Below are 144,179 nucleotides of genomic sequence, written 5' to 3' on the forward strand. Positions count from 1 at the left end.
ATACAGTACAATACAGTACTACTTGCATGCCAAACAGCATAAGCAGCAAGTGCCATTCAGGCATTTGCTCAGCAATAACCTGCTCAAGGGCCACTCAGCTCCTGACCTCATTACAGCCTTGGTTCAAGCATGGACAAAAGAGCTGAACCCCCAAGGTGAGGTGGGAATGACTGTCCTTGACATCAAGGCCGCATTTGATTGAGTGTGGCATCAAGGAGCCCGAGCAAAACTGGAGTCAATGGGAATCGGGGGAAAACTCTCTGCTGGTTGGAGTCATGCCTAGCACAAAGGAAGATGGTTCTGGTTGTTGGAGGTCAATCATCTCAGTTCCAGGACATCACTGCAGGAGTTTCTCAGGTTAGTATCCTAGGCCCAGCCTGCTTCATTGAAGACCTTTCTTCCATCATAAGGTTAGAAGTGGGGATGTTCGCTGATGATTGCACAATGTTCAGCACCATTCATGACTCCTCAGATGCTGAAGCAGCCCATGTCCAAATGCACCAAGACCTGGACAATGTCCAGGTTTGGGCTGACAAGTGGCAAGCAACATTCGTGCCACACAAGTGCCAGGTAATGAACATTCCGACAAGAGAGAATCTAACCATCGGCCCTTGACATTCAATAGCATTGCTATCATTGAATCCCCCACTATCAACATCCATGAGGTTACTATTGACCAGAAGCTGAACCGGACTAGCCATATAAATACTACAAGGGCAGGTCAGAGGTTAGGAATCCTGTGACAAGTAACTCACCTCCTGACTCCCTAAAGCCTGTCCATCATCTACTAGGCACAAATCAGGACTGCAATGGAATATTCTCCACTTGCCTGGATGTGTGCAGCTCCAGCAACACTCAAGAAGTTTGATGTGATCCAAGACAAAGCAGCCTGCTTGATTGGCACCACATCCACAAACATTCACTCTCTCCACCACCAACACACAGAGGCAGCAGTATGTACCATCTACAAGGTGCATTGCAGGAACTCAAAATGCCTCCTTAAACAGCACTTTCTAAACCCATGACCACGACCATCTAGAAGGACAACAGCAGCAGCCGCATGGCAACACCATGACCTGGAAGTTCCCCTCCAAGTCACTCATCATCCTGACTTGGAAATATATCGCCGTTCCTTCACTGTCGCTGGGTCAAATTCCTGGAACTCCTTCCCTAACAGCACTGTGGGTGTACCTACACCACATGGACTGCAGCGGTTCAAGAAGGCAGCTCACCAACACCTTCTCAAGGGCAATTAAGAATGGGCAATAAATGCTGGCCTAGCCAGCAATGCCTTCATCCTATGAATCAATAAAAAAAGGAAAAAATGCAACTGTGCCTTTAAAACAGCCTCCCTCGGCACTCAGTGTCCCCTATGGCCCCCTTTGATTTGCACCCAGGGGTGGCACGCCCCACTCCATCCCATACCCGCATGACACCCACACCCCCATCCCCGCCAAGTGAAAACATGCCACCCAGGAAACATTTTCCTGCATGCACTGAGCAGGAAATTTCCTGATACGAGCTACCCGACTCAGAAACAAAAATTCAGCCCTAAGTTATTTACTTTCACAATACAATGTTACCTCTCTATTATCACAAGAATATGTGAGGAATGGTATTATATTTCTGTAGGCGATGGTGTGCAATGGCCTGAGCTTGTGATCTCCTGATCTTGGCCATGCTGCCACAGTTGCAATACAAGCAGAAGCTTGGCACCTCCTTAATAAGAAGAGAAAGAAATTGAGAAATGAGTGCCCAGTACCACTTCCACACATTTCCTGACACCAATGTAGCACTTTTAATAAGCCCTGGATATCCCAAAGCACTTCACAACTATCAAAGTATGTTTAAAATATAGTCACTGTTGTGATGTATGTAGCAAAGGATGTTGGCATAATATTTTTGCTCACATATTGCACAAGAAACCTGAAAGGTGATTGGAGAAAATAATTAGTTCACCATAACAGAAAAATGATCAGAGTCCTTTGAAAAGAATTTAAACATATGAGTAATTTCCTGTGGCACTATTTGCGTGAGTAAGAAGTGGTATTGTGCACATAAAGAGATGGTGGAAATAACATTCACAGGGGCCCAAAAACAGGTCGTGTGGGATACTAAAATGGTGCATTTAGCCAGCTTGGAAAATATCAGGAGTCAATTTAGAGATGAAGATTGCTAACGTTGGCAACAAACCAAAGGTCGAGATGACCCAGAGCTCTGTGAGACTGTAGGCCTCCAAGAATTAAAACTATTGTTTGGATTTTCAACAGACCCTAGGCAACTTCATGTGTGAATTTAAATTTATTTTGCAATTTAGATAAATTTGGTATGTTTGCAATTTTAAAAAAATCTACATAAAGTCAACTGAGAGGAAGCCAAAGGAAGTTGGAAAATATATTACTTGAGTAATTTGATCGGTTCATTTTGCTACAATTGCTGCTTTGAGTTAAAGAACGAATAGTTTGAATTTTGAATTGGTTGTGGCTTTTGCTGTTAGCTTTGCACCTACCAGTTCATGATTTCAAGCTCTCCTGCCTACCTGTATTTAAATGAATCAACATGGTTAACTGAGTCCCGTGTACTCTGCATCTGTGACACTTTTAAATATGACAAGTAACATACATATTCCATACACTAGGGTGGACTATATGCAACACTATTAATTATATAGATATATTAGCTTTGAGATTCTGTCATAACTTTGGCAGGAGGTCGACAAAACCCCCTGAGAAACAGCATTAACTGCTGAAAATAGAGAGACCTGGCATCATTTCAGGGCCGTAATTTCCGACTATCCCTCAGCGACTTAATCTAGTGAATAGATTAGCCATACTAAACAATAAAGTCAGAGCTGAATCAACATGGAATGTAGGAAGGAGTGTCACAGTTGAATTTAACAGAGTGGTTGTTGGTTGAGGAAAGGATCAGGCTCTGCCCACACCTACTGGCCGGGTTCACACAGAAAGAGTGGCCGCTTGGACGAGATGCTAAATGACCATTGGCCCTTGGAGGGCCATACCTGAACAAGGCCACAAGTAGAGAAGGATTGAGATGAGAAAATTGACATTAAAAAGGCTCAGAAGCAAATAGATTTTCTTTAATTAGGGAAATTACAAAGTCAAGTGCTGATATTGTTAGATCATTGCAATTATCTTTATTCTCTCACAAGATGTGGGCATCGTTGATTCAGCCAGCATTTGTTGCCCATCTCTAATTGCCCTTAAGAAGGTGGTGATGAGCCACCTTCTTGAACCACTGCTGTCCATATTGTGTAGGAGGTGCACCCAAAGTGCTGTTAGGAAGGGATTTCCAGGATTTTTACCCAGCGACAGTGAAGGAACAGCAATATAGTCCCAATTGCTGTTAAAAACCTAGGATCTTGAGATAAAATCTTAAACAATGGCTTTCACTGCGCCAAGGTAATGGGACTGTCGCAGAATTCTTTAGACCCAGAATAGATGTTAACTGTAAATGAAACGACAGTTAACAAAACACATCTCTAAATCTTCGTATAATTTTTATTCATGAGCATTTTATATATCATATAAGCATATTAAAAGTAGAATGTACTATGTATTTATGTGTTTTTGTATGTATTATGAATGTATGTACCTATATTTTCTAAATGGTCTTAATTTAAAAGGAGTTTAATTTACTTTTTTATGCTCATGCTGTCCATCACTGTTGTGTGCTTTCAGTAGTGAAAACTGACAATTATATTATATAAAATTAAAATTACAGTAATTTAATTCCATTAAGTAAACAACCTGCTTTTCAAGTATGGGAATTCACAATTAATAAAGGGCAATGTATGCTGTTCAGTTTATTTTCCATGTATACTGATAAATTTTTGGACCCAGAAAAATGGGATAATGAGCCAGTGTTATCATCAAGCACCCCTAGATAAGGTGAAAGGTACCTCATACTGCAGATATCCAAACATATGCAGCTGCATCAAAATATGCAAGTCCCAATACACAGGATTTCAAAACAGCCCCATTAAAAAAGAGTTGGATATTAGCAGTAGTGGGTTGGATAGGCGGTGGGTGCAAAGTTTCAGATGGGAACCCAGAAGTTTGTTTATTCTCTTTGACAGGCCCCTACCCAGAAGTCAACATTATTGACAGGTTCAGCTACCAGATGGACAAGGAATACTTCAGAGTAGGCCTCAGCATCAGGCTACAGAAGCAGGGGCCCAATCCTGAGGGCGAGGAGGGTGGGAGAGGTGAAGGTTGTTTGAGCCCTGACTGGATGTGAGGATCTGATCCTGGGGGTCTAATACCTGACCTTGGGAGTCTTCGCATGCAGTGTGTTTGATGGTGGGGGAGAAATTTTGGGGGTGGCCAGGGAGAAACACACCTCCTCCTCCTGGCGCACAAGCAATGCTATAAAGGCACTTACCTTCTCCCTGCAGTGGTCTTAGCCTCCTTTTAGCTGCTGGGTATCCTGACGGCTAGAAACATGGCCGGCTAGGGTTAAACCTGCAAATTTGGGAGTGGGTTGAGTGGCGTCCCCTTGTCCTGTCTCCAATAAACTCAGAAGTGTGAAGGTTGGAGGCGGCATGGGGTCAGGTTTGAGATTTGTATATTTTTAAAATTCTGACCTGACCCCAAGTCACTCCTTTTTAGATGTTAAGATTCAATCCAAAAGTTTAAAAATTCATACACAGTTGTGAGAATTCTTATACAAGTAATAGTAAGACACCCCCTAACAAAATAAGTATAAGATTCCATGTGAGCAACTTTACTTTCAATTTAGTTTATTTTAAAGGTGTGATTCTACAGTCTTGCACTCACAGGGACTGCAGGTCAGAGATGAGGCTATAAATATAAATGATTTCTCCAACCCACACTTCCTGCAAGGATGGCTCTGATGGAAGCCCAGGATCAGATTCACCCCTTTAAGTTCTGAGAGCAGAAACAAGAGATCTGGCTAGTAACATCCCAAAAAAGCAGAGTCAACAAACTCTACAGGCGTGAAAACAGTTAAAGTATGGAATTCCAGAGTCTATTTTGCTCTTATTCAACGATAAAAGACAAAGAATAAATGGGGTGGTTTACTGAGTACATTTCCATGCTGCATCCAGATTATGGCCCTGAGTATTAACATATTCTAATATGACATGGGTAGAAGAGTGCATTTATGCTTCCAAGGTTTCTCTGCAGGGGAATCCACATGGAATTTATTGCAGTACCAACTTGGCAGTACAAATGGAGTGTTAGATTCCTTGACTGGTGTTCAAATTACTCTGCTTAATAAACCACAGGGAATGTTGGAACTTCATCATCATAAGTAGATTTATGTTGCTGTTATATTTATGTTCATGATTTGACATTGGCTAGAGCCCTTGATGCCCCATAACCAAACTTCCTGAGGTTGCAGCAGCTGGAACAGGGAATGCCAGCAGAGTTGTGTACATGAACTCTTCACCTGTGCATGTTACATTTGAACAATGTTCTAATTATTTCATAGTTTTTTCTATGACTAACTTTATTCTAAAGTGTAAAATTAATAAAATAATAAATCAGTTTTGGCAGTAAAAATTTAACTGGAGGGGGCCCAATTTCAGTGGATTGAGAACAGACCTCTCCTGGGTAAATTGGAATAAATGATTGGCAGGCAAGATTGTAACAGAACAATGGGCCAATGAGGCGACTGTTCGGGTACAGTCGAGGTACATTCCCATATAACATCAAAAGAAACATGAGCAGCAGTAAGCCACTCAGCCCATTGAGCCTGCTCCTCCATTCATTGATTTCATGGCTGACCTGATTATGGCCTCAACACAATTTCTTGCCTGTCCTCCATAACTCTTGACTCTCCTGTAAACCTGTCAAACTCAGCCTTGAATATATTCAATGACCCAACCTACGTCGCTCCCTGGAGTAAAGAATTCCAACCCTCATGTTTAAACCCTCAGAAAATAAATTCCTCATCATCTCTGTGTTAAATTAGAGACCCTTTATTTTTAAACTGTGCCCCTTAATTCTAGATTCCCCCATGAGGGGATACATCCTCTCATAATCTACTCTGTCAAGCCCCCTCAATGTTTTATGGGAAGAACTTTCCAGTCAACGAGCGGGAGCAAAGCCTGCTCACCAACACGTAAAATGACGTGCAGTGCCGTCGGGCGGGCGTCCCAATGTCACCGCACGTCATTTAGATTGTCAGTTCGGCGGGTGTGCACCACATCAGCTATGCGCACACCGAACTGTCAAAGGCCTATTAAGGTCATTAAGAAAGTAATTAAAGTTGTTAAGAATGCTGCTCGTCCAACCTTAAGGTTGACGGGCAGGCAAAGATCCCAGGCGGCCTTTGCAATTTTCATGAAACCTCATCCATGGGCAGGAGGAGGTTTCATGAAGAGTTTATTAAGTAAATAAAACATTTTGAAAAAAGGAATGGACATGTCCCAGCTCATGTTTCAGAAGTTAAACTAATCTCCCTGATGTGCCTCAGGGAGATTTCTGCACTCTTTCGTGTGCATGTGCAAAAGAGCGCAGGCCCCGGCTCAAGGAACCCCCTCCCTGCCACACAGGGACCGTTCCTCGGTGTGCGTCACGCTGGGCAACACTTAATTGGCCCACCCACGTAAAATGGCGGCGCGCACCCAATCGGGGACGCCGATTGGGTTCACGCTCGCTCCTGCCCGCCCCTGCACAACCCCGCCCCGATAGGGGGAAAATTAAGCTCTATATGTTTCAATAAGATACCTTTCATTCTTCTAACCTCCACTGAGTATAGGCCCAACCTATTCAGCCTTAACCCCTTCATCCCCAGAATCGGCCTAGTGAATCTCCTCTGAACTTCTCCAATGCAAGTCCTCCTTAACCAAGGCCAAAACTATACAAAGTGCTCCAGGTGCAGTCTCAACAATTCCCTGTATAGCTGTAGCAAGACTTCCCTACCTTTATACTCCATTCTCCTTGCAATAAAGGCCAACATTTCATTTGCCTTCTCAATTCCTTGCCTATTATTACTTGCTTAATTATTACCTATATGCTAACTTTTTGTGATTCATATGCTGTCTTGCAGAATTCTGCACTCTCTGTCCAATTAAATAATATTCTGCTATTCTCTTCTTCCTAGCAAAGTGGACAACCTCACATTTTCCCACATGATACTTCCATCTGAGACCAGTGAATCTCACGTCAGTGGCAGGGAAACTACTGGAGAAAATTCTGAAGGAGAGAATCTATCTCCACTTGGAGAGGTATGGTTTGATCAGGGATAGTCAGCATGGCTTTATCCGAGGGAGGTCATGCCTAACAAATTTGATTGAATTTTTTGTGGAGGTGACCAGGCGTGTAGATGAGGGTAGTGCAGTTGATATAGTATATATGGATTTCAGCAAAGCCTTTGATCAGGTCCCACATGGGAGACTTATAAAAAAAGGCAAATGCACATGGGATACATGGTAGTTTGATAAGTTGGATTCAAAATTGGCTTGCTTGTAGGAGACAGAGGGTGATGACAGAAGGCTGCTTTAGTGACTGGAAGCCAGCATCCAGTGGCGTACCACAGGGATCTGTGCTGAGTCCCCTATTATTCATCATTTATATAAATGACATAGATGACTATGTGGGGGGTAGGATTAGTAAGTTTGCGGATGACACAAAGATTGGCCGGGCGGTTAACAGTAAGGTTGAGTGTCTTGGGCTACAGGAGGATATAGACGGGATGGCCAAATGGGCAGATAAGTGGCAGATGGAATTTAACCCTGAAAAGTGTGAGGTGATACACTTTGGAAGGAGTAATTTGACAAGGAAGTATTCAATGAACGGCATGACACTAGGAAGTTCTGAGGAACAAAGGGACATTGGCGTGTGTGTCCATAGATCTCTGAAGGTGGAGGGGCATGTTGGTGGGGTGGTGAAAAAGGCATATGGGACACTTGCCTTTATCAATTGAGGCATAGGTTACAAAAGTAGGGAGGTCATGTTGGAGTTGTATAGAACCTTGGTGAGGCCACAGCTGGAGTACTGTGTGCAGTTCTGGTCACCACATTATAGGAAGGATGTGATTGCACTGGAGGGGGTGCAGAGGAGATTCACCAGGATGTTGCCTGGGATGAAACATTTAAGAGTTGAAGAGAGGTTGGATAGACTTGGGTTGTTTTCATTGGAGCAGAGAAGACTGAGGGGCAACTTGATCGAGGTATACAAAGTTATGAGGGGCATGGACAGGGTGGATAGGGAGCAGCTGTTCCCCTTAGTTGAAGGGTGAGTCACGAGGGGACACAAGTTCAAGGTGAGGGGCAGGAGGTTTAGGGGGGATGTGAGGAAAATCCTATTAACCCAGAGGGTGGTGACGGTCTGGAATGTGCTGCCTGGGAGGGTGGTAGAGGTGGGTTGCCTCACATCCTTTAAAAAGTACCTGGATGAGCACTTGGCACGTCATAACATGCAAGACTATGGGCCAAGTGCTGGTAAATGGGATTAGGTAAGTAGGTCAGGTGTTTCTCACATGTTGGTGCAAACTCGATGGGCCGAAGGGCCTCTTCTGTACTCTGTGTTCTGTGATCTGCAAAATTTTGCCCATTCACTGAACCTACACATATCCCTTTACAGGCTCTTAGTATCCACCTCACAACTTGCTTTCCTACCTATCTTTGTATCATCAACAAATTTAGTTACAATATACTCAGTCCCTTCATCCAAGTCATTAATATAGATCATGAATAGTTGAGGATACAGCACTGATCCCTGTGGAACTAGTTACAGTGAAAATGACCCATTTATCCCTACTCTCTGTTTCTTGATGGTTAGCTAATCCTTGACTTATGCTAATATATTATCCCCAAAACTATGAGCTCTTACCTTTTATGTGGCACCTTATTGCATGCCTTTTGGAAATCCAAATACACTACATCTACTGAAACCCCTTTATCCACCCAGAATCACAGAAGCACAGAATGGGGACAGCACAGAATGAGGCCATTCACCCTGTCAGGTCCGTGTTGGCTCTCCGAAGGAGCAATTCACATTGTATCGCACCCTGCCTTCTCCCCCTAGCCCTGCAAATTCTTCTTTGTCAGATAATAATCCAAGTCCCTCCTGAATGCCTCAATTGAATCTACCTCCACCACACTCAGAGACAGTGCATTCCTGATCCCATAACTGTTCATAGCATGAAAGAGCTTCTCCCCATGATGCTTTTGCTTCTTTTTCCAATTACCTTAAATTTGTGCCCTTTTGTTCTCAAGTCTTCTACCAACAATTTTTACCTATCTACTCTGTCCAGACCCCTCAGGACTTTTAGTACATCTATCAAATCTCCTCTTAACTTTTTCTTCTTCAAGGAAAATAGTCCCAGCTTCTCCAACCTGCTTTTAACATCTTCAGAGAACTCTAATAAATTTGTCAAACATAATTTCCCCTTCACAAAACTATGTTAACTCGGCTTGATTGTATTATGATTTTCTAAATATCCCACTACTTCCTCCTTACTAATGGATTCCTTCATTTCCCCGATGACCAATGTTAAACTAACTGGCCTATATATTCCAGCTTTCTGTCTCCTTCCTTTCCTGAATAGTGGTGTTGCACATGGGGTTTTCTAATCCACTGGGACCTTTCTAGAGTCTAGGTAATTTTGGAAGATTACAACCAATGCATCCATAATCTCTGCAGTTCCTTCTTTTAAGACCCTAGGATGCAGCCATCAGGTCTAGTGGACTTGTCAGCCCATATTCCCATTAGCTTTCCTAGTACTTTTTCTCTCATAATCATGATTGTTTTAAGTTCCTTCTCTCTTTTGTCCCCTGCTTTTCTACTGTTCTTGGGATGCTTTTTATCATCTACTGTGAAGACAGATACAAAATACTGCTCAAAATGTCTGCCATTTCCCTTTTCCCATTAAATCTCACCCTCTAAGGAACCAACACTCACTTTTGATACTCCTTTATTGCTTACATACTTGTAGCAGCCTTTACTGTCTGTTTTTATATTTCTCCCTATTTTTCTCTCACTCCAATTTCTCGCACTTTATTTTTTTGTCATCCTTTGCCAATTTCTAAGATGTTCCCAATCTTCCAAACCACCACTAATCTTTGCAGTATTGTTCACCTTTTCCTTCACTTTGATACCATTCTCAACATCCTTTGTTAGTTATGGATGATGCATCCTTCACATCAAGACTTATGTCTCCAAATGGACTTCGTTGAAAGTTACGAAATATCTCTTTAAAAACTGCCACTGCTTCTCCACTGCATTACCTTTTAACCTATTTTCCCATTGCACTTTAACCAACTCTGCCCTCACACCCTTATAATTTATTGAAGTTTATAACACAAGTTTCAGAACCACATTTCTCACCCTCAAACTAAATATAAAATTCTATCACATTATGATCACTTTTACTTAGTGGATCCTTTACTATAGGGTCATTAATTAATCTTGTCTCATTACATATAACCATGTCTAAAATAATCTGTTCTCTGGTTGGTTCCAGAATGTATTATTCTAACATGCCATCCTGACTACGCTCTATGAACTCATCCTCAAGGTTACCCTTGCCAATTTGATTCATCCAATCTGTACGAAGATTAAAATCTCCCATGATTATTGCAGCACCTTTCTTTCAAGGTCCGGTTATTTCTTGATTTATATTCTGTCCTGCAGTTAGCTACTGTCAGAGAGCCTATACAACACTTCCAACAGCATTTATTTCCTTTGCTATTTCTTATCTGCACCCAAACTGCTTCTACACCTTGTTCCTCCAAATAAAGGTAATTTTTCACTACTGTGCTGATCTCAAACTTTATTCACAGAACTACCTACCTCCTTTTCTTCTGAAATGTCAAATACCCTTGAATATTCAGGTCCCATCCATGGTCACTTTGCCACCATGTCTCTATAATGACAATCATGTCATGCTCATTTATTTCTATTTATGATGAGGAATTTTCCCAGAATTGCACTAAATGCAGTAGCAGGCGGGTAAAATGGAGTCCTTTCTGCTGACAAAAATGGTAGGTTTTCAATCCGTATCTTCCTGAGCCTGACTCATTATTTATGCGTTCCCGGGAAACATGCCATTTCCATGGTGGGTGGGCAGTTATTTGCCCGCTCACCATCACCCCGTTGTTGCATCATGCCGGCGCTGAGTGCCACATGAGTGCTGTCAACTGCACCTTGCACCTGTGGGAACCCCGAGATCAGGGCGAATCCAATAGCCCTTGAATCCTGGCTGTCCTGGTCCCAGGCGAAATGCACAAAGTTGTATGCCATGTAGAAGATGGCGTCCGTGATCTCATGGATGCATTTGTGAGCGGTGGATTGTGAAATCCCACAGAGGTCACCTGGGGAGCCCTGAAAGGAGACACTGGCATAGAAATTGGCCATCACAGTCACTTTCACAGCCACTGGCAGTGGATGCCCTCTGTGTCCCCTGCAGTAAGTGGCAGATGTGAGCCACCAGGTCCCTAGACATGCACAGACGCCAGCGACACTGGTTCTCAATCAACTGCAGGAATGGCAGGCGGTGTCTATAGACCCTGGGTGTTGTTAGGCGCCGACCAGCCACGGCTCGCTGTCGCTCCTGGGCAGCATGTGCGAAAGCCCCAGCTGCCTTTACTTCATGAGGTTGCTGCTCCTGCCTTTGCACAGCCAGTTGCTTTGGTCGTTCTCTCCTCAGTCTCCTGTGGTCTCTGTAGGCCATCAGGCATACAACTAGGTCACCAGGATCCACGATCCTGATGTGGTCCTCCTGCAGCATGAAAGGGACGTGGTTATCATGGCTGTACTCAGCACCATTCCTGGCCCTGTGTGACTGTCCCTTAATGCTTCCTGGAGAGTGCTGGTCACTCCTCGGATGGCCAGAGATGAGCGCGTTGCATGGCTGCCCTGCCAACCTGCGACATGGGGGACACTGGTCCAAACCAGGATGCTGAGATTGCAAGCGGCTGTGAGCATGGCCAGCATTGACAAGGAGGTTGTGCAGTCCAACTGCTCTGCGGCCCAATAAAGTGATGGCAGACTTGGAGTCTGTGTCGGGGGTGTGGGAGGGGGTGCGGGTGGGGGGTGGTGTAAGGTATGGAGCACTTGGTGGCCCTTTGGTGCCTCCATGTTGCTTGCATAGGTGGGCAGTCTACGAGCCTGATCCCAATCATATCACTGTGGCTGCGCCTGATCTGTCTCAGTTGCAGAGGCATGGTCAGTTTATACAGGTGTCCCTATTGCATGGCCACTCCACTTGCTTACCCTGCCCCCCACCTCGGTTGCCTGTGCGCGGGATGCAGTGCAGGGATGCACTTGTCTGCCCCTCCCCCTCAGCAGTTGTCTCCGAGGCTGGCCAGCACTTGCCCCCAGACACCATTCGTGCCCCCCCCCCCCAGCAGTCACCTCCAGAGCCAGGTATCAGTTGCCTCTGCCCACTAGCACCCCTGAGGCCTATAAACAATGGGTGAGCTGTGGGGAACGCTGCTGCTCTCTCACCTCAGTTTCCCCAAAGTGAAGGCCACCAAGTGTATATTGCCTGTGTGCTGTTGTGAAACATGTCGTGCTTTCCTGTCGATGTGGATGGACGATATGACAGGGTTGCAAGAGCCTGGTGGGATGGCCTTTTAATTATACACTCATATATTACAATTAGCTCCCCGCTGACCAATGGTGGGTAAACGGCCTGCCGTCGGTGGGCTGAGTGGATGATTGCGACCTGCCTTCACGCCATCGTGAAGTAGGTCATACCACATTTTACACACATGCCACCTATCACATCCACTGCCAGCGGGCTCAGTAATTTCCACCCAGGGTGTCCACCAGCCTCTACCTGCTACAGCTGCAACACATCACCTGCTCTGCCATCTTTATTTTGTTTTATTTAATTAATTAAGTTTCAAGTTTAGAAATATAGCTCAACTAGTTATGCTATAAATTTAATATAGTACTTATATCACCCCAGTACCAGCTTAAATTAATGCCCTAGTTCAGAGAGGGAGGAAAAAAAGCCTTAAAATTCACTAGTCACCTTTCTGCTCACCTAATTAATGTCCCTAGAAATCAGCTCTTGGATCTTGCTGTCTCTGGTCCCTCTCTTGGACCAGTCCTTTTTGTAAAAAGACCAGATAGCACCATCTCCCTCACCAAATTCCCAGAGTTAAGCACTCAGTCTTGCTGCACTCAGACTCAAACTGGATCTTCATGCACCTTACTTTGTCCATCTGCTAAACACCCTGTTTTTATACTTTCTGATATTTTATACTTTCTGATATTCCAGTGAGTTCCAGTTTTAACTGGCTACCCAGTTAACTAACTGGAGCTGCCTCTAACAGTGAACTTGTTTATCACTGACTAAGTCTGAAAAAAACGGCAAGTTACTGTTTCAGTTAAATTAAACGCTAAATGCCAACTTAGAAAGAGATCAACCCTTAAAGTTCCCTCACTTACCAAATTCCCAGTGTTAAATATTCAATGCCATTGCACGCAGTCTTGAGCTTGACCTTTGTGGTATGAGGGGACATACAGAGTAACCACAAAGCCAGAGCTCCCTGGATGACAAATGACATCAAGAGTAAGACGAAGGAGACAAAGTGTGTATATGACAGATATCAGGTTGACAATACAAGTGAGAACCAGGCTGAACTTGGAAAATTCAGAGGAAATTCAATGAAAAAAGAAAGAAGGGAATGACAGAGCATAAAAGTGAATCAAGAAGTCTCCTTTGGCATATCAATAGTAAAAAGGCAGTGAGGAGGTAGTAATCTTTCTTTGATATGGTGATGGTGGCAGAGAACTAGAGAATTGTAAGTGTTACACCCTTATTCAAAAAAGGCATAAGAATAAACCCAGCAACCCATCAGGTTGCCAGTTTAACCTTGGCCCTTAAAAAGATTTTAGAAAAGATAATCCAGGAAAATTTAGCCATCACTTGGGCAAGTGTAGGTCAATTAAGGAATGCCAGCATGGTTTTGTTAAATGCAAATTGCCTTTTAGCCAACTTGATTAAGCTTTTTTTTTAATGAGATACCAGAGAGTGCTGATGAGGGCAATGCAGCTGAAGTGGGCTTCCAAAATACATTTAATAAGTTACCACATAATAGGCTTGTCATCAAAGTTGAAGTCTATGGACTAAAAGGGACAGTAGCAGCATGGATACAAAGTTACCTACATGACAGGAAACTGAGAATAGTTATGAACAGTTGTTTACTGGATGGGACAAAGATATACAGCATAGTTCCCTAGGGTTGGTATAGGTACACTGCTTTTCTTGATGTATATTAATGACTTAAACTTGGGTGACAGGGCAAAAGTTCAAAATTTGCAGATGACACAAAAGTTAGAAACATTGTGAACTTTGAGGAGGATAATGATAGACTTCAACAGGGTGTAAACAGGCTGGAGGAATAGGTGGGCACAAGGCATGTGAAATTTAATGCAGAGAAGTGTGAAATGATATACTTTGATAGGAAGAATGAGAAGAAGCAATGTAAAATAAAGAATACAATTCTGAAAGGGGACACTGGAGCAGAGGGACCTGGATTTATATGTACACAAGTAGTTGAATATAGCGGAGCAGGTTGAGAAAGTGATTAAAAAGGCATATGATCCTGGGCTTTATATATAAAGGCATAGAGTACAAAAGCAAGGGATTTGAGGAACCTTTACAAAACATTGATTCGGCCTCAACTGGAGTATTGTATCCAGTCCTGGGCACCACGCTTTAGGAAGGATGTGAAGGTATTGAAGAGGGTGAAGAAAAGCTTTACAAGAATAGTTCCAGAGTTCCAAAGACTTCAGTTACGAGGATAGATTAGAAAAGCTATGGTTGTTAGAAACATAGAAAAGTTATGGCACAGAAAGAGGCCATTCAGCCCCTCATGTCTGAGCCAGCTAGAAAAAGATGAAAAAGGAACTAGCTGCTCATTTTAATCCCATTTTCCAGCACCTGGTCCGTAGCCTTGCTGGTCACAGTACTTCAGATGCAGATACAAGTACCTTTTAAATGGGTTGAGCAAAGTTGAGTTGTTCTTCTTAAAGAAGAGAAGGTTGAAAGGAGATTTTGTGTAAGTGTTCAAAATCATGAGGGGTCTAGAAAGAGCATATAGGAAGAAATAATTTCCATTTGCAGGAGGGTCGAGAACCAGAGGATACCCACTTAAGGTGATTAGCAAAAGAGTCAATGGCGACATGAGGAAAAACTCTTCAGTGGTTAAGATCGGGAATGCACTGCCTGAGACTGTGGTAGGGGTAGGTTCAATTGTGGCTTTCAAAAGGGAATTGGATAAGCACCTGAAGAGAAAAATGTTCAGAGCTGTGGGGTAAGGAGCAGGAGAGTGTGACAAGCTGAGTTGCTCTTGCAGAGCCATCATAGAATCAACAGGTTGAATGGCCTCCTTCTGTGCTGTAACCATTCTATGATTTGATTCTATGATTTGTGGATTTTAAGGTAAGGACAGAAGATACGGTTGTGAAAAATGAATGTTTTTAAAATATTTTTGGGGAATATTGTGTTATTTTCTGGAAAAGGTAGTTTTTGTGTGTGTATATGATTTAAGTAAGCTGGGCAGAGAGCAATAGGAGCCAGGTTCTCTGGGGAGGTTGAAACATGAAAAGGATGGAGGTGTTAGGTTGAGGTACAAGTAAATAGGTTAGATCTAATCTTTGCATTTTTAGATTAGTTGAGAGCTTGTTTGAATATCAAAGGGGAGTCAGAGGCACCAAGAAACATGTTTGTATTTGCAAGGGTTCCACAGGTAAACAGTAGTGGGATATTATATTCTATTGACCCAATAGCAAAGACAAGATAGATACACGAAAGTTTTTATACTTGGAAGGATTGGAGTTCAAAGAGGTGTGAGAACAATGGAACCTGAGATAAAAAGGGGGGAAAGGCATTTTAGAGTTACTATGGAGCTGTAAGATAGAGCTAGGGATAACTGTTGAGTTGGGAGCTGTTGAGGTAGCAGATGGAGTTGTTGAGTTGGGAGCTTTTAACTCTGGGCTGGTAGGAGATGCCATTTGAATCAGCCATTCAGTCAAGCCAGAAAAGTCTTGGGCTGCAACAAGCAGTTTTATTCTGAAGCTTGATTTCCACAACAGAGTGGAAGCGAGTTACAGGTCATGTAGTATGTCTTTTTTTTTTAATTAACAATTTTTAATGTCCTGGTATTGTCACACGTGCAATGTGGAGGCTTAATGGTCTTGATTTTGTGATCCTGTTAGTTTCTCTTTTCCCTCCTTCACCGTTTTGCTCCTTGCCCGGTTGCCTCATAGATGCTCTCAGCTCCTGCCTCTGGTTCACCTTCCTGCCTGGCGGCCGGATCAGCACCTGCCTTTATTGAAGCTATGGCAGTTTACCTTGGGTAATATTTCTGGATTTCTTATACTTAAACGTCTAGAAGGGAATGTTGCCTCAAAGGTGTTTACTTGTAGGTCTGATCAAGTGGAGAGTCTTTTTGAGGGAAATGTTTGTAAGACTAACCTTAATTGTGCAATTGCGATCCTGTGTGCTTAAGTTTTCTTTTATTCTTGTTATAACAATTTTACTTTTAATTTTTATAATCCCAAAAGTGTTACTGGACCCCTTACTGCTCAGATCGGTACATCATCTTCCCATTTTTAGAATACAAAAAAAAAGCCAAGCCAAGTTTCCCTCTGGGATTTAGTTTGTGCAATGATTAACACTGGCTGTGGTCATAACAACGATGCATTCCTTATCCTTCTTTGGTACCTAAATACAGCCAGGATTTTCAGAGAAGGTCATTCAAGTTGTAAGACTGGATTCCCTCAGCTGTTCCATCGATTCACCCACCACCAACCCCCCGCCCCTGCCGTGCCTACATTCTGCCTTTTGAAGGCAATTTAACTGAAAAGGGTGGAGATTTTACATATGCTGACAGTACCCACTTCTCCAGTTCATAGGGGCATGGCACAATACTGGATGGATTAGGCCTAACAAGGTGAGGCTTATTACCTCTAGAAGGGTAGGTGTGATCTACCAATGCCCACACTGATGACCTTCACCCCAGCCAATAAAAGGTGAGAATATATATATTTTTTAATATATGGATCAGCCCCCTTACCCAGGGGTGGACCAAGTGTAGAGGGAATGTGTTCCATGGAAGAAGGGTTGGTCACAGCCCAATGATCCTATGCAAATGTGGTGCCCTCCCAATAATCACACAAACTTGCCCACTGGCAGGCACAAACTTGGCACTGCTGCTGGCACCATTGCCTGCACATTCGCATTGCTTAAATTTTTAAAGTAACTACTGTTGTTTTGGGATTCGAAAGAAGCTCAAGTAATCATGAGCCTCGTCAAAAAATCATTAACACTTTCAGTGTTATTTTGAATTCACATCTACTCAGCTCAGCTCTTCAAGTGTAACGTGACCCGTGTCAGAGGTGTTAGAAGCACATTCATCTATTATGCAAATATGGTAGGCAACACCTTTACTTCAGCAAATTGTTAGGGTTGCTTCTGTTTATTTACAAAGCAAGGGAGATTTAAAATCTTGGATAAAATAGAATTAAGGGCTTTTTCCTCCCTTGGTTTGCAATTTTTCTTAATTGTGTGAGAGCACATGACACTACTGTGCATCTGGGAGTCCTAATTAATCATACCTGAAAGTCAGTGAGGCTTCCTGCTGTCTGATATCTGTATGCATTTAATCTTTCAGCAGTTCACTTGGCTTTGTCAGCTGTCTTGTGCTGTTTGAATTATGTTGTAGTAAGCCTTTTGAATTAAATATTTTTCATCATTCTTAATAAAATCCACATTTCCTTTGTCCCTGAAAAGTGGGTGCTCTGAAGAATGGCTATCGACTTTAACTCCATTTTGCTCGCCACGGATCCTGCTTGACTTGCCAAGTATTTCTAGCGTTTTCTGTTTTTATTTCAGATTTCCAGCATTCACAGTATTTTGCTGTTGTAAAAGCGTTTGAATCTCTCAGTCAGGATGCTGTGGCTCTCTAGGACTTACGCTCAAAACCGAAGTTCTCACGTCAATGTGGTACTGAGGGAGTGCTGCATTGTTGGAGGTGTAATCTTTTGGCAGAAGCGTTAGGCCGAGTCCTTTCTGCCTCCCCAGATGACATAAAAGAAGACCAGAGAGCTACCCCAGTGCCCTGGTAAATATTTCTCCCTCAAGCAACATGATCTAAAATAAATTAACTGGTCATCAATCCCACTTGTCATTTGTGGGTCCTTGAGTGCAAAATGACTGCCCATATATGCCCATGTAACAGTGCCTGCAGTTCATACGTGATTCCTTCAGTGTGAAGTGCCTTGGAATGTCCTGGCTGTGTGATGAGACACCATAAAAATGTGTATTTGTTCATTCTTTGTCTGATGGCTATCGTGTGGAGCCCCAGCATTTCATTTCCTTTTGTCAGAGGTTGGATCTCTGAGCTGAAGCTCAGGAATATTATAAAATACTTGACAAAAGAATGGCTGCAAATGTAATAAGTCAAGAAAACTGGCATGCTGTTAATTTAAAAAAGTCTAATCTTGGGCCCAGGAGAGGTCTTGTGGCACAGTGGTAGCATCCTTATCTCTGGACCAGAAGCTTTGGGCTCTAGTCCCACTTCAGGGCTTGATGGCCATGGAAGGTGTGCTCATAATGTGGCCAAATAGGTTAACTATCAGCCTGTAAATCTTCTTTTTTTTTTGCAAAAATATACTTTATTCATAAAATATCTTCAACCACATTCCAAACCATTTCAAAATCACCATTAAAGAAGTACAATTCGGTTCAACTTTTACAACACGTATCACAAGGTGCGTCAGTACAAACAATGAATATTACAATCATTTGCAGACATTCATTTTGAGCTGTACAGCCCGAGGGGCTCCACACAGTTCCCAGCCCCTCGGTGCACTGTGGCTGAAAGGTCTTAGGCAGCAGCGAAAGGTCTTACCCATTGCGCCTTTGCGGTGGCTGCCCCAAGCTTTAGTGCATCCCTCAGCACGTAGTCCTGGACTTTGGAATGTGCCAGTCTGCAACACTCGGTCAGGGACAACTCTTTGCGCTGGAAGACCAACAAGTTTCGGGCAGACCAAAGAGCGTCTTTCATCGAGTTGATGATCCTCCAGCTGCAGCTGATGTTTGTCTCGGTGTGTGTCCTGGGAACAGCCTGTAGAGAACAGAGTCCTGTGTCACAGAACTGCTCGCGATGAACCTCGACAGAAACCACTGCATCTCTCTCCAGACCTTCATTGCAAAGGGACAATCTACAAGGAAGTGAACAACGGTCTCTTCCCCACCACAGCCACCTTGAGGGCAACGTGCCGAGGGAGTGAGACTCCTGGCGTGTAGGAAGGATCTGACGGGGAGGGTCTTTCTCACCACCAGCCAAGCTACTTCCTGGAGCTTGTTGGAAAGTTCTGGCTATGAAGCATTCTGCCAAATGACTTTGACAGTCTGGTCAGGGAACCATACCACAGGATCCACCCTCTCCTATTCCCTCAGGGCCTCTAAGACGTTACGTGCCGACCACTGCCTGATGGACTTGTGGTCAAAGGTGTTTCTCTGCATAAATTTTTCGATGAGGGACAGGTGGTATGGCACGGTCCAACTACTTGGAGCGTTCCACAGCAGCGTGGCCAGACCCATCCTTCGCAACATTGGGGACAGGCAGAACCTCAGCACGTAGTGACACTTGGTGTTTGTGTACTTGGTGTCTACGCACCACTTGATGCAGCCACACACAAAGGTGGCCATCAGTATGAGGGTGATGTTGGGCACGTTTTTTCCCCCTTTTTCTAGAGGCTTGTACATCGTATCCCTGCGGACACGATCCATTTTCAACCTCCAGATAAAGTGGGAGATGGCTCAGGTGATCGCCACCACGTAGGAGTGTGGAATGGACCAGTCCTGTGCCACATACAGCAACAGTGAGAGTGCCTCACACCTGATGACCAGGTTCTTACCCGCAATGGAGAGGGAGCATTGCTCCCACATGCCCAGTTTCCTTTTCACCATAGACACTCGCTCCTTTCAGTTTCTAACGCGTGCCCTGGTCCCTCCGAACTATATCCCCAGCACTTTCAGGCCGTCAGCCCTGACAGTGAAGGGGACAAAAGATCGGTCAGCCCAGTTCCCGAAGAACGTGGCCTCGTTCTTCCCACGATTTACCTTGGCTCCCAAGGCCAGTTCGAACTGGTTGCAGATGTGGATCAGTCTGCGCACCGACAGCAGATCCAAGCAGAAGACAGTGACATCATCCATGTACAGGGAGACTTTGATCTGAGTGCCTCCACTGCCTGGGATCGTCACTCCTCTTATGCCCAGATCCTTCTTGATGGACTCAGCAAATGGTTCTATGCAACACACAAAAAAGAACAGACAAGAGAGGACAGCCCTGCCAGACTCCAGATTTAATCAGAAAGCTATCTGATTCCCACCCATTGATTGAGACTGCACTGCTGATGTTAGTGTAGAGCAGTTGGATCCAATTGCGAATTCCCTCCCCAAACCCAATTTTGGAGAGCACATCCATCATGTAGGTGTGCGATATTCTGTCAAAGGCCTTCTCCTGATCTAGGCTGATGAGGCAGGTATCCACACCCCTGTCAGAGATCTTCCTACCCGGCACAGTGCAGGTCTGATCAGGGTGGATCACCAATTCCAGAGCGGATTTGACCCGATTGGCGATGACCTTGGACAGAATCTTATAGTCCACATTCAACAGTGAAATGGATCGCCAATTTCTAATTTCCTCCCTTCCCCCCTTGTGCTTGTAGATGAGGGTGATGATGCCTTTCCTCATGGATTCTGACATACTGCCAGCCAGGAGCATACTCTTGTACACTTCGAGCAGGTCTGGGCCGATCCAGTCCCACAGAGCCAAATGCAACTCCGCCGGCAAGCCGTCGCTTCCGGGAGTTTTACTCTTCTCAAAGGACTCAAGGACCTTAGTCAGTTCATCAGGAGTTAGCGGTTTGTCCAGGCTCTCCCGTATACTGTCATCTAAGACCTCCGTGATAGAGGACAGGAAGGGCTGGGAGGTTGTGCTGTCTGTGAGCTTCACGTCATACAATCCGACATAAAAGGATTTGCTGATCCTCAAAATGTCGGACTGTGATGACTTTACTGAGCCGTCTTCTTCCTTCAGGCTGCTGATCACAGAGCTCTGTCTGTGTACCTTTTGGAAGAAGAAACCTGAGCACATCTCATCCTGCTCCACGGAGCGCACTCTGGAACAGAAGATGATCTTGGAGGCCTCCGAGGCAAAGAGCGAGGCTTGGAGTTCCTCCTTGACATCGACCCCCATCGACTGCAACCGGAGCAGATTCTGCATGTTTTTCTGGAGTCAGGACATTTCCCTCTGTTCCTTTCTAGCTTTCTGGGTGCTTTTGAGAATGAAAAGTCTCTTGATGTTTCCCTTGATCACTTCCCACCAGTGTGTCAGGGACTCAAAGAGGGGTTTCACTGTTCTCCAACCTTTGTAATCCCTCTTGAGCTCCTCAATGTTCTCGGTCAGCAGTTGCACATGTAGCTTCCATGCCCCCCTGCCCACCCTCTGGTCCTTCTCTAAGTGGCAGTCAGCCAGTAGGAGGCAATGGTCAGAGAAAAACATCGGCTTGACGTCGGTGGATCTGACTGCGAATGCACGGGACACAAACAGGAAGTCCATCCTGGAACGGTTTGGCCCGTCAGGCCGCAACCAGGTGTATCTACGCTGCGCTCCGTCTGCAGGGTTGCTGAAGACGTCGTGCAGCTTGGCATCCTTCACTGTTTCCATCAGGGATCTGGACGTAGCGTCCAATCTGCTGTCGGCCCTGCTGGATCATCCAGCCGCATCAATGATGCAGTTGAAGTCACCGCCCAGAATGACCGGCCTGGAGGTCACCAGCAGCAGTGGGAGCTGCTGAAAAACCTCCAGCCACTCGGCCCCTTGTGACGGGGCGTAGACGTTAATTAACCGGAGTGGAGCGTTCTTGTACATTACGTCTGCTACAAGGAGGCACCTGCCCACCACTTCCTTAACCTCGGAGACGGTGAAGTTGCCTCCCTGCAGCAGAATACCCAGGCCAGAGGAACAAGAGTCGTTTCCTCCCGACCAGATCGATGGCCCATGGGACCACCATCGTGACTATTGCCTGTAGGAGCTGAGGTGCGGTATGGCACACTCCTGCAGAAACAACTGGTCAGCTTTGACCTTGGCAAGGTAGTCCAAGGTCACAACACATCGCGTAATAGATTTAATGCCACGCACATTTATGGATACAATCTTTAAAACTATTTTAAAGCATTTATTCTCTTACCTAACCTGTTGTCTCTGTGAGTCCCAGACCCGTAGTCTGCTCCTTCATACCCGTAGTGTGCTCAAATTGCCTCACTTTGTTTTGGGCTGAGGAAACTGTCCTGAAACTCCCCATTGTCAGTGTTCTGCTCGGGTGGCATCTGGGGGTCCGTGCAGAGAGCGGGGTTTGAAATGACCTTCGTGGGAGAAGCTTCTCCAATCATCTCCCCCTCAGGGGCGTTGCTGCTCCCAGCTTCCCGGAGCTGGGGTGCGCTGATCGCCTCACAGATTCCTCTGGCTGTGGTGCACTGGCCTCTTCGGGTTGTAGGCAAAGTTGGGGTGCGCTGGTCTCCTCATTGCCTCCAATGTTCTGGAGCTCGTGTGTCTCGTCCTCCAACTCCCTAGAGCTTTGCCGCTTCTTCTGTCGGTGCCGCCCTGTCACTTCTTCGTCCGAAGAGCTGCTGCCTTTGTAATCCGTGTCGGATGGGAGATGCCTCTTGCCACTTGTCTGGGAAATGGCTTGGTTCCTTCTTAGCCCCTTCTTCCTTTTGGCTCTGTTCACTGTCTGCCACTCCCCCTGCTGCTTTTCCACTGCTGCCTCCTCTTCCTCCATTGATTCGCTCTCCTGAGGAGTGGGAGGTTCAGGGGGCAGTGCTGTTGATTGGCTGTCTGTTGCCTCAATCTTTTCCTCCACCTTGTCTCTCTCTGTGTCCTCCTTTGTCCTTTTGTTCTCCCTGGGGGCCTTGGTGGTTGGAGTGACATGAGGCATTTCTTCTGCTTCCCCCTCGTTGGCTTTGGCTGCCTGTGCATAAGTACGGCAGCGTTTTGGGGCAGGTCCTTTAGAGGTGACCTGCCTCGCCACACAGGTTGCAGCACTTAGCCTGTTCGCAGTCTTTTGTCTGGTGCCCTTCCTGTTTGCAGTTCTTGCAGAGGACGGCGCTGCAGTTGGCCGTCACATGACTAGCCTTGCTGCATGAGTGATAAAGTTTGGGTTGCCCAGCGTAGACAAGATTTCCCCGATAGTGAATCTGGAAGGTGGCTCCCTTACCGTCGGTCTTGAGCGTGACCTTAACCTGGCGTTTGCACGTCTAGATCCCCAAATCATCTCTAACCTCGGTGCAGCTCCCAACCTTGTCGAAGTACCTGGTGAGGAAGTTGAGCACGTCAGCGACAGGGACATAGGGATTGTAGAGATGCACCGTCACCACCCGGTCCCGTTGCACTGGCAGAGCAAAGAGCGGCTCCGCCGGTCAGGATCTTCATCTCCAGCAGGTCTCTCTTCTCCTCGAACACCTTCAGGAACTTGACGCAAGCTGCCACTCGCTTGAACGTCACATCGAAATATCCAGCGCTGGGGAAGTCTTGAAGGCAGTAGATTTCCGCAGCTTCGAATCCACACGCCTTTAACAGGATCCTCTTGGTGAAGAAGGCCCGATCCATAGGTGCTCCTCCTTCGCTGTCCTTCACTGTGACTCAGAGAGTGTTAGGTACCCCATGGTATGGGGTTCGATTGGTTATAGCATTTGCTTCACGACCTTGCCCTGGCAGAACCATGATCATGGTCTCTCCCCTGCCAGGTAAGTATCCCCTGCCAGGTAACTATCAGCCTGTAAATCTTCCAATACACCTGATGACAGGTGGTAAGAGCAGGAGAGTTTCCTGGTCAGCCATTGTGGTAATCTGAGGTGCAATACACCTTTAAGAGAATGTGAGCAGATTGACCACATGACTGTAAGACCCAATTGCTGTGTAGCGCAGGCTACAATACTAAGGATAGTTTAGAGTAGGGTCTGGTTGGAGAAGCACACATCATGTTAGTGCTCTGTTGTCTATGTAAATAAGTAGCATGTGCTTCATCTTATATTGGTCTCTGCGAATTTAATATATTGTTGCCAACTCACCAGCCGTTGGATAGGTGTGCAATCGTGTTCACAAGCAAAGCAACCCAACAGTAGAACATAATAGCCATGCATCAGAAGGTAACGGCAAACTCTGCAGTACTTTGCCAAGCATAATCATGGACCAATCCAATGGAATTGTTGCCAACCCCGTTTTAGGATATGGTACTTGAAAGAGGAGGAGGAATCTTCGGCCTAAACTGAAGAATGATGCAACTTAAAAAAAAGAACTTACCGGCTGCTGATTCATTATCACATTAAAATAGAACACAAACAGATAACAAAACAGGAGGAAAAATATTCATTTGAAATAATGCATGAGATAAAACACACCTTGCAGCTCCAGCCATTCCTCTCTTGGGAAGCACTTCCTCACACCCCCAGTATGAAAAGCCACTCTTGACACTGCAGGAGAAGGGAGCACAGAACTTGGGAGAAACAGAGAAGCAGGGGTGGCCATCCAGTCATTGTCACACTGACCATTTCCGAGGAGGCGATGATGGAAATCAGCAGAATGATGGAGTGCAGGGCCATTGAAGTTCTCCCAAATATCTGATGACAGAAATAGATATCACACAACACACACTCAGTTTGAATTGAAGTATGATTATCTGCACAATAAAGACATTGAACTCTTTCTTCATGTCAGTTCTAATTCATGTCTTTCGTTGCTTAAAGTCTCTTTAGGTAGGACCTGGAGTGAAAGGAGGCTGAGGAGTCCTCAGAAGAGGTCATTCACTTAGCAGCACTGACACAAGACATCATGTGTGCCCTCCACCAGTTCCTAATTACACACTTCAGATGGTGAGCCAGTTATCACAAGTGATAGGGAGCAGGTCTTGGAGATGGGGAACACAGTGGAGAGTTCCTGTCAGAGGGTGCAGGACCCTCCAATCCCTGCTCAGTTGAATGCAAAGGCTGAGCCTCGGGAGTCATCGATGAACAGGTCTATACTGAAGCAACTGCAGAAAATGCCAGCATTTCTGGAGACACTGAACACCATTGGAGAAGTCTATCTCAAAAGAGTGTCATGATGTCTCCCTTGCATTGATGTTCACCTCCTTGGAAAGAGAGGCCACCTGCATGGATAATCAGATATAGTAGAGAACTGAATGAAGAATGGCCCTTTACAATAGCCAGGACATTCAGACTGCCAGTTTAAGTAGGATGGAAGAAAGCCCCATCTTGGCTGATCAGTCCCTCAGTGAAGTGCGGCAAGTGCTCTTCAAATCTTGGCTAGCAGTGCAGGTGGGCCATAAGAAGAAAGATGGAGAAAGGGCACAGGGAAGCATGGACTCTGCTCAAGGTGCTTTCATTCTTCCCCCACCACCCCACCACTCCACCACCATCCCATTCAGTCAGAGCTGCACATGTTGCCTCTGTTCCCAATGGCCCAGTTTGCCCCTGTACAAGTGCAGATGCAGCAATCTTTGGCAGGGTCCTCATGGGCTCCAAACCCAGAGGATGTCAGCCACAAGCAACTCATGCAGAGGAATGAGCAATGTGCTTCTAGCTCTGCTGGAGTTACAGGGGTAGCACCATGTAAGAAAAGGAAAGAAAAACATTGTTCTTCTCAAGGATAATCACTTTGATGTTTACAAGTCTGTCACTATGTCTTGTCAAAGTTTATGCTCTATGTCAAACTTTATTTCAAGGCTTCAATCATCTTCATTGTTAACTCTCACCTGCCCATCAGCCTTGAGGAAATTGCTTTGACCAGAGCTTTTTTAATTCATTCATGGGATTGGGCATCACTGGCTGGCCAGCATTTATTGTCCATCCCACTTCACCCCTGAGGGAGTGGTGGTGAGCTGCCCTCTTGAACTGTTGCAGTCCATGTGGGATAACAGCGCAGTTATGGAGGGAGTTCCAGAATTTTGAAGGAACGGTGATATATTTCCAAGTCAGGATGGTGAGTGGCTTGGAAGGGAACTTCCAGGTGATGGTGTTCCCATGGTCAGGATTTTCCGTGCCAGCTGGCGTCGGGCGTGTTCAGTGGGGTGAGCAGACGACATGGCACGATCGGTTTTACGACAGCATGAAACCAGTTCAAGATTGTCCGCTCAGCATGCTGACGGTGGGCCATGATTCCTGCCATTGGATGCCAGGAACCTCATTGTAATACATCTGCATATCATTATCAGTCCAGCCAGCTGGAATCATCCCCCCCCACCTTCGCTGGATCGTCCGTCCACAGTGGCAGGAAAGCACACCGGCGTGTTTCACACTAGCACATAAAAGGTGTGCACTTGGCGGCCTGCACTTTGAGGAGAATTCAGAGGCTAGGGGACATCCCAAAGGAACTCAGAATCACAGAATTATAACAGCACAAAAAGAAGGCCTTTTGGTCCATTGTGTCTGCACCGGCTCTCAAATTGAGCATTATGACCTAGCGCCATTGCCCTGCCTTTTCCTTGTACCCCTGCACATTGTTTCTATTCAAATAATCATCTAATGACCTCTTGAATGTCTCGACTGAACCTGCCTCCACTACACTTCTACACGGTGCATTCCAGACCCAAACCACTCGTTGTGTGAAAAAGGTTTTTCTCACATCACATTTGCTTCTTTTGCAAATTACTTTAAACCTGTGAGCTCTCGTTCTTAATCTGTTTATAAGCAGGAACAGCTTCTCCCTATCTATTCTGCCAGCCCCCTCATGATTTTGGACATCTCTATCAAATCTTCTCTTAGCCTTCTTCTCTCCAAGGAGAACCACCCAATCCACTCCAATCTATCTTCATAACTGAAGCTTCTCGTCCCTGGAACCATTCTTGTAAACCTCTTCTGCACTCTCTCCAATGTGTTCACATCCTTCCTATAATGTGGTGCCCAGAACTGTACACAATACTCCAGCTGAGGCCTAACAAGTGTCTTATAAATTCAGCATAACCTCCCTGTTCTTGTACTCTATGCCCATTAAAGCCCAGGATACTATATGCTTTATTAACTGCTCTCTCTACCTGCCTTGCCACCTTCAGTGATCTATGCACATATACACCGAGGGCTTTCTGCTCCTGCACCCCCTTCAAAATTTCACCCTTATTTTACATTGTCCACATTCTTCCTACCAAAATGCATCACCTCACACTTCTCCACATTGAACTTCATCTGTCACCTATCTGCCCTCTCCACCAACTTGTCTGCGTCCTTTGAAGTTCAACACTATCCTCCCCATAGTTTACTATACTCCCAAGCTTCATATTATCCACAAACTTTGAAATTGTCCCCTGCACACCAAGATCTAGATCATTGAAATACATCAGGAAAAGCAAGGGTGCTAATAATGACCCCTGGGGAACTCCACTACAAACCTTCCATCAGCCTAAAAAATATCCATTGACCATTACTCTCTGCTTCCTATTTTTCAGCCAATTTTGTATCCATGTTGCTACTGTCCCTTTTATTCCACGAGCAATAACTTTTCTCACAAGTCTGTTGTGTAGCACTGTATCAAATCCCTTTTGAAAGTCCATGGACACCACACCGACAGCATTACCCTCATCAACCTTTTCTGTTACTTCTTCAAAAAACTCCGGCAAGTTAATTAAACATGGTTTCCCCTTTAGAAATCCATGCTGGCTCTTCCTTATCAACACATATTTTTCCATGTGACTACTAATTCTATCCCGAATAATTAGGCAGGATTTTGAGCTCGTCGAGCGGGCGCTAAGGGGGCAGGGCCGGGAGCAGCCAGGAAATGGTCCACCACCCACAGTCAGCCCCCGATCGCGATTTAAACTGGTGGCCTAATAAAGGCCTGCCCAGCGTGAAACGCGCCTCCGCTCTGGTTGGGGAGGGGCAGAGGGGGCAGGGGCCTGTCAGTGGCTGGGTCCGATTACAACCCAGCAGCTAGTTCAAACATGGCCCAGGCAGCCCTTGGAAGGCTGCCACAGAAGGATGTGTGTGCAGCATTCCCAATGGAGTCGAGTGCAGCTGGACACAGCAGGCAGGAGGACAGGTCGGGTGGCCCTGCAGCCCCCTGTTTTTCCAACGAGTGCCTCACCATCCTCCTGGAGGAGGTGGCTGCCAGGAGGGACACCCTTGTCCCCAGAGATGGGAGGGTGAGGCCAATGCACCTCACAGAGAGGACATGGGAGGAGGTGGTCTGCAGCCATGATGTGGTGCGGCAATCCTGGGTGCAGTGCCAGAAGTACTTCAGTGACCTGCTGCACTCAGGCAGGGTGAGTACCATGTTGGCATGGGTCAGTGTTAAGGTCTGGCCATCCCCCCTGTGGACATCAGGGATGCTGAGTCTGAGTGCCAACTGTCAATGATGCCAGAGCTAGCCAAGGGAATGAGCCCTGGCTGCTTGGACTGAGTGTCTTGCAGCTCGAGGGCCATGATTCAGATGTGCCCTGTGAGGTGTTCCTCAGATGGAGTTGGCCAGGCTGCAATGGCGCTGCCTGTTGAGGTAGAGAGTGGACTAATCAATGCTCCTCTGTTCTTCCAGGAGAAGACAAGCCGTAACCAGGCAGAGAGGGCACGTACAGGTGGAGGGCAGCCCAAACCCCTGCTGCTCAGCTGGTTCGAGCTAGACACCCTGGAGCTCAAAAGCCAGCACACTCCACGCACAACTGAGCATGGAGAGGCTGGGGTACCAGACAAAGGTAAAGTGCAGTGCACACAGGTGAGAGTTCTGGATTGTGCAGCCATTCTAGTGCAGTCTCTTCATTGATGTGAGCCTCGAATCTGGAGACGCATTGATCATTGAAAGATGATGGAACGATGATGCAGATCTCCATTGTCTCACCAGGGTGCCTGGTATGCACAGTGACAGTGTGATGACTTTAACATAACATGTCCTTGTTCTTCCTTTAAGGTTCACCAGCAGGCGTTTGCTCTCTAGACCCGAAGGGCCACCCCTGATGCCAGAGGGTCACCAAGCTTCTGTTGCACCTGCATCATACCCGCTCCATGAAGCAGGCACCAGAGCAGATACCAGCACCCTGATGACCATTAGATAGGCGGCTAGTATCTCGGTGCACATTGTTGAGGGCACTTCACAATCGATTGAGGTGCAGGCGGAGGCAGAGAGTGCTCAGGGCGCCGGCAGTCAAAGGGCTGCTGGGGACCAGGACAATGCTCAGTCAAAGGCTGATGATGGGCCTCTGGAGTCATCCACTAGGTGGCAGATGCTGGATATCCAGTGGGATGTGCGGGAGGATCTGGCGGAGATCCATGAGGGTATGTGTGCCATGGTCTCCGTGATGGAGGAGTCTATGAGGAGCATCAGCACTGCATTGACTCTCATTCCCTAGTGCACAGCCTCCTCCATTGAGAGAGTGGCGACTCTCATGGGGTCGCAGCTCCAAGGGCAGAATCAATGGTTCCTGCGGTTGCACTTGGACCTGTCAGCCCTCACACAGGCAATGACCTTAGGTGGTCAGTGTCCATGTGGGAAATGGATGAGGCACCCAGTATCCCAGCCAGGTGCCCATTCCTCAGTAGTGAGCAGGGAAGTCCGGGGCGACCTTAGGTTGGTGCACGAGCTGCCTATCATTTCTGCGGGCTCCTCTCAGGACAACGGCCTGGGCATCTACCTCCTTGGTAAAGACGGATGCAAAGTATTCATTTAATATCTCAGCCATGGCCCTTCATCCACATGTAAATTCCCCTTTATGTCCTTAATCATTACTACTCCTCCTTTTACCACCCTTTTACTATTTATGTGCCTATAGAAGACCTTGGGATTCCCCTTTAGCTTAGCTGCCAGTCTTTTCTCATAATCCCACATCGCTTCTCTAATATGCTTTTTCACCTCCCCTCTGAACCTCCTGTATTTTCTACCTGACACCTTCTTTATCTTAATTTCCATCTCCTTTTTCATCCAGGGAGCTCTGGATTTATTTGCCCCACCTTTCCCTTTCAATGGAATATACCTGGAATGTGCCTGGACCAATTCTTTTTAGAAGGTAGCCCATTGTTCAGCTACAGTTTTTCCAGCCAATCTACCTGGCATACAAAAGGCATTCCAGTGACGCATCGCTGAACCTGGGGGCTGCAGACTTCTTGCCTTTCAGGGCCATGTCTTCGCAGCAGCAAACATGGTCTGAAAGCACTGAGATGTGTGCGCACGGCTGGATTTTAAATATGGCGCATAGCATGATGAAGAGGCGAGGTGATGACAGACGAGTGAATGAGAACCCACCCGCCATGGAAATGATGTGTTTCCTGGGAATGCATAAATAATGAGGCGGATTTGGGACGATACAGCATAAAACCCGCCATTGCGACTGACGGGTAAAGCATTGTTTTACCCACCCACTCCCATACTTAGTGCAAATCTGGGACAATTCCGCCCCATGCTGCCCTTGTCCTTCTAGATGGTAATGGTCATGGGTTTGGAAGGTGCTTTCTTAGGAGGTTTGGTGATTTCCTGCAGCGCATCTTGTAAATGGTACACACTGCTGCCACTGTGTATCAGTGGTGGAGGGAGTGAATGTTTGTAGATGTGGTGCCAATCATGTGGGCAGCTTTGTCCTGGATGCTGCCAAGCTTCTTGAGTATTGTGGGAGCTGCACTCATCCAGGCAAGTGGAGAGTCTTCCATCACAATCCTGACCTGTGCCTTGTAGATTGCGGACAGGTCTTGGGGAATCAGGAGGTGAGTTACTTGTCGCAGGATTCCTGGCCTTTGACCTGATCTTGTAGCTGCAGTACTTATATGGTTAGTCCAGTTCAGCTTCTGGTCGATGGTAACCCCCTGGATGTCGATAGCAATGGATTCAGCTATGGCAATGCCTTTGAATGTCATGGGGTGATGGCTAGATTCTCCCTTGTTGGAGATGGTCATTGCCTGGCACATGCCACATGTGGCATGAATGTTATTTGCCACTTGTCAGCCAAAGCCTGGATATTGGCCAGGTCTTGCTGCATTTGGACATGGACTGGTTCATTATGTGAGGAGTCACAAATGGTGCTGAACATTTTGCAATCAACAGCACTTCTGACATTATGATGGAGGGAAGATCTTTGATGAAGCAGCTGAAGATGGTTGGGCCTACGACACTAACCTGAGGAACTCCTGCAGTGATGTCCTGGAACTGAGATGAATGACCTCCAATAACCAGAACCATCTTCCTTTGTGCTACATATGACTCCAACCAGTGGAGAGTTTTCCTCCTGATTCCCATTGACTCCAGTTTTGCTAGGGCTCCTTGATGCCACACTCGGTCAAATGCTGCCTTGATGTCAAGGGCAGTCACTCTCACCTCTTATGACATGGCAGATGGTGTTTGCCAGGTGGACCAAATCCACAAGGGAAACTTAGTCACACTATCACAACAGTTTTGCTATTTATATTTATTATGAGATGTGTGCACTGAATTCAGAAGTAATGAGTCCACCAAGACCTTTAGAGATTTAAAAAATTAAATTAAAATATTTATTAACAAAATAAAAGATTTCAAGCACACCCATAAGACTACAATTACTTACTATTATAACAAATCCTAAAATTCCTAATTGACCTGACTCCCAGTTACACCCGCCTTCAAGGCAATAGCCCAAAATAGATTTTAGATTTCAAATGAAACCAGCAAATTAACACAATACCCACCTGACAGCAGAATTCCAAATGGCTTTTCCCCAACTTCAGTTACTTTACAAAGCAGACTTGTGCACAAATGGCTGGAGACTTCTTGAAGGCTGTTTCATGTACTCCTGTTAGATCTTACATGACCTTCTCCACATAGCCTTTCATTCTCCTTTATATTTGTTCCTCTCTTTTTAATATGTAAATTTTATTGCTCTATATGTCTTTTAAACTGTATCTTCCTCATAATATAAAAACTTGCATGTTGCTAATATTGTCAGTAACCTTTGGGAAAAATAAATACCCTCCTTAGCCTTGCTAACCTGGCTAGTTGTAAACAGGCTAACATCCCTTTGAAGTCCAACAATCCTTTCGTTTATCTAAAAATGCATATTCCTTCACACCTTACATGCTAAGCCAGCATCCATGTTTACTCATTAGCATGTCTAGCACATTCCTACACCTAGGGCACTATTTTCTGCTTGACGTGCGGGGGATGGGCCCCGCATGTCAGCGTGTAAAATGACGCGCGGTGATGTCGGGTGAGCGTTTTGACGTCACCATGCATCATCGTGATATTTCACTGGGTGGGCATGCAATAAAGTTCAACGCGTGCCCGCCATTAATTAATGGGCTAGTTAAGGCCCTTAAATTGTCGATCGACGGTGATTTTCAGGTGCCCGTGCGATCTTTGGGTCAGTGCACGGGCGCAATGGGTAGGTGGGTAAGCGACTTTTTAATGAACCTCATCCACGGGCAGGATAAGAAGGCTCAGTGGGGTCATGAATCTGGTCTGTGAAGTATTTATTGCAGAGAGTTTTTTAAACTTGCCTGTGTGATCTGCAGCAGTTCAGAATGAATTCCAGCAGCTTTCTGTGTACTTTGAACCATCAGGTCAGCACTCCGCAGTCTTAATCTTAATCGGGCGTGCAGCTTTCCAGAGGCCTCCCTTTAGCCTGGGTGTGGGCTCTGACATGTCCACTGGAGACAGTTCCTCTGAAGAGGAAGGGAGGGCTGGAATAAGGAGGAGGCCAGGAGTGCACATTCAGCCTCCAGGGGAGCCGCCTTTGGGAGGACAGACGCATGCTTAAGGGGTGCAGGGCCAAGAGGTAGTCCAAGGTGGAAGGGGCCGCAGATGCCATTATCCTGTTGCCAGGGTATACAGGCGGCGAAGCAGCTACCTCAGTATGTTTGAGGTGCAGTGCCGAAGGAGGCTCCGTCTCTCAAGCAAGACAGTCAACTATATCTGTCAGATGATTGGCCCTAAGATCTCTCCTAACTGTGTGGGTGGACACCCCATGCCAGTGGCTCTGAAGGTCACAGCTGCCCTCAACTTCTATGCCTCTGGCTCTTTCCAGGGCTCGGTGGGTGATCTTTGCAGAGTCTCCCAATCAGCTGTCCACACTTGTGTCAAGCAAGTGGCAGACGCTCTGTTCAGGTGTGCATTGGCCTTCATCCACTACCGCTGCAACCAGGCAAGTCAGGCACAGCGAGGCAGAGGCTTTGCAGAGATTTCTGGCTTCCCCCGCATCCAGGGTATAATAGACTGCACACATGTGGCCATCAAGACGCCAGCAGGTGAGCCCGGTGCCTTCGTCAACAGGAAGGGCTTCCACTCCATGAACGTGCAGATAGTGTATCACAGGATGCAGATTCAGCAAGTCGGGGCAAGGTAGCCAGGCAGCTCCCATGACGCCTACATTCTCAGACACTCCCAGGTGCCGGGGCTCTTCAGCGTTCCAGCCCAGCTTGATAGATGGCTGATGGGTGACAAGGGCTATCCCCTCAGAAGGTGGCTCATGACGCCTCTCTGCCATCCAATATCAGAATCTGAGTAGCGCTACAATAGGAGCCACACCTCCACAAGGGCTGTGGTGGAGAGAGCCATCAGTCTTCTCAAGCTGCACTTCCGATGCCTGGTCCACTCAGGGGGCACACTCCAGTACCCTCCAGATTGTGTTTCGGTGATAGTGGTTGCATGCTACGCTCTCCACAATCTTGCGCTGGAAAGTGGGGACGCAGTGGACGATGAAGACATTGACGCAGTGGCTGCGGCTGCACATGATGAGTCCAGCACTGATTCTGAAGATGAGGAAGCACAGGGGAATGCTGAGGGGCTGAACACTGACCCAAGACTATACCAAGAAGGCAGCGACACCTGGGAGACTTTAATCCAACAAACCTTCAGCTAGCTCCACACAAATGGATCAGCAGGACCAGCTTTGTCTGGCGCTTCCATACTCGGCACACAAGTGCTAAATCTGCCACTTCATCAGCTGCCACCAAGGGCTTTGGACATAACTGGAATGTCGAAACAAACATTCATGACATTTATCTTAAACATACAAATGCAGAACAAAGTAGCCACCCTCAGCCATGGTAACACATCTGATTTTTATTTTAACCCTCAGAAATGCAAAACAAAGCGTTGATCAAGCAGAAAAAAATTATAAGTACTTAATCTTGGACCAACACAAAAGCACCAGTGAGAAACCCGTGGTGTGCCAAAGTTGCCTTATGCTTTTGTTTGCGGGTGCTACGTCTTGGTGCTGCCCCATTGCTTGGAGTGGCATCTGAGACAGCCTGCTGACTCTGCTGTCCTGTTGGCCTCGATGACCTTGGCGGTCGTCCTCTGGCCCGTGGAGCCTGTGCTGGGCCTGCCTGGCAGGGATCTGCCAGTTCCACAGCTGGCATCTCCCCAGTTGTTGCAGCCTCACCCGATGAAACGGTCACTGGGAGAGGGGCGGAGCAGCTGTTGCCCTCATCCGGAGTGCCCTGAGAGGAGCCCACAGATACGACAGGCAGCTGCTCCGCCAATGTGAGGTTGTCCTGGATCTCCCTGCTCACCGTCGATGGATGGGCACTGAGCTGGGAAGCTTGAAGCCCACACCATCTCCTACATTGGCACTGACTAGCTGTGACCGCTGGCACTGTGAGGGCTTATAGGTCCAAGCGTAACCCCAGGAGAAGCTGCTTGTTCTCCTGGAAGCCCCTCTCCACGAGATTCGCCACTCTCTCCATGGAGGAAGCATGATGCTCTGCGATGAGGCTCATTGCATCACTGATGCTCCGCATGGACTCCTCCACCACCAAGCGAAGCATAGTCTCATGCAACACTCCCAGATGCTCCCGCACACCCGGCCGCATTTCCTGCAGCTGGTGCATCGCGAATGACTCCAGAGGCACATCATCAGGTACTGGCTATGCATGTGTCTGGTCCCCTGCAGTCCTCTGGCTGCTGGCACCATCAACACTCTCTGTCTCTGCCAGCTCCTCCAGTGATTGTGAAGTGCCATCTCCACTGTGCCCCGGGACACTATGCGATGTTGCAATGCCCACCGAGGTGCTAATATCTGCGCTGGTGCCTGCCTCACAGAAATGGTGTGACACTAGTGACACTTGAGGGCCCCCAGGTGTGAGAGGGGGCATCTGGAATTCCTCCTGGCGGCCATGTTCTGATGATGCTGAAATGAACAACAAGGACAGTGGATCAGTTAGTGTGCACACAGTGACACACTTCATCCCTTTCCCCCTGGCCCATTATGAGCTCAACGTTCCAGAACCTATGGACACGAATATTGGTGGGGTGGCTAATAGTGAGGAGGATAGCCTTACATTACAGGCGGATATAAACGGGCTGGTCAGGTGGCCTAAGGAATGCTAAACGGAATGTTATGTGGATAAGTTTGAGGTGATGCACTTGGGCAGGACAAACAAGGCATGGGAATAGACAATAAATGGTAGGATCGTGGAAAGTAAGGAGGATCAGAGGGACATTGTTGTGCATTTTCAAAAGTCCGTTAAGGTAGTGGGACAGGTGCATAAGGCGTTTAAGAAGGTAAATGCTGTACTTGCCTTTATTAGCCGAGGAATAGAATATAGGAGCAGGGAGATAATATTCCAAGTGCAGAAAACACTGCCAAGGCCACAACTATAGCTCTGCATGCAGTTGTGAAATGTGCTTCATGGGAGGGATGTGATTGGAGTGGAGAGAGTGCAAAGGTCGCTGACCAGGTTGCTGGCTGGGCTGGAGAGTTTGACTTATGAGGAAACAGCATAGATTGGGATTATTTCCACTGGAGCAGTGGAGATTGAGGGGTGACTGTATTGAGCTTTATAACATTATGAGGGGGGTAGATAGGATCGATAGAAAGGAACTTTTCCCCTTGGCAGAGGGATGAGTAACCAGGCAGCATAGATTTAATGAAAGGGGCATGAAGTTGACAGGTGATGTGATGAGAAACTTTTGCACACAGAAGGTGTTGGGAATGTGGGACGCACTGCCTGAAAGGGCAGGGGACACAGAAACCCTCCTAACATGTAATAAGTATTTGGATGTGCAGTTGCGATGCCATGGCATACAAGGCCATGGGGATCGTGGTCAGAAATGGGATTAGGAGACTAAAGGAGGTACTTGACACACGCATCTTCGAAGGACAGAAGGACCTTTTTCTGTGACCCGTACCTCTGACTCTATCACTCTTTGGCTGAACAATGTTGCAACAATAACAAATTAAACAATCATCAGTGCTATTAGATGTTAGGAGGACATAGTGGATCTCACTGTTGGCCTCAAATACCTGGCCATTCTACCCTAGCTTCACCGACACCAGTTGACCTGGGTGCATGATGCCTCTCAAGCTCCAGGGCCTCCTGTTCGAAGTGGCTTAACATCATCAGGTGAGCCTGGCCGCCTCCAGTCCTTGAGCGCTCAGACATGAGCATTCTTCTCCTGAAAAACAGAGAAGACCATTCATTGCAGCAATTTGCACATGGACTCTGCATGTGCGTGCTGCACCCCAGCCACAGTGGCCCATATCAGGCATCCAGTGCCTCCTCTCCCCGCTACTGCTGATCAGTCACACAAAGATAGTATGCCTACTCCCAACACCCCCCAATGTCCACCTTGGACACATTCTGCATACATCACTTTAGGAAACACATGGTCTTTGCTCCCATAGCAATGAGGCACAGCTACCTGCAGCGTTGAGGGCAGCAGGTGGTTCTTGGCCACAACATCTTGAGGTTTTCCCTTCCACAATTTCATCACCATGAATAGGACATATGTTGGAGTTCTGAGTATGCACTGAGCTGCATCTCCTGCAGGTTGCCCCCAGACTAGTCATGTGCGACTAAGAGCAACACATGGTGCGGGGGAGAACCCATCTCCTCATTAACCACTGAGGCTGATGTAAGCATGGGCACTATCTGCTTGCCCACCCAGCGTATGAGAAATGCCCAACATAATTCAATGCAGTCACGACAGTGAGACTTAGGTGGGTGGGGGGCCTCAAATGCTAAGGCTACCTGCTGGGTTAAATGCCCAACACCAACATGATACTCACCCTTCCAGAGCACAACAAATCGCTGAAGCGCTTGTGACACTGGATCCAGGTGCGCCGCACCACATCGCGGGAGCTCACCACCTCTGCCACCTCCTCCAAGGCACATTTGGTCATGTGGGGGGGCCTCCTCTTCCCCTCCTGGGGAGCCAACACCTCCTGCCATGTGGCCACCTCCTTGAGGAGGACAACAAGCAATCATCAGAAAAGCAAGGGGCGCATTGGCCCCCCACTGGCCTACCCTGCAGCCTGCCCTGCTCCTCTGCCCTTCCCCCCAGACCCCCTGCAGTGTGACCTCAATGTGGCCATTGTGAGCAGCCTACAGGAGCTTGCCAAGTCTTCCTTGAAACAAACTGCCAGGTCGCCATTGGACCCAGCGGTCTGTACATGCCCGCCACAGCCCGCATACTGCCGCTATCCACAGGAGTTGGAAATGTGCTGGGCGGGCCTTAATTGGCCCGCCCATGCAAATTGGCGGCGCAGACCCAATCGCGGGTGCTGATCAGGACCACGCCCACCCGCGTCCACTCCAGCTCCGCCCACCCGACAGGCAGAAAATTCTGCCCCTAGTTTCTTTTGATAATTTCAAGCTTGCAGTCTACTTGACTCCAAATGTAATTAAATCTCACAGACAGAACCAACTATAATCACAATAAACCAGAAAAATATTATGAAAATTATTATACTTTTGTCACACACATCATCTCTGGAGTTCAACTCTTTTGTCCATGTTTGAACCAAGACTGTAATGAAGTCAGGAGCTGAGTGACCCTGCCGGAACCCAAACTGCACGTCAGTGAGCAGGGTATTGCTAAGCAAGTGCCAGTTGATAGCACTATTAATGACCCCTTCCATCACTTTACTGATGATGGAGAGTAGACAGATGGGGCAGTAATTGGCTGAGTATAAGTTGAGCAATGCATGTCAATGATATGGAGAGATTACTGATTGTGGGAATGCTCTGTGTTGGGAGCAGGCCCAGTGAGTTCAGCATTGGTGAGCCTCATGGCTTCTCAGCATCAGGTTAGCTGAAACATCGGCTATGAGTCTGTTTTGCGGGCATCTCTGGCTGCCAAGTAAACAACTGCAGGAACCCTAGCAACATCAGGCTCCTCCTCCTGCTCCTCCTGTTGCTCCTCTTCTTTCTCCTCCTCTTCTGAGGGGGCAAAGTAGTCCTCACCATCCTCCTCCTGCAGCTCCAGTTTTCTCTATGTTGTGCAAGGCACAGCAAACCACGACCACTTGCTCAATATCTGCTCTTGTGCTCATGTGGCCCTGGTTATACCTTTCCTGCCCATTGTTTGTAGGGTTTTTCACAAGTGTCCTTAGAGGGTAGCACTTATCTCCAAGGAACCATCCACTGACTCTGTTTGGAGTATGGAGGGCTGCGGGAAACGTGCCTGGCACAGAATGAAATCGTCATGGCAGCTCCGAGGATATCTTGTGCAGACACACATGAAAACCTTCCACTGGCTGAACAATAATGGAGTGGAATCCCTCTCAATTGACATATGCTGAGTGTCGCATGCTTGAGAGGAATATGTAACATTGAACATATGGTTCCAAAGTTTTCCACTGTTGAAGTTTTTCTCATCTCATGTCTGGGCCTGTTGTAGATTGATTGAAAATTATTGATGGCTTTGGTTAGTCAACAAATACATTCTAGAACCATAGAACCATAGAAAAGTTACAGCACAGAAAGAGGCCATTCAGCCCATCATGTATGCTCCAGCCAAAAAATAAAAAAATAAAAAAACTAGCTACCCATTCTAATCTCACCTTCCAGCACCTAGTCCATGGCCTTGCAGGTTACAGCACTCCAGGTGCGGATCCAAGTACCTTTTAAATGAGCTGAGGGTTTATGCCTCCACCCCCAAACCAGGTAGTGAATTCCAAACACCCATCACCCTCTGGGTGAAGAAGCTTCTTCTCATGTCCCCTCTAATCCTTCTACCAATTGCCTTAAATCTGTGCCCCCTGGTAACTGACCTCTCTACAGGTGGAAACAGGACATCCCTGTCTACTCTACCTAGGCCCCTCATAATTTTGTACACCTCAATCGGATCATAATTCAGCCTCCTCAGTACTAAGGAAATCAACCCTAGCCTATCAATCTTTCCTCATAGCTGCAATTTTCAAGCGCTGGCAACATTCTTTTAATCTCCTCTGTACTCTCTCCAGAGCAACTGTGTTCTTCCTGTAATGTGGTGACCAGAACTGTACACAAAATTCCAGCTGCAGCCTAATCAGCATTTTATACAGTTCCATCATTACAGCAGGCTTGATTAAACTGTTAAAGGTCCAAGAGAAAATACTGCAGGTGGCAGAAATGTGAAATGAAAGCTGAAAAGGCTGAAAGCACTTGCCTAAAAAGTTGGGAAAGAGAAAAAACTCTATTCAGAAACTGAAGATTAAAGACACAGGGGTGATTTTCCTGGGTTGGCACAAGAGTGCACTGGATTATCAGGGCACAGCAAATATCAGAAACAGGCTCTTTTAAACAGCACATGTTCTACTCTGCCCAATTTTCTGCCATTCTCTACATTCAACTATAACCAGTATATCTGGGTACTAAACAAGGAAAAGCTCTAAAATATTTGGAAGTGAGACCAGCTTCAAAGAGTTCCAATAAATTGGACACCATTTTCCCCTCAAATTAATGCTGCACTCTCCAACATTAATTTAACAAAGATGCATTTGTCACCATATATTTCTAATTGTATTTTTACCTCCTTGTTTTCTTGTTGGTACATAACAGTTCCCCTTCTGTTCAAGTCTCCTGAGGTCATCGTGCCCTAGTAGCTAATAAATTCCTGATAAATGGCCAGGAAGACCAGGCCTCTAATTTTTTCTAGCACCCTCTGTTTAGCAGAACTCAGATTGGCTCCTCACTCACAGATGTAAATCTGGTGAGCTGTTACTCTGTGGATCTGATGAACTGATGCCTAACATGAGGTGTCAATCGAGCATCCTTTGTACCATCATTATAGCTGCTTTTAATCTAAGTAGGAACTGCAGTCCCTATACGGCCATTTGGTGACGATTCTATTAAAAAAAAGTTAAACGCTGATAAGAGGTAAGATCACCTTATGTCCCATTCCTATGTTGCACAAAAAGGGCAAATTTCTCTCTTATTGCACTTAGATTCATCGGATCTCTTGGAGGCAGTGCAGAGAGGAAAATCAGGATGGCAGAGCCCACACAATACTCTGTCCAGTAATACTAATGGACAGAAAATAGGTTGACATCTGTGCCATCATCCAGCCCTGATATTCCTCTGCATGCTGAACCTGGGCATCTTTCACACCCACATGCAATAAGAGAAAAACCTGCCCCCTATTTTGGTCCCTAATCATTATTAGAATGTAAAAACAAAAAAACTGCGGATGCTGGAAATCCAAAACAAAAACAGAATTACCTGGAAAAACTCAGCAGGTCTGGCAGCATCGGCGGAGAAGAAAAGAGTTGACGTTTCGAGTCCTCATGACCCTTCGACAGACCCTCGAACTCAAGTTCTGTCGAAGGGTCATGAGGACTCGAAACGTCAACTCTTTTCTTCTCCGCCGATGCTGCCAGACCTGCTAAGTTTTTCCAGGTAATTCTATTATTAGAATGTAGTTTGATGCTCCTCAACCACCTTGGATAAGTAGTTGAACTCGCATCTCTGAGTCAGAATGGCATGGTACTATAGGGAGGGCATATAAAGTAAGCTGGAATCAAAATAATGGTGTTTGTTTCATACAAACACTTCTCCCTTTTTAATATGAACAATCGAAAGTCCTTAACCTGCCCCATTACGTAGACTATAACATGAAGTCTAGGCTGACACTGAGGGAGTAATGCACTATCGGAAGTCTCACCTTTTGGATGAGCCATTTTACCGAGGCCCTGCCTGCCATCTCAGGTGGGGATAAATTATCTCATGATACCATTTGAAGAAGGGAAAGAGAGTTCTCCCACTGCCCTGGTCAATATGTATCCCACAACTACCATCACTGAAATATTATTTGGTCGTTATCACACAGCTCTTTGTGGGATTTTGCAAAAATTGGTTGCCGCATCTCCTGTATATGAATGACTTAACTTCAATAAAAGTACATTATTGGCTGTAAAGTGTTTTGGGGTGTCCTGAGGTTGTGAAAAGTGCCATATAAATGTAATTGCTTTTCTTTTTTTTCTTCTTTTCTGTTATTTTAACATGTTCTCCATAATTCAGCAGGTTATGGACACTCAATTGTTCATATTAAAAGGGGAGAAGTGTCTTTAGGATACAGACACCATTATTTTGATTCCAGCTTACTTTATATGCCCTCCCTATAGTACCATGACTAAACTCCTACATCAGAGCACGCAGAAGAAGGAAAGTGCCATAGCCATAATTGCTGCTACAAACCTGCTATTTGCACTAAGTACTTGTGGTATGGCACAGATTTTTTTTGGACAGCAGATCTTTCATGAGCTCTAATGACCTGTAATGTAAAATGTATTGAGTCCAGGAGATTTAAGTTACATGTATCAAAATAGTCATAGAAAAATGCTCTAAAATGTTTTAGTGAATTTCACAGTTGTTGAAGCTTTTAATCCTGCACTCAGCAGGACAATTTGCAAGAACACCAAATGTAAAGGGAACAACAATTTATATTTCATGAGAAGAGAGTGCTGATTGGGCAAGTGGACTCTGTTTGCAACCGGCAAGGTACTGACCATACCCAACGAGGCCGTACTTGCAAAACTTGAAACAGACTGTCCAACATTAGATGTGATTCCGTGATTGGACAACATTTGCCAAACAATCCTGAATATGCTAAGATTATGCTGGCAGCCAATTCAAAATTTCCAGTTGGGCTCGCAGTGTGGCGTATTTATGCAAGCTACAAGATACGTACATTAATACATAAGGGCTCTGATTTGTAGAGGTGTTGCCGTGGACAATTCACAGGTTAACTGAAAGCTGACAGTTAAATGCCAAACTTTGTTTAAACTCAAACCAGGCAGGCTGACTCTGACTCGCCAAGGCATTGCCCTGGGTATGAACCAGAGAATGGCTGTCACCTATGCTGTTTAGCTGAAACGGACGCAATATGTGTACATGTCCTTTCTGATTGCAAAAAACAGGGCCTGGTGGGGTGTTTTTTATCCATTCATGGGATGTGGATGCCACTGGCTAGCTCCACATTTATTGCCCATCCCTAAATGCCCTTGAGAAGGTGGTAGTGAGCTTCTTTCTTGAACTGCAGTGGTTCAACTTAGGTGAAAGACATTCCCTGGTTTAAACCCAGGGCAATACCTTGGCCAATCACAGTCAACCTGCCTAGTTTGAATTTAAACAAAGCTTGGCATTTAACTGTCATATCAGTTAACTGGTGCATTCTCCATGACATTAGCTCTACAAATCAGAGTCCATTTGCCAACCAATTGGCACTCCCTTCTCATGAAGTTTAAATTGTTGTTCCCTTTACATTTGGTATTCTTGCGAATTGGCCTGATGAGTACAAGGTGAAAAGTTTCAACAACATCTGTGTTTTTTCTGTATTACTCAAGTTCTGAGCTACCAAATGACTATTTGAATTTCACAGAATTCTGATTGAGCAACATATAGGCACTCGTGGGCTGGCACTTTGAATGCAGTCACCATGTAATGGCTTTTAGCTGTTTCCAGATGTAATATTCTCTGGAAATATCCCATCATGGGAAAAAAAAGTGACATTCCAGTTGTTATACTCATGACAGTTTCATGTTTTCTGCAACATACCCATCATTCTCAAATACATCAGGCACTCATTTTGTTTGGTGAGAAAACAATAAAATCTATCCTCCTCCTGCAATTGTCTCTGTAGCAAAAAAATATTCCAGGCTTATTCATTTCAATGGGATTCCAAATTATCTCACTGTATTCCTTCAAGATAAATGGTCCATCCTTGTTCTTACAGATATGTTACGTAATACCTTGCAACAAGCTGAGGCTGAGGTAAAGATTTTTTTGTTCATTTCAGGGCACCGTTAAATTGCTGATTTTTCTAGTTGTCCTGTCCTATGTTCTTCAGCTTATTATAGAGTAGCTTTACCTGTGCTTCAGTAAATCAAATGTTGAAATATATTTCAAAGGTATTCAATTATGGAGTAAGCCATTTCCACCAGCGTGAAGCCTTACTAACCTGAACATTGGCTGCAAGGTAACAGTGTTGTAGCTGTTTCTCTCTGACTAGTACTCACTCCTGTGCAGAGGCTTCACACCAGCAGTGCAGCTTTGCAACTTTGCCATTAGCAATAAAAACGGATTTGATTCCCTTATCTGATTTAAAATGAACAAATGCAGACCTACAATAACCACAAACGTAAATCATATTTTCTTAGAAAGTGTGAGCCTGATGACTAAATGGTATTTTTCATGTTCTTTGTAACTCTATCAAGATACACATAACGCTTACATGTCCAGACAACAGTCATTCTTGCTCATACCCCTTAATGGGCGCTGGTTTGCACAATGCGTCAGCTGTCAAGAAAAAAATAGATTTGATTGACTAAGGCCAGCAGAAATAAGTAAAAGATTTTCACTACGTCTATTAATAGTCTATTGCTATGACTAATAATTAAATACAGCTACACCTTTGAGCCTTGCTCCAATAGTAAAAGATATTTATAAAAGTTAGTTCTCTAAACATTGGTTGAAGTGGACTGTTAAGGCTTCGTTAGAAACTCGTACAGAATTATATTCCAATGATTTTTGTGGTATATATCAATGATTTAGACTTAAATGTAGGGACAATGATAAAGAAGTTTGCAGCTGATTTGAAAAGTGACCATACAACTGTGAGGAAGAATGCTGTGTACCACAGGAACAGACTAGTTGAGTGGGCAGAAAAGTGGCAAAATGAATTCAATTTGGAGAAGGGTGAGGCAATGCACTTGGGCATAACAAAGAAGGCAAGGAAATACACTATAGTTAGAAGGATACTGAGAAGTGTAGAGGAACGTTTGAGGACTCTGGGTCTATAGTCGATGGAGTTTAGAAGGATGAGGGGGATCTGATTGAAACTGACAGAATATCAAAAGGCCTGGATTGAGTGAATGTGGGGAAGATGTTTCCATTAGTAGGAGAGACTAGGACCCGAGGGCACAAGCTCAGAGTAAAGGGAAGACCTTTTAGAACAGAGATGAGGAGAAACTTCTTTAGCCAGAGAGTGGTGAATCTATGGAATTCATTGCCACAGAAGGCTGTAGAGGCCAGGTCATTGAGCGTATTTAAGACCGAGATAGATAGGTTCTTGATTGGTAAGGGGATGAAAGGTTACGGGGAGAAGGCGGGAGAATGGGGTTGAGAAACTTATCAGCCATGATTGAATGGCGGAGCAGACTCGATGGGCTGAATGGCCTAATTTCTGCTCCTATGTCTTATAGTCTTATGGTCTTATGATTGAATGGTGGAGCAGACTCAATGGGCCGAATGGCCTAATTTCTGCTCCAATGTCTTATGGTCTTATGGAACATGGGACCTTGGAGCTTATGTCTACAATTCTCTGAGGTAGCAGGACAGGTAGATGTGGCGGTTCATAAGGCTTATGAGATACTTTTTTTATTAGCCATTTATATTTCAAGAGAAGAGTGCTGAATGGTGGGCAAGTGGACTCTGTTCACAACGGGCAAGGTACAGACCCTACCCAATGAGGCCGGGTTTGTAAAACTCAAAACACAGTGTTCAACATTAGATGTGATTCTGTGATTGGGCAACAGTTGCCAAACAATCCTGAATGTGCTAAGAATTACGCTGACAACCATTTTAAGGTTACCAGTTGGGCTTGCAGTGTGGCGTACTTACGCATGCTACAATACGTACATTAATACATATGGGCTCTGATTTGTAGCGGTGTTGCCATGGACAATTCACAGTGTAACTGAATGCTGACAGTTAAATGCCAAGCTTTGTTTAAATTCAAACCAGGCAGGCTGACTCTGATTGGCCAAGGCATTGCCCTGAGTATGAACCAGAGAATGGCTGTCATCCATATTGTTTAGCTGAAACAGACGTAATGTGTGTACATGTTCTTTCTGACTGCAAAGAACAGGGCCTGTGTTTTTTTTTATCCATTCATGGCATGTGGATGTCACTAGCTAGCTCTGCATTTTTTGCTCATCACGAATTGCCCTTGAGAAGATGCTAATGAGCTGCCTTCTTGAACTGCAGTGGTTCAAAATTGGTGACAGAAATTCCCTGGTTCAAACCCAGGGCAATGCCTTGGCCAATCAGAGTCAACCTGCCTGGTTTGAATTTAAACAAAGCTTGGCATTTAACTGTCACTCATCAGTCAACTGGTGCATTCACCATGACAACACCTCTACAAATCAGAATCCATTTGCCAACCAATCAGCACTCTGTCCTCATGAAGTTGAAATTGTTATAAAAACAGAAAATACTGGAAAAACTCAGCAGATCTGACAGCATCTGTGGAGAGAGGAACAGAGTTAATGTTTCGAGTCTATATGACCTTTCTTCATGAAGAAGGGTCATACAGACTCGAAATGTTAACTCTGTCTCTCTCTCTCTCTCTACAGATGCTGTCAGACCTGTTGAGTTTTTCCAGTATTTTCTGTTTTTATTTCAGATTTCCAGCATCTGCAGTATTTTGCTTTTACCTTAAGTTTAAATTGCTGTTCCCTTTACATTTGGTATTCTTGCGAACTATCCTGATGAGTGCAAGGTGAAAAGCTTCAACAACATGTGTGTTTTTTCTGCATTACTCAAATTCTGTACTTCCCAATGACTATTTGAATTTCACAGTATTCTGATTCAGCAACATATAAGTGCTCGTGGGCTGGCACTTTGAATGCAGTCACCATGTAATGGCTTTTAGCTGTTTCCAGATGTAATATGCTCTGGAAAGATCCTATCATGGGAAAAAAGTGACATTCCAGTTGTTATACTCATGACAGTTTCATGTTTTCTGCAACATGCCCGCCAATTCTCAAATACATCAGGCACTCATTTTGTTTGGTGAGAAAACAATAAAATCTATCCTTCTGCAATTGTCTCTGTAGCAAAAAAATATTCCAGGCTTATTCATTTCAATGGGATTCCAAATTATCTCACTGTATTCCTTCAAGATAAATGGTCCATCCTTGTTCTTACGGATATGTTATTTAATACCTTGCAACAAGCTGAGGTTGAGGTAAAGATCTTTTTTGTTCATTTCAGGGCACTGTCACTCATCAGTTAACTGGTGCATTCCCATTGACAACACCTCTACAATTCAGAATCCATTTGCCAACCAATCAGCACTCTCTTTCATGAAGTATAAATTGTTATAAAAACAGGTTAAATTGCTGGTTTTTCTAGTTCTTCAGCTTATTATAGAGTAGCTTGACCCTGTGTTTCAGTAAATCAAGTGTTGAAATATATTTCAAAGTATTCAATTATGGAGTAAGTCTTCTCCGCCAGCATGAAGCCTTACTAACCTGAACATTGACTGTAAGAATGGGGCTACAGTTTGTAGCTGTATCTTTCTGATCAGCGCTCGCTCCTGTGCAGAGGCTTCATACCAATAGGGCAATTTTGCAATTTCTGAAATTAGCAATCAAAACAGATTTGCTTCACTCATCTGACTAAAAATGAACTAATGCAGATCAACAACAACTGCAGATGTAAATCATATCTTCTTAGAAAGTGTGAGCCAGATACTAAATGGTATTTTTCATGTTCTTTGTAACTCTATCAAGATACACATAACGCTTACATGTCCAGACGACAGTCATTCTTGCTCATACCCCTTAATGGGTGCAGGTTTGCACAAAGTGTCAGCTGTCAAGAAAAAAATAGATTTGATTGACTAAGGCCAGCAGAAATAAGTAAAAGATTTTCACTATATTTAATAATAGTCTATTGCTATGACTAATAATTAAATACAGCTACATCTTTGAGCCTTGCTCCAATAGTAAAAGGTATTTATAAAAGTTAGCTCTTTAAACATTGGTTGAAGTGGACTGTTAAACCTTGTTAGAAACTTATACAGAATTATACTCCAATGATTTTTGTGGTACATATCAATGCTTTAGACTTAAGTGTAGGGGCAATGATAAAGAAGTTTGCAGCTGATTTGAAAAGTGACCATACGGTAGTGAGGAAGAATGCTGTATACCACAGGAATAGACTGGTCGAGTGGGCAGAAAAGTGGCAAATTGAATTGAAACTGGAGAAGGGTGAGGCAATGCACTTGAGCATAACAAAGAAGGCAAGGAAATACACTATATTTAGAAGGATACTGAGAAGTGTAGAGGGACCTTGGAGTTTATGTCTACAATTTCCTGAGGTAGCAGGACAGGTAGATATGGTGGTTAAGAAGGCAAATGAGATACTTTCCTTTATTAGCCAAGGCATAGAATGTAAGAGCAGAGAGGTTATGCTAGAGATGTAAAAAAACACTAGTTAAGCCACAGCTGGAGTATTCCGTACAATTTTGCTCATCACATTACGGGAAGCATGCAATCATGCTCAAGTGGGCACAGAGGAGATTTACAAAGATGTTGCCAGAACTGGGGAATTTTCACAATGAGCAAAAATTGGATAGGCTGGTGTTGTTTTCTTTGGAAAGGAGGAGGCTCAGGGGAGATTTATTGAAGTGGATAAAATGATGAGGGGCTATTTCCCTTGGAAGATAAGTCATTAACCAAGGGATACATATTTAAAGTAATTAGTTGAAGGACTGGAGGTGAATTGAGGAGAAATGTTTTTACCCAGAAGGTGTTGGGGTTCTGCAACCTGCAGACTGAAAGGGTGTTAGAGGCAACAGACAAACCCTCAAAGCATCTAAAAGATATTTTGATATGCACTTGAAGTTCTGTAACTTACAAGGCTGGAAATTGGGATTAGACTGGGCTGATCTTTCTTGGCCATTCTTTGCACAATGGGCCAAATGGCTTCCTGCTGTGATTCTATGGTGTGTGCAATGGGGGATGAAATTGCCAAATGATTGTGCTACTCATAACCTAATGAGGTCGGGCAAGATTTCTTGCCATGGTGTCTTTGAGTGAGATTACTAATTTAATACCGAATTGGAGGTAGCTTGACCTGGAATTTGCAAGGTTTTTGACAATAACCTTCCAGCATTTGCTGCCATGAGACCTCTGAATCTGACTACAACTTCAGAATTTAGTGCCAGCATAGATTAACACAACAATCCTGAAGCTGTAGCCTGTCATTCATTACCCCTTTATGGACCCACAGCCACAAACAGTGAAATTGATTGATTTGGTGAGACCTTCTTTTCTGCTTTTGTGTCACTGTTAGAAACCCCATAAGAAGTGAAACCTTGTTCAGCGCATTATAACAGTGGCCGGAATTTTCTGCTCCTGTTGGCGGTGGGTGTAATGGCGGACGGGGGGCAAAATTTGGCAGAAGGGGCAGAAATTGGTTTCACACCGGCATGAAATCACAACGGGATCATCCGATGATGTCTGCCATAGCGGACCGTGTATCCTGCTGGAAGCCAGCGTGAACCCAATTTGCATCCTGCTAATAGGATGCAAAGTAAGGCCCAAGCGGAATCATCCCCCCCATGCCTGAATTACCATAACGCCAACAGGAAAACACACTGGCCCAAAACACGCCTGGACACGCGTGATATGCAGAAGCCGGGGCTTTCCTGTGGGGGTGTGCAGACTCACGAAGCTTGCAACTGAAGCTAAAAGACAACATTACACATTATTCAGGTCAGGTCAGATGGACAACTGAAAGCGAACCCCAGCAGGCAGCATTGAAAATACTCAGGAGGGGGAAATGAGTGTGATGGATGAAGGCTGCACATGCGTGGGAGAATGTTTGCACGAGGCTCCAAAAGGCTTCCTCCTGAATCACTCATGGGCCAGCTGTGTGCAGCTGAGTAGCTAGTGGGGGATGTGGGGGTGTGCAGACTCACGAAGCTTGCAACTGAAGCTAAAAGACAACATTACACATTATTCAGTGAAAGTGAATATATTTTCAGATTATTCAATGACAAAACGGCTTCATCCATGAACCACTTGTGATTAGAATTTCTTAACTTTTCTAGGTCTACCACTTCTTCTAGGTGCTGCCTTGACATCCGCAGCAGGGGTAGAGACAGCCTGTGCAACGTTTGGCCCAGTTGCCTCGGATGACTTTGATGTGTGTCCTCTGGAAAGCTGGGGCACTGAGGATCTCGGCTTGCTTTGGCTGTCCTGTAGGCCAGCTGCTCCCTCTGTGGTGACAGAGGGTGATGTTGAGGGGATCACAGGCAAAGGGGACTCAAAGGGAATGGACAGCCTCTGAGATTCCTGCGTGCATGACCCAGGGGTGTCCAGCTGCCTCTCCCCCTCCCTTCGGGTGCCCTAGGGTCCCAACCTGACTCCTTGAGGGGAAGGAGCACCTGGAGGGATGTCAAGGCATCCCGTTTCCCTACCGCTGCAGGAACTCACCCATGGCTACCACAATGGGAGTGCAGGTCTACGTGCATCTCTGCATTCTGCTGGATCAGGGTCTCCATGGTGACCGCCATTCTTCCTCTGGAGACCTCCATACACACACATATGGGTACCACTTCATCAGAGAGCAGGCGGATGCACTCCTCCAACTTGTGTGCCAGTCTTTTGAGGGTTTCCAACAGCTTTGCGTGATGTTCCCCCACTTTCTGCTGACTCTCCAGGAAGAGTTGGAAGGCCAGATCCAAAGGCTCGTCATCTGACTTGGACCTCACAGATGCCTCTTCTTCAGCAGAACTCCGAGTGCCGGGGAGCTCGGCAGAACCTGCTGCCTCCTGCTGCTGACACATGTCCGTGCAGTGACCACCAGATGGTGAACCCGAGCCTGCTCTGGATCTAGCTCCCACTGAGGTGTGTGTCTCTACGCTGGTGCAGGATGTGGGTAGGCACTGTGACAAGTCTTCCAGGCTACTTATTTCCAGCTCTTCAATGGAGAAGGTGTCCTCTTGGCTGGAGTTGAAGAGCTGGATGGATGAGTGCTTTGGTCACTTAACAGAAATCCCTTTGAACCAAAGTTAGAGATAATCATTGCATGGCAGCGGAGTCAAAAACAGGTTAGGGAGCACTCACAGTTGTATTGAGAGAGGGATGAACTGGTACAGGATCCTCATGTAGGTGTTCGCCGCCGACCTCACCGTCACCACAGGTACCGTTTTCACCAGTCAGCGTGATGGCACGTTCCACAAAGTGAGTGAGGGGCTTAATGTTGGCCACTCCACCTCCAGTCTGGGGCTTCTCCCTCCTGTTGTGAGCCAGCTTCTCCTGCATGAAAACAGATGAAGAGAGTGTGAACAGGATGCATGGCAATGCATGGAATGTTTGTGTGGTGAGTGGAGCCATGGAGGGGATGAGGGCAGGAGTCCAGAGGATATGAGCCTGATGGAGATGTGAGGGTGTGTGTCAGAGTTAGTGTGTTATCCCTTGTGATGTGAGATCCCTGTGGATGTGTGATGGGCTTGGGAGTGTATGTTGAGAGAGATAAGGTGGTTGACTTACCCTGGCAGAATGGATGAGAACATTCATCCTCTTCCTGCACTGGATGGCTGATCTCCTCTGTACTCCATTGGCACTGACCTCCGCTACCTCCAGCTCCCAGGCTGGATTGGTGACTCTGGTGGAACTCCTGAGGCCATAGCAGGAGTAGAGGAGCTTGTGGCGGCCTTCCACTGTGTTCAGCAAGTGCCCCAAAGAGAAGGCTGCTGTCACCTTTGTTTTTAGGGCCATCTGTGGCCTGGAGCAGTCCTGGTCTGTAGACATGAAGTAGGCTGCGCTCTGGTGCATTTTAAATATGGCGCCCAGAATGAGGAAGCACTGAGGTCATAGCGTGGCGGGCAAATCCCAGCTCGTCCATCAGCGAAACAGAGTGTTTCCCATGAATACATTATTAATGAGGCAGGACAAGCCAGGAAGGGGGTGAAACGGTGCAAAAACCCACCATAGCTGCCGGCGGGTAAAACATCTTTTCTCACACCTGCTACTGCACTTGGTGCAAATCTGGAATGATTCCACCCAGTGCTTTTAACAGGGATCTGAGTAATAATTATTGCTGATCAACTGACCTGGCCCTAAACAAACAATTTTACATTTGTGGAATGTTGTTAAATGTCTCCATTATGATTACTTACCAGACTTCTCAAATGAGATTATTTAAGTAATTTTTTTAATGGTTTTTAAAAATCCATTCATGATATTTCAACTTCTACTTGAATCCCATGTGCATGTGTCTCTCCATAAAATTTTTAAAAGTAAGTCGATTATTAGTGCCTTTCATTTCCTGGTCAGCCGTTGTGAAAACTCTTTAATGTGGTTGGCTGCAGCTCAAGGCTGGGAATCCCCATTAAGGAATACTACAATCTATTACATGTCGAAAGAATTAGAATTTTCACCACATAGACTGCTGTATCTCCCAGCATGGCTTTCTTCAAAGTCAGCTGCAAGCACCCTTGCTTTTCTGGTGATGGCAAAGTCCAGACTTTTAGGTTGTATGTCCTTACCTACCAGGAACTGATCTGAAGCTATTTCAACACACCAGCAACCATGCAGTTTTAACTCGTGTATCACAGGATTGAAGTTAACACAAGTGTAAATTGGATTGAATAAGATGCACCAGTTTGACGTTTACACTACACCTTTGCTACTCATGTGTGAGTTTACATCAGCTGCTTCCGCTGTTTGATTTTCATGACTTCCTTTCAAACTATAGGGAGCAGAGCCGGGAGTTAAAAGGGTGCGAGAAGGGGCAAGACTGAGAGTGGAGTCGGGGGTTAAAAGAGCGCGAGAAGGGGCGAAACTGGGATAAACATAATAAATGTTTGTATACATAGGAATTATTCTAAATTAAGATATTAACTAAAATAAGTTCGTAAATACAGTAGTAAATGCTTTATATAAAGTATAACGTATGCCAGTGCAGCTCGGCCAGGTGGAATGTGCATTTTGTGGGATGTAAGAAGTTGTGCAGGCACAAAGTGCCCTCGGTGACTACGTCTGCAGAAAGTGTCACCAGCTGCACAAACAGGAGCTCCAAGTTACGGAGCTTGACCGACGGCTGGAGTCACCGTGGTGCATCCACAAGGCTGAGGATTACATAGACAGCACGTTTAGAGAGGTGACCACACACAGCTACGAAATACACAGGAAGACAGGGAATGGGCGACCACCAGAGTATCTAAGAGAAACAGGCAGGTAGTGCAGGAATACCCTGAGGCTATCTCACTTTCTAACCACTTTTTCATTCTGGATACTGGTGAGCAAGATGGTTTCTCAGAGGATTTGAACAAGATCCAAGTCCATGGCACCACAAGTAGCTCAGCTACACAGAAGGGGAGGAGGAAGAGTGGAACTACTATAGTAGTAGAGGATTCCATTGTTCGGAGAGCAGACAGACATTTCTGTGGCTGTAGACATGACTCCAGGCTGGTGTGATACTTCCCTGGTGCCAGGGTCAAAGATGTCACAGAGTGGCTGCAGGACATTTTTTTGGGGGAGGGTGAACAGCCAAAACACAAGGTCCACAATGACAAAGGTCAGGAAAAGGATGAGGTCCTGAAAGCAGAATTTAGGGATTTAGGAACGGAATTAGGGAATTAAAAAGCAGGACCTCAAGAGCAGCAATCTCAGGATTACTTCCAGTGCCACGTGCTGGTGAGTATAAGGTTAGGAAGATTGAGCAGTTCAACAAGTGGCTGGAGAATTGGTGTAGAAGGGAGGGCTTTAGATTTCTGAGACATTGGGATCAGTTCTGGGACAGTTGGGACCTGTACAAGAAGGACGGATTACACCTAAACAGGACTGTGACTAGTCTCCTTGCAGGGAGGTTTGCTAGTGCTATTGGGGAGGGTTTAAACTAGATTGGCAGGAGGGTGGGAACCTGGAGGGGATTTCAGAGTACAAAGGAGAAAAACTGGCATTGGGAAGTAGTGGGTTACAAGTTGTTTAGGAGAGACAAGAAAGGAATTAAAGGTCGGGGGGAGTGGCAATACTGATTAAAGATGGCATTACAGTACGAGAGAGAGGTGACATTCCAGAGGGGTCAAGGACAGAATCTCTCTGGCTAGAAGTAAGGAATGGGAAAGGTGCAATAACATTGATTGGTGTAGTATATAGACAACCAACTAGTGGAAGGTATGTGGAGAAACAAATTACAGAGAGGTGCAAGAGTTATAGAGTAATTATAATGGGGGATTTCAATTATCCAAATATGGACTGGGATAGGAATAGTACAAAAGGACAAGAGGGGTGAAAGTTCCTGGAATGTGATCAAGATAATTTTCTATTGCAGTATGTTTCCAGTCCAATAAGAAGACATGCACTTTTGGACCTGGTTCTGAGGAATGAGTTGGCCCAAGTGGATCAAATATCAATGGGAGAGCCTCTAGGGGACATCACGGAAATGGACAAAGAAAAATCCAGAGATAATTAATTGAGGGAAAGCCAACGTCAATGGGATGAGAATGCAGCTGAGTCGAGCGCGTTGGAATCAAATGTTGGCAGAAAAGACTGTGGCTGAGCAATGGGCCACCTTCAAAGAAAAAGTATTACAGGCAATGCCAAGATATATTCCCTTGAAGGAGAAAGGTAGAACAAGCAAATCCAGAGCGCCCTGGATGACATGAGAGATAGAGGGAAAGATGAAAAGGAAGAAGTGCATGTACAACAGATGTCAGGTAGAAAATGCAATGGGGAATCAGGCTGAATGTAGAAGGACCAGAGGGAAAGTGAAGAAACTAATAAGGAAAGCAAGGAGAGAGCATGAAAACAGGCTGGCAGTGAACATAAGAGGGAATCCCAAGGTCTTCTACAAGCATGTAAATAATAAAAGGATGATAAAAGAAAGAGCAGGGCTGATTAGGGACAGAAAAGGGGACTTGCATGTGGATGCTGGAGAATTAGTGGAGGTGTTGAACAAGTACTTTGCATCTGTCTTTACAAGGAAAAAATTGCTACCCAGGCCGAGGTGAGAGAGGGGGTAACTATTACACTAGAAGAACTTACAATCGAAAGGAATGAGGTGTAGGAAAGGCTATCTTTACTTAAAATAGATAAGGTACCAGGACCAAATAAGATGCACCCAAGGATACTGAGGGAAGTGAGAGTGGAAATTGCAGAGGCACTAGTGATAATCTGCGAGTCTTAGACACAGGGGAGGTGCCAGAGGACTAGGGAACTGCGAATGTTACACCTTTGTTCAAAAAGGGGTGCAAGGATAAAGCTGGCAACTACAGGCTGGTCATTTTGACCTCAGTGATAGGGAAACTTCTGGAAACTATAGTATGGGATAAAATCAATAATCATTTAGACAAAAGCACGATAATTAAGGAAAGCCAGCATGGATTCATCAAGGGAAAATCATTTTTAACTAACTTGCTGGAGTTTTTTAAGGAGGTAACAGAGAAGGTTGATAAAGGAAATGCTGTTGATGTGGTATGTACAGATTTTCAAAAGGCATTTGATACAGTGCCACACAACAGACTTGTGAGCAACATTCTAAGTCATGGAATAAAAGGGAAAGCAGACACTTGGATAAGAAATTGGCTGAGTGACAGCAAACAGAGAGTAGTGATAAATGGTTGTTTTTCAGTTTGCAGTGGAATTCCTCAGGGATCAGTGATGGGACCCTTGCTCTTCCTGATGTATATTAATTATCTAGACTGTGGTGTGCAAGGCATGATTTCAAAATTTGCAGATGATACAAAGATTGGAAATGTTGACAACTGTGATGGGGATAGTCTTGAACTTCAAAAGAACATAGACATGCTGGTGGATTGGGCAGACAAGCAGCAGATGAAGTTCAATGCAGAGAAATGTGGTGTGATTTGTTTTGGCAGGAAAGATAAGGTGAGACAGTATAAAATAAAGGGAGAGCCTCTAAAAGAGGTGCAGGAACAGAGCGACCTCGGTGTATATTCCCATAAGTCATTGAAGATGGCAGGGCATGTTGAGAAAGCAGTTAATAAAGCATGTCGTACCTTAGGCTTTATTAATAGGGGCATTGAACGTGTATAAGACACTAGTAGCCTCATTTGGAATACTGCATCCAGTTCTGCTTGTGATAATTGAGCAAGGATGGGAAAGCATTGGAGAGAGTATAGAGGAGATTCACAAGAATGATTCCTGGGATGAAGAACTATAGCTATGAGGATAGATTGGAGAGGTTGGGACTGTTTTCCTTGGAGAAAAGAAAGCTGAGAGGAGACTTGATAGAGGTATTCAAGATACTGTGGGGTATGGACAGGGTAAATCATGAGAAACTGTACCCATTCAAGAGAACGTCAAGAACTAGAGGGCACAGATTCAAAATAATTGGCAAAAGGAGTAAATGTGATGTGAGGAAAATTTTTTCACTCAGTTGGAGTCTGGGTCAAACTTCCTGAAAGGGTGGCGGAAACAGGTTCGATCAAGTTATTCAAAAAGGAATTGGATTGCTACCTGAAAAGAAAGAATGTGCAAGGTTACAGGCATAAGGCAAGGGGTTGGGACTAGGTAGAATGCGCTTTCAGAAAGCCAGTGCACACTTGATGGGCCGAATAATCTCCTTCTGCACTGTAAAGTTACTGTGATACAGTGATATTGAGTGAAATTAGTCTTAGGAAATAGCACAAAATGAGCAATAGTGATTAATCAATCCATTAACTTCAGTGGGAAAATAAAATCAGCCAAGGTATGAAACAGGGCTGCCAATTTACTATCGACCATTTTGCACTATTGCCAAACATCAATTTCACTCCTATCTCTTTGCGCTGTAACACTGTGAACTTCCATTTGGTCTAGTCAGAGAAAAGGTTATACACAATTGAAAATAGCTCTTTTTAAATTAGTGATAATTCAGTTGCCAGTTTCAATAAGAAAATCATTCCATATATTCAAATTATCAACATATTTTAAAAATAATAAACTCAGCATGTGTATTTTGTTTCCACTTTTCACCAAAAATAAAATAATTTTTTATTTTGAATTTATTTATTAATGTACTTCAATTTTCTTTGACCCAAACCAAGCTGAACCTGTCCGTTGCTAAAATTTAGGGCAAGGTTTTAACTTGCTCAAAACCTACTTGCTTAAAAAGGATTAAAATCGGACTCTTTATTTGCGGAAAGTCAAGACATTGGACAAAGAATGCGAAGGCAAATTTTCACTTGCCCGTCTCCCAATAGCACCCAACAAATAGATGCATCAGGGAATTACAATCAGTAAATCAATGGTAAGCTGGTGTTAAAATAAGTAAATCAATATTAAATACTGTAAGTTGACAAGTTAAAGCTTCTGACAGCTGTCCCTTAAGTAACATAAATACATATGTATGTAATTTTAGTATGTTCATATTAACCATCAATGATGCCCAAAAATCTGAGAATACTTTGCCAGCCAATGTGAAATACATGTCATTCAAATATAAGTGCTGATTGATTTGAGTTTTGATACAGTGGAATGCAGGCTTCACTGAGAATATTAAAGACCCAGTAGGTAAATTGGAATTTTTCTCTATTTATTTCTGCCATTCAGAAAGCTTTTGCACATTCTGCAATTGGGTGAATGAAATACCACTTTTGCCAATTAAATGCTAATATAGCAGTTTGAAAACTGTGAAAGGAGCTTTATTATTGCTGCATTGGCATTATCTGCTTTACTTTCACTGCTATTAAATGATTCTGATTGCAGAAAATCTTTAGCAGAATCATCCATACCTGCCATCTTGATTTAGATGTTGTTATTGTGACAAAATGGATTTTCTTGAACTCTCTCAGCTGAATTGTTTTTAACTTGTAACATTTCAATACCACTAATTCAAAATGGGTTAAATCTATCCATTAATTCAAACTTTCTCAGGGTGGGCCGTAGTAGCCCATCTTAGCTATAAGGACAATTTTAATGCTTACTCATGCAAGTTCCTGAAACAGTGGGAAAATATCAGGAGATCAATTGGCTAAAATGGTCACACTGTTGACTAGCACCTCAGGCCTTCAATAAAGTTTGACTCTTTGCCTTCTTCCAATATTGGGGAAGAATCCACTTTAAGTTAATTAGATCATGAAAGGCATATTGGTTGCACTCAAACTGAAGGGAGGTTATTCACAGAAAAGGTCTGTCTCTCTCTCTCTCTCTTTGATTCCACCCCATGGGTGATCTGCATTTTCAGAGTGCCAGCAAGATGTTGTCTGCATCTTAATAGTCTGAAAGATCTTAGCTTTCAGAGATTACACTCACAAAGGTGAGGCCATGTTTGTCGAGTCAATAAGTTGTGTCATTATTTTTCATAGTGTAAAAGTGTCTCATTTTTATTTGCTAATCCCTCCTTGGTCTCACCCCTCTCTATCTCTGTAATCTATTTCAGTCCCACTATGCTCCAAGATATCGGCGCTCGTCTCATTCTGGTCTATTGAGCATTACTGATTTTAATCACTCCACCATTGGTGGTCACACCTTCAGTTGCTAAGGCCCCAAGCTCTGGAATACCCTCCCTGCATTTCTCCACCTCTCTACCTCACTTTCCAACTTTAACAAAAACATTAAAAAAAAGGTGCAGGAATCACAGAATCACAGGAATTGTTACAATGCAGAAGGAGGCCATTCAGCCCATCGTGTCTGCACCAGCTCTCCAAATGAACATTATGACTCAGTGCCATTCTCCTTGCCTTTTCCCCATAAACCCTGCACATTGTTTCCATTTAAATAATCATCTAATGCACTGTTGAATCTCTCAAATGAATCTGCCTCCACCACACATCCAGGCAGTGCATTCCAGACCCGAACCACTCGCCGTAGGAAGAAGTATTTTCTCACATTGCATTTGCTTTTTTTGCAAATCGCTTTAAATCTGCGCCCTCTCGTTCACAATCCTTTTGCGAGCGGGAACAATTTTTCCCCCTCCACTCTGTCCAGCCCCCTTATGATTTTGAACACCTCTATCAAAACTCCTCTTAGCCTTCTCCTTTCCAAGGAGAACAGTCCCAACTTCTCCATCTGAAGTTTCTCATCCCTGGAACCATTTTTATAAACCTCTTCTGCACTCTCTCCAATGCGTTCACATCCTTCCTAAAGTGCAGTGTCCAGAAGTGTACACAATAAGTAGACTACATGGCCTGCTGAGCCTGCTCTGCCATTCAACATAACCATGGCTGATCTTGGGTTTCAACTCCACATTCCCCTGGAGCAAGGGGTGCATGAGGAGACAGGCTGGAGTGTGAAGGAGACTGAGCAAGTAGCAAATTAGGCTCACATGGTAAATTCTGGTAAATCCTTTTCAGATTCAGAATCAAGATCTGATATAAGTAAGTTAGGTTAGCTTATTAAGTAGAGAACTGCCTGCAGTGGCAGTTATCTGTCAATCACCTGAAAGCAGTTGGTTCAAGTGGTGTTAATTACTGTAGCAGGAACTAAACTCAGTAGTGACTCATCAGAGGGTCTATAAAAGATACAGACTTTTCAAACCGCATGATCAGTACAGGGTGTGTGAGGAGACAGGACAGTACAGTGGAGTGAGATGGAGACTGAGTTAGTAGCAAATTAGGCTCACGTGGAAATTCAGTGCATAGGGAAAGAAGTGTGATATACATAGGAATTATTCTAAGTCAGGAACAGAAACAGCTGAGCAGAAACAGTCCTGGGTGTTACCTTCAGAGCTGTGTTTGAAAAAAAAATCGAACAATGACATTACAGAAAAACTGTAAGTTCATTGGTTGGGAAGAAACTGCTGTTAGGGAGTGTCTTTAAATAGCTGCAAATTAGAAGAGCATATTATTTTAAACTAAGTAGCTACTTCGATTTGAGTAAAAAACACTAGGGCTGGAATTTTCCAATCCCGCTGGCATTAACATTATGGCATGCATGAGCGGACAATATAACGGTAAGCCAAAACCTGTTTCACAACGTTGTGAAACCAGTTTGAAATTGTCCGCTCCACCCATCATTAGCGGGCCACGTTTCCCACTGCCAGACATCAGGAATGTCATTTCAATACATCTATATACCATTATAAGATCTGCTCACTGGAAAAATACCCCATGCTGGATCTTCCAGGCACATCAGTGTGATTGCACACCAATGTATTTCACAACTCTACGTAAGTGATGTGCACTTGGCAGGCTGCACTTCGCTCGGGACTTCAAGGTTTGTTTGCCTACCTTGCTTCAGCCATTACTTGCAATCATTAGCACCAGGCTTCACAGGCAGCACAGCATCACTTTTAAGGGGGCTCACAGGCAGGTATCTACCTAGCAGACTTTTCAACGACTGCAGGATGAGGACTTGCTTGGGGAAGGGGCACAAGTGGCCTCAGGCATGGGAATATGCTGCAGGGCCAGGGCTGTACTGGGGAAGGGCGGTATACCAGGGTGTATGTGGAGGCACATGTTGATCTGTGCAAATGGCCTCAAGATGGTGAGGGCTGAGGCAGCAGTCTCCAGAGGAGATGAAGCCCGATGGTGATGTGAGGATTTGTGTGAGAGATTGGGTGGTGATGTCCCTTGAGTTAGCAGTGAGTGAGATGCCAGTGAATGTGTGTGAGTGTGCCTTGTTAGTGTGTGAGTTTAGAGGTATGAGATGGTTGTCTTACCCTGGGGGCACAGATGAGATCATTCATCCATTTCTGCACTGGATGGTTGACCTCTTGTGTGCAGCAATGGCCCTGACCACCTCTGCCAATACCTCCCAAGCCAGAGTGGTGAGACTGATGAGCTTCCTGCGGCCAGAGCTGGGGTAGAGGACATTGCAGCAGGCCTCCATGGTGTCCAAAAGGTGTCCCAGGGATGCATCACTCAATTGGGGTGCTGCACTCTTCTTGGCTTTTGGGGCCATGTCTTCACCAGTGCCTCCTGGGCTGCAAACATTGAGAAGTGTGCACACAGCTCCAGTTTAAATGAGGTAGCAGTAACGTAACGGTATGGCAGGAAAATTAGAGGCAGGTGAGATGGCGTGTTTCCTATGGCTGCATAATTAACGATGCGGGAATGGGATGATACGACGTGAAAAGCTGCCATTGCGGCCAGCAGGTGAAATGCCTTTCGTCCCACCCACTACCCCCTAAATGCATATCTAGGACGATTCCACCTTAGGAATAATGGGAAGTCAGGGTCAGTAACATAAAATAATGTAAGTAAACCAAAGTAAAATAAAGTTAACGTAAAGGAAGAAAAGTTAAGACATGGCAGGGCAGCTCGGTTATGTGGAATGCATGTCCTGCAATATGTGGGAAGTCATGGACACTCCTGGTGATCTAGAAAACAACATATGCAGGAAGCATCACCAGCTGCAGAAACTTGACCTCCGGGTTTCAGAGCTTGAGAGGTGGCTGAAGTCATTGTGGTGCATCCACGACGCTGAGAGCCAAGTGGGTAGCATGATCAGAAAGGTGGTCACACCGCAGGTTAGGAGCCTGGAGGTAGAAAGGGAATGGGTGACAACTGGGCAGTCCAAGAGAACTAGGCTGGTAGTGCAGGAGTCCCCTGGGGTCCCCCTGGTGCCTCACGTGAGGAAGCAGCGAGATAACAGCATAGCCAGCAAACTGGAGGCTGCCCGCAGCGAGATGGTGTGTTTCCTGTGGCTGCATAATTAATGAGGTGGCATGGGGCACTGGGGCATGAAAGCCATTGCAGCAAACAGATTTTCCATTTTGGATACTAGTAAGGCTGTAGAAGCGCAGAAAGAGACAAGTTTGTGGCACCACGAGCAGCTCAGCTATACAGGAGGGAAGGAAGAAGAAAGGAAGATCAATAGTGATAGGGGATTCATTAAGTAGGAGAATAGACAGCTGTTTCTGCAGTCGTAGATCCCAGGATGGTACGCTGCCTCCCTGGTGCCATGGTCGAGGATGTCACCAAGCAGCTGCAGGATATTCTTCTTGGTGAGGATGAACAGCCAGAGGTCATGGCCCACGTTGGTACCAATGACTTAGGTAGGAAGGGGATGTGGTCCTGCAGACAGAATTTAGGGAGCTAGGTAGAAAATTAGCAAGCAGGACCTCAAATGTAGTAATCTCCGGGTTACTCCCAGTGTCACATGCCAGTGAGCACAGAAATAGGAGGATAAGGCAGATGAATGCGTAGCTGGAAAGATAGTGCAGGAGGGAGGGCTTTAGATTCCTGGGACACTGGGACTGGCTCTGGGGGAGATGGCACCTGTACAAGCCAGATGGGTTGCATGTGAACAGGGGAGGAGGCTTTAAACTAACTCAGCAGGGGTATGGGAACCAGGAGAGAATGTTAGAGAGTAATACCAAGGTCCACTAAATACTGGGAGAGATAGATAACTCTAGAATAGAGAATAGTAAGTTGAAAGGCAGAGTCAGAGTAAAGGAGAAAGTAATGAAGTCTAAATCGGGGTTATCCTGCCTGTACGTGAATGCATGGAGTGTAGTAACTAAGATCGTTGAGTTACGGGGTAGATTACCATGAGGAATGATGATGTGTCGGCAATAACAGAAACTTGGCTAAAGAAGGGCAGAACTGGGTGTTAAATAATCCTGGGAACAAGGTGTTCAGGAAAGACAGGGCAGGAAGAAAAGGAACAAACACAAAAATAGCTGGGAAAATTCAGCAGGTCTGACAGCATCTGTGGAGAGGAACACAGTTAACATTTCGAGTCCGTATGATTCTTCATCAGAACTAAGGAAAACTAGAAATGAGGTGAAATATAAGCTGGTTGAGGGGGAAGGGACAGGTAGAGCTGGATAGAGGGCCAGTGATAGGTGGAGGCTAAGAAGAGATTGCCAAAGATGCCATGATAGATTGGTGAAGTTGGGACTGTCCTTCTTGGAGAGGAGAAGGCTAAGAGGAGACCTGATAGTGGTGTTCAAAAACATGAGGATGCTGGACAGAGTAGTAGATAGGGAGAAACTGTTCCCACTTGTAAAAGGATTGAGAATAAGAGGGCACAGATTTAAAATGATTTGCAAAATAAGTAAATGTGATGTGAGAAAAAACTTTTTCACACAACTAGTGATTCGGTCTGGAATGCACTGCTTGGACATATGGTGGAGGTGGGTTCAATCGAAGCATTCAAAAGGACATTAGCTGATTATTTAAATCAAAACAATATGCAAGATTATGGGAAAAAGGCAGGATAATGGCACTGAGTCATATTGCTCATTTAGAGAGCTGATGCAGACACAATGGGCCAAATAGCCGCTTCTGCACCATAACAATTCTGTGAATCTATGATTCCATATCCCCGTATCTCTTGATTCCCTGAGAGACCAAAAATCTGTCTATCTCAGCCTTACATATATTCATTGATAGCACAACCATAACCCTCTGGGGTAGAGAATTCCCAAAGATTCACAACCCCTTTCACAGCACTTTCTGGGCTCTAAATATTTAGCCCCTTACCCTGAAACTATGCCCTCTTTTCCAGATTCCACAGCCAGGGAAAACAACATCTCAGTAACTACCCTAACAAGCGCCTTCATAATCTTGAATGTTTCAATGAGATCACATCTCATCCAGAGAATAGATTCAGTTTACTCTATCTCTTATCATAAGAAAAACCTCTCAACTAGGGACCAATCTACTAAACCTTCACTATACTTCCATCAATGTAAGCATTTCCTTTCTTAAATATGGAACCCAAAATGTACACAATATTCCAGGTCTCACCCAAACTCCCTACAATTGTAGCAAGACTTCATATTCTTGTACTCCAGTCTCCTTGCAATGAAGACCAACAGGTCATTTGTTTTCCTAATTGCTTGTTGTGTCTGCATGCTAAAATTTTATGATCCTTTTATGGGTATACCTAAGTTTCTCTGAACATCAATATTTACAAGTTTCACACCTTTTAAAAAATATTATTTTGTGTTCTTATGACCAACGTGCACAACCTCACAATTCTCCAAGTTATCCTTCAACCTTGTTGCCCACCCACTTAACCTATCTATATTGCTTTGCAGCCTCCCTGTGGCGTCCTCATAGTTTGCATTCCCACCTAGCTTTGTGTCACCAGCAAACCGATACACATTACTCTCTGTCTCTTTGTCTAAGTCATTAACATAGATTAGTTGAGGCCCTAGCACTGCTCCTTGTGGGACTCCACTAGTCACAGCCTGCCAACTGGAAAATGCCACATTTATCCCTTGGCTTGAATTTCGTGCTTGGCGTATACGCCAAGTCGGTGGGTGCGGAAGCGGATGTAGAATCGGCTCACAACTACTGTTGCGTTGCAAATACAATTTTATGCTGGGTGGCCAATTAAGGTCAGCCCAATGTGAAACGTGCCTTCTCAATGGTCAGGAAGAGCCGGGCAGGGGCAGGATCCTGCCAGGTTTTAAAACCGGCAGAGGCAGCTCCCTGAAGGCTGCCAGGGGAGAATCTTTAGAGTCTGTCCAGTAAACCATTTCACTCAAACAGTGGCCTCAGCAGCGGTTGGAGACGTCAGGCAGGAGGACAAGTCAGACGGGCACTCGGCCCCCCATTTCTAGGATGAGTGCCTCGAGGTCCTTGTGGCGGAGGTCAGTGTCAGGCGAGACATTCTAGTGGCCAGGGATGGCAGGAGGAGGCCACCTTACTTGACCAAAAAAGCCTGGGAGGAGGTGGCAGCCGAGATCAGCGGCCACAACACTATGCAGCACACATGGGTGGAGTGCCGTAAAAAGGTTCAACAACCTGCTGCGCTCGGGAAGGGTGAGTACCGAGTTGGCATGGATCAGTGTAGAGAAGTGGTAAGGGCTGGCCGTCTCCCCATGGAGCTCAGGGATGTTGGAGTCTGAGTGCCAACTGTCACTGACATTGGTACCTGCCAAGGAGGAGAGGCCTGGCTGCTTGGCTTGAGTGCCTTGCAGGTCACGGGCCATGACTCGGATGTGCCCTGCAAAGTGTCCCAGAGTGGGGGGCTTTGCCAGGCTGCAATGGTGCTGCAGGTAGAGAGTGGACAAATCAAAGATCCTCTGTCATTTCAGGAGAAGAGAAGCCATAACATCAACAAAAGAACTAAGACAGGCAGAGGCCTCCCAAACCTCCTCATTCTGACGAGTTATGAGATGGATGCCTTGGAGCTGGAGAGCTGCCACCCACCTCGGTTAACCTTTCGTGGAGATGCAGGTGTGTCTGACAAAGGTAAGAGTGCAGTTCACAAAGGTGAGAGTGTCAGATTGTGGAAACATTCTTGTGTAGTCTCATCATTGATGGGAGCCTCAAACCTGAAGTCCCCATTAATCATTGAAAGACAATGACATGATGATGCAGATCTCCATGGTCTCACCAGGGTGCCTGGCATGCACAGTGACATGTGTGATGACATATCCTTGTTCTCTCCTCGAATTGCCAGCTTGCCATCAGCTGCAGGACCCTGAAGAGCCACCCTTGATGCCAGAGGACCATGGGGCTTTAGATGCATCTGCATCAAACCTGCTCTCTGAACCAGGCACCAGCGCAGATACCAGCACCTTGGCAGGCATTAGATCATCAGCTAGAATGTCGGTGCACAGCGGTGAGGGCACTTCACACTCGCTTGAGGAACAGGCAGAGGCAGAGAGTGCCCAGGGCGCTGGCAGTTGGAGGACTACTGGGGACCAGGACAATGCTGACTCGAAGGCAGATGATGAGCCTCTGGAGTTGTCCATTAGATGGCAGATGCTGGACGATCAGCAGGGTGTGTGGGAGGATCTGGCAGGGATCCATGAGGGTATGAGTGCCATGGTCTCTGTTGTGGAGGAGTCCATGCAGAGCATGAACACTGCATTGACCCTCATCGCTGAGCACAATGCCTCCTCCATGGAGAGAGTGGCGACTCTCATGGAGAGGCATCTCCAGGGACAGAATCAGGGGTTCCTGGGGTTGCACTCGGACCTGCAAGCCCTCACACAGGTACTGACCTCAGGAGGTCAGCACCAGTGTGGGAGATGAATTGGGCACTCAGTATCCCAGCTAGGTGCCCATCCATCTATGGTGAACAGGGAGGTCCAAAGCGACCTCACATTGGTGCACGAGCTGCTTGTCATCTCTTAGGGCTCCTCTCAGGGCACTCAGAATGATGGCAGCAGCTCCTCTGCCCCTCTGCCAGTGACCATGGCATCTGACAAGGCTGCATCAACTGGGTAGATGGCACCGTGGCACTGGCCACTCCTCCTGGCGGGGCCAGCACAGGCTCGACTAGCCAGAGGACGACCGCCAAAGTCATCAAGGCCAACAAGACAGCACAGTCAGCAGGCTGTCTCCAATGCCGCTGCCAACGAGGTGAGGTGGTGGGGGGTGGGGGGGGGTGGGGGTGGGGGGGTTGGGGGGGTGGGGGGTGGCACCAGGACGTAGCACTTACAAATGTAAGTTTAAAGCACCATGAGCACAAAAGGGGCTGGTCACGAGTGATCTTCTGTTCTGCCATGTTTTGTTAATATGTTTACTGGGGTGACCATTAACATCAATTATTGTTACGTTCATTTAATGTGAATGCCTACATGATATAAATTTTGCTTATATCTTAATGGCCTGAGTATGCTTCACTTGTTTTGTAAGTGCAGGGCACACCAGTATCTCAAGCTGGATATGAGTGGTGCTAAATTTTATTGCACAGGCATTGAGTGGACTTTAGGTTCAAAGGAATGGGTTATTTCAAACCCGGGATGGAGGTGGTTCTCCTGGCATGATGTGGAAGCAGATGTTTTGTGGCCTAGCTGAAGGAACATTGGATCAAGATGTCCCTCATATCCCTGCATCCTGAAGGATCCAGAAGTCAACCTCCATATCCTCAGCATCCTCCTCACTGGGCTCCTCTTCTGACTGGCCACTGGATTCATCACCTGTGACCTGTGGAGCTGCCTCAAGATCCTCTTCCTCCAGTGGGTACCCCCTTGCCAGAGCCAGATTGTGGAGAGCGCAGCATGCAACCACTATTAGTGACATCCACTCTGGGGGGCTATTGTAGTGCTCCCCCTGAATGGTCCAGGCATTGGAAGTGCACCTTCAGAATAACTATGGTCCTCTCTATCACTGCTCTTGTGGAGGCATGGCTCCTATCGTAATGCTGCTCTGCTTCTGTTCTTGGGTGGCGGCGAGGTGTCATAAGCCACCTTTTCAACAGATAGCCCTCGTCACCCAGCAGCCATCCATCCAGTCAAGCTGGAGCACTGAAGAGCCTCAGCACCTGGGAGTGTCTCAGAATCTAAGCGTCATGGGAGCTGCCAGGGTACCTTGCACAGACTTGCAGAATCTGCATCTTGTTGTCACAAACCATCTGGACGTTCATGGAGTGGAATACCTTCCTGTTGACAAAGGCACCCGGCTGACCCGCTGGTGCCTTGATGGCCACGTGTGCAGTTGATTGCACCCTGGATGTGGGGGAATCCAGCAATTGCTGCAAAGCCTCTGGCTCACTCAGCCTGGCTGGCCTCGTACAGAAATGAATAAATTCCATTACCCATCTGAACAGAGCTTCTGTCACCAGCTTGATGCAACTATGGACAGCTGATTGGGACAATCCACAAAGATCCCCCACTGACCCCCGGAAAGAGCCAAAGACATAGAAGTTAAGGGCCACTGTGACCTTCAGAGCCACTGGCATGGGGTGTCCAGCCATACAGTTGGAGGCGATCTCAGGCCGAATCGTCAGACAAATGGAGGTCATAGTCACCACAGACAGTGGGAGCCTCCTTCGGCATTGCACCTCAGACATATTGAGGTAGCTGCATCACTGCCTGTAAACCCTGGCAGCAGGATAGTGGCGTCTTCTGCGGCCTCTTCCTCCTTGGACTTTCTGCTGGCCCTGCGACCCTTGTGCCTGCACCTCTCCTCCCAAAGGTCCCTCCCCTGGAAGCTGGCTTCCTCTCCCTTCTGCCCCTCTCTTCCTCTTCAGAGCAGGGGCCACCAGTGTAGAGCACAATCCCCATTACCACGGTAACAGAAAGCTGTCTGGTGCCTAGAAAGGTCCACACAGTCTGAATGCTCCAGGGGCCTTGGAGACACCAATGAGTCCTGAAATGAAGCCTAGAAATGCTAAGACTGAGGCTCAGAACAGCAATGAAGCTGCCAAGTTCAGATAAGCAACCAGCAGCAAACTATCTCCTAAACTCCTCACTACTCATAATGGCAATGCTGTTGACACTTTTTATTCTGCCCTTGGATGAGGTTTCGTTAAAAGTGGGCTGCCTTCCTGCCCGTTTTGCCCATGCAACAAGCGCAAAATCGCATGGGCAACGTAAAACTATGATCAATTGTCTTTTTAATTGCCTTAAGTGGCCCTTTAATTATTGGCGGGCATCGTTCCAACACCTGTGCATGCCCGCTGACCTGAAGATTGCTCTCGTGCAGGATGACGTTGGGACACTTGCCAATGACATCTTGCGCTATTTCATGTCCATTCGGGTCAGACAAGTGCCCGCCTGCAATATGTAAAATTCTGGCCCTACTCTCTGCTTCCTGTCCATTAACTAATCATTTCTCTATGCTAAAATATCACTCCCAACTCCATGAGCCCTTATCTTGTATATTACCCTTTTGTGTGGCATCTTATTGAATGTCTTTTGGAAATCCAAATACACTACATCTACTCATTCCCATTTACCAACCCTATTAGTAATATCCTCAGATCCTGGGGTTCATCGGATTTTAGTCCTTTGAATTTCACCAGTCCTTTCTCTCTGCTGATATTAATTATCTTAATTTCCTCACTTGTAGTAACCCCTACATAACACTCTATTTCTGGTATGTAACTTGCGAAGACAGGCACAATATTTGTTCAATGCGTCTGCCATTTCCTCATTTCCCATGATAACTTCTCCTGTCTCTACTCCTCAGGGACCAACATTCACTTCAGCTTCTCTCTTCCGTTTTATGCATTTGTATAAGTTCTTAAAATCTGTTTTTTCATTCTTGGCTAGTTCACTCATTCTATTTTTCCCTTTCTTGCAGCATTTTGATGGCCCTTTGTTGGTATCTAAAACACTCCCGATCCTCAGATTTAATTTATTCTTTGCAACAATATAAGCCTCTTTTCTTAATCTAATACTAATTTAATCCTTTTAATAAGCCACGGATGGATCTTTCTTGCTGTGTTTTTTTTGTTTTTCAATGGAATGTATTTCTTGAATATTTTGAATTGTTTATTTAAATATTTCCCACTATTTCTTTACCACCACACCTTTAAGCCTATTGTCCCAATCAATCGTGGCCAGTTCTCCCCTCATACATGTGCACTTGGCTTTGTTTAAGTTTACAATTCTTGTTTATGATTGAAATATGTCATTTTCAAACTTAATGTGGAATTCAATTGTATTCAATTCACTAATTCCTAGTGAATCTTTTACTGTAACATTACTAATTAACCCTTCCTCTTTTCAAACTACTAGATCTAACTTAGCTTTATCCCTAGTTGGTTCTAAGAAATATTACTTCAGGAAGCTGTCACAAAAGCATCCTACAAGCTCATCATCCAGACCACCTTCGCCTATCTGATTGGTCCAGTCTATATGAAGATTAAAGTCCCCCACAGCTATTACATTGCCTTTGTTACAATCTCTGATAATTTCTTGTTTAATGGTCTGTCCAATGGTGTAACTACTGTTAGGGGGCCTATAAACTATTGCAATCAGCGCTTTCTGATCATTGTGGTTCCTAATCTCTACCCATACAAATTCTATTTCCTGATTTTCTGAGCCAAGATCCTTTCCCACTAAAATCCTTATGTCATCCTTTATTATCAGGGCTATCCCTCGTCCTTTTCCATTCTGCCTGTCTTTTTGAAATGCTGTGTACCCTGGAATATTAATTTCCCAACCTTGGTCACCTTGTATCTATGCCTTTGGAGTGGTGATTAAATCTAAATCGTTTATCTCTATTTGTACCACTGGTTCATTTATCTTGCTGCGGATGCTCTGCATATTCAGATAAAGTGACTCAGTTTTTTATTTACTTCTATTCCCCGCACTATCACTGTTGAACTCTCTATCCCTTCCTGTTCCACTTGGCTTGTCTTTACCCACATCAAGACACTTTTCTATTTCCTCAACTTTTATCTTTGGATTTCTAAATCTCCCTTCACCCCAGAACAATGGCTTTGGCGCCTTACAGTCTACAACTCTTGTTTCAAAATTGCTTAATTGAAGGTAATTGCTCAATTGTCTGGCAATTCAAATGTTCTTCTCATTTCATTCTGCTAAATACATTGCTCATTTAAATTTATTAAACAATTCAATTTTTAGTGCTAAAACAGAATCTGGATTATCAGAAGGAGATTGCGGACAAAACTTACGAAAGGAATAAAGATTTCTGTTTTAGATAATGTGTCATTGTGCCCCCAGGACATCGCAAAGTACCTCATAGCCAATGAGCACGAGACCATAAGACCAGAAGATGTAGGAGGAGAAGTAGGTCATTCGGCCCATCGAGTCTGCTCCGCCATTCAGTGAGATCATGGTTAATCTGATAATCCTCAATTCCATTTTCCTGCCTTTTCCCCATGACTCTTGATACCCTTACTGATTGAAAATCTGTCAATCTTAGCCTTGAGTATACTTAACGACCTAATGTCTACAGCCCTCTGTGGTAAAGAACTCCACAGATTCACTACTCACTGAGAAAAGAAATTCCTCCTCCTTTCTGTTTTAAATGGGCGACCCCTTACTCTGAGATTATGCCATCTGGCCCTAGACCCTCCAACAAGGGGAAACAACCTCTCAGCATCTACCCTGTCAAGCTCTCTAAGAATCGTATATGTTTCAATAAGGCCGCCTCTTCTAAACTCCAATGAGTATAGGCCCAACCTACTCAACCTCTCCTCATAAGAAAATCCCTCCATACCAGGGGTCAACCTAGCGAACCTTCTCTGGACTGCCTCCAATTCCAGTATATCTTTCCTTAGATAAGTGGGCCAAAACTATTCATAGTATTGTAGGTATGGTCTAACTAGTGCCTTGTATAGTTTAGCAAGGCTTCCCTATTTTTATACTCCATTCCCATTGAAATAAAGGCCAACATTTCATTTGCCTTCCCTATTACCTGCTGAATTTGTTTGCTAGTTTTTTGTGATTCATGCACAGAGACGACCAGATCCATCTGTGCTGCAGCTTTCTGCAGTCTTTCTCCATTTAAATAATATGCAGCTCCTCTATTCTTCCTGCCAAAGTGCATAACCACACATTTTCCCATATTATATTCCATCTGCCAAGCTTTTGCCCACTCACTGAAGCTGTCCATATCCCTCTGTCGATTCTTTGTGTTATCCTCACCACTCGCCTTCCACCTATTTTTGTGTCATCCGCAAACTTGGCGATAGTACATTCACTTCCCTCATCCAAGTCATTAATATATATTGTAAATAATTGTGGCCCCAGTACTGATCCCCGTGGCACTCCACTAGTTACAGGTTGCCATCCTGAAAATGCCCCCCTTACCCCAACTCTCTGTCTTCTATTAGTTAGCCAATCTTCTATCCATGCTAATATACTACCCCCAACACCAGGGGCTGTTATCTTATTAAGTAGCCTTGTGTGCTGTGCCTTATCAAACACCTTTTGGAAACCCAAATATATCACATCTACTGGTTCCCTTTTATCTATCCTGCTTGATACCTCCTCAAAGAATTCAAATAAATTTGTCAGGCATGATTTCCCCTTCATGAAGCCACGTTGACTCTGCTTGGTTGTACTATGCATTTCTAAATACTCTGCTGTTACATCCCCTTATAATAGACTGTAACATTTTCCCAATGATGGATGTTAAGCTAACTGGCCTATAGGTACTTGATTTTTGTCTCTCTCTCTTTTTAAATCAGGTTGTTACATTGGTATTTTTCCAATCCTCTGGGAATTTACCACAACCTAAGGATTATTGGAAGACTATTACCAGTAGATCCACTAAGAAAATGCTGTTGTTATGTAGGAAAACAAGGCAGCCATCTAAAACACAATAGGTCTTAAAATGTTTATGGTTTGGTAGTGTTGGGTGAGGAGGCAATGCTGGCCAGGGTAAGAGGAGTATTCCCTACTACTCCTGGAAAGGTGTCTTATGGGATTGCATGTGTTCATTCAAACAGGAAGACAGGCCTCAAATCAACATTTCACTCAAAAGGCACCAACAGTGGCCAACACTTTATGAAGTGTCACCTTACATTATGAGGGTAATTGAAATTATGTGTGATGGTGTAAGACGGACGATATTGAATTGGCCTCCCACTGTAGAGCACACCAGATGTTCTCTTCCATTGAATTCATCGGACATGGGATATAATGGGTGGAATTTTCCCAACTTTGCACTAAGTGCGGTAGCGGGCAGGCAAAATGGCGTCCCACCCGCTAACGGCGATGGTGGGCTTTCACACCATGTCATCCAAAACTACCGCATTATTTATGTATTTCCAGGAAGCATGCTCTCATTCACCCTCCCGCCATCAAAGCCACATCACGTTGGCCGCCATGTTTCAAAGGCAGCCGCCAGCACACCGCTCATCGCTGCCAGCTCACCACCACTGCCCGGGAGACATGGCCAGCAAAGGGAAAAAGACTGTAGACCCCCGGTTTAATGATGGCTCCCTCGAGCATCTGCTGGATGCCATGGAGGTCCGCCGGGATGTCCTGTATACCCTCCTTGGCCACAGGATGGACAGCAACATGATCAATCCGGCTTGGGAGGCAATGGGAGCGCCAATGCCCTTCAGAAGAGGACAGCCACTGAGTGCCGCAAGAGGATGAATGACCTCCTCCGTTCTGCAGGGTAAGTCACTCTTTTCATCTCAACTCACACACTCACAAACCCAGCAGATATCCACAGGGCCCTCACTCGCTGCCACCTCAAGGGACATCACCATTCATTCTCTCACACTCACCATCATTGACCTCATCCCATCAATGCGACCACTCACCTCCCCACAACCCCACCCCCCCACCCCCCGCCCACAGGACAGACACCTTTGTCATCTGACTTGGCAGGTGTTCTGCTTACACTTTCCCCATCTCTATCAATGCAGGACAAGCTGGCACACAACAAGAGAGAGATGTCACAGATTGGTGGTGGAATGCCCGAAATCAAGATCCACACAGACTTTGAAAACAGAGCCATCCAGCTGGCCGGCGTGGATCTGGACCAGTCCCATGCTGACAGTGAGGTCAGCGCTGCTCTACCAAGTGAGGATTCAGCAGTGCAACATCCATCAGACAACCATGCCATGAGTGATGTGTCCTCTTTCACAGGCCACTGCCATTCACTAATTATCTCCCCTTGCTTTCGCAGGCACGTCTGCCAAACAGCCGACAGAGTCCATGATCCAGGGCCTCCAACCAAGCCCCGAAGAAACCTCTGAAGGGGAATCTGAAGGCACCCTCCTTGAAGTTCTGTCACAGCGCTTACCCACACCCTCCACCAGTGCAGAGACACACACCTCGGTGGGACCTAGCTTTATACTAACCTCAGGGTCACAACCTGGTGACCATATCACACTGTCTGATCCACAGCAGGGGGTGACAGAGGCCTCCCAGGTCCCCGCATATAGAGAGCTGCTGGAGGCCAGAACATTGCTGAGTCCGAATCAGATGACGAGCCTCTGGACTCGGTCATGTCACAATTGCTGGATCTGCAAAGGCAAGCCCGGGACCACCAGGAAGGGATGTTCGCTGCATTCCTCAGATTGCAAGGCATGTTGGAGGAGTCCATCTGCCTTCAGGCTTAGGTGATAGTGCTGGCATGCCAATGCACCGAGGTCAACACTGGTAGGATGGTGGCCGCCATGGAGATCTTGGTCCAGGACGTCACGCTGCATTTCTGGGTGGACTGAACTCCATCGCTAATGCTGTAGTTGGCCTTCAACACTGTGTACACGAGAGGGTGCTGGGCAGCTCGATCTCATTGCAGCTACCCTTCCCCTCATGGAGTCAGCCAGGGGCTCACGAGCACCCATAGGGAGGAGGATCAGCAGGTGCACACTCCTGGCCCATCCACCCAGGTGACTCCAGGAGTGACCAGCCTAATGGAAACCCCTCTTCCTGTGACCTCAGCAGCTCCAGCTTCACAGGCCGAGGAGGGTGCCACTGCCTCACAGCAGGACCCTGAAAGCAGTCCAGGGCACTCCAAGTCCCAGCCCTCCAGAAGACGCCTGCCAAAGTCATCACAGACAGGGTGTCATAGTCAGCAGACTGCCTCCACCTCAGCTGTGGATGTCCGGGGCGCACCAAGAAATAGAGGCGGGGTTAAGAAAGTTAAGGAAAATTAATTGCACAACCTGGGCACGGATGTTAATCACTTGTACATAGGTACTCTATTGTCAATAAACACTCAAGGATGTCTCCCTGCCTGTGACTCCTTGTTCTGTTGAGCAGTGTTCTTGTCACTCAGATGTGAAACCTTTCTGAACAAGGTAAAGGCAGGGGTCTCAGTCCAGGGCCTCTTCCCTGTGTTAGTGCCAGGTTGTAGAGGGTGCAGCAAACAACGACGATGCGTGACGCCCTCTGTGGACATTATTGCAGCACTCCACCAGACCGAACACCTACACCAGGCACTGGAACTTCATCTTCAGCATCCTGATGGTTTGCTTCACCAAGTTGTGAGCTGCAGCATGAGCCTCGTTATAGCGTTGCTCTGCTGCAGTCTGAGGCCGCTGCATGGGTGTCATCAGCCACAACCCCTGCAGGTAGACCTTGTCCCTGAGGAACCATCCCTGCAGTTTCTGTGGGCCATGGAAGACTCCAGGGATCTGTGACTGACTGAGGATATAGCCATCATGCACAGTCCCTGGTAACTGTGCGCACACTTGTAGGATATGTTTCTGGAGGTCGCATACCAGCTGCACGTTTAGTGAGTGGAATCTTTACAGTTGATATAGTCCACCGTGTGCAGTGACAGAGACCTGAGTGCCACATGAGTGCAGTCGATCGCACCCTCCACCTGTGGGAAACCTGAGATCAGGGCGAATCCAATCACTTTTGTATCCTGACTGCCCTGATCCCGGGCGAAATACACAAAGTTGTGTGCCCTCAAGAAGGTGGCATCCGTGGACATCATGGGTGCATTTGTTGGAGGCAGCCTGTGAGATCCCACAGAGGTCACCTGTGAAGCCCTGAAAGGAGCCACTGGCATGGAAATTGAGCTTTCACAGTCACTGACACTGGATGCCCTCCTTGGTACAACTGGATCCTCTTGGCACCAAGTCCTGCAGTAAGTGTCAGATGTGACTGACCAGGTCCCTAGACATGCGCAGTCATTGGTGATACTGGTTCTCGGTCATCTGCAGGAATGACAGGCGTCTACAGACCCTGGGTGTCGCTGGGCGCCGTCTAGTCACAGCTCACTGTCGCTCCTGGGCAGCGTGTGCGGGACCCCCTGCTGCCCCTTCTTCCTGATGTTGCTGCTCCTGCCTTTGCATGACCAGGTGCTTCAGTCGCTCTCTCCTCCCTCTTCTCCGCTCTCTGTAGGCCATCAGACATACAGCAAGGTCACCAGGCTCCATGCTCCTGATGTGGTCCTCCTGCGGCATGAAAGAGAGTGAGAGAGACATGGTTAGCATGGGTGAACTTAGCATCTTTCCTGGCCCTGTGTGACCACCCCTTAACCCTTCCTGGAGACCGCTGGCCACACCTCGGATTGTCACAGATGATTGCACTGCATGGCTGCCCTGTCAGCCTGCGACATGGGGGAGACAGCTCCTATCCGGGATGCTGAGATTGTAAGGGGCTGTGAGCACCTCGATCATGTGACTGCTACATGAACAGTGTTGGTGAGCAGATTGTACAGCGTGTGTGGTCCAACGTGCTTTCCTGCCGACGTGGATGAACAATCTGGCAAAGGTCCAAGAGGCAGGTGGGATGGTCTTTTAATGATATGGTCCTGTATTACAATGAGCTTCTCGATGACCGTTGGTGGGAAATGCGGCCCACCTTTGGTGGGCTGAGCGGAAGATCCTGACCTGTGTTCCCGCAGTTGTGAAGCCGATCACGTCATATTGTCTGTGCACACCACATATCATGCCTACTCCCAGCGGACACGGAAAATTCCGCCCAATGGGTCACTAATTTAAAATAACCTGGTATACAGTACCTTCCAAAGTTAGAATGACCCTTTGTGTGTTTTACGTTTAATAGAAGGATTTAAACTTATAACCTTCAGAGTCAGAGACAAAATTGCTATCACTGAGCCAAATGAACAGTAATCTGTGCATTGTGTATGCCGTAGATCTCAGCATATAAATCAATCCAGTGTATAAGAGTTTTCAGGGCCCAAAAATCATGATTTTGCATATATTCATTGCAAAAGTTTACTCTCATTTTTATTCACGACATGTTATACTTGCATTAGTAGGCAGCCTCAATCTCTTGCCTCACAAATGCATGTTTTTCTTTCCTTAAAACTGGGCACTTGGGATTGAGCAGGCGAGATAGGCAATGTTCCAAAGATGTGGGGGACTTTAAGACACGCCCACACTGAGCAGGTGCCACATGGCGAAAGTCGACGAGAAATGAGTCTTCCAACAAAGCCAATGAAGTATGAAGCTGCTTTCAAGCTAAAAGTCATAATATTTGCTAACTCGTCAAACAATTGTGCTGCAGCGAGGGAATTTGATGTTGGTGAAAAGCTGATGCAAGAATGGAAGGAGAAAGAATCCGACCTGAAGAAGATGCCCAAGACCAAATGTGCCATGAGAACAGGGACCAGCCACTGGCCTGATCTTGAGAAACATGTTTCAGAACAGGTCCTCGAAAATCAGCAGAATGGTTTCATCGTCACCAGAAAGGCAATGCGCATAAATGCGCTTAATTGGGTCAAATCAAACCTTGAGTCCAGCAAAGATTTCAGAACAACATCTGGTTGGTGAAGTTGCTTTATGCAATGAAAATGGCTAGGGTTATAGCAGAAGTTCAAGATCGCTCATGGGCTACCAAAAGACCTCAGTGCCAAAATTACCAGTCTCCAGCTATTCATCATCAGGCAGCAGGAAAAATACGAGCACCCATTAGGCCACATCAGCAACATAGATGAAATGCCTTTGAATTTAACATGCACAGCAACCAAACTGTACAGTGGAAAGGTTCAGGAAGCGTTCCAGTGAAAACCCCAGGACATCATAAGACAAGATTCTGAGTGGTACTAGTCTGCATGGCCGATGGAACGAAATTAAAGCCTATGGTAATTTTCAAATGTAAAACCATGCCAAAAATCAAGTTCCCTGCACGAGCTTTTGTGCATGTCCATGACAACAGTTGGATAGATGAGATTGGAGTGGAGCTATGGATTGATAATATGTGGAATAGGCAAACATGGTGTCCTACGTAAAGAACGCAGCTTATTGGTGTGGAATATATTCGGATCCCATGTTACCAATGAGATCAAGAGGCGCCTGTGAAGAAATAACACCCACATTGCAGTTATATCAGGGGGTCTAACGTTCATAGTTCAACCTTTAGATGTGTGCCTCAACGAGCCTTTCAAGGGTCATATTTACACCAACTGGAACGGGTGGAGGCTTGACAGAGAAAAAGCCTTCACAAAGCACACTGCCCGGCTTGGTGTTTTGTGTGGTTTCATTATCATATCATGGGATATATATTAATATACAGACTGTCATTAGATCGTTCAAAGATGCAGAACGTACAATTCAATGGATGAAGATGATGGCTGTGGAGGGTTGACTCTGAAACCAAAAACAGCACATCTGACCCAGAGTTAGATCTTCACAATGATACATAGCCAAAGTGACTCAGAATGAATTTGATAGGTTCTTTGCATCAGTTGCTGAAGACAATAAATTTTAAAATACTTTCATTGTGGTTAAAGGAATCTTTGTATAATTAATTTATTCAATAAGCCATGCCACATTAATTTAATATAAATTACCAGTTTTATGGTTTGTTTTCAAAATGACGACCGCCCACACCCACACTCATGACTCACATTTTATACTCAGCTTAAGAGTCGGCCCTCCTCTTTGGAATGATTTTTTGGAGGCTTCAAAGGTCGATTTGTACGCTGACATCTACAGTAACAACATGCTGCCATATGTTGTACTCACATGTTGTGCCAAAGAGTGATAGGACATGATATGGCAGTGATTTAGGTCTGTCATTTTCAGTAGATTCAGATCACTGAAAGCTGTGAGATTTGTTCCAGAAATAAATCGAGCTGGTTTTTTTTTAAAATGTAAAACTTACAGAATCAGCTGATGTCACCGGAAATAAACAAAGCTTGAGCAGTCTCAACACAGGTCTGTCTCCTACCATTTTTTGAGCTGCTTTTATGTTTGGTATGGGAGTGTGTTAGAGCCAGTCATTCCGCACACATCTTATCAAGTCTTCCTGGCTACCAGCCTTAATCAATCTGGCAAGCTCACTTAGTGAATTGCTGCCATTGCATAGGACACATAGAGAACGAAAAATACCTTAATAAAGAGGGATACAAATCAATATATATAGGCCAGAATATTCTGGATGGTGGCGGGGGTCGGGGGGGGGGATGGCGGAGCAGGAGAGGGCACGGGCATGCACCCGATCGCCACCCGCGATCAGGTCCGCACTGCCATTTTACGCAGGGAGGCCAATTAAGGCCTGCCCAGCATGATTCATGACTCCCATGCATAGCGGGAGTGGGTGGGCGGCGGTAGGCACACTCAGCCTGCCGGGTCCAATGGCGTCCCAGCGGCCTGTATAAAGGAAGGCCTGGCAGCCTTAGAAGGGCTGCTTGCAATGGCTGGGCAAAGGGCAATGGAGGTTATGCATGTCTGGAGGGTAAGCCATCGGGGCAGGCCAGGCCGCAGAGTAGGGCAGGGGGCCAGTGTGCCCCTCATTTTTCCGATGACTGACTTGCTGCCCTCCTCGAGGAGTTGGCAGCATGGTGGGAGGTGCTGGTTCCCCAAGACGGGAGGAGGAGGCCCCCCACATGATAAAACGTGCCTGGGAGGAGGTGGCGGAGGTGGTGAGCTTCCGTGACGTGGTGTGGCGCAACTGGATCCAGTGTCACAAGTGCTTCAATGACTTGTTGCGCTCTGGAATTGTGAGGAAAATGTTGGCATTGGTCACTTAGCCCAGCAGATCGGCTTTCCCCTCTGCTGCCTCCCCCCACCCCACATCTGAGTGTAGTGACTGCATTGATTCATTGACGGCATGTGTCCTTTGTTGGGTGGGCCAGCAGATATTGGCCATGCTGAGGTCAGTCTGAGAGGGTGGTGACGAGATGGGTTCTGCGCCCGCAGCATGTGGTACACTGAGACCCACATAACTGTTTTGGGGACAACCTGGAGGAGCTGCACCTTGGCGCTGTGCTTGAACTGCAGGACATGTCCAAGTCAGGGTGCTGGGAGGGGAGTTTCAAGGTGGCGTGGCACTGAACTATCTGCTGCCTCCTTGCTGTGTAAAGATATACCGTGTGGTGCCTAGAGTGATGTAGGCAGCATGTGGCCAAGGGACGGTGTGGGGTGGGGAACAGGCCTAGCATCTTTGTGTGAGTGTTCGGCAGCAGCGGGGTGAGAAGGCTCTGGAGCCCTGATATGTCCCACTCTGGTTGGGGTGGGCCATGAACAAGGAGAGTCCAGCTACAATTTTCACAAATCAATGCTCTTCTCTCATTTTCAGGAGAAGAATGCTCATAACGCGGCAGAGCAGGTGAGGACTGGTGGTGGCCAGCTGCAGTTGGCCATTCTTAGCTGGTCTGAGCAGGAGGCCCTGGATTTGGAGCGGCGCCATGCACCCAGGTCCACTGGTGTTGGTGAGGCTGGAGTGCCACAGCCAGGTATTTATGTCCAGCAGTGAGGTCAGCATTGTTCTCCCAACAGCCATAGCAGTGATGAATGTTAAGTGATTTAATTTTGCAACATGGCTTGACCATTGTTTATGGAAGGATGAGCGCATAATGATCCGGGGGATAGGGATGCAAATTGACATTGTTCTCACGTTAACTGATCCAATGTCCATGTTCTTTCTTTCAGCATCATCAGAGCAGGGCTGGGAGGAGGAGCAGCAGAGGCCCTGAGGGCCCTGAAGTCTCACCAGCATCACACCATCTCTGCCAGGCAGGCACCAGTGCAAATACTAGCACCTTGGAGGGAGTTAGAACATCGGCTAGTGTCCCGGGGCACAGCGGTGAGGGCACTTCACAGTCGCTGGAGGAGCTGGAAGAGACAAAGAGTGCCCATGGTGCCAGCAGTCGGAGGACTGCAGGGGACCAGGCACATGCTCAGTCAGTGCCTGATGATGTACCCCTGGAGTCATCCGCGATGCACCAAGTGCAGGAAATGCTGCCGGGTGTGTGGGAGTATCTGGGAGAGATTCATGAGGCTAGGCTTGGCTTGGTGTCCGTGGTGGAGGAGTCCATGCGGATGCTTGCCAAAACAATGAGCCACATGTCCGAGTGCCATGCTTCCTCCATGAAGAGAGTGTGACACTCACAGAGAGGCTCCTCCAGGAGACCCATCAGGGCTTCCTGGGGATACGGTCTGACCAGCAAGCCTTCACATCAGCTGGTCACTGCCAGTGTGGGAGATGGTGTGGAAAACCAAGTTTCCCAGCTCAGTGGCCATCCATCCACAGTGAGCAGGGAAGTCCTTAGTGACCTCACGTCGGCGTAGCAGCTGCCTGTCTTCTCTGTGGGCACCTATCAGGACGCTCTGGATGAGGGCGGCAGCTTCTCAGCCCCTCTGTAGCATCTGGTGAGGCTGCAACGACTGGAGAGATACCAGCTATGGAACTGGCAGCTCCCTCCCAGGCAGGGTCAGCACAGGCTCCATGGGCCAGAGGACGATTGCCAAGGTCATCAAGGCCAACAGGACAGCAGAGTCAGCAGGCTGTCTCAGATGCCACTCCCAGCAATGGGGCAGCACCAAGATATAGCACCCGGAAACGTAAACATAAGGCAGCTTAGGCACACCACAGACTTATCACTGGTGTTTTTCTGTTGGCCCGAGATGAGGTCTTTATGATTTACTCTGAATTGGAACACCCTTGTCATTTTGTTTCATTAAGTTTCTTTGCCTGTGATATGTGACCATGGCTGAGGGTGCCTCTTTTCTTCTGCATGTGTATGGTTTCCAAAAATGTTAGGAGTGCTTTGTGGGACATTCAGCTTCATTAAAAAGGCCCTTAGTTACTGTTCCTAACCTGGAAGATTTGGCACTTAGGTATCGAGTATGGAGCCTACAGCCCAGGCTTGTCCTGAAGGTCCATCTGTGGTGTGCTAGCTGAAGGTTCATTGGATTAAAGCCTCCTGGGTGTCCCTGCCACCCTGCAGTATGCCCAGGTCAGCGTCTACCCCCTCAGCATTTCCCTGTGTGTGCTCACCCTCGGACTCACTGCTGGACTCATCGTGTGCAGCCACAGCCACTACGTCAACATCTTCGTCATCCACTGCGTCCCCCCTTTCCAGTGCAAGATTGTGGAGAGCGCAGCATGCAACCACTATCAGTGACAAACGATCTGGGAGGTATTGGACTGCGCCCCCTGAGCGGTTCAGGCATCGGAAGCGCATCTTGAGAAGACCGATGGTTCTCTCCACCACAGCCCTTGTGAAGGCTTGGCTGCTATTGTAGCACTGCTCAGCTGCAGTCCTAGGATGGCAGAGAGGCATCATGAGCCACCTTCTGAGAGTATAGTCCTTGTCACCGGAGCACCGAAGAGCCCTGGAAACTGCGAGTGTCTGAGGGTGTAGGCGTCGTGAGAGCTGCCTGGGTACCTTGCACAACCTTGTAAAATCAGCATCCTGTGATCACACACTATCTGCACGTTCATGGAGTGGGAGCCCTTCCTGTTGACAAAGGCACCGGACTCACCTGCTGGCGCCTTCATGGCCACATGTGTACAGTCTATTGCACCCTGGATGCGGGGGAAGCCAGCAATGTCCGCGAAGCCTCTGGCTCACTCTATCTGGCTTACCTGGTCCCAACAGAAGCGGGTGAAGGTCAATGCATGCATAAACAGAGCATCTGTAACCTGCTTGACACAAGTATAGGCAGCTGATTGGGAAACACCACAAAGATCACCCACCAACTCCTGGAAGGAGTCAGAGGCATAGAAGTTGAGGGCAGCTGTGACCTTTAGAGCCACTGGCATGGGGTGTCCATCCACACAGTTAGCAGAGATCTCAGGTCCAATCATCTGACAGATATAGTTGACTGTCTCCCTTGAGAGATGGAGCCTCCTTCGGTACTGCACCTCGGTCATATTGAGGTAGCTGCTTTGCTGCCTGTATACCCTGGCAGCAGGATAGTGGCATCTTCTGCGGCCTCTTCCACCTTAGCCTACCTCTTGGCCCTGCACCCCTTGTGCCTGCGCCTGTCTTCCCAAAGGTGGCTCCCCTGGAGGCTGAATATGCACTCCTGGCCTCCTCCCCCTTTTAGCCCTCCCTTCCTCCTCAGAGGAGGTGCCTCCAGTGGAGAGATCAGCTCCCATCCCCAAGCTCTGGGAAGGCTTCCAGAAACCTGCAGGCCCAAAAAAGATTCTTCACTGCAGAGTGCTGACCTGAGGATTAAGAGTCCAGACAAAGCAGCTGGTATGCGTTTTAAAGTATTGCAGATCACACAGGCAAGTTTCAAAAACTTTGAAAAATCAATACCTGAGAGAGTACACTCGCGACCCCAGTGTGCCCTCTTATCCCATCCATGGATGAGGTTTATATAAATGTGTCCTACCCGCCTGCCCATTGCGCCCGTGCGCCGATCCTAAGATTGCACAGGCGCCAAAAAGTCAGCACCGATTGGTGAGTCAAGGGCCTTAAGTGGCCCATTAATTAATGGCGGGCGCGCATCGGAGATCATTGCGCACCCACCCAATGAAATATCGCGATGGCGCGTGGTGACATCGGGACACTCACCTGACATCACCACGCGTGATTTAATGTGCAGACCTTGCATGCCAACGGGAAAATTCTGCCCATAGTTACACAGACTCCTTGTAATGGGCCTTATCATAGGAAAAAGTAAAGGAGATTAGAAAATGTTTTTTTTTCACCCAGAAGGCTACTGCAACATAAACCATTTTCTGCAAGTGACAGCTAAAACTATAGTTATAACACTATTTAAGTGGGAATTGGAGAAGCTTTGGAAAAGAAATAATATGCAAGGATAGATGGTGAATGTGGGGGGGTAAATTGAATTAAAGGAGATTGCTCCAACAGAAGAATTGGATTTGGCATGGACACAAACACAATGGGCCAAATAGACTCAGTCTGTCCTGCAATTTCTATGATTCTATGAAAAAAATAGATTTAAAGCATTAACATTTATATAAATTTGTGATATTCCATAAAGAGCAAACCATTCTACCGAAAAGTTTATATTTTCACCTGTAGCAGATCTGAGTGAACAATGATAAGCATCAATCCTACTCCTGCAGTCTCCACCGTTAATCATCCCTTTGTCTTCCCCAGCAAAAGCTTTGGAACACCCAAAAAGATTGTTCATTAGAGGTGGAGATGTAACGATGAGCCAATTTCTACATTATTCCTGAGGTGATTCCTCAGTGAGCTATCTGTCAGCTACCAGTAAAGTTTCCATTGTATATTTTTCACATCATGATAAAATTGCCAACATGGTGCCCATCCCGGTCTGCCTCATAAACATACCAATGTTTATTTCCAGCCATGGCTCAGTTAGTAGCATGCTTTCCTTTTAATCACAAGGTTCCAGTGTCAACTCCCACTGCAGGATCTGAGCACCAAAATCAAGACTGGCCCTCCAGTACAGCACTGAAGGAATGCTGCACTGTTGGTGGTGCTATCATTTGAATGAGATATTAAATCGAGGCCCTCTCAGGTGGCTGTAAAATATCCCCCAGTACTTATTCGAGGAAGAGCAGAAGAGTTATCCCTGGTGTCCTGGCCAATTTCTATCTGTCAATCAACATCAATAAAACAGATTATCTGGTCATTGTCACTTTGCTGTTCGTGGGAGCTTGCTGTGTGCAAATTGGCTGCTGTGTTTCTGACGTTACAACAGTGACCACACTACGAAAAGTACTTCATTTGCTGTAAAACTCTTTGAGATGCCTAGTGGCCATGAAAAGTGCTATATAAATGTTAGATAAATGGAAGAGGTAGTGGTGTAGTGGTATTGTCACTAGACCAGTCATCCAGAGACCTAGTGTAATGCTATGGGGGCCATGGGTTCAAATCCCACCACAGCAGATGGTTAAGTTTGAATTCAATAAAAATCTGGAATTAAAAGTCTAATGAAAATGACCATAACTGATTGTCATAAAAGCCCAACTGGTTCACTAATGCCCTTTAGGGAAAGAAATCTACTGTCTTTACATGTGACTGCAGACCCACAGCACTGTGGTTGACTCTAAAAAAAATGCCTTCTGAGCAAGGGCTATCAGGGATGAGTAATAAATGCTGGCCCAGTCAGTAATGCCCACATCCCATGAATGAATAAAAAAAAGTATTTCTGTGTAATGGTATAGAAAAACAGGCTCTACAGAAGGTGCTAACAAAACATTTCAACTAATCCCAGTTTTGCTCTTGCCTGAGTTTAACCTGAAACTCTGATCATTTTTATCAAACCACCTGATGGGTGCTCACTAATCAAACATTAAAGTTACCAGAAGTGAAATTAAATGCAGATGATGAAACGACAGGAACAGGCTTAAAAAATATACTTCATCTCATTCCTTGGAGGTTGATGATTTGACCAGATTCACTTGATGTTTGTTTGAAAGACAGGAGGGAGATTGATCCAGGAAATGTCATGTGATGCGGCATTCACTTTCAGAGTTGCTGATCTGTCTGTTTTTAAGCTGGACAGTCCAGTATTTGAGTGGGTTGTACTGAAATTTCTAAGATGTCAATCAATCACTGGGTCAAACAATCCATAAGGATACCATGCATCTCTAAAAAAAAAGGTAAAAATCAGGTCATGCTGATTTAATTTGGGAATTTTGCTCCTAGATTGGGTTTGCTTGAGAATTTCTGAAATGCATTGTAAGAAGTGAAATCGTACAAGGCACATGTTCTAAGGGGACAGAGCTAGGGCTGAGAAGACTTGGGGGGTATATAATGTAGGTGATGGGGATCTTTCCCACTGGCTGGAGACCTGCTGAAAGCCCCATGCCACCTACTTTGAGGAAGGCCCGTGGCATTTAGTGCCCATCAGGCGCTTAAATGGAGAGCAGTGGGCCTTCCCCAAGAACAAGGACCCCGGGGGTGGAAGCCCTGTCCCCTGAGAGATACCAGCCAATTAGAAGCTGGCAACTCAGCATCACAGTCAGCGCCAGTGGGAGCAATGGCAGCTGCCTGCAATGATCCCACCGGAGGTCCAGGATCACTGAGTGACCCCAGGCCATGGATGAGTGAGGGCAGGATAGGGGTAACAGTGTCGAGGTTGGGGAGGAGGGGACTGGGGAACTGCCTATCCCTCAAGGAGCCCACAATGGGTTCGCTTTTGGGAATAGCAATGGCAGCAAGATGAGGCCCTTATGTGGGCATTAATTGTGCCCTCCAACCCCGAATTTAATTGGAGCAAAGGCTAGGTCCCCTCCCGCCGCCCGACCACCCAGTTAAATGCCTCCAAACTCACCACAGAGGAGACCATTAAATTCTGTCCCTGATACCAGGATTTTCACCTGGACCAGCTGAGTCAGAATGCGAATGTGTTGCATTTTACTGACCTCGAGATTGTTGAAGTTACACACCACAGGCCAGGGAAGCAGAATAAGAAAGGATAGTTTTTTCAACTCCCTAGTGACATGGGAGAGGAATGGGCAGGGATGGGGGAGAGGGTGGGGTTTAAGGGGGGCCAAAGCAAGCCCATCCTATACGATGGACATGGTGCTAGATTTGCAGCCCTATGGGTTAGGTGGACATCAGAGATTCACCCACAGTGACTGACACTAATCCTCCTGCTGACTCCACAAGAATAGAGTTAGACACCACTAGTTGTTGAAATCCTGGCAGAATTGCCACTAAACACATTGGGGGTCAATTTTTTCTAAGATTGAAGTCAATATCTTCCACATTGACATTTCATGATTTGGAGGCATTCATGATTGAAATGGTTAAGGTTTTGAACTAAGTGTCATCACCAATAAAAGCAGATTTCAGAACTCTAGCAAGCCCAGCCCCTGCCTGGTTTTGAAACCTTACACTGGGCTTCGCAATAATATGGTTCACGAGGTTCACATCTCGAGAGTGGGTATAGGTGACACCACAGTATGACAAAGTCCTTTCATGCCAAACCAGAAACCAGAATAATGCAGATAACAGATAAACTGATTAAAACAGCCTCATAAATCGATAACCAACTGATCCTAGCATTCTTCCAATACAAGCGACAAAGTCGTAGCCCATTTCTTGAATAGTTCGGCGCTCATTGAAGAAATCAGTAATTTTAACTGTTTAAAATTACTCTTCATTTCTGCATTTGCAAGTGAAAATGTTCTGAAGTTGTGTCACATTTGCAGCAGTTGGTTTTGTATTGGCGTCCAACCACCTCAGTGATTCTTCTAGGTAGTAGATGTCTGTATAGTACAATGGGAAAATTTTACTGGCTACGCATCATAATTAGTCAAAATGTTGCTGTCTCAGTGGCTGGTTCTAAACATAACTATGATAAAAAAAATTATTGTTAAAATAACAATGAAAGCATAGCCGATAATCTAACAGTTAATAAAGAACACTGTTTTGTGAAAATCAAGTGTCATATCTATTTAAATTCATATTTCCATATAATGCGTGACTTGAAATTAAAAAGTTTGACAATAAAGTTACATATTATTGAATTGCTTGTTGGGGTGCAATAAATTTAAATGAAAATGAAATTTTGGGGGCCAAGACAGGCCCATGTTAGAACAAGTTCGGCGCTATTACAGATCATGTTATAGTGGAGCCCCCGTGTATTTACATTCATCGGTTGTAGGGGAATTTTCTGCAGCATCAAACCACTTAAGGGAGTAATAGTACATTATAAATGCACAATAAAACAGGATGGGTTTAAATCCAGCCTAGGTTGAAGCATTGAAGGTCTTCTCTTTATAATGGTTCCAAGAGTGCTACATGAAATGTGTTTAGATAATTCCAATCCAGTCCCTCAACGGGTATGGGCCAAGAGCCTAAAATGCCACTAGACTGACAATCTCATTCACATCAGCGGGTGTGGAAAATGAATAAATTTCACATTGGTATAGCTGCTCAGAGGTTGAGGTTGAAATAGATTGTTCAGATGGGGATAGAGGGAGCTTCACTCTGCTTCTAGCCTTGTTGTACTTGAGAATCTGAAAAGTAAACTGTTTGCTATTTTGCACTGCAAGAGCCACCAAACTCCTGAAAAGCGGGTCTCATACAGTTCAACAACAAACTATATGCAAAACTACCAGAACACGCTAAGACCTGCCACTGGGAAAACACTTTATTTTTAAGCACGTTTTCTGGGCAGCCTGTCCTGGTGAGTCCTGGAAAGTTTTGCACTCGGCTTGCAGCTGGTGGATCAAGCCTCCTGCTGTTTGGCCCTTGGTGGCACTACCGCAATATAAAAGCAGCTGAACATTGTTCGCTTTGAGCACCACAGGCTATGGCAGATTAAATAGCCTCGAAGGGGAAGGTGGGGGTTTAGTTCTTTTTGAGCTTAGTGATGTTAACATTAATGAAATCACATGTTAATTGCTCAAAAAGTGTCTGCATTGAAGAGGTATTTACTTTTTGTAGTGGAAAGCAATATTTTCTGGTTAAAACATTGTTTGACTTTTATTTTCCACTTGAGATGGCAGTGGATTACATAAAATCCTTAGTAATGTCTTTTCAAGACCATTTTCTTGGGAGTTTTCTATTAAGAAGAAACAGCTGCATAAATCATTGGTCAGTTTACTGACTGAATTTAGTTATCACTGCCATAGGCATGTTAAAGTAGGGCATACCTCATAGGGAGTAACTGGTGACTTTGACTGTGTTGCAATGCTGGAAGAGGTTTGTATTTGGATAGTATGACCAGAATTAAGTTCCAGCTTTATGGGTCCCCCTCAACGTTTAGAAAACTGGTGGGAAGCCTGCGTTGCTTCTGTGGGGAGGCGCAACACAGTTTAAGTGAACTCAGGCACCTAACTGGCCAGGGTAGGGCCTCCCATGGGATCGAGGACCCTGGAGTGTGGAAATCCTGCCCTCAAGAGCTGCTGGCCAATCAGAAGCCGGCAGCCCTCCATTGCTGGCAGTGTTGCCAGGAGCTGTGGCTGCTGCCAGTAATGTCCCAAGGCCTACCCAGAAGTTTGGCATTGGATCCCTGGAAACAGCTAACTGGGGAGGACAGGTGGGGAGGGTTCACAGGTAGGGGGTCATCAGTGGGGGTAGGTGGGTTAGAGGCAAGAGAGACCACCTTTCTGATGTCAGGTCCCTCGATCAGGTACTGAGTGTCTGTCAATGAGAGCCCCCACCCTCCACCCCACCCTACAGAGCCGCAAGTAAGCCCAATAGCATTTGCTGGGTAGCCTTCAGGAGCCCTGGGAAATCTATTAAGACCTATTAAATCCATGAGGTATCACTAAATTCTTGTGGGTTCAGGAATAATTAGCTTTAAGTGACTTATTTAAGAACCTAATTGGCATCTCACCATCAGCACATGGGATCCCCACACCAGGCCCTTCTTGGCCCCAACTTAACTGGGGACAGTTTTTCGGATGCTGGGAATCGGACACGATACTCCTTCCTGATTCTGCAAGCCCACCCCCTCCCGTGCCCTATGTTTTTAATTCATTCTTGGGATGAGGGCATTTCTGGCAAAATGAGCGTTTATGCTAAGAGTCAATAGCACTGATGAGGGACAGAAGTCACACTGAGGTCAGACCAAGTAATGCAGGCAGGCTTTCTCCCCTAAAGGACATTAGGGAACCAGTTGGGGTTTTTATTTTACAACATTCCGACACTCCATGGTCACTTATTTGTTATCAGCTCTTTGTTTCTAGTTTTTAAAAAAATGGAATTCACATTCTCAAACTCCAGTGATGGGATTTGAACTCAAATTCATGGATTATTAGTCCCAGATCTGGATGACTAGTTCAATAACATAACCACCACGCTGCCATACCTTAATCGGAGCAAATCTCAAGCTATATTTTATTTTTATTTACCGTTGATTTTCTCCATTTTTGCCTGAAGGCTACTAACTCTTGCTATAGTGCTGAGAGAAGGTGGGGCAAGGTGGGAGGGGAGAGAGGTGCAGAACATCAAGTATCCCAACCTGTGGTCACCCTCCGTACACAGGGATGTCACTATGTTATTGAACCACAAGGGCATCACAATTGAGGCCAATCCTGTCCTCACTGGACATCTACTTAGGTGCACCTTCCAGCACAAGTCACAGCACAAGAAGCAAGAGCATGAGCTCCAGACAGTTGTGGCACAGAGGCCTGGGGCTAACTGCGGTGTCTCAGATGCTGCCCTAGTCTGAGATCAGTTAATGCAACAGAGTCGGTTATGCACAATATTGTTGCATTGGATACACTTGCTCAGCTATTTTTATTGCTTTATGAATATATGCAGCCTCCTATTTTTTGCATCAGTGAGCATTCCCTTTTGAGTTTTGCCCTTGGAGTTTATGTTGCCCTTCAGCAGGGGTAGTTTAACTCATCAACACGATCTGCCCACCAACTTTCCAAGTATTGAATGTGTAACTCTGCACCCCTGTGCAACAGGAAGTAGAAAATTAACAAGATCCTGGTGGCAGATAAAATGCTTTTACCAGAAAATAAATCTGGGATCTTCTCACTTGATATCAACATAATTTTATTTTATTTTAAAATAATCCCCTTCTTTACCAGGCTGAATCATCGTGTTCCGTTCTGTGTTTATCTTCATTGCCTATCATCTACCCAATCTGGGAGGATTTAATTCTAAATACACTGACTCCATCTTTTGATCTACATATACACGTATGCCAGTTACAGTCTTTGCATTCATTATATCAGTTTTGAACTTGTATTATTAATGGACTTTGGCTGACTCGGCCTCACTGTGTCATTCAGCAGCATAAATTACTATAATTCTTTTTCTGTTTTACCCACTGTCTCTCATTTGTTATGACTAGCCAGATACATCTTTCTTTGATTTGTGTTAACGTACCACTTATTGCTTTTTTAAAAGATATGTTCAAATACTGTTTCCAAATGGAGAACTTTAATTGATGACTTTTTTACAAAATAAATATGCAATGCTGATTTTACCCTGAATAACTGACTAAAGTACTGTGATAATCACTCCACTGTGCGCTGCATAAATGTTTGTTAATGTGTACCAGGATCAGGAGAACAAGGTTATATTTACCCTTATTAAACTAAACTAATAAGATTTTCAAATGGCTAAATATCACCTTGTATTCAGTTATCCCTAGTCAAATATTTGAGCTTTTTTGCAATGCAAACCCTTGCTCTGTGTAATTTATTTTGGTATGGAATAAGAGTATATTTATTACATATTAATGAATAATGTTAATAATGCATGGCAGTATCAATAAAATAACACATGGCGATAGCCATGGTAAATAAATTAACAGTTCAAGAGCACTTTTTGCATTTTGGCAATAACTCTGCATCTCAGGCGCAGCCAAGAAAGGTTAATGCTTATGTGCCCAAGAATGTTTGAATTAATCTAACCCAAACAATCCATCAGAATTGACAGCTTATTTCGATCACAACAGGTGCCGTCGCACTTGCCTTTGGGGGGAGGCTACTTACAGCTGAGAAAGGCAGAGCTTTCTGCGTGAAGTGTACCCATTACTGATGGGCGAGGCCACTGTTAAACTGTGAGGATATGTCATTGATGCCATATTGTTGGGTGATCAAAGAAAAGAAATAGGGCAATAAAATCCAGCTGTGAGGGATTAGCAATCACATCCATATTTAATAAGCATAGACCAAGTACACTACTTCAATTATCATTATGTTCACCAGATAAAACTTTGCAAATCAATATAGTGCCTTCATCCCAAAGTGTCTTTATGATTTATATAATTTTTAAGGAAGGAAAAGGCTTGCAATTATTTTACATCAAACATTAATTCTGAAGACATGAAATTTGGCAAAATAACAATGTAAATTAAACAACGTACACATCTAAAGAATGAATCATGCTTAACTTTACAAACAATCAGCAATCTACAGAGCCTTGAAATATACCCTTGTAAATTCCCCTTGATAATTACCACTACAGTCTCTATATATGCTAATAGATCTGTTAATGCCTTACTTAACATTCTGTGTGCATATAATAGCACCACACAGCAATGGATACTGTATTACAGCAATGATGAAGCGTGATATGGCAGTGTTTAGGAATTCAATTTTTATTCAATACAGAAGGGACTTAAAAGTGTGTGATGAATCTTCTGGAATGCTAATCTCAAAGCGGCATCCAATTTCTTTTCATTCGTGTGGCAACAATAAGAATGCAGTTCAGACAGAGTGCAGTGTGTATAACTATTATCGTGTGTCTGATGCATGTTCAGGGTAGAAAGCCCGTCCTTGTGGAAGTGATTTATCATTGTGACACTTCACAATGCCGAGTTGGCATGGCCAAAAATGACGTCTTAGATAATTTAATGCAGACCAGAAGGAGACTGAATAAAAGGACCTGCATTCACTCTTGTACAAACCTTTTTTTTCTCCCCCTCCGTTCTGATTTCTAAATGGATTCTAATTCTTTGGTCCAGTTAAAAAGTGATCAGTCTTTTCACTCGGTCCATATCTGTTTCATTTGTACTTTCCTTTTAATCTAATGGAGCGGCTCTAAAATGCCATGCATTGTTTGCTCTCTGTTATCATGGTCTGTATGTAATGACTTGTAATTGTTGCTGGAGTGTGCTCCCAAGCTTAGAGAATTGAGACAGAGACCTCAGGCAAACAACGTCAGCACCCCCTACTGGTAAATACATCCATAGTAGCCTGTCGATCCTTCATTGTTAGCTTCACATCCCTGACAACCTCCATCAGTTAGAATCAGTTTTATTTTCCTGAGGTAGAGCTGCAGATTCGAGCACCAAGATTTTTGCCTCCCTATTCACAGCTCTTTTTTGTGCCCTTAAACAGTGAATGTTAGGCTTCAAAGTAGATGCATAATTCAAATCTAGGCCTTGATAGCACACTACACAGCCACTATAAATATTCAACTCATTTCCATTCAATAGGAATGACATGACAATTAATGTGAAGTGCATATGGGATATAGTGCACCCATTTGCAAATTATGCAGAATTTGTTCTTAATTTAAATTTTATATATTTTTGCCATTATAGATTATATATTGCATGTGACTTGTAAGTGCATATACCGAGGAGAGTAACACACATTTAGGCAGTGCTATGCTTTGAAATGGTTGAGAACCTTTCTTAGCGGGGGTGGTGGGGGTTGGGGTGCTCCGGGATTAGTTACTAGTCTCTGATAGTGAATGAGATTTTGAAGATTTATTCTGAATTCTGGTAGTTTTGCAAAACTTTAACTTTAACTTCATGAGCACATAGCATTTCTCGCTGTCACACTAAATTGTGAAGTGTCTTTTTTTTTATGTTTTACTTAACTGGGTTTGTCATCAATTTGACAATTTGAACCAGCTTTCACCAAGCATTGCATACACGCTGCTGATTTCCTTTTCCACACCCTGCACAATCATTATGCTTTACTTTTGTGTATGAGTGCACTGCAAATAAAGCATGGAAGGCACTTACATGTGGGGCCACATCTTGTGCAAAACTGTAGATGCACATGACCAGGTTGGAAATTTGTCTGAACATCTGGTGTGAAATGCCCAAAGGTAATGCAGTGCCAACACACAGTCCAAGATCAGCTCTCGAGGTAAGAATGTTTGTCAGCAACAACTTTAGTGCAGCCCGTGGTGCCTGGGGCAACCCTTCAGGTTAACTAATTGCATGGGATTGCTGCAATTTTTATTTTAAATGTACCTACTTCACAGAAGAATAATCAGCAATTGGGGACATTTTAAAACATTCACCATATAAAATAGTCAAAAGCTATTATTTTCCTCTAATTTATCCATTTTTGTGGACACTTAAGCAGACAATGAATTGAATTGTGGATTTTTTTTTATTAGCAGACATTTTAGCTCTTGCAATTATGCTGCTTAAGTATAGGCACAATATGATTAAGGCATTTAAATGAAATTTATTCATCCGCCATTTTATCAGAAGAATTAACCCATTTAATTTAAATGGGTTAACTCTTCCATTTAAATATCAGTCAAAAGAATTTTGTATAAACAATTTAAGTGCCCATACGCTTATACACACTCAGCTTAATTCCAAAGCCTTAATCTTTTGGCAGCTAAGCTGTGACTAAATAGAGCAGATGGAAGTCGCAGTTGGTAGGGTTTGCAAAGTGGAGAATCTTCATATTATGTATAACAATATAGCATTCTTTTATCATATTTGATGCTGCCTTTTCAGCTTCCCTTTTTAAACAGCTTTCTTTCATTCTCATACGATCACCTATCTCTTAAAATGAAACTTTTCCAAGATTTAATGGTCTGTCTTCTTAAAACCATCTATGCAAGCAGCCAGCAAAAAAGCTTACTTTCTTTTGCCTCCAGCTATCACCTAAATACAAGTGACTTAGCAACAACAGCCAATGATGTTGTACTTGTGACATATCATCAATCAACTTCCATACATTGCAGGCCATTTATATCATATAGGCAGATGTTCACACACATGGTCATTGACAAATATTTCATTAATTATTGCTCTAACATAGTAAAAATAGGAATTTATGTAGAAGAATTAACTGATGTGTTAAAACAAGAGTGCACAGAGGAAATAAAAGCCTCTTTTAAGTTATTCATATCTCCCAGTATTCCAAACCCTTCACTGAAATGGTTAAATTAAATAAATGTATTAGGTTTTTTTTTAATTGCCACATCTTTAAATGTTTTTTTAAGAATTCTTTTAAGTCTTCCAACTGATTTTTGCTAGAATCTAAATGGGGACAATCCTTGTTCCTAAATCAATATGCTTACATTGTGGAAGTGACCTGAAATTGGCAAGGCAATCATTGGAAATAGGATGCTGCCTGTTTAATGATGAACTCATCTATAAGCCTTGAAAGTCAGAAGCACATGCTGTAACAATTCTACCATGGGCATCTGGAAGTTAGATAGCTTGATTAATAGATAACGGAACCATATACAAAGATCTAGATAATAATGATACAGTAATGGTATTTTGTTCAACAAACACATTCACAACCCAAAGGCTGAATTGCAGTGTGACTTACATCAAAAAATTCATATATGGACTAAGAAATCAAGTTAACAGCATGGAAACATGTGGTAATCATGTAGTAACAAAAATAGGCAGACAAAAGGTAACAGGGAAGTGGTGGACACGATATTAAAATAAGGAATATCAAATTAAAATTTTATCAAAATTACAGACAAATATACCATTCCTACATTACAGGTTCTAAGGTACATATATATTTAAGTACTCCATTGAGGACCAGAATAATATAAAGAACAGGGCTATAGCAGTACCTTTCTATCCTTCTTATTACAGGGTTGAATTTAGTCAAACTTCTGAATTGCCTTGATTGCTTTGGACGTGGTAGGGGTGGGCAGTTCTGAAATTGGGTAGATTGCATAAGGAATTTTCCGAGCTTATTACAAATGTTAACTTTATAAATATCTAACTCTAGATTTATACACATTCAAGTATACAGATACGTGTTGATAGATGCACTGGTAGATACATATACATATAATATATGTATATGCACACAGATTTGTTTGTATAGATATAATATATACATAACTATGGATGGCTATATATATCTTACACATTTATATTTTACATATATAGCAATTCATGTAATTTATATATATTATACATAGCAAACAACAGTTTCAATGAAATTTGGAGAAAGCCTATACCATTTTTCATGATAAATGAGTGGGCCCAGGACATTAAAACTATATTTTGCCTGAGGCAGGATCGTTTACATTCAAGCTCCTGCTGCTTGCAATGGAAGAGAAGCACAAATCAGAATACCTCCCTTCCTTCCTTCTATCCAATAACACCATTTGAGCAGCATGTAGAAAACTATTAAGGAAAGGAGTCTTCACATTAAATATTTAGAAAAGAATTACCTTCTATGCACAGCAAACAGTTGGATTATAACAAGATTTTGAGACTGCAGTCTGCTTGGTTCTAAAACCAGTGGATTTGCCCTCAGCCCCATAATTCCATTCTGCTTAAGAATCTGTTGTCAGTTAAGGAAGTGATTAAGTGCTTTGGGGGGACTATACCTTTTGAATTGTTTTTTTTTCTTACACTTGGACCTTGTAAACTGAGGTATCAGCCCTTTCTGTGGCCTCAAGGATTGAATTTGCAGTAGCAACTTCCCATTTTGCATAATATTGGCTTATTTGTTTGACAGCACTGCGTCATTATAGAACAAAGTAGACAGTATAATTGGTTATGAGACAGGGTTGTCTGTAGAACGGTCTTAGGACCCATTTACACTGCTGAGGCTCATTTTATGAGGTTTCTCTCCTGGTACAAAATCTTACGAATGTATAGAGCTATTGCCAGAAGCACTAACTGCAGCATAAATGTGGCATTGGAACCCTGCAAGACACTAGAACTTTACAGTTGTGTCATGCCTCCAGGACAGTCCAAAGCACTTTGCAGCTAATTAATTACTTTTGAAATCTAGTTACTGTTGTAACATTGGAAATGCAGCAACCAATTTGCACACAGCAAGCTCCCTTAACCAGTAATGTAATAATGATAATCTGACCTTGAATGGCTTTGGTTGAGGTATACATATTGGCCACAACATCAGGGAGAGCAACAAAAGCAAAATACTGCAGATGCTGGAAAACTGAAATAAAAACAGAAAATGGTGGATATACTCGGGTCTGGCAGTGTCTGTGGAGAGAGAATCAAAGTTAACATTTCAGGTCTGTGTCCTTTCATCAGAACTGGGAAAAGTTAGATATATAATAGGTTTTGAGCAAAGGGTGGGTGGGAAAAATGATGAAAGGAAGGTTTGTGATAGAGTGAAAGATAGGAGAGATTAAATGACAGGGGAGTTAGTCTTACAGGGCCAAAGGGATTAATAATGGGGCAAGAAAACAAACAAAGAAACAAAAGATGTGCCTAGAGTAGATGTTCTGCTGTCTGGAAACAAAAATAAGAGAAAAACCAAAACATGCAAAGAAAAGTAAACAAAATGGGGGTATAGATTATGGTCTGAAATTGTTAAAATTAATGTTTAACCCAGAAGGCTGTAAAGAGCCTAATCAAAAGATGAGGTGCTGTTCCCCAAGCTTACATTGAGCTTCACTGGAACAGTGCAGTAGGCCATGGACAGAGATGTCAGCGTGAAAGCAAGGTGACGAATTAAAATATGGCAGACCACTGGAAGTCCAGGGTCATGCTTGTGGACTGAAAGGAGGTGTTCCGCAAAGTGGTCACCAATCTGCGTTTGGTCGCCCCAATGTCGAGGAGACCACATTGTGAGCAGCAAATTCACGATACTAAATTGAAAGAAGTACATGTGAATCACTGATTTACCTGGAAGGCGTGTTTGAGCCAATGGACAATGAGGGGAGAGGAGTTAGAAGGGCAGGTGTTACATCTTCTAGTGTTTGTATAGAAAGGTACCATGGGAAGGGGACAAGGTGTTGGGGGTGATTGAGGAGTGGACCTAGTTGTTGTGGAGGGAAAGGTCCCTTTGGAATGCTGAAAGGGGAGGGGAGAATGTTTGGTGGTGGCAACATGCTGGAGGTGGCAGAAATGGCTGAAATTGTGGAAAATGATCTGTTCAAAATGGAGGCTGGTGGGGTGGAAGGTGAGGTCAAGGGAACCCGATCATGGTTGTAGGAGGAAGGGAAAGGGGTGAGAATAGAGTGCAGAAAATGAGTTGGACACCATCGAGGGCTTTCAGTTGAGGAAAAAGGAAGACATATCAAAGATTCCCATTTCTTCTTCAAAATAGTGCCCGGGGATCTTTTGCACCCATATAGGAGGGTGGACAAGGCCTTTAGTTCAACATTTTATCTGAGCAATAGCAACTCCAACCACTCAGCATTGGAGCATCAACTTAGATCTTTTAGCTTGATCCTCTGGCCGAGGACTTGAACCCGCAACCTTCAAATTTGAGAGATAAGAATACTACCGACTGAACCATAGCTGACATTCAAGTGAGTTCAAGCTTTGACAACTAATCTATCGTGCATAAGTGTGAAATTGAAACTACTTCATACCAATTCTACGTTGTACTGTAAACATTGTCAATTTAATTTCCCTATTTGCAACCTCATGTCAAGAATTGAAGACTATTTACTGGAAAACCCTGGCAATATGGAGACTTTATTTCGATCCTTTGACCTAGTACCTCCTGTACTAAATCAAAAATGTAACCTGAAAATTTGTGCTGACTCTAATATTATCACATTGTATCTTTGGGCATAAAAAAATGAACAGGTTCCATTTAGGTCGCCTAATGTTAAAGAGGATTGGATGCAATTCCTGCAATAATTAAATTAAATTATATGACAGAAAGTGAGTGAAGTTTATTAATTGTAGCATCCAAATAAGTTTGTAGAAGTGAATTGTTACATCATTCTGACCGATATAATGTCACTTTGTTTTATGTGATACCTGCCTCACTACATTGAAACGTGATGAGTTCACTAAATATGGTGGCATAACTGTCAGCATCAATAGGCATCATCAATGTTTTTTTTCACTAAAGCTTCCTTGCCCTTGTTTACACAAATAGCCTAATACACTGAAAGGCCAGATGCAACAAGCTGTTCAGAAATGTGCCCATATTCATAACTACGATCTAAAATGCTCAACTAAAACTAAATTCCACAAAATTGTTTTTCTTTCAGTTACAGCAATCTTAAAATTTAGTGGACACTTGTCATTTTAATTTGATTTTACAATATCTATAGGGTGCATTTTCCTCTTTTCAAGACAAGAAAGAAAACAATCCTACATGCTCTAATAATTTAGTGGCAATAAATTGAAATAGCAGTTTTGGGGCTGTCTTTGCTTCCATTAAACACTATGGGGGAAATTTTCTGGTCCCATTGGCAGTGGGAGTCATGGCTGGCATGAACGGACAACATGGCAAGGAGGCCAAAAATTGGTTTTATGGGCGTCACAAAAGCAGTTTGCGAGCATCTGCTCCACCCACCAATGGCAAGCCGCATTATCGCCGCTGCATGTCAGGAACCTAATTTCAATACTTATCTCATTATAAGACCTGCTCGCCGGAATCATCCCCCCCACGCTGGATCACCTGGGTGCATTGGCGTGATTATACGCCGATGTGTTTTACAACTGTACATAAGCGACATGCACCTGGCGAGCTGTACTTCGTTAGGGACTTTGATGTTTGTTTGCCTACATTGCTTTGGGCAGCACTCATCGTCATCAGTGCCAGGCTTCACAGGCAGCACCACATCACTTTCAGGGGGGCTCATGGGCAGGTCTCCATCTACCAGGCCAGCCATAAAGTAAGGGAGGTTTGTCAACACTTGCAGGACTAGCCCTTGCTTGGGGAAGAGGGAAAAGTGGCTCAGGCAATTGTAGAGGCTGCAGGGCAAAGGCTGTACTGGGGAAGGGGGGTATCTGAGAGTGTGTGTGGGGGCACATGTCAATATGTGCAAAATGATAAGGGCTGAGGAGGCAGTCTCCAGAGGAGATGAGGCCAGATGGAGATGTGAGGGTGTGTGAGAGAGTGAATGGTGGTGTCCCTTGAGCTGGCAGTGAGTGAGATGCCAGTGTGAGTTGCCTTGTGAGTGTGTGAGCTTAGAGTGATGAGATGGTTGCCTTACCCTGGTGGCACGGATGAGATCATTCATCTGCTTTCTGCACTGGATGGCCAACCTCTTCTGCAGGCACTGACCACCACTGCCATCATCAAGCCAGAGCGGTGAGATAGCTGGATCTCCTGCGGCCAGAGCAGGGATGGAGGACATCACAGTGGGCCTTCAAAGGGCATTCCAGTGAAGGCTTGCTGAATGCTTCTTGGCTTTCAGGGTCTTTTCTTCACTGGAGCAGCCCTGGGCTGAAAGCATTGAGAATTTCGTGCACTGCAGTTTGGGTGTGGCACCCGGAGTGAGATAACGTTGTGGCAGGTGAATCGGAGGCTGCCCGCCAACAAGACGGCATGTTTCCTGTGGCTGCATAATTAATGAGGTGGGAAGCAGACAATATGGTGCAAAAACACACCATTGCTGCCGGTGGATAAGATGTTGTTTTTCCCACCTGCTACCACATTTATTGCAATTCCACCTTCTGGATTTCATCAATATCTCAGTCCCATTAGCAGCAACAGCAGAAAACGAAACAATCACAATGCACCAATTAAGGATATTCATTTTAGAGGAGCTAACCAGTCATTGCACTGGTTTAATGAATGAAACATTTATCCAGTCATCTAGTGCAAGCCATGTCAAAAAGATTTGTCTAAGTTTGACTGAGTGCTCATGTGCTACATCATCTCAGATTTCCTAGGTCAGCCTCATTGGCATATTTATTCCCATGACCAGTTGCAGACTGGGTCAAGTGTAAGATTGGAATCTGGTGTGTAAGTGCAATTTAATGCAATGGGCGCAATTAAATGCCAGTGTCATAGAGTCAAAAATTCTGAAAGAGTTTAGTAAAGACTAAAACGGATGCCAACACATCAGCGACCTTTTCTGATGCTGAAGCAGCTGGTATTTAAGTCATGACTCACCAAGCTGAAAGCAATGAAACTGTTCTATGACCCTGCGGAGCAAGAAAGTTGACTGGCAATGTTTTTTTAAATGTAGAATCTTTCACATGTCCAAGCCTAGTCTGGCGGACCCCACAAACACTCTCATGGAGGTCAGGAGCCCCTTCACTCACTCCACCTCTCAGCTGCTCCTATTACACCAGCTGCCCTTAGCCTGAGAAGTGGCATCTTCAGGATTAGAGGGGGTGTGGGGGGGTGGGCGGTGGTGGGGGTCTACATCCCACTGGCCATAATTTGCTCTGTTAGGGCAGACAGAGGTTCAGCCCCCTTAAAATACAGTCAGCAAGTGATGGAGATCAAATGCAGCTGAGACACTGGCATTTTCCTGGAGGTTTTGCTAGTGTCCCTGTGGGAGACCAACATGACTCCCTCCCCCCGGGGACTTTCAGGGCCATACATTTTAGTTTACTTGTATATATTGCATTTCTTTGTTTCTCAAAAGATCAGAGCACTATTTGTCTAAAAGTAAAGCCAGCTGAATGTAATCAGTTGCTCCTGTGAGCAATCTGCTTCTTGTGCCTCCTGCCCTCTGGGAGGCTCTCTCCTACAAACACTGTTGTTGTATGATGTAGTCAACAATGACTTATGAATTGAATCAAGGCCCCATTTGCATCCTCACAAAAAGGATCCCATGGCATTATTTCAAAGAAAGGCAGAGGAGTTCTCCTAGCTTCTTGGTGGGCATTTAGCCTTTAACCAATATCACTAAAACAGATGTCTGCAAGCAAGACCCAGACCTTCCAGTTCCTTGCCATTTCAACACCCCATCCTGCTCTCATGCCCGCATGTCTGTCCTTGACCTGCTGCAATGTTCCAGTGAAGATTAATGCAAACTGGAGGAACAGCACCTCGGTTTCTGATTAGGCACTTTGCAGCCTTCCGGACATAATATTGAGTTCAACAACTTCAGGCCATGAACTCTCTCCTCCAACCCCAACCCATTTTCGATACCCCCTTTTCCAATAATTTATATTTTTTTAAATATATTTTTCTTTTTCCATCTTTTTCATCCCCCTTTTTTCCATATTCATTTTTATTTTAATTTTTTTAAAATTTTCATTAATTTTTTTCCCCCATTTGTTTTCATTATTATTATTTTTTTACATTTATTTCTATTTTCATTCATTGTTTTATCCCCAGCTTTTAGCCTATTTTTGATCTTTCTTCCCCCATCCCACCCCCACTAGGGCCATCTGTCACTTTCCAGAGTGCTTACCCTGGTCCGGCCATTATCATATTTTGCTTCCTTAATGTCACCATTAGCACCTCCTTTAACCAGTTCAACCACCATTAACAACTCTTTGACCTTTTGTTTATGAAATCTGTTGCCACCTCTCCTTTGCCTCCAACTATTGCTGGCCTGCTATCCAGCTTCACCAGTTCCACCCCCATTAATCAGTATATATTTTGCCACATCTCTACCTCCCTTTAGATCTGAAGAAGAGTCATACGGACTCAAAACGTTATCTCTGTCTCTCTCTCCACAGATGTTGTCAAACCTGCTGAGTTTTTCCAGCATTTTTTGTTTTCGTTTCACTAAAACAGATGACCTGGTCGTTATCACATTATTTGTGGGGTGTTGCTGTGTGCAAACTGCCTGCTGCATTTCCCACATTACAGCAGTGATGATACACCCTTCATTGGATGTAAAGCATTTTGGGGTGTCCGGAGGTTGTGAAAGGTTCGGTATATTTTATTTCATTCATTCTATGGAGATGATAAATTACCTGCGCTATTCGCTTCTGTCAGAGCTGTGCTGACATTTTTTTAAGTTCTTTCCCTTGGTCCCCACAATGGGCCCTTCAGTAGCATGAAACCGGTAAATGATAATGAATGAAAATTGAGCAATTTGTTATATTTCTACTGTGAGGAACTTCGGTTAATTGAGCGACCTTATTTCCTTTGCCCCCTTTCTCTCCTATATGCATGTAAAGCTTGAATAATGAGGGGAAAGTTGAAACAATTTTATTGTAACCAACTGCAGTGGTTCAAGAAGGCAGCTCGCCACCATCTTCTCAAGGGCAATTAGAGATGGACAATAAATGCTGGCCTAGACAGTGATGCCCACATCCCGTAAATAAATTAAAAAAGTAAAGAGGACTGAAGAGTCCATTTTACTGTCTGCTGCATTAAATGATCACTAGTGGCTGTAGGCTGTGGTTAGTGCAATGGTTTGTCTCTTATTATCTCCAACAAGGTGAAGGTCTAGTGATCAAGATCTTGACTACTCTATTAGAAACCATGATTAGGTAGATCTTGTAAAATAAAATTGATAGACAGGAACTTTCTCCTCCACCATTAATAGTTGGGCAAGAGAGGAATCAACCAGAATTCAACATGCATAACCCTTTAGCTATAAACTTCATTGGCAGAATCAGCATAAAAATGTGGTTTTTCAGGTTGGGATTTAACCAAGTTTTTGAAAAACCATTGATTTCAAATAATTACTGTCAGTCAGATCTGTAATGTTTGTGTTACAGATCCTTGATTTTTTTTTTATTCCTGTTAAGAGCCATTTTGCTATAGCCCAAGCTTGGTTCATTTCCTTTGATGTAGAAAGAATATTCAAATACCCCTTATATCACTGACATCGTCCATAATCCATGTATGTTCTGCAAGGTTTTTCTCAGGATAGACCTAAACACATTTAATTTTTCTCTCTCTCTAATTTCCTTTCACCTATTTTATAACGGGAGAAAGACTTGTAGAAGTAATGATGGACAAAAAAATTGACACCAGTCTTATTTACTCATGCCTATCTTTTTCCCTTTAAATTAATGGAAAAAATATCCTTATGAGCCTACTCTAATGAGCTTAGCAATGAATCAAAATGTCATAGTTCATCCAGTTCAAACGCTCTAATTAATCCTCTGTGTACTGCAAGAACATCTTCTGAACATGACTACTAAACATGCCGAAGTGCTTTGAAAAGAATTCTTAAAATTGGATTATATTACAGAAAACAAACTATTCCTTTTTTCCCCCTTGTCAACCAATGAACACAAGGGAAAATACAGAAAAACATCATTGGTATACAAAAACAGAGTCAACCAAAGAACGTTTCACTGACCAAATGAAACGATTGATGACCAATGAAGTCACTCTGCTTTTGCATTACCTGCTAGACTTGAGACACCATCGTCAACGTTGATTTGCTTTGTGGTCACATTTGCAAATCCCCCAGGCTCACTCACACTGCAGTACTCGTTATGTGTCTGCACAGGGATGACGCATTGCTTTACAGAGAGTGGGTGTTAAACAGTAAACTGCAATTAAAATATTTGTGATTCACAGGCTAGTGATTCATTGCCTTTCTGCAACACAAAGCATTCCATCTCAAGCAATAAGAAATAACAAAATGAAAGTAAAATAAAGCTGCCTTTGTGCTTCATGAAATTTTATTGCATTTTGTCATTCACATTTAGCAACTGAAACTTTTATTATTTTGTTTTCAGTACTATTTCTCCTAAAATTTTAATCAAGAAAGTACTTTATGAGCTATATATTGCTTAATTAGCTGTCATGCTGTGTTAGATAATCATCGCCACAAATGAAAGCTTTGGATGGCTCCAAATACCATCGGGGCTCCTGGTTAACAGTGGGTGTTATCAGGGTAGATGGAGCTACCAAGTGCAAATATTGACCTTGAGGGGCTTTTCTGAGGCAGAAGGGGGCAAATGTTCCTTGCATTCCCCTCTTTCCAGACAAAATTAGAAAAAGAAATGGCATGGAAGGGACCCAGGAGAGATTTTGCCAGTCCCACCTCAGGTGACCTGCCAACTTTCTACCTCAATCACAGCACCTCTCTACACTGGACCCCACCCCGGAACTGGCACTTTCCACTAGTTTGCAGCCTTCTGGGAGAGGCAGCGGCGGGTGGCATGGGCACACATCAGAACACTTGAGTTAAATGACCTTCTTCTGGCCCCATTAACTTCAGCGGCATTAGCACCAGAAGTCATTGACAAGCATGTCCTGACATTTACACTGGGATTTTGGGGCATGGACTTTCAGCCCTAGTGAGGCAATTTGAACACATGCAGATTCAGAATGCAGTTGAGGGTGGATTTTTTAAGGAGCAGCAATGTTGCCAGTTATGGAGATGGGAACATGGGCAGCCATCAGTTATGGTGGTGGGAATTGAAGCAAGAGCAAGTTGAGTGGGAAAGGGTTTGGGGGAGTAAGAGTTAAATCTCATAGGGAAGAACATATTATTGAGTGCTGGAGGGGAAATGAGGAGATAACTGCAGAGTGATGTGGTGCAGAATTTTACGGACCCCGCCAGCGAGTTTACAGGCAGTGGAGTGCCCGTAAAATTCCCCAGGTTGCCTTCTGTAGTAACTGAAGGTATAACCTCTCCTGCTGTCTATCAGGGGCCATGTGATGTTTTTGGAGGCTCCGACCAATGAGCCCTAAGGCCAGGCAATCCAGGGGTGTGGCTTCTTGACGAGGGTCCTGATCGAGCATGTAGCATCTGAAAAGCTCTCTGTAATAAAGTTTATCTGTTTCTTGTTGAAACCTGTCCAGTCCATCAAGTTATTACATTTGGCGATGAGGGTAAAATAGCTCCGACGCTGCACCTCTGCCTTGTTAACGTCATACATCGAATCTTAAGAGAAAAGAAAAGACTGCTCACCAGTCATTCCACTCTAGGCAGAATCGATCCTTACGATTCGACTATGGGAGACTGGAGCCAGTATGTAGAGCACCTTAGCTTTTATTTCACAGCAAACAAAATTACCACGGAGGAAAAGCAGAAAGCAATCCTTTTAAGCGTATGTGGCAGCAAGACCATAAGACCATAAGACAGAGGAGCAGAAATTAGGCCATTCGGCCCATCGAGTCTGCTCTGCCATTCAATCATGGCTGATAAGTTTCTCAACCCCATTCTCCCACCTTCGCACTGTAATTTTTGATCCCCTTACCAATCAAGAACCTATCTATCTCGGTCTTAAATACACTCAATGACCTGGCCTCACAGCCTTCTGTAGCAATGAATTAATACAATCTCATTCACAGCCTGACAGCCCCAAACACACCCAATTCTAAGTCCTTTAATGAATTAGTGGACGTCGTGAAAATGCATTTCCAGCCTAAGCCATTCACAATAATGCAGCGGTTTAAGTTTAATTCCAGAGTTAGGGCCCCGGGAGAGTCCATTGCAACCTGCGTGGCGAATTGAAGCAGTTGACAGAACATTACAACTTCGGGGGCACACCAAATGAAATGCTGCGGGACCAGTTCGCTTCTGAAGTTCATGACGATGCCATTCAGCGCCATTTACTTGCAGAGGTTGACATCGATTTGAAGCGCATCCTGGAAATATCACTTGCTATGGAAAGCACCGCGAGAGACTTGCAGGCTTTACAACACATACAACATGCCGCTGTTCTTCATGTGGGGTGAGAACCTACCACCAAGCGTGGTGCAAAAACCAGAGACACAGCATCGAAGAGAGAGGCAATGTCCAATGTTAGAAATATGAAAAGGCCTAGTAAAAATACTTCAGCAGCGACTCCAAGGTTAATTTGTTATAGATGTGGGGGTGACCATGGACCGGACACTTGCAGATTCAAGGAGGCAGAATGCCATTACTGCCATAAGAACAGTCATGTAGTAAGGCAATGCAAGGTGAAGTCGAAACAGCCCATAAAGCAGCAAACCAACATGATTGAATTAAAAAATACGGCAGAACCTGAAGCTGCCGACACTGACATCTATTCCCTGTATAACGTAGCCGCTGTAGAAATCAAACCTACTACTGTCACAATCCAAGCTAATGGGAAGTCACCAATAATGGAGTTGGATACAGGAGCCTCAGCCACAGTGTGGGAGAGCACACATTTAAATACGTAAATGAAGGTCCCAGCTACTGAACCTGGAGCAGACAACCACTAAATTGAAGACATACACTGTAGAATCTATATGGGTAAAGGGCAGCACCACAGTACCAGTGTCTTATAGGTAACAGACAGCCCAGCTTCCTGTGATAATAGTAACCGCAGAAGGACCTAGTCTTCTGGGCCAAGACTGATTACAGAAAATCAAACTTTACTGGTCTGAAATATTTCACCTGAAAACAGGAGGAGTTCCTGAACTGCTAAGGAAATATGACAGGGTATTTCAGGATGAATTAGGGAAGTTAAAAGACATGCAGGCTAAGATATATGTGGATCCTCAGATGACACTACCTTTCTTTAAGGCCAGTCCTGTGCCTTATGCTTTGAAGAAGGTGGATACAGAACTGTTTCGGTTAGAAAAACTGGGCATCTTCCAACCTGTCTAATTCTCGGAATGGTCAGCACCCATAGTTCCTGTGTTAAGCTGGACCAAACCATACACGTTTGTAACTATTATAAATTGACCGTAAACAAGGCAGCCAAACTATACAAGTATCCATTTCCAAGGATAGATGACTTATATGCAAAGCTAGCTGAAGACAAATCATATACAAAATTGGATATGAGACATGCTTAGGAACAATTAGAGCTGGATAGAAGGTCTGGAGGATATGTGACTATCAACACACACAAGGGTCTTTATCAATATACTCCCTTAATCTTTGGAGTAGCTCTGCATGTGCAATCCTCCAAAGGGCTTTCCAAATGGAAAGTCTTTTGCAAGGTCTTCCCCGAGTGGTAGTTTACCTAGATAATGTCCTGATCACAGGGTCAACTGAGACCAAACACTTGGCCAACCTGGAGGAGATGCAAAGAAGTTTCATGGAAGCTAGCATATGATTAAAGAAGGAAAAATGTACAAATTTACCTGGGTCACAGGGTGGATGCCATGGGTTTGCATCTGATAGAAGAGAAAGTTTGGGCAATAAAAGATGCGCCCTCTCCGTCCAATGTAACCGAACTCAAGTCTTTCATGGGTATGGGTCAACCACTATAATCGCTTTTTGCCTAACCGATCAACTGTGTTAGCGCCTTTACACTTGTTGTTAAAAAAGAATCACCGTTGGTCATGGAATTCATAACAGGAAGAAGCCTTTGTGAAAGTAAAGAAACTGATGCATTCGTCATATTTATTGATACACTACAACCCATTGAAGGAGTTGGTATTAACATGTGATGCCTCTCCTAATGGTGTAGGAGCTGTGTTATCACATAGAATTGAAAATGGATCTGAAAGGCCCATTGGCTATGTCTCAAGACCCCTCTCCACAACCAAGAAGGGCTATTCCCAGCTAGAAAAGGAAGGTTTATCGGTGGTAGTTGGAGTGAAAAAATTCCACCAGTACTTGCATGGATGACATTTCATCTTTGTGTCAGGCCATAAACCATGAATGGGCTTATTCAGTGAGGATAAGGCCATTCCACCAATAGCCTCAGCAAGAATACAACGTTGGACTTTGATATTATCTGCATACGAGTATACCTTTATGCACTGTCCTGGTTTGCATATTGTAAGTATGGACATGGTCAGTTGTTTTCCATTACCAGATAGCACTGTACATGCTCCAGTGTCGCAAGAAGCTGTGCTAGTACTGAATTTCCTGGATTCTTCGCCTGTGTGTGTGAAGCAAATTAGGAAATGGACGAACAGAGATCCAATTTTGTCAGAAGTCAGAGAAATTGTTTTGCAAGGATAGTCAAATTCACCTGTATCTGAAGAGTCGAGACCGTTCCATGCCCGAGAAACAGTTAAGTTGTCAAGATGGAATCTTGATGTGGGGATCAAGAGTTGTCATCCCTTCACAAGGAAGAGAACCACTCTTGACAGAGTTTCATAGTGTGCTTCCAGGCATATCAAAGATGAAAATGCTTGCGCGAAGCTATGTCTGGTGGCCAGGCATTGACAGTGGCATTGAAAGCATGGTCAAACACTGTCTCTATTGTCAGCAACAACAGAAATTCCCTGTTTCAGCTCCACTGCATCCATGGAGTGGCCTGGTGGACCCTGGGTTAGACTACATATTGGCCTGAATTTCACAGTTGTCTTGTGCGCTGAGTGGGCGGGCCCAGAAGCGGACTTACAATCCACTCCCGGGCGAGATCAGATTTCCAATGCAATTTCACACTGGGTGACCAATTAAGGGCCACCCAGCGTGAAATGCGTTGCCCAGTGGTTGGAAGGGCCAGTCAGGGGTGAGAGCCTGTTGGGTGCCAAGTCCTATGGCGACCCCGTGGGGGATTTAAAAGCAGCAGAGTCAGCTCCATGAAGGCTGCCAGGGGGCACATTGTAGCTTTGGAGTTGTTTGGCAAAACATTCTTTTTGAGCTGCAATGGCACCTGCACCTGCTGGGCACGCCAGGCTGGAGGACAAGTTCTGTGGGCACTCAGCTCCCGACCCCCCCACAACAGTTCTCAGATGAGTGCCTGGGAATCCTCGTGGAGGAGGTCAGTGCCAAGTGGAACATTCTCATCCCCAGGGATAGCAAGAAGCACTTGGCCATGAAAGCATGGGCAGAGGTGGCAGTCCAGGTGAGCGGCCATGATGTTGTGCAGGGCACATTCATGCAGTACCACAAAAAGTTCAACAATCTACTGCGCTCAGCAAGGGTGAGTACCAAGTTGCCATGGATCTGTGTGGGGAAGTGTTAACAGCTGGCCATCCCCCCCAGTGTCCTCAGGGGTGCATGAGTCTGAGTGCCAACTGTCAACAACCTCGGCGCCAGTCAAGGAGGTGAGCTCTGGCTGCTTGGCCTGATTGCTTTGCGGGTTGAGGTCCATGAGTTGGATGTGCCCCTGCAAGGTGTCCCTCAGGTGCGTTGGCCAGGCTGCAATGGCACTGCAGATAGAGAGTGGACTAATCAATGCTCCACTATCCTTTCAAGAGAAGAGAAGCCGTAACAACATCAAGAGGTCAAGGATGGGTGGAGGCCCCATAAACCTGCTCATATTGATGAGGAACAAAATGGATGCCTTACAGATGGAGTGCCAGCACCCAGCTTGGCCCACGGGTTGTGGAGAGGCAGGGGTCCCTGACGAAGGTAAGAATGTGGTGCACAGACGCAAGAGTGTCAGAGTGTGTAAACATTGTTGTGTTGTCTCACCTGTAATGGAAACCTCAAACCTGGAGACCTCATTGTTCATTAAAAGATGATGGCACCATGATGCAGATCTCCATTGTCTCACCAGCCCGCCTAGCATGCACAGTGACATGTCTAATGCACTAATGACATGTCGTTTCTCTCCCCTAGAATCGCCATCCAGCAAATGACTGCAGGACCCCAATGAGCCACCCTTGACACCAGAGGACCAATGATGCGCCTGCACCACACCGTCTCTCTGCACCAGGCACCAGTGCAGATACCAGCACTGTGGTGGGCTTTAGATCATCAGCCACAATGTCGGTGCACAGTGGTGAGGGCAAGGCACACTCGCATGAGGAGCAGGGTGCTGGCTGTCAGAGGACTGCTGGAGACCAGGGCCAAACTGAGTCTGAGGCAAATGGTGAGCCTCTGGGGTCATCCATTAGGTGGCAGATGCTGGATATCCAATGGGATGCACGGGAGGATCGGATGGAGATTCCTGGGAGTCTGGATGCCATGGCCTATGTCATGGAGGAGTCCATGTAGACCATGAGTACTGTGGTGACCCTCAGCACTGAGTGCACTGCCTCCTCCATTGAGAGAATGGTGACTCTCATGGAGAGGCAGTTCCAGGACAGAATCAGGAGTCCCTGGGGTTTTGCTTGGACCTGCAAGCCTTCACACAGGCACTGATCTCAGGTGGTCAGTGTCCTTGTGGGAGATGGATGAGGCACCCAGTATCCCAGTTAGGTGCCCGTCTATCAATGGCAAGCAGGGAGGTGCAGACCAACCTCACAATGGCACACGAGCTGCTTGTCATCTCTGTGGGCTCCTCTCAGGTTGCTCTGGATGGCAGCAGCAGTTCCTCCGCCCCTCTGCCAGTGACCGTGGCATCATCAGCTGCCACTGCACTGGACTCTCCCACCCAGGTGAGGCCAGCACAGGCTCCACTGGCCAGAGGACAACTACCAAGGCCATCAAGGCCAACAGGACAGCAGAGCCAGGAGGCTGTCTCCAATGCCACTGCCAGCGAGGGGGTCAGGGGGAGCACTCACAAGCATAAATTTAAGGCACCGTGAGCACAAGAGGGACTGTTCATGGGTGATCTTCTGTTCTGCCGTATTTTGTTAACTCATTTACTGGTGTGGCCACTGACACTTTATATTGTTATGTTCATTTCCTGAGTGTCAACATTATATAAATGTTGCTTTTGTGTTAATGGCCTAAGTATGCTTCACTTATTTTTTAGGTGCAGGGCACACCAGTATCTCATGCTGGACATGAATGGCTCTAAACTGTATTGCACAGGTACTGAGTGGACTTTGGGTTCAAAGGAAAGCATTATTTCAAACGTCCGGGATGGAGACGGCAGCCCTGGAATCAAGTGGAAGCAGTACTTTGGCAGCCGAGTGTTGGATCAAGGCATCCCTGCTGTCCCTGCCTCCCTGAAGGTTCCAGAGGTCTGCCTCCATGTTCCCACCATGTTCTTCCCTGGGCTCCTCTTCTGATCCAACACTGGGCTCATCATCTGTAGCCTGTGGAACTGCCTCAAGATCCTCCTCCTCCAGTGTAATCCACAAGCCTCCACCCCCCCAACCTTGCCAGAGCCAGATTGTGGAGAGCGCAGCATGCAATGACGACCAGAGATGCACACTCTAGAGGGCATTGTAGTGCTCCCCATGAATGCTCGAGGCACCTGTATCACATCTTCAGCAGCCCAAGGAGCTCTAGATTTTCACCCTTGTGGAGGCATGACTCCTAGTATACCTCTTCTCTGGTTCTGCTCTTGGGTACTAGCGAAGTGTCATAAGCCACCTTTTCAATGGATAGTGCTTGTCACCCATCAGCCATTCATCCAGTCGAGCTGGAGCCATGTACAGGCTTGGCACCTGCGAGTGTTGGAGAATGTATGTGTCAAGGGAGCTACCAGGGTACTTTGCACAGACTTGCAGAATCTGTGTCTTGTAGTCACAAACTATCTGGATGTTTGCAGAGTGAAAGCTCTTCCTGTTGACGAAGGCACCCTGCTGACCCGCTGGTGCCTTGATGGCCACTTGTGTGCAATCGATGGCACCCTGGATGCGGGAAACACAGCAATTGCTGTAAAGCCTCTGGCTCGCTCAGCCTGGCCGGCCTCGTCCATCTGCAAATGAATAAATGTCATGACCCACCTGGACAGAGCATCAATCACCAGTTTCACGTAACTGTTGACAGCTGAATAGGACACTCCACACTGATCCCCCTCTTAGCCCTGGAAAGAGCTGGGGGCATAGAAATTGAGGGCCATTGTGACCTTCAGCATGACTGGCATGGGATGGCCACCTACGTAGTTGGACGTGATCTCAGGCCCAATCATCTGACAAATGGAGGTCACTGTCTCCCTGGACAGGTGGAGCCTCCTTCAGCATTTCACCTCAGATATATTGAGGTAGCTGCATCACTGCCTGTAAACCATGGCAGCAGAATAGTGGTGTCATCTGCCTTGGACCCCCTGCTAGTGCTGAGCTCCCTTGTGCCTATGCCTCTCCTCCCACAGGTTGCTCCCATGGACGCTGCCTACAGGCACCTGGCCTCCTCTCTCTTCTGTTCCTCTCTTCTGTTCCTCTCTTTCTCCTCAGTGGTGGTGCCACCAGTGGAATAGACAATCTCCATTACCATAGAAACAGAAAGCTGTCTGGTGACATGAAGGGTCCACACTGTGTAAGCCCTCCAGGGCCTTGGAGATACCAATGAGTCCTGAAATGGAGGCTAGCAATCCAAAGGCTGAAGCTCAAAACAGGGATAAAGCTGTCAAGTTTCACGAAGCAGCCAGCAGCAAGCTATCTCCTAAACTCCTCATTACTCAACCTGGCACTGCTCCAGACCCTATTTATCCTGCCCTTGGATGACAATTCATTAAAAACGGGCTGCCCGCCTGCCCACTTTGCCCATACAACGAGTGTGAAATCGTACGGGCAATGTAAAACCAAGTGCAATTGGCTTTTTAATGGCCTTAATTAGCCCTTTAATTGCCGGCAGGCTCGGCCCTGACTCCTGCGCACGCCCGCCAACTGCAATATTGCTCACATGCGGGATGACAATAGGGCACGGACCAGACCTCGGAATGTAAAATGATTATGTAGGACCGTTCTTAGGTACCATATTTTTGTTGATTGTAGATGCACATTCTAAATGGATGGATGTATACAAAGTTATGTCTCCAACGTCATTGTTTTAGCATACATGGCTTACCACAAATCATCGTTTCTGATAACAGTACAGTCTTTAGCAGTGCAGAGTTTCAGAGATTCATGAATTCACATTGAATCAGACATATTAAAACAGCCCCATACCATCCCTCATCAAATGGTTCAGCTGAGAGAGCTGTGAAAACTTTCAAACCTGGAATGAAGAGGTTATCAGGAGATACTCTAGAAACTCAACTTTCCAGATTTCTTCTCAGTTATTGTACAATGCCGCATTCGACTACGGGTTCAACGCTGTCTGAATTATTGATGAAACGCCGCCTACATACAAAGTTAAGTCTGATGTTTGCAAACTTATAGGGGAAGGTAGAGGGGAATCAGAGTAATCAAAAATTGAAACACAATATTCACAGCAAAATTCACACATTCACTGTTGGAGACAAAATATTCATGCGGAATTTCAGAAGTGGACCTTGTTGGGTTCCTGGAACCATTGACTCAGAGACTGGTCTCTTATCCTTTCAGGTGGAAGTGGAATACTGAATAATTTGAAAATACATGGACCATATTTGTGCTAGAGAGACATTCCAACAACCAACTATTCCACCTGTGATTAACGTCAAACCGTCAATTCTTGAGGTGACAGATCGACCTAGGATAGACATACCTAATATCTCTGTAGAGTTCCAACACTAAACTGCCACTTTCTAACATTGTATCCTGTGCTACAGTTCCTGATCATGTCGATCCTGTGGAGGATCCTCAAGCAGCAGAGCCATGCCACTCTAACCGAATAAGGGAAGCACCTCAGAGACTTGATCTTTAATCACTTGATGTTGTATATACGTATATGTTGTTGGATATTCAAATGTTCTCTGTAAATAGAAACTGTAAGAAAAACTAAAGAGGGAGGAAATGTAGTAATTGAAGGCATAGATTCTCCTGCTGTCCATCAGGAGTCACGTGATGTTCTTGATGGCTCCGACCAATGAGCCCGAAGCGTGGACAATCCAGGGGGTGGGGCTTCCTGATGAGGATCCTACTCAAGCATGTAGCATCTGAAAAGCTCTCTGTAATAAAATGTATCTGTTTCTTGTGGAAACCTGTCCAATCCATCAAATCATTACACCTTCCCATCACCCTCCCATCCACCTTAACCTGTCTGCAAATTTTTAGGGGGATAGCCAAGACTTAGGCTGACCCAACCAACCTTGCCCCAATTGACATCCTTCAGTGGGCAATTAATGACGTCAGAAGGAAGGTTTCCCACCTGTCAGTAGCAGCAGTGGTCAGGACTAGGACTACAAGCGGTCCCCAGATCCAAGTTCTGGGCCAGAATTTTTACCTCGTCGGGCGGGCTCAGCAGGGGCAGGCGGGAGTGGTCGGGAAGCCAACCACCTTTCGAGATCAGGGCCAGGCAGTGATTTCATGTTGGTGGGCCAATTAAGACCCACCCAGCGTGAAATGCGCGCTGCAACGCTGCCTGTGTTGGTGGGGGGGGTAGGAGGACGGTGAGCGGGGAACTTAGCGCATGTGCGAAAGTACGCCCAGGAAAAACTCCCTGAGGCACAGAGCAGAGAAGGAGATACAAAAAATTAAAAATAAAGCATGTTAAGATGTTAAAAAACCTGTCCCCTCACGTGACTCTGTACAGGGCACTGCCAGGGTACGGGTTCAAAAATCATTCAATATGACAAGGTATTTAGCGTACTGTGTACATTTCTGGTCTCTATCATTATAAAAAGGATATGAAAACACTGGAAAAAGTGCAAAGAAGAATTAGAAGGATGATACCAAAATTGAGAAGGTACACTTATCAGAAAAGGCTGAACATGTTGGGGCAAAGAGAAGAGAAAGAGGTGACTGTTGTAGGGTGTTGGTTACAGTTCAGTAGGTCTGAAGAAGTCTTTATAGTAATACATAGGTTAACTGTCAGTCTTTATTGGCTCTTAAAACTATTTACAAATACGCAGTAAGAGATACAAGCCAAGAGTTGTCTCCATGCTTGCTGGTACACAAGGCTTTGTCCAACACTAAACTGATCCTGGGTGTGGGTCATGTGCACTCTTACGTCACTGTGTGGGCGGTTTTGTTCTCAGTCCCATGTTAACCCTATATGTGCCAGACCCTTATACTACAGCGATCACATTGAGGCATTTATGATTTGAAGGTGTTTGATAGGATGGAGGTAGTAAAGCCATTTCCACTTTTGAGGGAGCTCCAAGCTAGGAGCCATAAATATATAAGATAGTCACTAAAATTCTACTAAAGAGTTTGGGAGAAGCTTTTTTATTCAGAGAGTGGTGAGAACGTGAAACTCGCTACCACATGGAGTAGTTGAGGAGTGTATCCTAAATTCATTTAACAGGAATTTAGATAAGTACATGAAGGAGAAAAGACTGGAAGAATATATTAATAGTGGTGAGATTAAGTAAGGTGAGATGAAACTCATGTGGATCATATATACTTGTCTTTGCCCTTGACCTGTTGGGTGATATGGCCTGTTTTTGTGTTGCAGGTTATTATTGGTTATGAATCAACCACTGTAACATGGAACTGGAATTGCAATCTGACAGCTTCATATCTTACTAATACTTTAATTTCCAGAATTGTTTTAAACTGAATTGAAATTCTCAAACTGAAGTAGTCCGGTAAGACAGCCACTTCACTCCCATATCCATATAGCCACAGGGTGATATTAGAGCATTAGTCTGGATTAGTTATGAGGAGGAGGACAATATTCCTTGCTGCTGGAATTTCACCTAGCTGAACAGGTTGAATGGCAACCTAACTCCACACTTTCACAATCCAGCTTAACAAAGCCCACCATCTGCTGAAAACAACTACACATGGCACACCTACTGATGCCAGTGAAATCAGCAAGCAGAACTTGGCAGCCATATGCAGCATAGAAGATGAACTGTGCAAACATTTTCACAGGTAGACTTCAGGCTCAGGTCTCAAACCTTCTGTAACCCATGACAGATGCTGCAATGACCTGGTAGTCACTCTGGAATTCAGACGGTTACTTGAAAGGGTGTATGGATCTGCTTGGGGGAGGGAAGGAAAGGAATTGTTTGGGCCTTCTTTTCCTGAATTCCATCTCTAGTGTAACAGTGAGATAACCCAAGGTTTCTGCTGCCTCTGGCATTGCCTGCAGTGTGTCTGGTACCGTGTGGTTTGTAATAGTTGCCAACACCAGGTGGAAAATGTATTAATTATGCATCATGTTACACATTTAGCATAATTAAAATTACTATTTTTCTTGTGAACACCCAATTTGTGTGTTTTTTTTAAGTTGTTTTCCTCTCATCAACTTTCTCCTATCCCCTTCTCTCCTGTTGACTCTTTGTCATAGTGTATTTTCATGGATTGTCCTTCAGGAGTAGCCATTCTACACCTGCGTGTATTAACAGGGAGTGTTAGCTGACTGTTTGTCCATAGGAAGCACACACATGGACCCTTGTGGAGCATAGGCCTAAATTGTCAATGAAAGAAAAGGCCAGTTTGGGTCGGTGGTGGAGGGGGGCCGAGGGTGAGGGTTGGTGCTGCTTAAAGCCTCAGAAACCAGTTTCCCAACACACACCCACCTCCAACTTGCTCATTTCTAACTGAGGCCGGAAGATGGGTGGGCAACCAGCCTGAGTCAAGGAGGCAGGTTGGAGTTTTAAATATAATAAGGTTCTTGGCCTTATTATCCTTCAGCTTTTGAAATTTGACAGCTGTCAGCCAAAATTCAAGGAGCCTGCCTGAGAGGCCTCTTGAACTGAAGCCACCCCTTGCCTCATCACCACAACACAGTCCCTCCCCTCCAGGGCCTGATCTCCCCACCACCAGCAGGGTCCAAATCCAAACCCGCACCACCTCCACCCGCCGTCCCCCCTCCCCAACCCCCCAAACCCACGCCCAATCCCCAGCTCAGGACTCAACCTCAGCACTCCACTCTGTTGCCCCACTCGTCTCCCTGGTCAATTCCTCTGATGCGGACTTACCTACTGCTATGGTCATCAATGACCGTCTCCTCATCTGACTTTAGGTCCATCTGTCAATCAGGCTGGGTCCAGTTGGGAAACCAATCACTGGCATTATTAACACACTCCTTACAGGTGAAAATTCTGCCCATAAACAATGGCATAGTCTACTTGGGCCAAATAGCCTGTTTCCATGCTATACATTCAACTTGTGCAATAGTCTGGCAATGTTCCCTGCTTGTGTGGGTCTACATGACACTTGGATGAGGAGCCTATGGGCTACTAATGCCCAAAGAACCATACCCTCCCTTCAGGAGAAAAGGGAAGAAAAGCACAGTTTTTTCCTCAGGCAAATATATTTGCATGAGTTGTTTTCAATGGGAGAAAAGGACCAGATGTAACTGCCTGCTGTTTAGATTTACACACACACACACACACACACACACACACACACACACACACACACACACAGGCACAGACGCACACACACAGACACAGACACACACACACACACACATACACACATACCATCTATGACCAAATAGTGTAAGCGAAAATGAAGATTAAAATAACTATTTTAAAAATAATAACATTTTAATTTAGAATCAGAGCACAGGATCCACAGCACAAATGTAATTTTGTTGAGCAAGTAAATAATTAATGACATGAACAGTTAAATCATTCCTTTTTATCAAATCCTTCTCTGCATTGTTAATGTAAGATAAACCCTACTTTAGTAATCTTACGGGTCCTCATCAATATTATTCTGCTTGAGCATTCAAAGTAGTTTCAAGGACATTACAGCCAATATATGGAGATTATGAACATGTTTATATTAAACACTCATGTTTGGTATCTTGCCAAAACATTATTAGTAAAAATTTTGAATTTATATGAGGTCATTAAAGAGCGATTGGAGCGCTAATATAATGACAAAGCGTGTGGCTTTAGGAGATCACTTTCTTAACTTAGCTATGGAAATGAATGAAAATATGAAAATTTGTGCCTGAAAAATCATTTGTTTAGAGCCTTGTGTTTTAGTCTAAATAAAGATCATCACTGGGTCGATTCCACTGAGCACTTAACCCAGCAACTGTGAAAATGAATTTTTAATAATATTTTAAAATCTGACTAAAAGCAAAGAGGTTAATGTACTCTGAGTGTGGCAGGACTATCTGGTATCTGTGCTGAATCTGTTCTGATTATATTCAAACCTAATCTAATTTGAACTCAACTAATCTTAATTACTGGATTAACTGCTTTTTATTTCAATAATTAAAATTTGTGGAGCTCAAAAATAATGCGTAGCTCCCCAGATGGTTCAATGAGTAAACACAAGGGCTAATTCTCCAATCGAGGGGAAAATGACTTGCATTCTCAGCAGTTTTACCCACCCAAATCTGTGGGGTTGGTTCAGTTACATAATTAGAATATGTTCCCTGCATGCTTTTAACATGTGGAAGTGTTAATGTTTAATTAATGCGGAGGGAGAGAATCCTGATTGCAGCACCTCTTAAAAGGGATGCTCCTGTTGAAGAAAGGCAGACCTGTCTTACCATGGAAACTGACTGCTGCTTGGTAAAAAATGGCTGGAGGGGCACTGAGAATTGTCCTTTTCTCCAAAGTCAACTTGGAAATGCTCATGACAATGGTAGTCCTTCTAAATCAAATAAACATGCAGCAAACACAGCAGGAGATAGTCAGCAGAGTCAGCAGACAGTCTCTCAGTTCCATAGGTCTTTGGAGAAAATGTGCAAAAAAATGATGTCAAAATTGACTTTCATGAAGTTGCCCACTACAATGCTTGTACTGCGCAAACACCAAGCACTCAGTTCACATTGTGGTGACACATCAGTAATGCAGCTTACACTGACCCCACAACTTACACATCCTCCATATCACGCCAGTGTAGCAGCAGTCCCACCTGGTGCACCTTGGATGATGAATATTCATTTTTCTCAGACCAGTGACATTGAGAAGGGTTGAGGAGGGGGAAAATCTCCGGCTCTGGCCATTTGCCTCCCCACTGCCTCCACCACCACCATAATTAGCCAGCATAGCCTATAAGTACTGTTCTAGATAGCGATAATCATAACATGATTGAATTTCACATTCAGTTCGAGGTTGAGCAGCATGGGCCAAAGACTTGTATTTTAAAATTAAATAAAGGCAAATACAAGGGTATGAATACAGAGCTGGCTAAAGTGAACTGGGAAACTAGGTTAAAGGGTAGGACAATAGAGATGAAGTGGTAGGCATTTAAGGCAATATTTCACAACACTCAATAAAATAAACATTCAGTGAGAAAGAAAGACTATGAGAAGGATAGACCATCCATGGTTAACTCAGGAAGTTAAGGATAGTATCAAATTGAAGGAAAAAGCATACAATCCTGCAAAGATTAGTAGTAGGTCAGAATTGAACAGGATTTATAAACCAGCAAAGAATGATGAAAAAAAGATGAGAGAAAATGGAGTATGACAGAAAGCTAGCTAGAAATATAAAAATTGATACTAAGAGTTCCTACAAACATTTAAAAAGGAAAAGAATAACCAAAGTGAGAGCTAGTCTCTAGAAAGTGAGTCTGGGGAATTAGTGATGGGACATAAGGAAATGGCAGAAGGTTTGAACAGATATTTTAGTCTGAATTTTCGCAGGAAAATTCCCAACCCAGGAGAAACTGCCTTGAATGGTCAGATTTTCGATCTGGGGAGGTGGGTGCTAAATGGAATCAGGCATGTCGTACCTGGAAAGAGTTAGGAGGCAGCCACAGGGGCTGCTGGATGCCAAGGCAGGCTGTTAAAAGTCTGTTTAAAGTCTCCGCCTCAATACTCTGGGACCAAAGACAGCACTCAAACCTTCACCCTTCACAATTCCCCAGCCCCCCACATACTCTCCATGCCCCATCCAAGCCACCATATGCCACTGCATGCCGCCACCCACTCCCCATGGCCGCTCATACCCTCCAGGCTAACCTATGGCTCTCTACCTGCCCAATGGTCCCTCAGACACTCCATGCCAACCTATGGCCCCCTGCCCCTCCAATCGACACCCATATCCTCTATGTCAACATGTGCCACTCATATATTCCATGCCAACCTATGCCATTCTACTCACCTCTCATGGTCACTCATACCCCCATGCCAGCTTATCACCCTCTACCCACACCCATGGCTCCTTGTAATCTCCAGTGAACTTGGTGCCAACTCATACCAACCCATAAACCCCCATTCATCCCCATAGCCCTTTTTAGCCCCTATGACAACTCATTGTCAACTCATGCCAACCTATGATCCCCACTCAACCCAGGGATCTTTATAGACCATATGTCAACTTAGTACCCTCCCACCCTTTGCCCTATTTCCCTCCATGCCAACTCACCCTTTGAAGGGTCATTCGGACTCCAAACGTTAACTGTGCTCCTCTCCACAGATGCTGCCAGATCTGCTGAGTTTTTCCAGGTATTTTTGTTTTTGTTTTGGATTTCCAGCTTCCACAGTTTTTTGTTTTTATCACCCACGTTACAAACAGGGAGGAAGAATAAACTGAAATCCCCAATTCCTTCCTTCCTGTCCATAATCAGTGTGGTTTATTTTTGGAAGGGTAGATGTCTATGCTTCTGAGTCTCCAGTAGTGTGTGGTCAATTTAAATTTACAGCAGTAGACTTTTGTGGGTTTCAAATAAAGACGAATATTTATTCATACATGCACCCTGAAAAATCTAAACGCTACAGCAATCACACCCCACACACTCAAGAAAGATACAGTTAAAGAAGATAGTACCCTTCTACAAATGTTAACCCCAAAGAATATTCAACAGTTCACGTGTTTAGCTCATTGTAGGAAAACCAGTCTTTGTGCTTCTGGTGGAGAAGTTTTTTTTCACTCTTGGATTGTAGTTCAGATGAGTTCAGACAGCTGGAGTCAGATATCACAATCACCACAAGATTCCTTTGAATAGATGAATGTTTAGCAGGTCATGAAGTCAGGTACTCATAGCTTTAGTATCAGGAGGTCCAAATAAAGATATAATTGCATTAGAAGCAGTTCAGAGACGGCTCAACCAACTAATTCCTGCGATGATGAGCTTATCTTATGAAAAAAAGGTTGGACAGGTTGGGCATATACCCATTGAAGTTCAGAAGAATGAGAGGTGATCTTATTGCAACTTAAAAGATCCTGGGGGGATTTGATAGGCTAGATACCGGGAGTATGTTTCCACTTGTGGGAGAGACTAGAACTAGGGGACAGAGTTTAAAAATAAGAGGTCTAATGTTAAAGATGGAGATGAAGAGAATTTTTTTCTCTCAAAGAGAATATGTGGAATTCTCCTCCCCAGAAAGCAGTGGAGGCTGGGACATTGAACTTATTCAAGGCAGAGTTAAACAGATTTTTGATAGACAAGGGTTATGGGGAGTTGCGACCACAACCAGATCAGCCTTGATCTTATTGAATGGCGGAGCAGGCTCAAAGGGTTGAATGGCCTACTCCTGCTCCTAAGAACTATGTTCCTATGTTCATATTCTTTTGAGCTGTACTTGGAGCATTGGAATCAGACAGGGGGGCTTTTTAAAAGACTTTGCAGTCTTCCGGTTCTAAAAGGCAAAGGTGGTACTGCCTTTCTCTGCAGTCACTGCCTTGCCAGTGTTATTCTATAGACTGTCCCAGTCACTTCTGAGTCTTATAATAAAAGGATTTTGATATCGGAAAATGATTTTACTCACATGGTCAGTGACCATTGTCCACCCAGGATGGCTTAAAGCTAAAAGTTCATTAGTATACAATAAGAGGTAGATGGCAGTCGTTCACACTTAACTAGTGGATAACTGGTCTCATCAGCTTTCCTTTACTGAATTGCAAACCTGGAGACAAAGGATGGAATCATCCCAGAATTGCACTATGTGTGGTAGGGGGCATGAAAAATTACATTTTGCCCATCAGCCGCAATAATAAGTTTTCGCACCATTTCATCCATTTCCCACCTCATTACTTATGCCTCCATAGGATACACATCATCTGAGGTGCCATATCTAAACTGCAGCCACGCACATAGTTCTCAATGCTTGCAGCCTAGGACTGCGCCAGTGAAAGCCAAGAAGAGTTCAGTGACCCATCACTGGAATGCCCTTTGGAGGCCCACATGATATCCTCCACTCCATTCAAGCCACAGGAGTTCTAGCAATCTCACCACTCCGCCTTGGGTGGTCGGTGCCAATGCTACGCAGAAAAGGTTGGCCATCCAGTGCAGAAAAAGGGTGAATGATCTCATCTGTGCTGTCAGGTTAAGGCAGCCATCTCATCACTCTAAGCTTACACACTCACAAGGCCATCTCAACCATTGCCAGCTCAAGGGATATCACCACTTACTCTCTCACCCATAGTCTCACATCTCCATCTGGCCTCATCTCCTCTGGTGACTGCCTCCCCAGCCCTCATCATCTTGAGGCCACTTGCACAGATCAACATGTGCCCCATACACACCCTGGGATCCCCCCTTCCCGAAGCAAGCCCTAGCTCTGCAGCTGTTGAAAAGCCACCCCCTGCCTTACAGCTGGTTTGGTAGATACAAACCTGCCCTTGAGCCCCACTAAAAGCCCCAGGTGTGACCTGCAAAACTTGGCGCTGATGACTGCGAGTGCTGCCTGAGGCAAGCTAGGCAAACAAACCTCAAAGTCCTGAGCGAAGTGCAGCTCACCAGATGCCCGTTGCTTATGTACAGTTGTGAAACATGTGGTCAGATGATCCGTGGGGGGATGATTCCAGCGAGCAGGGCTTATAATGAGATACTAAATAATTGAAATTAGGTTCCCAACATGCGGCTGCGGGAAACACGGCTTGCATTGACGGGTGAAGCAGACGATCGCAAACTAGTTTCACGACAGCATAAAACTTACTTTTTGGCCTTCTCACCATATTGACCACTCACATCTCCAATCACGCTCACCGCCAATGGGGGCAGAAAATTCCGCCCATAGAAAATTCCGCCCTAGGCAACATTTAAGTAAGCTTTGAACAAGGACAAGCGTAAACTCCAAAGATAATATTCATCTTGGTATGTCCATTCCAGGGGAAAGCTCCCATAAAACCAAAAGGCGTAGGAACAGAAGTAGGCCATTCAGCCCATCGAGTCTGCTCCGCCATGAAATGAAATCATGGCTGATCTGATAATCCTCAACTCCTCTTTCCTGCCTTTTCTCCAAAACCCTTGATTCCCTTACTGATTAAAAATCTATCTCAGCCTTGAATATACTGAACAACCCAGCCTCTAAAGCCCTCTGCAATAAATAAATGCATGAATTCACTACTCTCTGAGAGACTAAATAGCTCTTTGTCTCTGTCTTAAATGGTGACCCTGTACTCTGAGATTATGCCCTCTGGTCCTAGACTCTCCCACAAGGGAAACAACCTCCCAGCATCAATCTACCCTGTCAAGCCCCCGAAGAATCTTATATGTTTCAATAAGATTGCCTCTCATTCTTCTAAACTCCAATGAGTACAGGCCCAACATACTCAATCTCTCTTCAAAAGAAAGTCCCTCCACACCCATGGTCAGCCTAGTGAACCTTCTCTAGACTGCCTCCAAAGCTAGTATATCTTTCCATAGATAAGGGGACCAAAACTTTTCACAGTCAGTTTTCTAGCTGTGATCTAACTAGTGTCTTGTATAGATTTAGCAAGACTGCCCTATTTTTATACTCTATTCTCTATGAAATAAAGGCCAACATTTCATTTGCCTTCCCTATTACCTGCTAAACTTGTATGCTAGATTTTTGTGATTCATACATGAGGAGTCCAAAATCCCTCAGTGCTGAAGCTTTCTGCAGTTTTTTATCCATTTAAATAATATTCTGCTCCTCCATTCTTCCTGCCAAAGTGCATAACCTCATATTTTTCCACATTATATTATATCTCCTGGCTATGGTTTTTCAATTCAAAACTTTCTGGAAGCTTCATCATGTATGCTGAAGGAGACAGTGGCATAGTGGTAATGTCACTGGATTAATAATCCAGAGGCCCCAGCTAATACTCTGAAGATATGAGTTCAAATCCCAACATAGCAGCAGGTAGAATTTGAATTCCATTGATAAAATCTGGAATTGAAAGCTAGTCTCAGTAATGGTGACAGTGAAACTATCATTGACTGTTGTAAAAATCTGTTTGGTTCACTAATGTCCTTTAAGGAAGGAAATCTGCTATCCTTACCTGGTCTCCAGACCAGGTAAGGCAATATGTGGTTGACTCTTAACTGCTCTCTGAAATGACCTAGAGAAGCCATTCAATTAACAGGCAGTTAGGGATGGGCAGCAAATTCTGTCCTTGCCAGTGATGCCCACATCCCATGAAAGAATTAAAAAAGCCAAAGTTTACCTGCTCCCTTAGCAGCCAACATAACAGTTCATCAGTGTCCATTTTAAATAAATGAAAGCCAGCTCCAGAAGCTTCCATATGAGCACAGAGCACAATCTATGTTTAGAGTTATGAATATGACATGCCAGTACTGGAGATGACATGTACTATCCACCATTGGCAGACATCAGGAGACATGGTGAGATGAAATGAAGTTCTAAGTATCACAGGCTTCACTACATGTATTTTTAAAACCCTCATCGATAAAAGTCCATTCAATTAATTAACATACCTTCAAGTACTTAATCCCTTATAAAAACAAGCATTTGTATTCATATCACCACATCAGAGATAGCTAATTTCTTTGTAACCAAACTGTGAATTTACAGGTCCCCACTGTGATAATGATAGGTTGTGAAAGCAGTCAAACAGAAATAATACTTTAATGTTAGCACTCAGTCTTAAGTCCATAAGCATCTAGTGAAACTGCAAGCACCATTTTTCTCAACTGCAGGCTGGCTGTTTTTTTTTTTTCAAAATTTGCAGGCAGGAGATTTAAATGACTTGGCAGCTTGCCAATTCCACAGAGCTTATCCACATTCTACACACATTCATGTCTGTTTTCAACAACCCCAGAGGGATACCTGACCTCCTACAAGGGGAGCCTTACCTCTCCAAAAGGGGACCATACCTCTCCAAAGAACTCCGGTAGATGCAGAGCTTTTCCTCAAATGTCTAAAGCCCATGAGTCGAGTTTCTGAAACTTGACCAAAATTGCTTTTGTTTGAAGGCAACTGCACTGTTAAAAGTGCATCTGCCTCCATGAACTGCAGGTGGACAAAATACTTCTGTTCCCGTTCCCCCATCCCCCAGCAAAAATGGTAGGTGACAGGTTCAGGGAGGTGACACTTCGGAATTCTGGGCTCTGGTACCATTTGTGCTAAGGCGTGGAGCCCTTCCATCTTTACGAAAATTTAAGTGTTTGTATCTGTCTTCACTGTAGAAGACACAAATAACATCACAGAAATACTTGGAATAAAGAGGTGAAAGGGAGGGAGGAACATAAAACAATTACAACCACCAAGGAAAATGTACTGAGAAAACAATTAGAACTAAAGGCTGACAAATCCCAAGGACCTGATGGCCTGCATCCTAGAGTCTTAAAACAATTGGCTGCTGAGATAATAGATGCATAGATTGTAATTTTTCCAAATTCCCTAGATTCTGGAGAGATCCCATCGGATTGGAAAATAATGAATATAACTCTTCTGTTCAAAAAAGAAGGGAAACAGAAAGGGGGAAACTACAGACCAGTTAGCCTAACATCTATCATAGGGAAAATGCTGGAATCTATTATTAAGGAGATTATAGCAGGGCACTTAGAAAATCTCACTGCAATCAGGCAGAGTCAACATGGCTTTGTGAAAGGGAAATTGTGTTTGATTAATTTATTAGAGTTCTTTGAGGAATTAACAAGGTATGTGGATAAAGTGGAACCCGTAGATGTGGTGTACTTGGATTAACAAAGGGCATTTGCTAAGGTGCCACAGCAAAATAAGAGTTAATGTTGTAGGGGGTAACATATTCGCATGGATAGAGGATTTTGTGTTCTGTAAGTATCTACACCCCTCTGCCTCTGCCTGCCAACATAAACCTCTCTCCATTTCTAACAGAAATTCATTCAGAATGCTTGGGAGCATCTGGTGACAAAGGCCCATTGAAGAGTGGTGTAGGAAAGGGATCAAGCTAAAAACTAGGAAATGCCAAATTACTTAATCCAAAGGTTGAGCCAGGAACCACACAGACTTGCAAACTGAGCCTAGGGGCTCAGTTCCCACGTGTGAATTGCAAGTGATCCTCCAATGCTACATTAGCCAACATCAAAATAACTGGGAGGGGTTTGGACACACCAAGCCTCCTTTCCCCACCTCTTCATTTGCTCCACCATCAGTTCAAACTGGTGTGGGCCAAATAGGTTGCACATTGAGCTGCATTTTATTGTTACAATCTAATGCTGAAAGCATCTGTTTGATCTATTTCTGTAAGAGGTGCAGTTAGCTGAATTATTCTATTGTTGCGGTTATATGGATATTGATGAAATAGTGGCCTTGGCAATGAATATTTTATTCTTAATCATTCATCACTGACAAGGATAGTATTTATTTTGTTCATTTTTAATTACTCTTGAGAAGGTGGTGGTGAGACGCCTTCTTGATCTGTTGTAGCCTGTGTGGTGAAGAAATTCTCACAGTGCTAATGGGGAGGGAGTTCCAAGAGTTTGACCCAATGGCCATTAAGAAACAGTGATATACTTCCAAGTCTGGAAGGTGTATGACTTGGTGCAGAACTTGGAGGTGGTGATAGTCCCAGCCTGCTGCCCTTGTCCTTCTGGGTGGTAGATTGGGAGTTTAAGGGATGCTTTCGAAGAAGGCTTGCAAGTTGCTGCAGCATATCTGCATGATGCCATGAGAATGTGGTAAGGCACCCTGGTGACTACTTGGATGTCAACAATGAATCCCTACATTTTGTTTCTGTTTGAAAGGATGCAATGGTGCAAAAACTCAGGGTAAAGTCTTCTGGTCCCGCCAGCAACATGGTGGGCGGAGGACTTTAATTTGGCATGAGGCCAAAAATCAGTTTCCTGACATTGGGATGAACTGCCAGAATGTTGTTCTTGGTACTTTAAAAGCAGGTTGAACTTCCTAACAAACAATGTCAGGAAGCCCTTTTGTATGCATTAGCATGTCACGCATGCTCATTAAAAGGACGCCCCATCGGAATTAAGTTCCCGTGCCAAATTAATTTATTAGAATGTTCACTTTCATGATTGTATATGAGTCGCGTGAACCTTGTGAGCTTCACTTCTTCCATGACTTTGAGGTCAGTGCATGCTGCATTCGCAATCTCAGGCACCACTTGCAACTTCACTCATATCAGGCGCCAGTAGCACAAGCTGCACAAACACTGGAAGGGGTGGGTAGGGTGAAGCAGAGGCTGGACCTGGTAAGCTGGCTAAGTGGGGGAAGGGAGTGGGCTGTCCAGGTGCCCTTTAAATATGGCGCCCAGACCTTCAACCCCATGAGGTAATGGCAGAGATGGCGACTTCCTGCCCATCTCCAACATGAGATTCACCACGCTCCACATGGAGCATAAGTAATGGGCTGAACAGTGCAAGATCGTGCATGTTCAGCCATCCTGCCCCGCAGTGGGAATTATTCGCATTTCTGCGCATTGCCACAAACTTAGACTTCAGGGTGGAAGATTCAGCCCGATATTGTACAGGAATTCAGCAGAGTAGGTAGGACTTTCCACGTGCTGTATCTTGTCTGTAGGTCAGCCTGCTGTAGGTGATGATGGCCCTCCTACTGAATGGTCGATAGTGAAGAGAAGTTGCTTCACATTTGCCCAAGTGGTTGAAGCTTGCTTGCATGATATAGTTCTTCACCTGACTGCAGGTCGGATGCTGGAGGTCCAAGCACCCCTGCCTAGCTTCCCTTGCGAGAACTCCTCTCCCTGCTTCAAATCCAGGGCAGCCATTGAAATGGCTTCACTGTATCATGTACTCAAACTTGTTACGAGCTAGAATTTGTTCTTCTTGGACCATGCCACTATCAGTAGTTTTAAAATCCAAGCACTTTCTGTGGGAAGTTTAGGCCTGAGGGGCTAATACCCATGGAGTAAGAATGTCAAATTTCAATAATTTGGTGCTCAAAAATATTGACCTATAAATTCCAGGAATATGATCTGCTAACTTAAGAAGTGGGAGTGGATAGATTGTTGGTGGGGTGGGGGGGCGGGGTGGTGGTTGGATGGTCACACTGTCAAGAAATATTGACATTTCATCATTAGTTATCATATTCCATGCTGGGGAAAAAGTGAATAAAACAATCCTTGACATTAATATTTTGAAAAATAGCTACTTTAAAAACAACCTGGAAGGGTTATTATATCTTTTAAACATGAGTGAAAAAAGATAATAAGCAGTTTTTTCGATGGATTATGACCAGGTCAGGCTAAACCGACAGCCTTCATTAAGATTTTATAGCGGGTTATACAATCAGCCTTACAAAGCTTCTGACGACTTATTCTTGCTTTTCATGATTCCAGAAACCTGACTCTTGCTCAGCCACCAACAGAGATCATTGGCCCATCTATACTTTATTTAGGAGATCCTATTCAGTTGACAAGGAACAATTCATCTTGGTACAATTTTATGAATACATTTCGACCATCAGGCCCTTCCTGTTTGAGTTCTTGCAGGGTGTTTCCATAATAAGTTTTAACTCTAGATTTGTAGCTACATACTATCGGGTCTTAAAATGTAATGACTGGAGCAGATCGCTTTTCTACCCATAAGCACGCATGCAGAGTGTTGTGTCCGCAAATTCAATGAAATAAGTGTCCAGTGAGCTCCACAAACTTCTAAAACAGAATTACCTGGAAAAACTCAACAGGTCTGGCAGCATCGGCGGAGAAGAAAAGAGTTGACGTTTCGAGTCCTCATGACCCTTCAACAGAACTGAGTGAATCTAAGGAGAGGGGTGAAATATAAGCTGGTTTAAGGTGGGGGTTGGTGGGGGGAGGGGGCGTTTGGGTGGGGGGAGAGAAGTGGGGGGGTGGTGGTGTGGTTGTAGAGACAAGCAAGCAGTGATAGGAACAGATAATCAAAAGATGTCGCAGACAAAAGAACAAAAGATCACTGAGGTGTTGAAGTTGGTGATAATATCTAAATGAGTGTGCTAATTAAGAATGGATGGTAGGGCACTCAAGGTACAGCTCTAGTGGGGGTGGGGTGGAAAGGCTAGCAGGGCATAAAAGATTTAAAAATAATGGAAATAGGTGGGAAAAGAAAACTCTATATAAATTATAGACGTCCAATCCCTCTACACCTCCATCCCCCACCAGGATGGTCTGAGGGCCCTTAGCTTCTTCCTCGAACAGAGGCCCGAACAATCCCCATCCACCACTACTCTCCCCCATCTGGCTGAACTTGTTCTCACACTGAACAATTTCTCCTTCAACTCCTCTCACTTCCTCCAAATAAAAGGTGTGGCTATGGGTACCCGCATGGGCCCCAGCTATGCCTGTCTCTTTATGGGGTATGTGGAACATTCCTTGTTGCAGTCCTACTCCGGCCCCCTTCCACAACTCTTTCTCCGGTACATCGATGATTACTTCGGTGCCGCTTCATGCTCTCGTCGGGACTTGGAAAAATTTATTAATTTTGCTTCCAATCTCCACCCCTCCATCATTTTCACATGGTCCATCTCTGACACTTCCCTTACCTTCCTTGACCTCTCTGTCTCAATCTCTGGTGATAGACTGTCCACCAATATCCATTACAAGCCTACCGACATCCACAGCTACCTCAACTACAGCTCCTCACACCCCGCTTCCTGTAAGGATTCCATCCCATTCTCTCAGTTCTTTCGCCTCTGTCGCATCTGTTCTGATGATGCTACCTTCAAAAACAGTTCCTCTGACATGTCCTCCTTCTTCCTTAATCGAGGTTTTCCATCCACAGGGCCCTCAACTGTGTCCGGCCCATCTCCCGCGCATCCGCCCTCACACCTTCTCCTCCCTCCCAGAAACATGATAGGGTCCCCCTTGTCCTCACTTAGCACCCCACCAGCCTCCGCATTCAAAGGATCATCCTCCGCCTTTCCGCCAACTCCAGCATGATGCCACCACCAAACACATCTTCCCTTCACCCCCCCCCAGCAGCATTCCATAGGGATCATTCCCTCTGGGACACCCTGGTCCACTCCTCCTTCACCCCCTACTCCTCAACCCCCACCTATGGCACCTCCCCATGCCCACGCAATAGATGCAACACCTGCCCCTTCACTTCCTCTCTCCTCACCGTCCAAGGACCCAAACACTCCTTTCAAGTGAAGCAGCATTTCACTTGCATTTCCCCCAACTTAGTCTACTGCATTCGTTGCTCCCAATGTGGTCTCCTCTACATTGGAGAGACCAATCGTAAACTAGGCGACTGCTTTGCAGAACACCTGCGGGCTGTCCGCAAGAATGACCCAAACCTCCCTGTCGCTTGCCATTTTAACACTCCACCCTGCTCTCTTGCCCACATGTCAGTCCTTGGCTTGCTGCGTTGTTCCAGTGAAGCCCAACGCACACTGGAGGAGCAGCACCTCATCTTCCGACTAGGCACTTTACAGCCTTCCGGACTGAATATTGAATTCAACAACTTTAGATCTTGACCTCCCTCCTCCATCCCCACCCCCTTTCTGTTTCTACCCCCTTCCTTTTGCTTTTTCCAATAATTTATAAAGATTTTTCTTTTCCCACCTATTTCCATTATTTTTAAATCTTTTATGCCTTGCTAGCCTTTCCACCCCACCCCCACTAGAGCTGTTCCTTGAGTGCCTACCATCCATTCTTAATTAGCACATTCATTTAGATATTTTAACCACCTTCAACGCCTCCGTGTTCTTTTGTTCTTTTGTCTGTGACATCTTTTGATTATCTGCTCCTATCACTGCTTGCTTGTCTCTACAACCACACCACCACCCCCCACTTCTCTCCCCCAACCCAACACCCCCGCCCCACCTTAAACCAGCTTATATTTCACCCCTCTCCTTAGATTCACTCAGTTCTGTTGAAGGGTCATGAGTGCTCGAAACGTCAACTTTTTTCTTCTCCGTCGATGCTGCCAGACCTGCTGAGTTTTTCCAGGTAATTCTGTTTTTGTTTTGGATTTCCAGCATCCGCAGTTTTTTGTTTTTATCTCCACAAACTTCTGCCTGGATGAGTGCAGCACCAAAACCACTCAAGAAGCTTGACACCATCCAGGACAAAGCAGGCATTTAATTGGCACCCCATCCACAAATATTCACTCCCTCCACCACCAAAGCTCAGTAGCAGCAGTGTGTACAATCTACAAGATGCACTGCAGGAACTCACTAAGGCTCCTTAGACACCACCTTCCAGGCCCATGACCGCTGCCATCTAGAAGGACAAGGGCAGCAGACACATGGGAACACCACCACCTGGAAGTTCCCCTCCAAGCCACTCACCATCCTGACTTGGAAATATTTCACCGTTCCTTCATTGTCACTGGGTCAAAATCCTACAACTCCACCTCTGACAGCACTTTGAGTGTACCTACACTACATGGACTGCCACTGTTCAAGAAGGCAGCTCATCACCTTCTCAAGGGCAATTACATATGGGTAACAAACGCTGGCCTAAGCAGTGACACCCACATCCCATGAATGAATAAAGAAAAAAATTAACCCCAGCAGATCAGGAGCTGAAGACAAAAATCTATCTCATGATTCTATGACTATTAGTCACCTTCTGGTACCTGACTCTAATGGCCTATCCTTAATGTGTAATGCCAGGGCGGAAGTGTCAACTGGCCAGGGCCTGAGGCTGGGGACCATCTCAGACAAGTTCATTTCTGTCTTCTCTTAACATCACCACATATAATTTTGAAATAGGGTTGTTGGAGAGTAGGCAGGAACAGGAAACCTGGCTGATATCACCCTTGCAACCTTCCAAACCTAGGGAAACTGAGGCAATCATGGAGCCTCTACTTCTGAGCTAGCTAAGATTACCTAATACACAATAAGGCAGAATTGAGGTGAGGTCCTTTTGTCTGCATAGCTCAGTCTCAGGCCCTGGCTTTCTAAACTTGCTTATGTTGAAAGCCTTACCTCCAAATATATAAAGGGCTATTATTCTTCCTCCACTTTGTAACTGAAGTTGACTACATGTACCGCTCTTTATCAAAATAACAGTTTAAATCCTTTTTATCTCCTCTCTTCCAAGTCAGTCCAAAGATTGATGTCCGTTTAAATATATGTTACATACGTTTTTAGCCTTGTACTTGAAGGCAGAACATTTTTTTCTGGCTCTCTGCTGCCATCTTTCTGGATTCCTCACTGAACAGCAGAAGTTTTATGCTATTCTATTCAGAAGTCAAAGCATAGCCTATCATGTTTGGTTCTCAATGCGAGCAAGGTATTTCAAATTGCTGTAAATTATATTTTTTCTCACAGCCATACTAGAGTATTGCTTTCAAACTGAAAATCATTCGGAGCTGGCTGGGACATTTTATTCTGGAAAATAGATCAAGGATATTTAATTGAGGTTTTCAAAATCCTAAAGGTGCTTCGATAGGGTCAACATGGAGAAATTATTTTCACTTGCAGCTGACTTCAGAAAATATCAGGTAACCTCTAATTAACAGATCAAGTAAAGAATTTAAGAGGAATTTCTTTGATCAGAAGATGGCGAGAATGATCCGCTCCTTTAATGACAACATGCACTGCACTGTACAGTTTGATGGCACCACTTCCAACAGTTTCAGGGTGAAGAATGGAGTGAAACAGGCTGTGTCCTAGACCCACTTTGTTTGGTATCTTCTTCTCCATGCTCCTGACATTTTCCTTCCCTGCAGATATGCAAGGAATGTACCTGCATACTAGGTCAGACGACAAGCTCTACAGTCTGTCCAGATTGAAAGCAAAGACAAAAATATAACACGCCCTTGATTAAGGAACTCCTCTACGCTGATTTTACTGTGTTAGTCATTCACACGGAAACTCAGCTATAAAGACTCATGGGTTCTATCCCCATACCTGTAACTTGTTCTCCCTTATTGTAAGTGACAGGGTGTCTCATCTCTGCCCCGTTCACAATAAATAACACCCGTTGTCAGTGATTACCAAATTTCTTCTACCTTGGGTCCATGGGAACAGACAATCTGTCTTTTGATGCAGAACTCGATACATAAGTAGGGAAAGCTGCTCCCGTTGTTTGTGGCACACTCTGGGCATTTTGTGGAAGGACAAAATCACAAATGCACCAGTCCTCTCAAAGACAAATGTTCCAAGTATGTCGGCGCTCATCAAGCAGAGGCGACTTCGCTGGCTCAGGCATGTTCACAAGTTGAAAGATGGTCACATACATACCTAAAGATTTTTTGTATTGTGAGATGGCTGGACCCAGACAACCTCAAGGGTGCCCAAAGTTCTGCTTCAAGGATGCTTGCAAGTGTGACATGAAGGCCCTCATCATTCATTTTCACATCTGGGAGACACTAGCTGGCAATTTGTGGGCCAACATGTGCCACATTACAATCAGTGCAGTGGTACCATTACGATCTGTGGAAGCAGGTGCCAGGACCGAAAACAACCCACAACGACACCTGATAACCATTTCACGTATGACACTTGTGGCAGAACCTGTTCCTCATGGATTGGCCTCTTTCGCCATCAGCAAAAGTGCACCACATAAATACGCCCATCTCCAGTGGATTTGATTTGCTGCATGTCCACCATCTTATGCAGATGGAAGGATACCAATAGCAACAATGAGAATGTGGAACTCACAGCCACAGCTGTGAAGCAGATAACATTTGCATATTTAAGGTGAGAAAATAGAGGGATATAGGGCAGGGTGGGAAGAGGCAATCTGACTGGATGTGACAGGCTTGAACCTGTCTGTTTCTGTGCTGTAGATTCCATGTGGTCTGTCTAGGCTAGTCTAGAAATTAGAATAAAAATGCAAGGTTTTATGTAGACCTTACAAATAATCCTGGAAATGCACTCAAGGATTATGTTGTGGTATTATTTTTGTACTACTCAATGTGTATATTAGATGCTTGCAGCAATTTGACAGATATTAGTTTTGTAACATAATGACAGCCTAGTAACAATTTAAAATTACAAAGCCAGGGCTATATATACTGAAAGAGATTTTGGTAGTTTAAGAGCATATATTTATTACCAAAGTATTATGATAGTAATTCACATAAAAGGACTGCCCCTGTACTTACTCAACAGGCCCAGCTTAATGTCAAGGCATTATGGAAGTACTACCAACCATATAGGTTTCGATCATGGCTCAGTGGTAGAACCCTCAGTTCTGAACGAGAAGCTTGTGGGTTTAAGTCCCACTCTTGGAACTTGAGCAAGTCATCTATTCCAGTGCAATCTGGAAGAAGTGCTGCACTGCTGGAAGTTCCATCTTGCAGATGGAATGCAAGACTGAAACTCATCTGTCCTCTTGAATGGCTGTGAACAATCCCATGCCATTATTTTAAAGAAGAGCAGCTACCCTTGATGCCATGGCCAATATTTATCCCTCAGTCAACATCACTCAAACAGCAGATTATCTGGTCATGGGAGCTTACTTTGTGTAAGTTGGCTGCTGTGTTTCCTACAACAGAGACTTGTGCTTCAAAATTCCTTCCTTGGCTACAAAGTGCTTTGGGATGTCTAGAAGTGAAAGGTGCTATATAAATGTCTTCTTTCTTACTGGTTGTGTTTTGAGGTGCTTAAGAGAGCAAATGGGAGGCTTCACATGCTACATATTCTCAAGCATTATCACATATCTCAAACTGACTTATTCACTATGTAAATATACGATGGAACTAAGGAGAAAAGACACCATTCTACAAATAAAATATAGAATGAGTAGACTGTGAAACAGCCCAATCCTCTACTTTATAAAACTCAAATCAAAGTAAACGGTTGAGAACTCAATTAACTCAGCCTAATAACCTGCCAACATACAAACAATGGACTTTAATATCAATGCAAAGTGTAGTGGGCTTTTAATTTCTATTCTGTAAATTAAGGAGACCTCCATTTTGCACTTTTGTAATTATTTCTATGCTGAAATGACCATAATTGCGCAATCCTTTTATTATTTTATATTTTATTTTCATTTTTATTTATTTCAATGATTGTACAGAACTTCATCATGAATTATGATTATTAGTTTTATTTGTAGTGTTATCACAATTTGGCACTTGCCTCCATGATCATTTCTCAATTAACCAATTATCCAGCCAGAACGGGATTTTTGTTTCCCAATGCAGGTGCAAATCAGGTTAGAAAACACATTTCAGTTTATTTTTGCTAGAAAAACAATTTTCCTCTGCCTTCCCAACCCCAAGCTATTTTTGAGTGGCCTTTTCACAGGCTGGCAAGGCCTTGGGTGCAAAGTGCACATGGAACTCTTCTAAGGTGGTACTCCCCATTGGGAGGACCATAGGGAAATTGTATTTCCTCAAAGATACTATTTTTGTGTGCTGGTGCTGATTTTGGAAACCCTAAAAAAATGCACATCCTTGGAGAATTCATGAGCACTGGGGGAAGCCTGCTGAGGAGTCTGGAACATTCTGAAAGGTAAGTGCAAAATGTCACTATTAGATGCTGTATTGTAACATAGGTGCATGCAGTGATTCATCATAGGGCATTGTCTTTTAGAGTTAAGTTAACTGTTACATTGGCCACCTTTGTATAAGTATTGGCATGTATTACAGTACCTTTTCCATTGGATAAAGTGCCAAAATGCATTACAAATGTATTAAAATGTGTTGGTAAACTCTCTTTGTTGTGTTTGACACTGGAATTTAAATGTTCAGGCAGCTCTGACTGTGAAAAAAACATCATCTGCTTTTGAAAGGTAAGAAAAATCTGACCACCTGGCCCCCTCCATTGATTGACAGTAAAATCTGCTTTAAAATGAAGAGAACGCCTATTCTTTCAATTTTGTGCTCTTGCAGTTGTTTTTATAGCTGTGGTTATTATGAATGCTTGGCTGAGTTCCAAAAAACTATGGAGCTCTCAGCTCAGTCTGTTGACATAACTGTTCAGGTGAATCACTGACAATGTTATGATGCTACGATAAATTATTCAGCCTTTGATGTTGTTTCAGAGTACATGGTTGCTTGTCTACACAAAGTCATGGTCACTTAAAGGATTACCTTGTTTTCCAATGGCAAACTTTTTTTAGCAGTAGCAATGACAGACCTTTGAATGATAGTTTTATTACCTTGTCACAGGTTTAATCTTTTTACACCTGCATTTAAAATAATTCCCATTGCTATGCATGGCTCTTGAGAACTGTACGTAGTGGGTGAGTGGCTCGGGTGGATATATGGGGTGAATGGATGTTGCATGCAGGATCTGAAGGGGAATGGGGTGGTATGGGGATTCTGAGTGAGCATGGTGGCATGGATGATCTCAGGGGCATAAGGGATCTGATGGGCAAGGAGGTGACAATAATGATCTGAGAGGGTAAGGAGGAGGCATGTGGGACCTGAGGCGGTATGGGCATGGCATGGGAGTGGGTGAGGTATGAGGGGGTGAGGGATGAGGTTTAAGGGGCCGTTAAATGATGCTGAGAGCTAGCTGTGCTGTTGAATAGAGGCAGCCTTTCTAACAAGCCCACCTCTGCACCCACTCTCCATTGCATCTCAAACTGCACAAACCTGGTGTGCAAAAACAAAACTCCCAGGCAAAGTCATACGTGGGTCAGGTTTTCAGTTCAGTAGCTGCAAAAGTGCACAGGTTGTATTTGCCGAGCCTACACCAAAATCCAGGCCCAAGTCTTAATTGTTTTCCTGCAAGATCTAATAGTTTACAGATTTACCTCATCATTCTTGAATTACATTTGGCTCCATTCACACTCATTTGATATACGTTCCCTCATTTTAATAGTGCATGGTACATGACAATTTCATTGAAGAGTTTTAAATTCTATTAAAAGAGAATTGGACAGTTGCTTGAAAAAGAGGCATAGTAAAAACTGTGCAAAATGTGCAGGAAAATGAAATACTGTACACAAAGCAACAACTAAGTATTTGTATAGCACTTTTCATGGCAGCTGAAAACAATTTACAGCCAATGAACATTTGGGGCTAAATTTTACAGCCCTCCGCTGGGCACGTTCTTAGAAGGGGGCAAGTAGAATATGTAGCTATCCAACCGCCTTCCCGCACATCCCTGACCTGCTCCCTATAATACAGTGGGTGGGCTAGCCCGCCTGCTGTTAGACCTATTGAGAGCCTTAATTGCCCAATTAAGGGAAATTAAGGGTCTAATTCTGCCTCTGCCACCATAATATGGTTGGACGGCGGGCAAGAGAGGGCAGTCTACCTTTTCGCCAACTCTGGTGAAAAAAACAGAAAGTATGGGAATACCTCCTTTGGGGGGTGCCCTGTGTGCATCAGGGGCTCTCTTCCAACCCAAGATGGTACTCCCTTTGTATCCACCTACCCATCCACTCTGCCTCCAAAACCTGATACCCCAACCCCTTCTCACCTCCCCATGGGGTGCCCAATCTCTCCCCGCCCAAAACTCCAAGAGTTACCTTAGCCTGGTGCCCATGTTATCTTTTTTGTTTGATTGCTTGCCGTCCCAGGAGCACCCACTATTGAGTTCTGGTGCCGCTGGGCTGCAAGAGCTGCCTGCCAATCAGGGTGGCCATGAGCTCTCAAGGGCGGGAATTCCTGCCCTGAGGGGTGGAAGTCCCACACTGAGCTTGTTAAGGCCACCCACAATGTAATATTGCCGTGGGGCAACTTTTTTTAAAGTCGGTCGATTTATGACTAACCTTTCTACCAGGGTGGTGGTGGTTGCGGTGATGGTGGTGGTGGTGGAGGAGGGGGTGGGGGGGGTGGGGGGGGGGGGGGGGGGGGTGGGGGGTGGTGTTGGGTGGGATTCCTGTCCTAATTTAGAGAAATGCAGCAGCCAGTTTACATATTGTGAGGACCCACAAACAGCAGTGAGATAAATAGTCAGTTAATTTGTTTAGTAGAGAGGTGAACGTTTGCCAAGGCACTGAGGAATCTCCCCAACTCTACTTCAAATTGTGCCATGCGATCTTTTATAACTCTGCGAGGGCAGGCAAATTCTCAGTTTAACATCTCATTCCAGAAATGGCATTCCAACCGTGCAGCACTCCCTCAGTAATGCATTGGTGTGTTAACCAAGATTATTTGCTCAAGTCTCTGGAGTGGGGCTTAACCCCAAGACCTACTGTCCTGAAGGCAAGAGTGCTGGCATTGAGCCAAGGTTGATAGGTGATTCATGCAGGAAAAAAGACTGACACAAACTTGACGGGCCAAATAATCCATTTATTTATATGCTTGAATATTCAATGATTCTGGGTCCTGCACTGGGGAAACGGTTGCTGAGGCAAAGTACCACAGCTGATGAGAGGTGGTTGAATTTCTCAGGACTTAGTAAAATCAGCTTCAGCAGTACTCCAGAAGGGATCTGAGATGAAACTGATGCTCCGTGTTATCCTTGGAAAACTTGAAAATACTAAAAATCTCAGTGAATAACCACTACAGTGCAGACAATCAGCAAGAAAGGGAAGGCAACAATGGTCTGGTTCTGAGGCAGCTGCCCTGTTCAAAACACATCACTGATTGCAATGAGGCATATTGGAATTGGAGATCATTCTGTTTACACATGTGTCTATATATCTGCCTATTCTTCCGCAAAATAAATAGCCGATGTGTGTAGTTTGCGCTGTTTTCTAGGGCAGCACAAAACAATCATGGAGAGGAAAGGAGAGTCATGGTGTATTACTGACTTGGCAAAATACTCCACAATAATGAATCTGTACTGTGGCATCTGCCAATTTTATTCTCCCAAAAGGACTGGCTCAAAATGAAGATGTGAAAGAATGAATTAGCAAACAAGAATTTTATTATAACTGTGGATTTTCCAAACACTGAATTTATCTGTAATCAATTACCACATGCATTTTGCATGTGGTGATTGTGATGGCTGTAAATCCATTGTCCTCCCTGATTCCCCATTCCATTCTCTGGCTTCTTTTATCTATTGTTCCTCTGACTAAATAGTCTTTAGGCTATACTCCAACTCCCCTCCCCCCGTCCCCAACACGCCCACCACTTCCCCAAGTCATTGTTTCATGAAAAAATAGACACAGAAAATGCTGGAAAAACTCAGCAGGTCTGGCAGCATCTGTAAGAGAGAGAAACAGAGTTAAGATTTTGAGTCCAATATGGCTCAGCTTCGGAATCCGAGTTCACCAGTTATGTGATGGAATACTCTCTGCTTGCCTAGATGAATGCAGCTTCAACAACACTCAAGAACTCCGAAGAAGTTTCTGCAAGGTACCAAAGATGAGTCATATTGGACTCGAAACATTGGGAGGAATTTTACGTCCTGCGGGAGGGCTCACGCCCGGCCCGATCAGGCGTAAAATAGCGTGTGATATTTCAGTCAGCGGGCGTGCAAAGGAATTGGCAGCATGCCCACTGACAATTAAGAGGCCTATTAAGGCCTTTAATGTATTAATTAAGAGCGATTTTTCGCTGCCCGTCCAACCTTAACAGTTGGTGGGTGGGCAAATCAGCCGGGCGGCCTTTGAATTTTTGAGGAAACCTCATCCACGGGCAGGTGAGGATTCCAAGATTAATTAAAGGAAAAATAAAAATGCTTTGACAGAATTTTTATTATCTATATGCTCAGGTGAGTGAGTCCTATGTGCGGACATTTTTTTCAGAATCCCATGATCTTTATTTTTGTTTTTAAAATTCTGCAGCTCCCTGAGGCAGCTCTCTGCCTTCAGTAAGCTTTCATTGCGCACTCCTCCACGGCCGTGCTGACTCCAGCATTCGCCCTCCTCCTGCCCTCACCCCAGCATTGCTGAGCTTTTTAGCGCGCCTTCCTTGCTGGTTGGCTATTAATTGGCCAGCCAGTGCGAAATCGTGGTCGGGGGGCTGATCACGAGCAGTGGCCCAACGCGCCCGCTCGCCAACTTGAAAATCCTGCCCATTAACTCTGTTCCTCGCTCTGCAGATGCTGCCAGAGCTGCTGAGTTTTTCCAGCCTTTTCTGCTTTTATTTCAGATCTCCAGCATCTGCAGTATTTTGCTTTTGTTTTTCAATTTTTTTGTTTTTTCCTTCTGGTGGTCAACCAGTGTGACTTAGGTGAAGTCAGCGGTATTCTGCATGTGTGGCTTTATACCAGGGGCATACAGGGTTTTGCACAATATAAATGCAGCTTGTGAGCAACCTGCAGTTGAGGCAGATTGTCATTTTTATTGCCCGAGTGTTACATGTTATCTGAGGGGAGGGGAGATAACGTAGGGTGGAGTGGATAATCTGATGGGGAGGAATGCACCCTAGTAACATGACCCACCCACATTGAATAGAAAGAAAACCCGACTGCCAGAGGGGTAAGATTTTCAGCATCCACAGTACTTTGCTTTTGTGTTAACTTTGTATCTGGATTTCATTCACATCACAAGTGTATGGTTGAAACTGTACATAATGCAGTTTACAATTAATCCACGGTTTTAAATTGTAACCATTAAAATAAAATTGTTTCCTTTTTTTTATACCTGACATTTTGGTGCCAACTATATTGGGTTTTCCATCAGAATTATACATTTAATACAGGTACGAAGCATTCCCATCCTACATTGTGTTTTTGATATTGTAGAGCACCAGAAAGCATATCATTGTCATTTTTTCCAAATATGAAAATCCAGTAGGATTTTTTTATATCCTTAACTTTCTCTTACCAGAAAACAGAACTGGAATAATTACTGAGACTGACTGCACAAGAAACTGAATTAACATCAATCAAGGTACAAGCCATTAACCCTCGGGGTGTTTCAGTGATCACGTTGTTTTTGCTGCATATGTTAATTCACCTCACTCTACCTGTTGGACTCTGTAACTCCAAATCAGATCCGCATATGAGATCATCACACTTGCAGCTTAACCAGCTGATTTTGGGGAAGGGAAAGGAATCTCAGCAATGGAAACAGCAATTTGTAACAAAAGCAGAAAAGCCTGCAAACATGGCAGCCTCTGTGGAGATAGAAACAGGGTTAACGGCTCGATTTTAACTCAGTGTAAGTGGATAGGTCTGAATCTCGCCAATTAATTTTCCATGTCGATGAAAATCATCAGAAGTTTGTAACAGATTGATTAATAAAAGGAAAGTGCTGATGAGATGTATATTTGTCCTAGACACCTGAAGAACTTCCTCGATCAATGAGGATTGGTAAATAAAACCATGGTGTATTAATGAGGAAAACACACCTGATTCTACTTCCCTGGGTAACAAAAGAGCTAGTACATGTAAAGATTTAAAAGCTACTCTGTTTGGATTAGATGACTTGCAGGCTGGTCTACTATTGCTCACAGTATTGCTTTGCCCACTTTCTGACAGGTCAATTTTAGCACTTGTATTCTGGCTACATAAATTCTGCTGATTATTTCCTCTGCAGAGTACTTTGTGAATATACACGGCTGATTGGTGAACTACACAGATACTATAAACTCATATCCCACTTGTGAGAGAATTTGGATTTACTCCAGATCCCACTGATCTGAACGCCAAATGCATTCATAAAGCATTAGAAAGGAGATGAAGCTCATTTCAGGATATTTTTACAACAGTGACAGTTGATACACCTGTGGCCATTTCAAAGCACAGGATAACATTAAAGGAAAAATATCTCTATTTTATTTATAACTATTACAAGTTCACAACCACTGAACTCCATCATGGTTGAATAATTCTGTCCAATGTATTCCTCAGCCCTACAGACCAGCAAAGTCCATGGTCTAAACTGGAATTTTCCCGCTGCCACTTGTCTGGGAACGTCGTTTTAATATATGCATTTAATTATAAACCCTGCTCACTGAAATTATCCCCTACCCCCACCCCCCGCCGCCAAGTCAAATTTACAGCCCGTGTCAGCATGACTTCAGAATGGTTTCCATGACTGCCTTTAAAAGACATGCACCTGGCAAACTGGACTTCAAGGGGAACTCGGAGCTGAGTGCGCACAACCTTGCACAGCACAGACTGAAGGAAATACTCAAACACATGTTGAGGGCAGGTTGAAGGGCAGTGAGGGAAGCTGCCACGCACTTGGAAAAGGTTGTCAAAAGTGAGCATTCTTCCACAGCTGAGACCATTCAGTAGCAGATTCATTGGCATGCTTGGAGCCGGGCCTCTGAACACAGTTTCAACACAGCGGGGCAATGCAAAAGCATGAAAGTGCCACCAAATCCTGCAGAGTTTTCCACCTCTCAGATGCAGACTCCAAATTAATGTGTGCATTAGAGGGTAGCAGAACAATTGGCCAATTGGACAAGTTGTAGAATCCCCTTGTGAAAGGCAGCCATGGCGCAGTCATTGGTGGAGGCGTTCACAATCTGTTGCAATGTCTTTATTAAGGTTTGGACCATGTCCATCATGGTTCAAGCTAACAGCTCAGCCTCACAGTGTGGGTTAGGAGAATGCCTGTGCTGAGCTGAGAGCACAGCATGCAGTCCAGGGCTGAAGCTGCCTCTTAGGAGAAGTGCAGAGGTGGGTGAGGTCTCAGACAGCCAATGAGCACACTACTCACTGACTATCCAAGTGGTGGCCAGCACTCTCCTGCATGCATGAAGGGACCTTCTGACTTAACCGATCTTAGTATGCCTATGCTAACCCATGCATCTCTCTTATTGATTCTGCAGGAAGAGGACATTAGGGTCATGGAGCCTGGTGATTTAGCGGTATGCCTCGTGGCTTACAGAGACCATAGAAAAAGATGAAGAGGTGGCAGGGCCTGTTGTGCACGCAGCTGAAGATCCACAGTGAGCCATCACTTGTAGGCACCTCGCTAGACACAGGGTCTATAGGCAGCGCCTGTCATTCCTGCAGATGGCTAAGAACCAGTGTCCCTGATGACTGTGCATGTCTAGAGAACTGGTTGGCCACATCTGCCACTTGCTGTAGGATTTGGCACCACAGGGACTTGGAGGGCATCCACTGCCAGAGGCCGTAAAAGTGACTGCGGCACTCAATTATTACGCCAGTGGCTCCTTCCAGGGCTCCACAGCTGACCTGTGCAAGATCTCACAAGACTTCATATACAAGTGTATCCAGGATGTCATAGATGCCATCTTCGCAAAGACACAGAGCTTTGTGCATTTTGTCCATGATCAGGAAAGCCAGGAAGCAAGAGCGCTGGGATTTGCACAGATCTCAGGTTTCCCATAGGTGCAGGATGCCATCAACTGCACTCACATGGTGCTTAAATCTCTGTGGCAACTAGCAGTCAACTACGCCAACCGCAAGGGTTTCCACTCGCTGAATGTTCAGCTGGTGTGCAACCATCACAACCATGTTCTGCAGGTCTGTGCACGATTCGAAGGGAGCGTCCACAACTCTTACATCGTAGCAAGTCTCTGATCCTTAACATCCCCCAGGGTTCACAGAGGCTGCAGGGTTGGCTCCTCAGAGACAAAGGCTACCTGCAGAGGACATGGCTGATGACGCCCATGCGGCAGCCTCAGACTGCAGCAGACCAATAGTACAATGAGGCTCATGCCATGACCCAGACTTTGATGGAGCAAACTATAGGCATTTTGAACATGACAAGTCTGGCAGAGCACTGCAATACAGTCTCCAGAGGTATTGCACATCATTGTCACTTGCTGGTGATCCACAACCTGGCACTGCAAAGCGGGGAGGACCTGGCTGAGGAGGGGATGGAGCAGCTGCACATATCCTCCGATGAGGAGAACTTCAAATGGAAGGATGGTGATGAGGTCCACGAAGGCGAGGATGCCGGCAAGGAGGCCATCGCACTGGCCGGACAAGACAGGCAAACTCGGGAGGCCCTCATGGCCACAAGATTCGTGGAGGATGATGATGAGATGCAATGAGGACAGTCCTGCCATCCTCACCTTGCATCTGTGAAGGTTTGACTGCCATGTGGCTGATGGCAGCGCACATACCCTCAGTGCTCAGGCTTATGTTATGGAGGCCCTAATCGTCACTAGATTCCGGGAGGATGATGACGACATACAGTGAGGATATTCCATAGATCTTCATACTGCCTCTGTGAATACCTGACTCCTGCCTGGCTGAGGGCAGCACACTTGGCTCCATGATCAGGGTCATATCATGGAGACACAGCCATGGATCTATAAATGCACCTAATCCTTTGTCAGCCTTCAGCACCTGACCCCTTCAGGAGCACAACATTACTGGTCACAGATGCTGAAGAGATGGGGGGCCAGCCCCACCTCAAAGGTGTTGAGAGCACAGAGATAACGACGGAACTTGGTGACACCTGCCCAAAACATTCTGGCAGAAATAACAAGCACCATCAAGGTGCAGGCATCACTAATGTATCCAGTGAGTGTGAAGCTGGACCATCACTTTGGTCTGAAGGTTACACACTGCACAGGCCCTGGACTGAGACACCTGCCTTTATGTTTTGCAGGAACCAAAGCTTCACATCTGAGTGACATGAACATTGCTGATCATAACAAGGAGCCATAGACAAGAAGACATTCTTGGAAGTTTATTTACAACAGTGAACATTAAGTGCAAGCGATTAACACCCGTCCCCAGGCTGTGTAACCACATCTTCTTAACCTTCTTAGTCCTGCCGCTATGTTTGCTGCTCCCCCGAACAAGCACAATGGAGATGGAGGCAGCCTGCTGACTGCAATACCCTGCCTGTGATGGCCTTGATGGCATCCTCTGGAGGGCTAATACCTGGAGGTGGCCTGTTGTGGGCCAGCTGCACCCTCCTTGGCCTGTGGAGCTGGGGCTGCTGAGGCCGCAGGAAGAGGGGATTCGGATGGGCCAGACATTCCCGGAGTCACCTCGGTGGATGGACCCAGGGTGTGTGTCTGCTGATCCTCCTCCCTATGGGTGCCCAAGGGCCCCTGGCTGATTCCTTGAGGAGAAGAGGAAACTGGATTGAGATCGAGCTGCGCTGCACCCCTCTCACCTTGGCACTGTTGGAGGCCAATTATGGCATCAGTGATTGTGTATTATCTGCGCAGCAGTGCAGGTCCAATGTCCTGGACCAAGATCTCCATGGCAGCTGCCATTCTACCAGCGTTGGCTTCAGTGCATAGGCATGCCGGCGCTATCACCTCAGACTGAAGGCAGACGAACTCCTTTATCGTGCCTTGCATTCTGAGGAGCTCAGCAGTCATCTTGTCCTGATGTTCTAGAGCTTGCCTTTGCAGCTCCTGCAACTGAGGTATGATCAAGTCCAGAGGCTCCTCATCTAACTTGGACTCAGCAGATTTCTGGCCTCCAGCAGTCCTCTGAGTGTCGGAAACCTGTGAAGTCCCTGCCTCTGCCTGCAGTGGATCAGACAATGCAATGTGCCCACCAGATTGTGATCCCAGGGCTTCTCTAGAGCTAAGTCCCACTGAGGTGTGTGTCTCTGCACTGGTGGAGGGTGTGGGTTAGCTCTGTGACTGGTTTTCAATTAGGGTTTCATCAGATTCTTCTTCCGTGATGTCTTCGGGCTTGAGTTGAGGACCTGGCCCGTGGACTCCCTTGGCTGCTTCCCAGATGTGCCTGCAAAAGCAAGGGGAGATGATTAGTGCGTGGCAGGGGACTGCAGAACAGGGAAAGTGATGCACAGCATGGCTGTGTGATGGATGTTGCAGTGCTGGATCCTCAGTTGGTTGAACACCACTGGCCTCACCGTCACCACAGCCTTCAGTTGGGTGACTCTATTCTCAAAGTCTGTGAGGACCTTGATGTCAGGCATTCCGCCGCCTGTCTGCAGCCTCTCCCATTTGCTGTGTACCAGCTTGTCTTGCATAAGTACAGATGGAAAGAATGTAAGCAGGATGCCTGCCAGGCCACATGAGGAGGATGACTCACACGTGTTGGTGGTGAGTGGTGCTGTGGACAAGATGAGGACGCGATCCATAGGGCAGGTGAAGGTACGTGTGAGAGAGTGAATGATGATGTCCCTTGAACTGGCAGTACTGTGGGTGTATGATGGGCTTGTGAGCATGTGAGCTGAGAGTGATGAGAAAAGTGACTTAACCTGGCAGAACGGAGGAGATCATTCATCCTGTTTCGGCATTAGGTAGCAATCCGCTTTGCAGGGCATTGGCGCTGACCACCACTGCCATCACCTCCCATGCTGGATTGGTGACCTGGCTTGCTGGTCCTGGCCCAGGGCTGGGATAGAAGACTTCATGGTGGGCCTCCACAGTGTCAGTAGGTGCCTGAGGGAGACATTGCTAAATTGGGCGCAACATGTTTCCTCCCTTTGGCAGCCATGACTCGAAAGCTGCTTCCAATGCTTTAGAGAGTGCTAGCTCGGTGCAGGGGCACCCTTTAAATATGGCACCCAGATTTCTGAAGGCCTGAGGTGATGGCGGGGCGGGTGAATCAGAGACCTCCCCACCAGTGGCCCAGCGTGTTTCCCGGGAATGCGCTATTAATGAGGCAGGACATACCAGGAATGGGATGATACAGCATGAAAATTCTCCAGTGCGACTGACAGGTAAAACTTCCTTTTCCTGCCAGCTACCATACTTTGCGCAAACTTGGGACAATTCCCCTCTTA

The sequence above is a fragment of the Carcharodon carcharias genome, chromosome 13 (genome assembly GCF_017639515.1).
Source record: "Carcharodon carcharias isolate sCarCar2 chromosome 13, sCarCar2.pri, whole genome shotgun sequence".
In the NCBI taxonomy this organism is placed as follows: domain Eukaryota; kingdom Metazoa; phylum Chordata; class Chondrichthyes; order Lamniformes; family Lamnidae; genus Carcharodon; species Carcharodon carcharias.